The 142,801-nt window shown below is 27.6% G+C and overlaps 19 protein-coding genes and 1 non-coding gene across 30 annotated transcripts in view; 10 read left to right on the forward strand and 10 right to left on the reverse strand.

Moving 5' to 3' along the window:
• The first annotated feature begins 6,132 nt into the window (after window positions 1-6,132).
• Window positions 6,133-24,226, forward strand: LOC107161606 (uncharacterized). The gene is made up of 5 exons (XM_015508083.2): window positions 6,133-6,629; window positions 18,529-18,677; window positions 18,898-19,064; window positions 22,078-22,261; window positions 22,568-24,226. Exons 1-5 carry the CDS (start codon window positions 6,570-6,572, stop codon window positions 22,767-22,769), a joined length of 762 nt encoding a protein of 253 aa, XP_015363569.1. The 5' UTR covers window positions 6,133-6,569; the 3' UTR covers window positions 22,770-24,226.
• Window positions 24,227-26,552: 2,326 nt separating this feature from the next.
• TRNAK-UUU (transfer RNA lysine (anticodon UUU)) lies at window positions 26,553-26,625 on the reverse strand. The gene has a single exon. It is a non-coding gene; the product is annotated as a tRNA-Lys (tRNA).
• An 896-nt stretch (window positions 26,626-27,521) lies between these two features.
• On the forward strand, window positions 27,522-33,652 carry LOC107161637 (RNA polymerase I subunit F). 3 transcript variants are annotated; one of them, XM_089219765.1, is made up of 5 exons: window positions 27,522-27,646; window positions 28,195-28,364; window positions 28,465-28,601; window positions 29,851-30,052; window positions 30,134-33,652. In XM_089219765.1, exons 2-5 carry the CDS (start codon window positions 28,201-28,203, stop codon window positions 33,126-33,128), a joined length of 3,498 nt encoding a protein of 1,165 aa, XP_089075891.1. In that variant the 5' UTR covers window positions 27,522-27,646; window positions 28,195-28,200; the 3' UTR covers window positions 33,129-33,652. The 3 variants fall into 3 exon arrangements, with proteins under 3 accessions (XP_089075891.1, XP_015363615.2, XP_089075890.1); XM_089219764.1 differs by lacking the exon at window positions 27,522-27,646 and adding an exon at window positions 27,682-28,008; XM_015508129.2 differs by lacking the exon at window positions 27,522-27,646 and having other exon boundaries at window positions 27,681-28,364.
• Window positions 33,653-34,158: 506 nt separating this feature from the next.
• On the reverse strand, window positions 34,159-36,660 carry LOC107161623 (uncharacterized). The gene is made up of 2 exons (XM_015508105.2): window positions 35,304-36,660; window positions 34,159-35,161 (listed from the first exon to the last, which is right to left on the reverse strand). Exon 2 carries the CDS (start codon window positions 35,101-35,103, stop codon window positions 34,582-34,584), a length of 522 nt encoding a protein of 173 aa, XP_015363591.1. The 5' UTR covers window positions 35,104-35,161; window positions 35,304-36,660; the 3' UTR covers window positions 34,159-34,581.
• A 1,033-nt stretch (window positions 36,661-37,693) lies between these two features.
• LOC107161624 (lipopolysaccharide-induced tumor necrosis factor-alpha factor homolog) lies at window positions 37,694-38,882 on the reverse strand. The gene is made up of 3 exons (XM_015508106.2): window positions 38,653-38,882; window positions 38,176-38,323; window positions 37,694-38,035 (listed from the first exon to the last, which is right to left on the reverse strand). The coding sequence occupies exons 1-3, from the start codon at window positions 38,684-38,686 to the stop codon at window positions 37,930-37,932; spliced, it is 288 nt and encodes a 95-aa protein (XP_015363592.1). The 5' UTR covers window positions 38,687-38,882; the 3' UTR covers window positions 37,694-37,929.
• Window positions 38,883-40,390: 1,508 nt separating this feature from the next.
• LOC107161603 (uncharacterized) lies at window positions 40,391-54,821 on the forward strand. 3 transcript variants are annotated; one of them, XM_015508080.2, is made up of 7 exons: window positions 40,391-40,642; window positions 51,162-51,270; window positions 53,814-53,900; window positions 54,030-54,131; window positions 54,243-54,326; window positions 54,410-54,608; window positions 54,680-54,821. In XM_015508080.2, exons 2-6 carry the CDS (start codon window positions 51,174-51,176, stop codon window positions 54,586-54,588), a joined length of 549 nt encoding a protein of 182 aa, XP_015363566.1. In that variant the 5' UTR covers window positions 40,391-40,642; window positions 51,162-51,173; the 3' UTR covers window positions 54,589-54,608; window positions 54,680-54,821. The 3 variants fall into 3 exon arrangements, with proteins under 3 accessions (XP_015363566.1, XP_089077560.1, XP_015363564.1); XM_089221434.1 differs by lacking the exon at window positions 40,391-40,642 and adding an exon at window positions 50,162-50,315; XM_015508078.2 differs by lacking the exon at window positions 40,391-40,642 and adding an exon at window positions 50,332-50,541.
• LOC107161605 (lipopolysaccharide-induced tumor necrosis factor-alpha factor homolog) lies at window positions 43,524-48,735 on the reverse strand. 2 transcript variants are annotated; one of them, XM_015508082.2, is made up of 3 exons: window positions 48,180-48,735; window positions 45,026-45,179; window positions 43,524-44,100 (listed from the first exon to the last, which is right to left on the reverse strand). In XM_015508082.2, exons 1-3 carry the CDS (start codon window positions 48,229-48,231, stop codon window positions 43,995-43,997), a joined length of 312 nt encoding a protein of 103 aa, XP_015363568.1. In that variant the 5' UTR covers window positions 48,232-48,735; the 3' UTR covers window positions 43,524-43,994. The 2 variants fall into 2 exon arrangements, with proteins under 2 accessions (XP_015363568.1, XP_015363567.1); XM_015508081.2 differs by having other exon boundaries at window positions 45,026-45,182; window positions 48,180-48,699.
• Window positions 54,822-55,168: 347 nt separating the features above from the next.
• LOC107161616 (lipopolysaccharide-induced tumor necrosis factor-alpha factor homolog) lies at window positions 55,169-57,255 on the reverse strand. Of its 2 annotated transcripts, none has more exons than XM_015508099.2 (4): window positions 57,099-57,255; window positions 56,748-56,854; window positions 56,523-56,682; window positions 55,169-55,677 (listed from the first exon to the last, which is right to left on the reverse strand). In XM_015508099.2, exons 2-4 carry the CDS (start codon window positions 56,848-56,850, stop codon window positions 55,572-55,574), a joined length of 369 nt encoding a protein of 122 aa, XP_015363585.1. In that variant the 5' UTR covers window positions 56,851-56,854; window positions 57,099-57,255; the 3' UTR covers window positions 55,169-55,571. The 2 variants fall into 2 exon arrangements, with proteins under 2 accessions (XP_015363585.1, XP_015363584.1); XM_015508098.2 differs by having other exon boundaries at window positions 56,748-56,864; window positions 57,099-57,254.
• A 1,201-nt stretch (window positions 57,256-58,456) lies between these two features.
• On the forward strand, window positions 58,457-63,132 carry LOC107161595 (E3 ubiquitin-protein ligase CCNB1IP1-like). The gene is made up of 3 exons (XM_089221435.1): window positions 58,457-62,286; window positions 62,403-62,613; window positions 62,709-63,132. Exons 1-3 carry the CDS (start codon window positions 62,032-62,034, stop codon window positions 62,813-62,815), a joined length of 573 nt encoding a protein of 190 aa, XP_089077561.1. The 5' UTR covers window positions 58,457-62,031; the 3' UTR covers window positions 62,816-63,132.
• On the forward strand, window positions 62,782-72,185 carry pins (G-protein-signaling modulator pins). Of its 2 annotated transcripts, none has more exons than XM_089221431.1 (12): window positions 62,782-62,800; window positions 68,079-68,311; window positions 68,466-68,601; window positions 68,702-68,844; window positions 69,447-69,570; window positions 69,636-69,751; window positions 69,825-69,991; window positions 70,737-70,834; window positions 70,896-71,090; window positions 71,318-71,395; window positions 71,466-71,613; window positions 71,711-72,185. In XM_089221431.1, exons 2-12 carry the CDS (start codon window positions 68,100-68,102, stop codon window positions 72,058-72,060), a joined length of 1,767 nt encoding a protein of 588 aa, XP_089077557.1. In that variant the 5' UTR covers window positions 62,782-62,800; window positions 68,079-68,099; the 3' UTR covers window positions 72,061-72,185. The 2 variants fall into 2 exon arrangements, with proteins under 2 accessions (XP_089077557.1, XP_015363562.1); XM_015508076.2 differs by lacking the exon at window positions 62,782-62,800 and adding an exon at window positions 67,337-67,603.
• On the reverse strand, window positions 63,240-64,706 carry Coq4 (Coenzyme Q4). The gene is made up of 6 exons (XM_015508089.2): window positions 64,547-64,706; window positions 64,362-64,458; window positions 64,173-64,275; window positions 63,967-64,096; window positions 63,810-63,903; window positions 63,240-63,737 (listed from the first exon to the last, which is right to left on the reverse strand). The coding sequence occupies exons 1-6, from the start codon at window positions 64,704-64,706 to the stop codon at window positions 63,572-63,574; spliced, it is 750 nt and encodes a 249-aa protein (XP_015363575.1). The 3' UTR covers window positions 63,240-63,571.
• Window positions 72,186-72,536: 351 nt separating the features above from the next.
• Surf1 (surfeit locus protein 1) lies at window positions 72,537-76,920 on the reverse strand. Of its 2 annotated transcripts, none has more exons than XM_015508095.2 (7): window positions 76,726-76,920; window positions 75,758-75,862; window positions 75,559-75,680; window positions 75,307-75,498; window positions 75,075-75,248; window positions 74,812-74,955; window positions 72,537-72,889 (listed from the first exon to the last, which is right to left on the reverse strand). In XM_015508095.2, exons 1-7 carry the CDS (start codon window positions 76,789-76,791, stop codon window positions 72,814-72,816), a joined length of 879 nt encoding a protein of 292 aa, XP_015363581.2. In that variant the 5' UTR covers window positions 76,792-76,920; the 3' UTR covers window positions 72,537-72,813. The 2 variants fall into 2 exon arrangements, with proteins under 2 accessions (XP_015363581.2, XP_089077558.1); XM_089221432.1 differs by lacking the exon at window positions 76,726-76,920 and adding an exon at window positions 76,408-76,426.
• A 149-nt stretch (window positions 76,921-77,069) lies between these two features.
• Window positions 77,070-80,884, forward strand: LOC107161610 (ATP-dependent DNA helicase Q1-like). The gene is made up of 12 exons (XM_015508090.2): window positions 77,070-77,267; window positions 77,564-77,728; window positions 77,806-77,985; window positions 78,330-78,460; window positions 78,732-78,906; window positions 78,962-79,128; window positions 79,188-79,321; window positions 79,466-79,661; window positions 79,799-79,953; window positions 80,219-80,397; window positions 80,468-80,650; window positions 80,717-80,884. The coding sequence occupies exons 1-12, from the start codon at window positions 77,249-77,251 to the stop codon at window positions 80,815-80,817; spliced, it is 1,785 nt and encodes a 594-aa protein (XP_015363576.2). The 5' UTR covers window positions 77,070-77,248; the 3' UTR covers window positions 80,818-80,884.
• Window positions 80,885-88,357: 7,473 nt separating this feature from the next.
• On the forward strand, window positions 88,358-90,444 carry Lamtor2 (Late endosomal/lysosomal adaptor, MAPK and MTOR activator 2). The gene is made up of 3 exons (XM_089219292.1): window positions 88,358-88,623; window positions 89,100-89,262; window positions 90,023-90,444. The coding sequence occupies exons 1-3, from the start codon at window positions 88,556-88,558 to the stop codon at window positions 90,167-90,169; spliced, it is 378 nt and encodes a 125-aa protein (XP_089075418.1). The 5' UTR covers window positions 88,358-88,555; the 3' UTR covers window positions 90,170-90,444.
• Window positions 90,265-92,986, reverse strand: LOC107161608 (developmentally-regulated GTP-binding protein 2). Its single transcript, XM_015508088.2, has 8 exons — window positions 92,832-92,986; window positions 92,621-92,716; window positions 92,374-92,531; window positions 92,042-92,212; window positions 91,824-91,967; window positions 91,497-91,762; window positions 90,473-90,674; window positions 90,265-90,411 (listed from the first exon to the last, which is right to left on the reverse strand). The coding sequence occupies exons 2-8, from the start codon at window positions 92,682-92,684 to the stop codon at window positions 90,325-90,327; spliced, it is 1,092 nt and encodes a 363-aa protein (XP_015363574.1). The 5' UTR covers window positions 92,685-92,716; window positions 92,832-92,986; the 3' UTR covers window positions 90,265-90,324.
• Window positions 92,987-93,144: 158 nt separating this feature from the next.
• Top3alpha (topoisomerase 3-alpha) lies at window positions 93,145-103,616 on the forward strand. Of its 2 annotated transcripts, XM_015508066.2 has the most exons (19): window positions 93,147-93,673; window positions 93,754-93,963; window positions 94,740-94,873; window positions 94,949-95,067; window positions 95,141-95,311; window positions 95,384-95,559; window positions 96,095-96,275; window positions 96,351-96,458; window positions 97,207-97,316; window positions 97,434-97,638; window positions 98,883-99,066; window positions 99,150-99,237; window positions 99,301-99,561; window positions 99,640-99,844; window positions 99,916-99,999; window positions 101,468-101,504; window positions 102,337-102,551; window positions 103,313-103,363; window positions 103,497-103,616. In XM_015508066.2, the coding sequence occupies exons 1-19, from the start codon at window positions 93,494-93,496 to the stop codon at window positions 103,526-103,528; spliced, it is 2,751 nt and encodes a 916-aa protein (XP_015363552.2). In that variant the 5' UTR covers window positions 93,147-93,493; the 3' UTR covers window positions 103,529-103,616. The 2 variants fall into 2 exon arrangements, with proteins under 2 accessions (XP_015363553.1, XP_015363552.2); XM_015508067.2 differs by lacking the exon at window positions 99,916-99,999 and having other exon boundaries at window positions 93,145-93,673.
• A 1,745-nt stretch (window positions 103,617-105,361) lies between these two features.
• On the reverse strand, window positions 105,362-107,614 carry T48 (FU domain-containing protein T48). Its single transcript, XM_015508091.2, has 7 exons — window positions 107,089-107,614; window positions 106,818-107,012; window positions 106,527-106,730; window positions 106,310-106,463; window positions 106,096-106,237; window positions 105,868-106,034; window positions 105,362-105,807 (listed from the first exon to the last, which is right to left on the reverse strand). The coding sequence occupies exons 1-7, from the start codon at window positions 107,165-107,167 to the stop codon at window positions 105,570-105,572; spliced, it is 1,179 nt and encodes a 392-aa protein (XP_015363577.2). The 5' UTR covers window positions 107,168-107,614; the 3' UTR covers window positions 105,362-105,569.
• Window positions 107,615-107,866: 252 nt separating this feature from the next.
• LOC107161599 (E3 ubiquitin-protein ligase RING1-like) lies at window positions 107,867-110,657 on the forward strand. Its single transcript, XM_015508069.2, has 3 exons — window positions 107,867-108,729; window positions 108,791-109,407; window positions 110,144-110,657. The coding sequence occupies exons 1-3, from the start codon at window positions 108,533-108,535 to the stop codon at window positions 110,347-110,349; spliced, it is 1,020 nt and encodes a 339-aa protein (XP_015363555.1). The 5' UTR covers window positions 107,867-108,532; the 3' UTR covers window positions 110,350-110,657.
• Window positions 110,658-112,645: 1,988 nt separating this feature from the next.
• On the reverse strand, window positions 112,646-120,681 carry RNaseZ (ribonuclease Z). Of its 2 annotated transcripts, none has more exons than XM_015508128.2 (13): window positions 120,293-120,681; window positions 120,023-120,209; window positions 118,934-119,091; window positions 118,716-118,864; window positions 118,390-118,632; window positions 117,137-117,281; window positions 116,874-117,034; window positions 115,165-115,276; window positions 114,893-115,102; window positions 114,522-114,837; window positions 114,249-114,432; window positions 113,881-114,107; window positions 112,646-112,837 (listed from the first exon to the last, which is right to left on the reverse strand). In XM_015508128.2, exons 1-13 carry the CDS (start codon window positions 120,547-120,549, stop codon window positions 112,700-112,702), a joined length of 2,487 nt encoding a protein of 828 aa, XP_015363614.1. In that variant the 5' UTR covers window positions 120,550-120,681; the 3' UTR covers window positions 112,646-112,699. The 2 variants fall into 2 exon arrangements, with proteins under 2 accessions (XP_015363614.1, XP_015363613.1); XM_015508127.2 differs by having other exon boundaries at window positions 118,925-119,091.
• Window positions 120,682-132,294: 11,613 nt separating this feature from the next.
• Window positions 132,295-142,801, forward strand: part of sn (fascin domain-containing protein singed) — a 15,946-nt gene continuing 5,439 nt past the window's right edge. The window contains exons 1-3 of the mRNA XM_015508075.2: window positions 132,295-132,705; window positions 136,178-136,677; window positions 136,762-137,179. Of these exons, the coding sequence (XP_015363561.1) occupies window positions 136,192-136,677; window positions 136,762-137,179 (904 nt within the window). The 5' untranslated portion in view covers window positions 132,295-132,705; window positions 136,178-136,191. The remainder of the gene's footprint in view (window positions 132,706-136,177; window positions 136,678-136,761; window positions 137,180-142,801) is intronic.

The raw sequence follows: 142,801 nt of genomic DNA on the forward strand, positions 1-142,801 counted from the left end.
ATGTAGAGTAGGCTTGTCACTTGAATTAAATTGTTGTTCACTTTTTTTGTGAATTAATTAATTGAAAAGTTAATCGATAGATTTTGTATATTGTGGGAATTTTGACGTCTGTGTGAAGGGCTACACCAAATGGGGCATTTTATAGTATTTTGAACTGGAAAACTTGAATTTTATATATAAGATATTGGCACAGCTGCCTCCGATAGAGATAGAATTTCAATTTAAATATTATACATATATATATAATATTAATAAATATATGTTATTCTTCATAGGCTCCAATCACGAAATTAATTATAGTCTATACTCTAGGTACTTAAAACTTGGCATGGATGCTAAATTAACCTCTTAATTAACACTTCTAACTATATTTTAACCCCGTGGCAAATTAATACTTACCTACCGTAAGACTTATACAAAAACTAGGTATATATACTATACTCGTTCCAAATTTGATTTTTATAAATTTAAATTATCAGCAAAATCTATTCTACTTATAGGAATATGAATTTAAAAAGGTGATCAAGTGGGTACCACTCTGCTGTCTATTACAGGTGCCGTGTGCCGTTTAGAATGTAGATCACTATAGTCACATGGATATTGGATGTGTTTAATTTTTATTAAATTATTTAAATTATTGTAGATGAAAAACAATCCTGGGCGAAACGGTAGGTATGTCAGTGACCAGCGTTTATTACTATAAATATATTTTATGATATTATTATTTATTACTATTAAAGTACCTACCAAGCTAATTTATTTTATTATTCGTAAAACAGTAGGTACGCTGAATTTCAACATTTCATTTGATATTTTTCAAGTAACCACTTATAATATTTTTATATTATGTACATAAAAATAACTAAAATCTTTATTCTCCGTTCAAATATATAATTCGACAAAATATTTATTATAAAAGCTGTATTAAATAATATTTAGGGTTTTTGGTTAAAGTGTGAAATATTTATAAGAACCTTGTTGGATTTTTCCTACGTTATTTTTTTAAATTGTTCACAAAAAATGAAATGCATGTAAAGATAATTGTTTAAATGTTGAGGTAGTGCAGACGAGCAAGCGTATAAATGTATATACCCTGCGGTTGCTAACGTACTATTAGATAACATTGGATAATAATGTGAGCTAAGGCTTATGGATTGGATTTAGAATAATATATGTGTTAGTTATTTTGGATTTTGTTAGATTCCTTCTCTCAGAGTCGAATTCTAGAAGTAATCGAATCGGATGAATCAATTGTTTATAAATTAGAAGTTTCTTTTTAATATTGGTAGTCGGAATAGAAGGAGTAGCATTAGTTTATGGGATCTGAGTTTAAATGATACATACGCTATAGCTACTTACTCTTATATTATTTAATTCGAGTAGTTCAAGATCATTTTTTTTATCAAGACGGACTCTTGATGGCCTGACTATTATAATAAATTATAGCAAATAATATCCACATTATATCTAAACTTAAAAATACTGATCAGCGGTAATAAATCCGCATAAAAAAGTTTAAATCTGAATTTAAATAATGCGAAAAATATGCTTACTTGCGGTAAGAATAATGTTGTAATTTTAATTAGAAATCTGTATCATACAACAATCATTTATATGCGCACAACGCATTAATATTAAATTTAACGTATTCAATTTTTAGTGATGCTCTCGTCTGATTATGCATAAAATTGTTCGATATACAATAAGTATAATATAAGTGTTTAAATATTAATGGTAATAAATAATTAATTACATAAAACTTTTACACGTGACCGTTATATACGTAAATACATACCTACACATGACGGTCAATTAAAGTTTTACGCAACTTTTGAACCAGGCATGATGTTTATAAGTGATATGTTATATCATATTATAACATATAATTTATATGTATATAGTCTATTATTTGAATTCTATATAGGTATTGTGTATCATGATGATGAGAGTCGAGAAGTATTGGTCGTTTTGATTCATTGCACACTCTTTAAAAAATGACCATCTGGAACCTAACCTAACCGGTCTTATTTGACCCTGAACTCAAGAGAAGTGTGAATTATATATTATTTGAGATGTAATATTAGGTACGCTGATCGACAAACTTGCGAATTAAACGTCATAGTAAATCCGATTATTGCCGGCCTGAATTTTATAAATGTCAAAATTATGATTTTTATTTTGATATTAAATTACCTAATCATTTTTACTATACACAATATTTGAAAACGTTTTGGAAGATCGATGCAGCTGTATATTGTGTAATATTATGATACTTATTACTAATGAAACAACGTTAATTATGTGTTAACACTGTTAACCTATTGGCTGTAAATGATAAGAATATATTTTCACTTCGAAGTTTAATCTATAATATAACTTAAGTTTTACGGGTTTCTATACTTAAAATTTGTGTATTGTGTATCAAAAAGTAGTCTGATAGTGCACAGACTACTGTTAAATGAAAAAAAAAATCATTTTACAAATTCTCAATTAAAATATCCGAAAATACAATAGCATTTCTCTAGCCATTGCCAAAGTCAGGTCCAAAATATTTACTGTACGTGTAGTTGGCAAATTATTTTAAAGTGTGTTAAAAAACCTAAAATATTTTTTGTAACCGAAAATCGAATTCAATCGAAAATTGTAGTATTCAAACGTTTTATTTATTTATATTTTTTTTTTTGCTACATTCAACGCAGTCACGTACAGTTTTTTGCTTCATAATAATAGTGTGTTCCACAAGAGCACGATGAGCAATCGTTTTCGTTACGAATTGTCTATACACGTTAGAATAATATAATATATCATTATTGTAGGTAGGTATACTAGTTGAAACCGGATAAAATAGTTCAACGCTGATAATATTCAGCAGTTAAAAAAAAGTCTATAAATAGTTGAATTATACTGTTACAAAACTCTTTATAATGTGGTATATTCTATTTCTAGTTAATCTAAAAATTATAAAAATATACGTATGAAGACGTAATGTTTTTGGAAACTTTTTTCTGTTTTTATTATACTATTATCGCAATTATTATTCGTAATCACTACTAAAAACTTAAATGTATATTTTGCTGAAAATATTTGCAATGTATTATACAGTATGTCAATACATATAATAAAATATAAAGGGGAGAGGCTTTAGACCGGTTTCCTATACCTACATATGTAGCCATGTAGGAAACTCTGTATAGTTATATTATGAATCTACACTCAACAAAGTGACATCTTTATAATTTTATTTGACAATTGACAAACTCAACTATTTAGACTTCTAAACCGTGGTGTGTTATGCTTGTGAATGCCTCACAGAGTCACAGCTAGATCCGTCAAGGGCTCAAAATTACAAAGTCTAACAAGTTATACAAACCTAGAATAATCAATATTTAAAACTTTTTATACACATTATTTTTTACACACCAGTCATACTATTGATTAAAACAAAATATATATGTACAATACTATTTTTATTAATATAATATTAAGATTTTACCAATATAACTTGACGGGGATCACTAGTGATCACAATCGACCATATCATATATTATAATGATACATCTGTTTAGAACTTTTTAATGTGACCTATTGGCTAATGGCTAAAAATTGGTCACATGCAACCCATTTCCCTATAATATAAATCTTAATATTAATCATTCATCAATTATAGGAATATGTGTAATTATTTAAAATAGATTAATATAATGACCAAAACGATTTTGATTTTTTTTTGGTAATTATTTCATATTTTAAAATCATATAATCGATGGTACTTTACTATAACGTTAATAGTTAGATCTAAAAAACAAGAGATACTAAATTAGAACTTGGGGATGCTAATAATCCTTTTGCACCTTACTATTTTAATAGATGATGCGCCAATGGAAAAATGACTGATGAGGTTTATCCATCGATATACGTCATGTTATATTGATTTGGTAAAGTATGCTCATCCCGATATTTTATTCAATATGTATATAATTTTTAGAAATTTTAATTATGCTTAAGGACTAGGTATTAAATTATTTAAGTTATTTAAATTTTTATACCACTCAGGAATGTCAACCAATTGTAGAAATGGGATTAAAACTTATTTTGTTTTCACAGAGAACCAACCTTTTTAAGTGTTAACTATAAAGTGGCTAATTTTTTATGAAATGTTGATATATATCTAAATCAAAAACTGTATTATCCCTAATGATGGTCTTCTATTAAATTTTGAATACAGCATTATTTATTATTCTCTGATAATTTACACAAAGTATAAAATAATAATGGATTAATATTAATTATTAACTGGGTAGAGATTTTATAGCATTTGCGTAGGTGCTTCTTTTATATTTGCTTTAGAAATAGAAGAGTTATCATAAAATTTGTTTCGTGATATATAAAACCAAAATTCAAAATTTAATTTTTCACATTTTTACATAATACCTATGTTCATACTTTTTTTTTCAAGAGGACGTTATACCCGCATGTGTTGTCTCCGTCTTACAAGTGCGTAAAATAGCAAATTTTACGCTCAGCAGATCACGTGTAGTTCTATTAGTTTAAAATTGCCATGTTACGCACTAGTGTAAGACAGAGACAACACATACGGGTATAACGTCCTTTTAATGCTATTTTGGATGTTTTTGAGATATTTTTCATTTTGATCTGTTCTTTTTTTTCAAAATAAGCCATTTTTGTATAATTTTATGAAACATGTTTTTGATTATTGTCTAAATATTAAAGAAAATAGATGGACTAGTAGGGGTGGATTTAGGTATGTGGTGTCCCCTGGCGGAATGCATTGTGGGGGCCCCTAACACATAAATAAGAAAATATTTTTTTTACTTATTAAATAACATCTATTATCATATTTAGTATACTACTTACTACTATAGTAGTAACAATTAACTAATTATTTAATAATAAATAATTATAAAAACAATCGAATCAAGTATAACTATAGTATAAGCTATAAGCAATACCATTATAATGTCAGGCAATTAAAATTAAATGCCTGGAACTTTTCTTAATTTCATTTGTACAAACTTATCAATTACGTTTTAAAAATCAACACCGATTACGGATGGCATAAAAATCTATCTTATCCATATTCTTAGACACCGTTATCATTGTCAACAAACGCGTATACATCTATATCTATTGTTATAGTTATTAAAATTAAATTTTTTAAATGTCCAAATAATGGTCAATATTATTTAATTGCATATGTGTAAACATAAGTATTTAATATACAAATAAAATTTTTTTTCTATATCCTAATTTAAATATCATAACATTGGCGAGGCCCTGAATTTGTGGGGGCCCCTGGGCTGCAGCCCACTCAGCCCTCCCATAAATCCGGCTCCGAGGACTACGCAAGAACGCGCTGACCGACATAATCATAATTTCATATCATTATTTATAGTTCTAATTGTATAAACTTTTGTTACCCATTGGCTGATTTTGATGATGGGATTGATCGTGTCTGATGAATAACTCTGTATAGGTATAATGACGTATTATAAATGGATATAAAATAGCAATATATCAACATCATTATGAGCAGAGAAATAACCGTTAAACTGTTTATAACATTTACAGTTTACTCATTGTCGTCCTTCACGACCTTCGAACTGGAACTTAAAAAAAAAAAAAAAATGTAAAAACCGATGAATTTCAATGCAGAAAAATATCTAATAACGGGTCGTAACTCGTAAGCGAATGGTGCACACGTCTGTAAAGAATTATTTACGAAAAATATTCTATTCCAGAGAATTTAAAACATTAAAATCTTCAGGCGGGTCAGCAGAACTAAAAAAATATGACAGATTTACGTCAAGGCGTTGTGTGTTGTGACGAAGTCGTCACGATAGGCAATGCTAGCTGACTATTGCTGAGCGCGAACGATTGCAGCTCGCGCGCTCGTCCGCATAGACCGGTTGTGGCCGCCGCGTGTAGATACATTACACGGCCGCCGTCGTGGCGTCGACGCGTACACACGTTGAGAAGGCTGGCGGGCGGGCGGGTCCGAGACGGCCAGATCTCGTGAGTCGCGCGGGACGGCAGTGGGGTGGATCCGTCAACGATCACGGCGCGTACCTATTATAATAGTAGGGGTCACGATCGCGTTCATCGGCTCCGGCGCGGAACTCCACCAGAGCACCAGCCATCCGAAGTCCAAGCCGGTCGTTGACTCCTCCGCGTGCGCGTTATTACTCTAGTCGAAAACACACGTCGTCGTAGTCGCCGCAAAGTTTCTGCGAAAAAATTTTTTTAAATAAAATTCAAAACACCCGTACCATTGTTGGACGCGCGCGTGTGCACCGCGACGACGATCCGCCGCGGGGCCGCAAAACGGAAAACACGCGCGCGCGCGAGAGAGAGAGAGAGACCATAATACACGACAACCACGCGTAGCGCAGTAGCAGTTGGTCGTCCACCGCACGCGTATACACGGGACATGACCGCTATAGCAGCTGTCGTCCAGCCTGTTCCGTAACATCAATCGTCACAACCGCCGCCGATACAGCAGCTATATAGCAGCAATCGTCACCCGCCGGACGTCCGCGATCGCCGTCAGCATGAACGTCGCCGGAAAAGGAGTTCCTCGTCACCATCACCACCAATCGCCGTCGTTCAAGGTAAAGTCAGACATCGCCGTATTGTCGTCGAGACGGGTCGAGTTAGGTACCTACAGAGGCAGCTCCAGAAAAATATGTGGGGGTGATGGTAGGGGGAGGGATGTCATACGAAATTGTCGACTCCAAATACGGCCATCATATCTATGTATATCGACTTGAAAATAGGACAAGAGAGTGTGAGTCCAAGAGGGTGCAAATTTCAGGAGTTGATACTTGATAGTATACCTATGTTAAATAAATCCAATCGCTTAAAACTTATAGCCATTTGTATAGTCATCAACTAATATTATGAAATTTTGTGCTAAACATTTACAGGGGACGTAAACAAACGTATAAAATGTATTCTATTAATTTTTTTAAGATCAGCTAATTCTTTGTAAGCTCTAGTAAGGAGGAACTTGGTTAATTGAGTCTTATATTCAATAAAATATTAAATGCTGAAGTTTAACACAGGTTTTATGTACACACTTTTAATATTTTTATAGCGTGTTTGTCAAATAATTGGGAAACAATAGTAATATCTTTATAAAGTAGTGAACATTCACATAGTCAACCTCTGCAAGCCACCCATGTTGGCGACTTCCCTTTTCTATACCTGTATTTATAATACATTATATCGTATAATCTGATTTATTTCCCCATACTGTACTGTCTATACTTATTAGTTTATTACATAATATATGGTATATAGACTATGAACATTTGATTTCAATATTAAAAATACTAGGTACGTATAATAGGTTTTGTCAAATTATCACATAACGTGTTGTCTACGTCTTACAAACGTACTGTACATAGCAAAATTGCATTCAACAAAACCAATTTGTATGGTTATAGTTTTAATGTTTTACTAGTAATATTAGAGTTAGTTATCAAACCTTAAGGTAAGAACATTATATCTTTGTTCCTTACAGCACCGGATACACAATAGGTATCGCCGGTATCGGCCCACCGAGTTTTAATTTTTTAACTGTCCCTAAAAGACCAATTTTCAAATGAAAATTTCTATATGTTTAACGCAGCATACCGAGATAAATAAATATATTTAAATTTGTGTTATAAAATAATTGTCCAAACATGACCTTTTTTTTAGCAGCTCACTGAGATTTCCTTGGTAACTCGCCGTTTCAATTCAGGCTAGTTTTTTAACATATTTTAAATTCGTTTCCCACGATATTTCAATTTTAAAGCTATATATTTATAGCGTATGGAAAATATTTTAAAATGCTTATATGTCATAACTCGCTTAAAAAATTTAAAAAAAAACGTGAAAAACATAGATAATTTTGTCACCTTAAAGTTTGATAATAATTAATAGTTCAATTAACTTTACTACTAGAGCTAACTGCTATTTCTGCAAAATACAAATTTGGCAAGTATGACGGAAATAAGTATATAACACATGTTTTTAAAACGCCTTCCTAACAGTTTAACATGTTTATATAAATTTGTCTTCGCAGCTAATAAAATTTTAAAATTTTACAAAGACTGGGTAGTAAAGGTGTACATATATGGTGTATGTGTGTACTGTAGATTAATTATTAAGAAAGACTGCGCCGTTATGTTGAGTAAAAAAGTAAATATAACCTAAACATATGTATAATGTGTGTTAATTAGATATTGCAATGTATGTACGTGTATAACAAATATTATAGGTACCAAATAAACTCCATGCACATTATACACAGAATGTGTAAATAAATCTTCTACGTAAATATTGTTAATAATACATTCCGTAAAAAACATTTATGATTATTTTTATACCTAGGTATATAATAATATTCTAAGTTTAATAATACAGATATATTATGATCGTGTTATATACAAATGTTCCGAATAATAATATAGATGAGATAGGTAGGTACTCAAATTTAGTAGAAACTTCAAATCGTCACACTATTGATTTAAATGATTGTAGATAAATATAGGTAATATTATAATCAAAACGAGTACAATAGAATTGAGGTACATCACAATTTAAATCTTATTGCACTGTACCTATTGAATTCGTTCTAAGTAATCGAATGTTTTGAGGCAAACGTGTCGACTGTCGATCGATAGTAATCATAAACAATAGTATAGTAACCAATCAATCTTTTGTGCGTGTTCTCAAATATAATTTCTAGTTCATCATCGTAATCAATAATCATTTATCCCACACGTATTATGCGTTTAACATTTACCTCATTTTCCATGTATTAATGTAATAAAATGGCACACATTTCCAATCCATTGCTATTTACTTTCATCTTGTTAAATTTCAACGGGCTTAAAATTGTTTTGTTTTTGTTTTCAACATGATATGGTTTCGTACGAATTAAATTAATGGCATATTAACTGAACGTTGAAATAATATTATATACATTACCTCAGTCCTCAATGACTATTTCTGCAACTGAAGATTATTTATTGCATAGGCGTGCGCAGACTTTCATTGCAGATGCAGCATATAAAATTAAGCAGCCCATTTTTTAACAATCGGCCAAATAAATGTTGAATAGTCAAAACTATAATTTTTGATCATATTATACACAGGCAGTGTTATTGTTACCTAAGTAGTTATAATAATATCATTTTTTTTTTTAACAATTAACAAATGTTCACATACAAAATTTAAGGAAACATTTGTTCACTGTTTTTGAAAACACCAAGTTACAATTACTATCAGACTTTATTAGTTATAATATAAAATAATTATATTATTTATGGTTCACATCAATTTTATTTACTTATTAATTATTATAATTTATATTAAATTATTAAATAATGAATTGCCCCGACCGGCCCATAGACTAATCAATCGGCCCAAAAAGTGTGGCAGATGCAACATATGAACCTTCTGCTGCACCCGTGCGCACGCCTATGATTTATTGTAATTGTACGTCTACATCATAGCCCATAAGTACGTATAACAATATTGAACAAGTATATTATTATTATTATTATTATTATATAATAACTAAAATAACTTAACACTTTATTGGACTAGATAAGTAGATAACTATTGAAATTTGAAATTAAGTTTATGAAATATGCATTCAGCACTTCAAAACGAAAATTTAAATATTTTAATCACTAATTGAACCTAACTGGTGCAACCGTGTTGCCGTGTATCTGATGAAGATTATTAAGTTTAAAATAAATACGTCTAACAATTCAATCACACATCAGATTTAAACCTCGCACAAATATTGATACATCATACATACTTATTAGTTATTATATTATACAAATTAGAATCATTGGAACAAACCTAGTTTATATTTGTATGGAATTTGATGTTATATTTTAATCAGTTATATATACATATTGTACTTAGAAATGCTCTTCAGGAAATCCACTGTAAATTCGAACACGATTTAGATGTAATAATAATTGATCCAAATCTAAGTGAGACGCATTTTCATCTGACAGCCATATTATATTCTCATTCGTACATAACAATAATATAAGTACCTATATAGATGTATGTATATGTATATTGTTTATAGGCACTAGGCAGTAGAGTTACCCCGACGCAGTCCCGTAATCGATAATCGATATTCCATGTAACTCTTTTTAAGTGTTGATGAGGGGTTATAACGAGTTATTTCTTTTGTGATCCTGATTAACGACGAACAAGATCCTAATTGGCTGTCGGTCACGCACGTTTGTCATGAATCGAAGCAAATATATATATATATAAACGACAGCTGACTACGGTGTTTATATATATATGATAAAAAAAATAGCAAAAAAACATTTTTGAAAAAGGAAAAAAGCAATCCTAACTAAATTATTTTAGCATCGTTCATGTAGAAAAACGGCTGGGAAACAAAAACACTGCAAGTTCAATGACTGCAGCACGAATGACCGCAGGAATCCGCGTGGACCGCAATGTCCGTATAAACGTGCGTCACGCGTGACTCGGGAACAATTACGATTACTGTTCGTTTAAAAGTTTCATTCATATCGGCGGCGGATATTACCGTGCGGGACGGATTTAGTATCTTGGAAGAATACAGTAATGTCTGTACTTATATAAAATATATAGTCATGTGTGTCCCCGTAACAATATTTTATTTTATATTTTTGACAAATCAACATAGACCGGTTCTCATGAGTCTCGTTCCGTAAATATTTCCGGTGCGTCATCCGAGGAAAAAAAATATCGCATTTACATGCACATACATACGACATGGACTATATGTGTACCTATAGCTATAAACGAAATAAGAAAAAAAAACATAACGGAAATTATTATTTACTTATAATATACAAAAACTACAATAATTATAAGTTACCCGGACCACACACTTTATACGAATATGAGTTGAATATTATTATGATAATTACATATTTATATTATTATATACAGTTATTGCGGGTCTCTCGCCTGCAAGTTTGTCACCGTCGGGCGTCGACCACTTGTTTTACGACTATTATTTTTTTTGATTTAGGAAAATTATTAAACTATGTATAAGGAAAAACACGAAGAGACCCACGCCCTGCATAAATGGCCATTTTATGCAGTGCGTGAAAACAATTTTTTGCAAACTTATCATGTCTTATAGGTACTCTATAATGCTGATCGGTTACTTTGTTGGCTTCGCCAGAATTACATTTTAAATTCCATCGTTCACATGACAAACGATGACGACTTTTATAAATTATAAAATATATATACGTATACTCCTATATGCTAATATGCATAATTACACTAGATGTAAGTACCCGGGAAAGATGAATATTGTGAGATATTTTTAACTGATATTTGTATAACGAACTGGTTATCGCATTAACTTTATATTCAAACTTATGAGTTTGACTTATTACGAATATGTCTTGGTTTCTTGGAGAATTCATACTCCGTAAGTAGAAAATAGAAATATTTAAAAGGTATTTACATTAATCCAAATGGAATCATAATATAAGGTATGTGGAATCGTATGCTTCAAAACACGCATATATACGAAAGACAATATTTAACTACAATTCGATCCATAATTAGTGATGGTGACATGGTGTAATGTTAAATATTCTGAAGGTTAGGTATACTTCCTTATTATCTCGGGAGTTGTAACGTAACTACCGCATATGTATGTACTATAGTATGATAGAGCATTCTACACATACACGAAATTGAGAAAAATTTTATTTACCAGTCAAGGTTTTCATAATAGATTTGTGGACATTTTCCTTTTCGACAATCCGAGTGTGCGAACAGTATTATTCCTCAATATGCTGCAGCAAGATTCACACAAATCTGAGATAATAAATTAATCATAAAAAATAAATGTTCAAAATAAATGTATCTTATATATTACAATTGAAGGTGATAAAAAGGTGATACATAGATAGTCGATTATTATTGCTATCAAGCATAATTTAGTCTGAAATTATATCAAGTAGTGTTTTATAAATGGCGTTTCAAAAAGAATGCACTGATTTTGAATGACTGTAACTCTTTATTGAAAAATGGTACAGTTGAAGTAAATACAATTCATGCATCCTTACATTCCTAAAAATGTTCAATGTGACCATCGCCCATAACTGCACGAACAATACCTATCCTAAATTTTCACTAAATACTAATCACTATATATATCTACAACACGTCAACGTTGAATATATCTTGTTGATAACCAGGGGCCGGCATCTCAATTCCTGGCCTCTAAGATCACTATACACAGTGTGTAACAGAAACATATAACAGAATGTCATATCTTTTATATGCTTCATTTATCATATCTTTTTGTTACACTCTGTAGTCTGTATATAGACCTCACACCATATGACTTCTTTATGTAAAGTTATATGAAAGATAAACTGCTTTTTAATATCAATTTAAAAAAAAACTGCTCTTTATTTCGCAGGTGGCTGCATTCCGTTGGTTAATTGGTACATTCTTTTTGAAACGTCTTGTTGTTTATACTTTTTTGTATCAGTATTATAATTATTTTAAATGCCCATATACTGAAAACAAAATAAAATATTATATTATAAGCACTTCTTACAATTAGGTTATACTATTTCTTATATGTTATGTTAATTTCATTTTGTTGGTATTATAAATGTACAAATAATTTCAATAAATTACAGATAATTTAATGTAAGTATAACACATTTTGTATTATATTTTTTTTATTATGACATTTGATAACATTGTAGTATTTTATTTTAAATTCTATGACTATAATTAGAGTTATTATATATTTGTATTTAGGCTATTCGAATTTCCAAATCTACGATAAGAACAGAACTGTATTTTTTTCTTCTGTAATAGTGACCCACAACCTGCAAGTATCATTCGCCCATTGGCCTAATAAAAAGGGTCTGTGTTGGGCATATTTTTTCCTCCAATTGTATAAATTCATATAGTTCCTGGTCACATTTTAGTTAAATATAAAATTTTAAAAATGTTATTTTTATTTAAGTATTTTATTTTGTTTACTCTTTAAAAATGTAGAATGTTGGGTCTTAGAATGTACTTCTCAGTTTTATTGTGGACTGCACAACATTTGTTATAGGGCCGCGTAGTTGGAATCGTTTCTATCTATATGAACATATTTTTATTCCTTTAAAGTTATGATTTTCTATGCTGAATTTTGGTGGTAACTATAGTGTATAGTAAAATCCAAATTATATTTCTATAAACTCTTGATCTGTTTCGACACAATAAACACACTACACACAAAGCTAAACGCATATACATTATACATACGCACAGAGGGTCGCCAATATTTTTATCGTGTGTAAGTCTACTACTCATGAACAGTTATTCCATACAGCTAGTCTATAATCAGTATAAATAATAAAATAATGAACGCGTGTGATGGCGTTTGGTCGAATGATTAGCAATTAACAGCATAATACAAAGCCATAAAATAATACGAAGAGATTCCACTAGGTAGGTAACCAGTTGGTATTAGTAAAACTCGTGTACACAAATAAATAATTATTAAATATATATATATATATATTATAATATATAGTATAATTACTGGATTAAAAAACAACGGGATACCTAAGACACAATAAATAATATAAGCTACTGTATAGGTTAGTGTAATTATTGTGCTGACGCGCCTTTTTCAATAGATAATACAAATATACGTTGGTTCGAATAATATCATCGATACTGTGAATAAATTTAATTGAACTGGTTAAGAGGATGCCTCATGGATATTTGTTTTCTTCGTCTTACAAACACACAATATAGGACATTTTACATTCACAATAATACGTTTTACATTGTAGTTTCTGAAATTGGAGTGAATTTAGTTCTTATAGAATTTAAAGGCAAGAATATTATCTAGAGCATCTCGGAGGATTTTATTGATATTGTTATTTTTAAGTAAATTAATATCGTTTCAAGATGTGCAAAAAAATAACAGTTTAAAAATGGTCACAACTTACTTAAAAATAAGAAACATGTATTTTGAATTAACTCGAATTAATGCGAAAGTAGATTCCGCCTATATCATAATATATGGGTGTAAAATAAATTTAAAATACGGCACCCACAGGATTCTAATATTATAATACGTACCACATAATATATACTTACTACGCATTGAGCTAAAAGCAAAATATTTAAGATAATTTACCATATGAAACTTTATAAAGATATGGAGCTATAATATCAAATATAGGTACGTGATGCTTATGGCACTATGACAGTCGAATAATTTAAGCGTTATTATAGAAATCACACGTGACGTGGATAACGGCCAACCTATTTTTACTTACTCTTAGTACTAGGTATATAGTATATTTTTTATTTATTATATAATATAATCCAAACTCACTAAGTCAATTTTCCTGCTATACATTCTTCTACGAACCATTTCTGCAGGTGTGGTGTTGGTGTAACATGTTATATGTATCGGTAGCACGATGTCATGACATTTTTCAAACAGTGGGCATTAAATTGAAATACTTTATACAAGAAATCTACAGGTATGCAGTTCTATATAATAAATATATTTTATTGTCAAACTAGACAATAACATATATTAATATAATACTCCCTGCAACACTCCGTCGATGGCTGATAAACCCATCAATTTGTCGTCAGAGTTATTATGTGTTATAATATTGCAATATATATTTTGTATAGGTAGACCTCGACGTATGTATTACACACGTACTACATAGGTACATAATATAGTTACTGCCTAGCTGTGTGTGATTTCAAATCATAAAACCATTAGCTTTTTTTTCTCCGCTGCACAGAAAGTCATCAGAACCTATAAAACTTATATTAAAGATCCACATGGTAACTAAATAGATTTTCACGTTGTGTTATTCTTCCGTTATGTTATAACATACGTACGTATAAAAGAACATATAGGACATAATACAAATCTATAAAGTCTAATGTATGTGCGTATCGCGTAATGGTACCTAGCGAATTATAAATTATGTACCTATTTATAAGTCACACTATTTACGTTAACACATATAGTACGCAATTTAGTAGAATGTCAAGACATCTAGTGCAGAACTTGTATAAGTAGCTGGAGGCGCCTCATATTTCTCTAAATATGTCTAAAAGAGTGAAATAACGAAATTATATCGTAAAAATATTTAAAAACTCAGGATTTTTACTGAACCATTCAATATTCTAAGTAATATAGTTTGTGATTTAAAGACGTATACAAATACCCATCGATCCTGTTATAACTGTGTTTATAAATCAAATCTGCTAAAACTATTTAAGCAATTATGATTTTTAAGTATGTAATGCACAGGTTGTACTTATACAAATTATACTTAAATCACATTGTAATTTGAATTCGTAGGTATCTAACAATATATATTACACAAAACACTACAGCTGATGTTAATAGGGTGCTATAATTGCCAATCAAACATCAGTAATCAGTAATCACAAACAAAAAATAAAAATCTTCAACTGAAAAATGTAATGATGGTAAAATGTAATATATTTTAACACGAATAACTATTATCTCCTGGAGCAACAGCTATAGATACGGGCAGACAGTTATTAGGTACTTAAAGATATTTATTGCCGCTACCGGAGCGAAACACATAATTATAATTGATGGATATATATTTTCGACAATATACCGTTCTGCGTTAAATCCGAACCGAGCGATGAGAAGATAATTGTGTACATATTTCATAGCCTAACGGATATCTTTTAACTCTTTATTAACTCTTACGCATAATAGTAAAACATTTTTACAAAAATTGACATATCAGTGTACCTATTACCGCTGCAAAACCATTTGATATCAGAAATATACTAACAAATTTGTAGAAGATTTCTCATAATAATTACACCGATACGGTCGACATATTGGTACCTATTGTGCCTATAATACTTCGCGAGTAACGAGGAACAACTAACGACAAGTACATATTTTATCATGCCGTGGATAGGGAAAAATCTCCTTGATTCGTAAATAATACTATGCGTATAGACGTCATACATTCAAAATTGAATAATATTATACGCTAAGTTCGTACACCGCACACGTATATATAGTATATACATGCTATACAGGGTGATCCAAAAACGTCTATTGAAGGCAAAGAAGGGACATGCCCCCCTGGAAAATAATTAAGTATAGAAACAAAAATTATGAATGTTTTTTATCTATAATACGCATATTTAATTTTCAATATAATACTATAGTTACCTGTATGTATAGACTTTGTAACAATTACTTTTTTTTTTTTTTAATTATTATTTGAACAGGAATTGAAAATGATATGGTCTTTACTCTTAATTAAAAATTGCTAAAATTTGAATTTAAATATAAATGTATCGTTGTATATGATAAAAGTGGCCGATGGGTGGGCGTCATGCTTGGTGAATCACTCCGCACATAATAATAGTCCCGTGCCTACTATAATACGACGTACGAGACCCAGGGAAACTTGTAATTCGCATAGGTATACACGCCGCCACGCCGACAGACACTACGGCATAAAACAATACAAAAATGAAATTATTATTATAATAATATCGCGATTACGTCGTCGTGTGGATCTGGGTCAATGGGTCTCGGGCGCAATCACACCGTCATGAATCATCGTCGAAATATCTTCGGCCGCCAGCTGGAGTCCGTGCGTGGTATACGAATGGCCGACGATTGTCGAACGTCGTCGTGGCTCCATACAATAACATAAAGCCGGTATAAAAATGTGGGTTATCCCGCGGTATCTGTACACCCGATCTCCACCCAATCGCATGTGGGATACGTCTAAAACGAGCGCACAAGTCTCCAGCGGCGGCGGCGGCGGCACGGTGATCCCGTTACGATCGGGCCCCGCGACGATCACACGACACACACTTCTTGCGTTACTCGGTGTGTCGCGTTTTTCACAGCGTTTGAAACCGTCTCCTGTTAGGTATACATACGAATACTACACGATTCATACGTAGCGGTCAAGGTTACACACCGCCATCGTCGTTGTACAGCTGCTGATGTAAACTGTGAAGGTTTTCGTTCCGAAATGACCAGCCGGTATTATGTTAGCGGGTATACGCCTTACGATACGCACAATAATACTACACGTCTAAATATATTATGTTATTTAAATTGCGTCCATGCTGTGGTTTATATTTTTTACATTTTCATCACGGTGGGTAAAAAAAAAAATATATGTCCCTAGTCACTGGCATCAATGTAATAATCGAAAATATATCGGCATTTTACAATAATAATATGATAATATATTTTTTGTTATTATTGTAATGGATGTTATAGATTGGAGAATATAAATTTGCCGATCGGAAATGGCAAATGAAAATAACGTTCAGCGTGGACGTAATAATAATGCGTGTATACCGTTATACAGTGATTTTTTTTTTATTTCCTTATTCCTTGACTTATTATAAACACATTAAACACACTCAGCCGTATTATACTTAATATACCCCGAAGACCTATTATGAATGTATTTATGTACATATGCATTTGGTCCAGATATTAAACACACACACACACACATATATAAGTAAACGTCCACATTTACAACATACACACGCGCGCGCTCACGTTTATACGGTGTCTATTATTGTATATACACACGTACGTGAATATTTCCGGAAGACCGTACCGCCGCGACTGATGGTTTCTAATTGCACGATTAATTACAAAAGCATCTTTAAAACTATATACATTATAGAATATAGTAGGTCAATCGGTGTTTTATTATCCAAAAATATAACATACATATTATACAAATACAAAGACGTGGAAATTATACGTGAAGCGACGTTTTGTTTTCCCAGCTATTTCTTATACGTTTCCCATATGATATCATATATGCTGTATAATCATAGAATTATAAATATTAATATTTTATACATTTGTATTAAGTTTAATTAATGAAATATGAAATAATAATGCCAATTGAAGTAATATACTTGGATAAATTTACTTTTATACAACATTGTGTTAAAATGACTTAAAAAATGGAAGTTGTGGAAAAATATCTTTAAATAGACAGAACTTGGACATGACAGTCAACTGCTTAAATATTACTTATATTATTAGCTGGATTCCAAAACGAGTTTATTACAATTATTTATATACAGCTATACCAGTTTTTTAATTTTATTTTTCTTCAACTTATGGAACAATATTAATTAATAGCCTATACAGGCGTATGCAATTATAAAGAATTAATATTTAATAAATCAGATGACAGATACTCAAATATTTTTATAAAAATGTTTTAAATAAACGATAGTTTAAACAAAACAATAAAATTATGATGGTCTTAAAAAATGAAATAAGATTTTTATAATTTATATTATATTTATTTCCTATGTGTATGGTGACTTATTCTGTTGTTGTATTTGATTACAAATCTTGAAGAGATTTTTGCAAATGTTTTATTCATATTTAATTCTAATTATTCTATTTTATCTTTACAGTTATTGCGTTTAATTTACGTACTATCCTTGTGCAAGTATACGTGGGGTGAACTTTGTGGCGGAAATGGTGAATCTCTGAAATACTTGCGGGGTGACGCGCTCACCGATAATTTGGATTGCATCGGTCCCAATGGTAAACCTTATCCTGAGTGAGTACAAAATTTGTTTGAATAATTTTTTTTTACATATCGATACGGTTAAAAATATCAATAGACAATCGACCCAGTTGGTAGTTTGTGGGATATAACTAGTTATCGTCAATTACCTATTAGTACCATTCCATTTATTCGGAAATTAGAAATTACTGCAATTTAAAATACTCACTCTAAATTCGTTTAATAATGTTTTTATTTGTACAAAAATGTATAGGTCGATAGTAGCTGGCACGTATAGACGCACCCACAACTGGGGATCAAGAACAGGACGTGACGCTTTTCACACAGACTCGAAACCCAGTCCTGAAATGGTACGAGAAACACTTCTAAAAACCTATAAAATTAATAATCATAACGAAGATTACACGATAAGTAGAACTGGTAAGTAGTGAATTCACTGTTTAGTATTTGCTTAAAATTTAAAACCTATAGCCAATTTTATTAGGTATTGTGATGGTTTTCTCATTTTCAGTTAATTTTAAAGTGTTATAGGTTATAATTTTTTTTAAATATTTGTTTTAAGTTAGAACTCTTTAAAGTAGCAGATTAAAAACCAATATAATATATTGATTTATTTAAAATATTTTTATACTGTATAACAACATTTTATTTATTGTTTTATTATTTATTTATTTATATATATATATAATATATATGTGTGTGTGTGTGTGTGTGTGTGTGTATGTATATATATGTATAACTTATACATATTCCCTGGCGTTCCCCAGACATAATCTGTACTTGTTCAAATTTTTTATTTCTATTAATATTATACCCATATTTTGACAAGATAATTGACATTATTTTGTTCTGTTTAATGCTTCTCACGTTATACTAAGTACTACTAGTCACTATACGACCATTTAATTAAAGAGTAAAAAAAAATTGTTAAAACCTGAATCGATATCATAAATAAGTGTAATAACTATCGAAACGAAATATCAATCATATATAATATTACATACATATAATAGAGACCTAGATGTAAAACTTCAGATAATTTATTGGAGAAATAAACGTTTTTCACACTATATTCCTACTTGAACAACTGCGCAACGAATCGAGTTTTATTCGGATATTTAACAAAATAAATAAGTATCTCTAAATTCAATAATTAAGTGTATATAATTTTGTAACCTAAATAGAAATGATATAATAGTTCTTTTACATCTGATGTATATATATATGTATCATACCTATTTATATAGGTATTAGGGCTAATATTAGATATACTTATTAATATTATTAAAATACTATAAATGGTAAATGTTTATTATGTTTTAAATTATTTACTACGATAATATTAGAGAATTATCATTTTTAAATTTTTAAAGCTTACTAATTCTCATTTCAATAGAAATAATAATGGAAATTTTTATTATTAAAAATTATAAAAATGTTTAAGTACCTACCTTAATAGATACCACATTTTGCACTAAATCTGTTATTATATTTTCAAAGGTATTTCTTTGAACTAGTTTGATGTTAAGCTATAATATTTTAAATCGATTAAAAAAAAATAATATGAATTCTTAGTAGGTTAAAACCTAATGTATGTGTGTGATGCTAACAATAATAATTAATAGGTACAATCAGAGTGACATGCCAGTTATCGGAACAATTAAATCTACACATATTTAAAAAAATAAATATTCTAATAAAATACGTTTCCAACGAATTATCATACATGATTCAATAAAAATATTTAATTTATTAATTATATTAATAATTATCTTGAAATACGGATCGCCATAAATGACAATAATTAAGTATGCTAACAATTACATATTATTTCAATTAAATACGATTCAATTCAAATATTTCAGAATTATTATGGTTGCGGGTGAATATGTGATAGTTTAGATGAAATATGATTCTATTTTCAATTTCCATGCAAACTTGTAAGAGTTGTTGTCAATTCACACCAAAATTTACCCAAAATATAGACAACATGTATTATTTACACCAACATATTTTTTGAAATGCGTTTGTAACTTGCACCAAAATATAGAAATGTATTAGCACCAAAATTCAAATCGATTATTCTTTCGATGGTACCTATACCTACACAGGACTTACGTTAAGCCGTTAAAGGGGAGGGGCAAAGCGGTACATTTGTCCAGGGCCTCGCATATTCAAAGCGGGGTTGGTAAATTGAGTCCCAAATGACCCTAACTTGGTAAATTAGGTCCCGGGGAAAAATAGGTAGTAGGTGAGTTGAGTCCCGTAAAAAATAAGGTAGTAGGTAATTTGAGTCCCAGGGTAAAACGATTTATATTTTATATGCATTTAAAATTTAAAAATATGTACTATAACATTTTTAAATTTTAAATGCATACAAATCGTTTTTTCCGGGACTCAACTTACCTACTACCTATTTTTCCCCGGGACTCAATTTACCGCTTTCAAAATGTACCAAACTTATCACGGATTCAATTTACCTAGCCCCATTCAAAGGCCTCGCGCTTAAAATTTACATTGATAAATATTTTATATGGAAATCGTATAGACTATTATATAATGGTATGGTATATGAGACTATGGTTATTGGTTGAATAAGTTTTTCCCAGGGCCTCACAAAAGGGCTATATGATATATAAAGCGCCAATCTAATATTGTATACATTAGTCCTGTAAAGAATACATTTAAAAAGTATACTCAAATACATTTTTTTTTTAAGTATTTAAGATACTACTCAAATACTTTTGGTTTTTGAAGTAGGTTTCTAATGATTTATCGTAATATAGCACATATAGTAAGTTTATAATAATTTTTATTTTACTTATTATTCATTGAATAAATGTTTGTTACATTTTGAGAACATAATGTTTTCCAAATAATATAAAATATTTCGAATAAAAATAAAATGTTCGAAATAAAAAACCAAAGTATTCAAACAAGTACTTAATACAATAATACTTAAAAAATTATTTAAAATACCATTCAAAATACTTCATGCTGAAGTATTTTAAAAGTTATTCAATACTTAAAAAAGTATTTGAATACTTTTACTCAAATATTTTACAGGACTGTTGACTGCAGTATAAATGTTATACTCAACATATTACATAAGTGCTAAAGGTACAAAAATGACATATTATTTGCATCAAAATTAATATTTTATACAAGTATATAGTTATTTAAAATTGTTTTTATAAAAAAATTATGTTAAATAATATATTTAATAAATAGGTACTTAATAATAAATTATTCAATTATTATATACATGCAAATCAATATAAATTTAAATGTGAAACAAAAATTGAAAACTTTATCATTTTAAATAATCTATGGCATCAATTAATGTTTTATGCCACTGAGCCGGGGGAGGCATATCCCCTCCTACGTTAATTCACCACTGAATCTATTAACCGTTATTTTAATGATTTTTCAGCCCGAGATTATGGATCAACACCGGCTACCAATCGTGAACTTTGTCAAACACCGAACAGGCTGTGCCGCACCAGATACAATACGACTGCACCCATGTACGGTGTGTCGTTGACATCTGGCCAACCTGTGACAATCGTTCAAAAATTCCCGGATCTGTTACAACAAGTCGTTTATGAAGTTTGCGAGTAAGTATACTATATGAGTATTTTAGTTATAACCACCTATTATAATATAACCGGAGACATACTCCACGCATTCGTCTATTACCATAATATTGTTTTATATTATTTAACTTTCTGCTGTCGTTTATTTGTTATGTAGCCACAATAATAATATTATTCTTTACACTGTGATGGTACACATTAGTTCAGCTATACATTTAAATAATATAATATATAAATATAGCATAATATTATTATAAATACCTACACGTCTTACACGATTTTTGTCAGATCACATACGAGAAACTATAATTTTTGTTTTGGTTATAGATCAAACGAGTGTGACATGGTCAGAGGAGAGTGTACCCAAACATACGTACCATACTTGTTCCTGGTAATACCTTTGGGGCCGGTGACGCTGACCGGCCAGGATTACGTGCTCGTGGAAAGTGGATGTGTATGCAAGCCAAAGGGTTCCAGGTCCACAGCACACGAATTGGTATCTACAATTCCGGCGATGCCTCGTCCTTAGAGCGCATTAAATGTATGCATACATAGGAAATCAGCCGTTTAAACGTCATCGTATATACCTACACAGAAAATACACCTCGCCGTTTAAAATATATATTTTATATCATGTCATATTATTGTCGTATATAGTCCATATTATATACAATGATAAAATATTAAGATACCGTATAGTATTATGTTACAGCGTGTATACAGGTATACAAGGTATATATATATATATACAAGGTATCTACTATTCGATAAAGTCATGAAAATATATAATCGTTCAAAAAACGAATATCTAGTTAACTCCATGACGTAAGACACCCCTACTTATAATATTATGTATTTCGTATCTATCCGTTATTGTTTAAGTACCCTGTACCCATATACGCGTGAATTTAAGTACAGTAGCGTCACACATTTTTTTCTTTAGAGTTATTATTGAAGTTATATCTACCCACATCCAAAAACTTAAGACCATGAAGTAGAAAGTATGCTCACGCATCTAAAAACTATACATGTACCTTCCTAAGTGGCAATTTTTAACTTACCCTTGGGGAATAAAAATTCTCATGACGTAACTGCAGTATATAATATATTAATGCACATATATACTTACGTATGGTATATTTTAATATTATATTGATGATATAAATTACACGATTAATGATTATTATTGATGTAATATAATGCTCAACTTATGCATTGACGCCAAATATTTTTAATTTATTATGCGTTTACAATGGATTTTATAATACTATGTTGTTCGTTTTTTAGATACTGTATCAACTAACAGTGATTATTTTACATTAACACTGCTGGTATGCTGCACGGTTTTTTTTTAAATCTATGTGATACTATAATCAATTCATTTGATATGTAAAATAATAAATTAGGTTAGTTAATAATCTTAAATTTAAATCAATGTTTTTTTACCAAAGTATAACATGTATTATAGAGAAAATATATTATTAACATTTTAAGTTTCAACTGTTCAAGTAATCAGATTCAATTACCTACAAACAATATGATAGACATTATTTTTTTTAAGAATTGTAAAACTCTAGTGGTAAAATACTTAATGAAAATACAAAAATAAGTAGTATATTATATAGGCATTAAATAATATAAATATAAGGAAAGCGGTAGGCGTATACTTAAAGAGATTGACAATTATACACAGTATACCTATATAAATGTAAAATATATTATATTTTATAATGTAGGTACATGCTCAATAGTCTAAAGAAAATGGACATGGCCTACAATAACATCTTACATGATGTATATTTTATTGCATTTATATGATTTGTATGTACATAAAAGTAGTTAATTTTATAGTAAATTAAATATTGTACAATAGGTGCTTTTTGTAATTTATTATTAATAAATTAGATATTATATATATATATATGTGAGTGTGTGCGTGTGTGTGTATTTATAAGCAGATAATAAAAGAAATTATATTTGATCAAATCGTTTGTATTTTGCATAAATTATTTCATATTGCTACCTAATATTGATCATATAGAATTTGTTATATACATCGAAAATGTTTACAAATTATAAAATTATAGCATATTAGTCCATAATTTTCAAATAATAAAAATCTTCATACATTTTAAACCTATTATTTTCATTAAACGAACTAATATAATTATTATAATATAGAGAAGTGTTTTCCAAAGTATGTGCCGTGAAATTTGAAATGTGTGCCACGGCAACTTAAACTTTTTTTATAAAAAAAACATTAAATAATTAAGATGCTAATAATACATTGCATATTTCTGTAATTATCGGATACTCTGTTTTAATAAAACTCCAAAACTGGAACAGTTTAGGTTCATTAGATTTTAATTTCAATGAAAGATCAGATTGAATAGTTCTAAAAGTTGTTCTTGCTCAACTAATCCTAGATGCAATATAATTACATCTGATGTTACTGCAAAAGAATTGCGCACCCAATCATATTCGTTAATAGGCAAAGATGAGAAGTATTTTTTTATTTTAAAATTATGAGATGATTTATCATCAAATCAGATGTTACTGGAGAAGTAAAATCTGTAGAATCTGGATCAACATCTGCTGTTAATGCGGAAACATTTGCAATTGTTTTTTTTTTCTACGTGTGATATCTAAAGATCAATTTTCCTTAAAAACTCATTTAATTTACCAGACGATGTTAATACGTTTTCATCTTTACCTTGCATATTGGAATTAAGGATATTTAAATGGTTAAAAATATCAGATAGATAAGCAAGTTTTGAAGACCATAATGGATTATTATAATTGAGTTACGAAATCGCTGTTCAGGTTTTCATTATTGAATAATTGCAACAACTCATTTTTCATTTCATAAAATCTGTTTAAAGCCTTTTGATAACCATCGAATTTCAGTATGTACTATGTAAAACTAAAAATTCACACTATACAATATACAAGTACAGCTATCAAGACTCAAGAGATAATAAAATATTATTACCTAATAACGATAATAATACTGGACATCATTATATACGTATTATTCGATAAATAGATAATATTTATCAAAAGTGTGCCTGGCTTATAATAACTAAAAATAATGTGCCGCGATGGAAAAAAGTTTGGAAACCGCTGCTGATATAGAGGAATAAGATGAAACAGCATGTATTGTTTCCGCTTTACAAAATTTGTTCAAAGTATTGTTGGTACAACATTGTAAATATAAAATTATAAACATTTAGCAAATTCAATTTAGTATTGTTAACTTTCATTTTCATAATATTATTAAATTAGGCATAGTATGAGTGCTGAGTAAATAATAAGTCTTTCACTAAAATACTTTTTATATTAAACCTAAAGGTGAGAATATTATCTAAGGCATCTTTTAAGTTTTAAGTTTGTCTTAACTTAATCGATAAAAGAAATGCCTATTTAAATTAAGAAGTTAAATCAAATTATTATGAGCATTAGAAGTTCAAATTTTTACAACATTGGATGTTCGCAGCCTCGCAAGGAACGATTTTCGTATTTTTTTGTAATTCAAAAACAAATGACTGTTGATTGATATTTGAAATTTAATGTATAATAAATTAACTCACCCTTATTAAACTTTAGATTTGTTGTCATACATTCGATGATAAAGGAAGAAGAAATAGGTTTAATATAAAATATTAATAATAAGATTGATTGTAAAACTGTAGAAATTTCCAAGTAAAGGCTATTTTTATTTAGTGCAATCAAGTTTGGCATCAACAATAAAAAATTTTAATGACGCCCCAAGCCCCTAGGTCATTATGTTTCGAAATAGGTTGATAGGAGAATATGGGTAAAATTCTCACTAATGTCCCCATTCCCTATTTACGAAAATGCCTATTAATTATCATTATAAATTATAGTATTGTTCATTGATAGAATACGACCATAAAAATAGTTTTAATTTTAAAACCAACATACCTAGGTACTCTAAAATATCGCACACAAAGTTCATTATCGACGTTTATGCTTCTTCCTTTGATTATGTTTTGACATAGAATAAAAAAAGGTATTTCGTATTTTACTTTTTGAGTCTATAAAATACAAAGGAGCATATGAAATTTGAATAATAAAGAATAATTAACTATTGTTTTCACCTACCTACTATACTTTTAGCATCAAATTTATTTACCCGTATAGTTTATAATAATATTATATACATTTTTAAAAAACAAGATACTTAATGATATTTATTTAATATATACTTAAATGATTGGTTATTTGAAAGTCTTTGCCTTCGACCATAGAACACAATATACACGATCTTGAAAAAAAGCAAAAATTATATCGCCTGGACAGGGGCTCGAACCCTGGACCCTTAGGTTAAAAGCCTAATGCTCTACCGACTGAGCTATCCGGGCTTGTGATTAAGAAGGTATAAATTGATAGATTTCAAGAAAATATGTTATTGTCAGACATAATATTATTAAGAGGATGTCACACTCGCATATATGTTGTCTTCGTCTTTCAAGTACGTAACATACCAAATATTAAGTTTGCAGCTCCAATTTAGCTCCGTTAGCTTAAAATTTAGAAAGAATTGACCGATTATAAAAATTAAAAATAACAATATTATCTAGGTTATCCTTGTCACAGAGGCTTTTTAAGCTTTTTACTATATTTTAATTTTGAAGCGAGTTTTAAGTATTTTAAAATTGTAAATCTTTTGCACATCTTTAAATGATTATAACTCACTTCAAAATTAAAATACAGTAAAACTCTCATGATCTCGTCTAAATAATAATTTTACCTTTAAATTTTATAAGAGGTCAATTCACTTTAATTTTCAAACGAACTGAGCTAATGAGCTAAACGTAAAATTTCCTATGTTACGCACTTTTGAGACGGAGATAACAAATGCGAGTATCACAAGTAGTACAAGATCTGTTGTTGTACCTACTATGATCAATAATATTAATATAATGATTGCTGAGCTATTGAATAATATTCGTCTCCATAATAGGTATTACTTGTGATATATGGATAAAACTATTCTGTAAATAGTGTAAATGCTCCTAGACGGCTAGACCACACAATGGAATATTTATGTACTACCTATATGATTATATCCTAATCGCATTCTCAAAATATTTAAGAGCCCCTCAACGATTTACTGCAAACAATTTGACAACATTAATGTTTTTAGCTTATTTATTTAGATAATATAAGCATGACAAACAACTACTGGCAAGTCGGCCTAACGCCCTAACTTGGTAACTATTATATTTTTTTTATATTATCTTTAACTGTGGTCGCCATTGTCGGGTGTGTTGTGTTTTTTTCTTCAATGAACATGAGTATTAATGATAACAGGAAAACATTTTGCCCATTTCGGTTAAAATAAATAATAATTAAGTCGCCTACAAAGTCGTTTCCAGTATAGTAAGTACCTACAACCACAGAATAAGACAATAAGCTACAACATTAAGATAGTAAAATATTATAATATATTCTGTGCTTATAAGATAAAATGATATCATTTCACGCGCCAATAGTGTTGTTTTTTTTATCATTTTAACTGTGATATTTTATTCCCTGGCGATACCTTGATACTCTGATACGTAATGTGATCCCTATTTAGTATTTACTATTTATCAATTTAATATTTATAATTTTAATTTAACAACTAGTATTTAAGTTGTTACTGATCATTGTTGTTCAACTGTTTACTCGTGTATGCATTATTTTACTATTTTTAGTCGTTATTACATGTGCTTCTAAAAATCCACTGATATCATACATAGGTGTGTATTACAATTGACTACTGGCGTCTGGCCCAGGCCACTGACTACAATTTTATTTAGTTTTCTGTAATCTTTATTTTTTGGTATTGAAACTAACTGAGTTACTAATACCCATACAATTGCCAATGTTTTCTGTTATGTATCCGTTTGAAGCTGTGATCTTTAAATTTTAAAATGTCTTCTTAGTATTGTATGGAAATTATGGATCCCAATAATTTACCACACCATGTGTATCTGCACAAGGACCACAAGTACAGATTGAAATTGGGATTTTATGCAGCGCCCAGCAATCCAAAAGCGTTTTCTAAGGCTATTAGAGATGAACTTCACAATTTAAAGTTTACATACTGTTCTGAGTAAGTTGAAAGTTCATATTGTTATATGTTATCTTATATTTATTAATTTCTATTGTATTTTATATTAATTTTTAATTATTGTCTATGTTAATATTTTCAGTTTAAATGGATTGATTATGGGTTTTGGTAAAATAAGTTCAAACGAACTTATTGCAGCTGATATCAGACATTGCATTAATGTAGTTGTCAATGTTGATGTATATATATTCAGACCTCCAATTGGGTCTATAATTGAAGGTAAGTCTTAAAAGCTCAGAATTAATTTTAAATTGTGAATTAGTCAGTATGTAGGCTTTTCAATGTGATACCTAGGTACTTTAATATATTTGGTTTCAAAATCATTAGTCTGTACTCCTCTTAACTGACTTAAACATTAACTTTCTAGATAGTATATCTATCAGCTTAAAATTTAAAATAATATGTATTTTATACTGTAATAGTATTGTTAATAATTAATAAGTTTTCTTTTCTTTGATATTTTCAAATAGTAGAGAATAACAGTTATCAGAAGGTTCTTATATTGCAAAAAATTTTGTCCAACGTCCATAGAGGTGTTTGGTGCATATTTAAAATAAACAATTTTATTAGCACTCAAATCTCCTAATTCATCTGTTTCAAGTACCGTACTGTAAAGTACTGTTTCTCAGTACCTTTTAAAATATTTGAAATTGTATAAAGTATAAAGTGTATTAAAACCTTTGTTTTTTTTTTAAGGTTTTCCACTACTGATTTTATAATCTGATTGTGTATTAATTGCCATCATTATGTCATTATGACTTGTAGTATTAATCCTTGTTTTTCAAGTCGGGTAATTGATTTAGATATATTTATAAAGTTTGCTTTAATAGTACCAAGTTTAAGTAATAGCTATAACTTTTTCAGGACAATTTATTTCTATTTGATTCCTTAGTTTTCCTTTATCTAGTTGATACAATTGTTTGCTTAATATTTTCTGTGTCGATTAAAAATAACTACCTAAGTACTTGATTTTTGATAAACCATCAAAATATGCACTTAAAACTTGATCACAAAATGTTATGAAATGTATTTTGTACTAAGTGTACAATAAAGTTAACTAGATGAAATATGCAGATGCGTGAAAGTCCTTGCCATAGTTATGACCTACCATTAAAATAAGATGATAATTAAATGAAAAAGTTCCACCGGTATTTTTTTTTTTTTTGAGTGAACTAAATATATAAACAGCTTATTATTTTAGGAATTTTATACACTACAACCTAACTTATATAACATAATATGTATTATATTTATTTCTGGAAAAGATTAAAATGGTATTTTATTTTGTTTGATATATGTGTTTAAAATAAAATTGTTCATTTAAATAATTCTACAGTTTTACTTTAAGTGGTCAGTATTCATATAGAATTCTTAATTTTGAAAGTTTTTTGATTTAATTAACTTTATGGTATGAATTAATAGTATTATTGTGTTTATTCTTAATCAAATAACTGATTTTTTTTTTTAGCTGTTGTAAATCAAACTAGTGATAACCATGTTAGTTGTTTGGTGCACAATTTATTCAATGTTTCTATAGTACGACCTGAAAATACACCGTACGACCACTGGTCAGGATCTAAAATCAAAAAGGACGATAAAATTGATGTGAAAGTTTTATCTTTTGATCTCACAAAAAAACTTCCTCATATTACAGGAGAAATAATTAAAAAGTACTTTCTAACTTAATTTGTTATAATATCATAACAAAAATTAACTATCCTATTTATTTATCTATTTTGTTTTAATTGCAGGAAAGATGAATGTTATGATCTTGAAGATGTTCAAAATAATAGTTCTTCTATGAAATATCCTTTCTCAAAAAATAATGTAAGTGATGTTACTAAATCTTTTAATAAGAATAGTGCAAGTACTTCAAAAAGTTTAGCAAGTGATTCAGAATCTTCAGATGAAATGGACAATATGATAACTAAGTCTAAAATATATGCTGATGTATCTACTAAAAAATCACCAGTATCAATTAATACTACTTTTAAACATGGACAAAAAGCAGACAATGCAGTTAGTATTTCAAAATGTTTATCAAGTGATTCTGAATCTTCAGATGAAATGGACAATAATATGATAACTAAGTCTACAGCATGTGAAAATAAATCTGCAAAACCATCTGTATCAACTAATACCACCATTAAGCTTCAGGACACCGCTGATAATTCTTCGATATGTTCATCATCTGATTCTGAATTTTCATCTGAAATTAAAGTTAATTTAACCAATATTAAAGAAGGCAATGAAAATAAATCTACTAGAACATCATCACTTATTCTCTCCAATAGCAAACATGTTAAAAGTCCATTATATAGTTCTACTCCTATTTTAAATTCTGAACATTCTGTAAATAGTATCAATTTAATCAGAAACAAGCAACTAGAACAATTAAAAAAACATTTGGCTAAAAACAGTGTTGAAGAACGAAAATCATTGGATTCTGTCAAAGTACCTAATCAGTTTGTTAAGGATAAACTTTCTCAGTCTTTGAATATTTTAAAAAATAATGATAACAATGAAAATCCACTTGAAGTACTTAATGCTTCAGTCAATACTAAAAACAATATGGGTAATGTTCATAAAATAAATCAACATGGTAACCTTCAAGGTGTTTCGGGTGTAAGTGACTGTGAGCGTAAACACAAAAACGTTACAGTTAGTAATTCATTTTTAAAGAAATCTGAAAAATCTACAAAAACAATTAAAAAACATAAAAAATCAAATGAAATTGTCGATGCAATTTTAAACTCAATTAGTACTTCTAAAAAGACGAAATCTAATTCTAGTATTACCAATAATTTGGTTGATTCAAATAACAAAAAAGAAGAAAACACTGTATATACTCAAAAGAAACATAATTTAGATAAAGGATTACTCATTAATGAACCAGCAATTAAAAATTCTTTGACATTAAATTTGAGTACAAAAAATATTAAAAGACAAGATACTCCCCTCAAAAAAAATATGGATGACAGTGAAAACCAAACTAAAAATAAAATATTTAAAAAAAGTTCAAATATTAAATTATCGATGATATCCGATTCAGATAGTAATTGTAGTAAAGATATTAAATTACCTATTCAAAATTTAAGTTGTACAACTAATTTAAAGAAAGAAGTTGAAAGTGACACAAGTAGCTCTGATGATGAACTTTATTCAAAACTTAGACAAAATATATCAAAAACACGAATAAATACAAGCTTTTATAATGAAAATCCTAAAAACTGTTATGATACAATAGATTATAGTTCTGATGAAAGTCATTCATCTTCTAAACTTTTTTATAATGCATCTAAGTTGTTTACAGATTCAATTAAATCAAAAGTATCAAAACATGACTCTAATAATCTGTCAGAAATTTATAGCTTTAACAAAAACAATCTGTTATCAAACAAAAAAATGGTTAAAAAAGATAAAAAAAAAAAAGAAAGAAATGAACAATCTGTACAATCTCAATCTTCTAATAAAATGGATATTATAAAACACATTTTGGGTGGAGATTTCAGTAGTGATGATGATGATGTTACAGTTCCTAAAAACAGAACTAGCAATGGGAAAAAAGCAAATGAAAATGTTTCTAGAAAAAAATCAACTTTAAATGTATCAAAACTAAATAAAAATGATGAGTTATTGAATACAGGCATTTCAAACCCATTTTTAAAAATATATACTGAAAACATATCAAGTTCTGATGATGAAACATTTATGATAGATTTAATGAAAAAAAAAAAAAATACATCTGAGAAAAAAAAAGTAAATACTTCATCAGTAAATGAAGAAGAGAAAAAAAATGTTTTAATAAATCAGGTATTGGATTCCATAAAACATAAAAATAAAAAACAAAAACAAATCGTGCCTGTTTCACAGAATAACCCAAAAGCATCTGAAAGTAAAAAAACACTTTTTAAAAATGACAAAATAACAAAAGATAAACCTATAGTTAATTCTAAAAATAAAAAAAGTATTCCGAATAACTTAAACATTTCTAATAGAGAACCTAATATGCCAAATTTAAATATTTCCCAAAAAGTTAAATCATCACAATTAAATATACAACCTTCATCTGACGAGAGTACAGATGAAGAAAAAAATGTAATAAAAGAAATTTTGAAACAACGAAAACATAAAAAAACTAAAAAAGCTACTGTACCAGAAAAATCTATGAAAATTAATATTTCAACAAAATCAAACAAACAAAACGAAATCGAAGAACAGTTGCATACGAAATCTAAATCCCAAAATGTATCAATGACAGATGAAGTAAAGAGTAATGATTTTAAAAAAGTAAAGAAAAGACGAAAAGAAACCAAGGATAGCCTTTTAGATAGTATAATAAGTGCTTTAGAAAGTTCTTCAGATGATGTCCCTATTAAAAAGAAAAAAAAAAATCATAAATTGCCTATTGTAGAATCACATGATTCTAAAGATAAAAATGTTGATGGTTATTTATCCGAGGTTAAGATAAAGAAAAAGAAAAAATCTAAACATAAAGACAATGTTAATTTAAGTGATTTAATTGTTAAAGATGTTAAAAAAAATCCAGCAAAAGTAGATAATACATCTGTAAAAGTTTCAAAAAAAAAGAAAGTTATAAGTGATCCTGTTCTTTGTGAAAATCAAAGCACTGACAAATCAAGTAAGAAAAATACTAAAATATTTTCAAAAAGTGATATAAAAAAGTTTATGTCAACTCAAGATAATACAGATTTAGATAAATTGTATAACTTACTTAACATTTAACTCAATCTTAAGTTTTAACTATTTTTATGATTAATTAACTACCCTTATGTTTTTACGCTAAGTTAATTATATTATTCGGATGTAATTTTTAAATGTTGAATAATTTTTTATTAAAAATAAATTAAAAGGATTAAATTAAATATGTTTTTTATTTTTATTTATTTATTTATTACTATATAGTTTATAATGAGTTAACTTTATAGTTTTGAATTTATAACATAGAATAAATAATATATTTTGTTTGTATTATAGCTTATAGTTATAGAAATCAGAACTGATTATTGATTAAATATATAATTGTATTGTTTAAGGATAAGATTTATAATTTATTGCCATGGCCAGGATTGAGGATAGTAATAATTATAAACTATTAAAATATGTATTCTGATTAAAGAATTCATGACCTCGTCTGTACAAATGTTTAAATACTTATTTTGAATTATACTTCATTAATTGTCATATTTTAATACAGCGTTGAACTCTATGTAAATTGTAAATATATAATATTTCTACATTATATACAATTGTAATTTGTAATAGTTATATTATATCTAGATGTGACCAAGGATGGATGGGCTTATACCAACCTATTGAGTTTTACATATTCACCGGCCCATAATAACATCTAAAAATGGAACGAGCTCTTAAGCGGCTAATCAAATTTTAAACATTAATTTATTTTTACCACACTTACACAACTGATCCACGGATATTTTCTCAGTATCTCACCTAACCAATCTGAGCCAGCTTGTGACCAATTTTATAGTTTTTAATAAAACAGATTTAAATTTAATCAAAAACATTTATATGAAATAATTTTATAAACTTATCCAAATCACATAATAATGGAAACTCCTACTAAGTATTAGGTGTAGTGACCCACTGAACTGTGACCTCTGTATGCTCATGTTTTTGCATTTGCCTGTGCTAAATTTCTTCATACCCTGGCGTTAATATTGAATTCAGGGGACAAATATGTTCAAAATGAGTCAATAGCACTAGTGAACTTGTACATAATAAATACAAATCATACAATTCATTATTTATATTATCATAGTATACCAAAATATTCATGTTTCGAAGCAATTATAATAGTTGATAACAAAAATCACTATATACATTGTCGAAAAATATAATTAGTTGTCAATGTACAATAAAAATATCTATTAAAAGAAATATATGTCGATCTTCTATTCAAGTCCGAAAGAAATAATACTTAATAATACATTAGTTTAAGTAAATAACACTAGATGATGGCACGGTATAGGTAAATATTTTACGGTAAAGAGTTGACACTGCTCGAGTGACGAGTACTATCCAAGCACGTTTCATTATGTCCATGTCCCATGAATTAAGACTAGATAGTAGATATGTTATTATTACATAATATTATGAATTAAAATTATACAAACATCTGAACCACCCCATGCTCCACAACGCACTACGACGTCAATCACCTACGGTTTCGAAATTTGACGATTTTTTGAAAGAACAGATAAACCGTCCTATAAAAGTCCCAAGAAAAGACCCGTCCGACGTAAGTGACACACTGACCCGCGAACGCGTTCGGACGATTCGAGGTTGACGAATCCTTCTCATCTGCGCTCCATGACAATATGCCACCGTCCTGCGTCTCGTCATATTTGGTCGTGTCCCGCTTGACCAGTGCACTTGTCGTCGTGTTCACAGCGCTGCTGCCGCAATCCATTTCCACGCGAAACGACGGCCACTCGCCGGAAAACTGTTTTCCGTACGCCGCCAAGTTGACGTCCTGCGGCATCGACCTGAACGTCCATCGTCCGCTCAGTCGTTCCAGCGGGCGCACGTGAACCGTCGATGGCGGTCGCTGCACTGCCAAGTCCAGCGCGTCCACAATTCTTGACGGTGACCGACGAATGTCGCCGCCGCAGCGGTAGTCATATGCTTCGAAAAACTCTGAACGCCGTCTACAGTTGTCGAAGTCGAAGTCGTCCATCTTTATTATATTATATTATTGTCGGATTAATACATCAAATGATGATCATTTGTCGTACCTATATAAGACGGTAATACGGTAGCTTATTTAATAATGTTCAGGGATGCGAAAAAGGTATGTGATATTATAATATCAATTATAAGATATTTGCAACATTTAACGATAAACAACAATAGTATTATAAACCTATACCTACTCACCTATTGAAATTCTCATTCGTTAAAAACAAAAACTGCGTCTATTACCTATGTATATATATTACATTGATATAGATATACTCAATTCGATCATAATTGTACGAGTTCGAAAACACCAAGACGATTATTGTGATTTATAAATTATTATATTTTATGACAGATATCATCGGAGCACAATACAAATTATAAATCATTTACGTTGTTGTTGTTTTTTTTTTTTTTTAATAGATAATTCAAAATAACTATTATAACACTGTCAATTATTTTCATGCTGACAATACGTCATATTATATTATTTTACCACGGAGCAATTAAATATTATACATTATAAATGCATAGACAATCGACTATCTATGTGTATCGTGTATTTATGTATTTTTCTAATCACTATGCACGTTCATAATATAGTTGTATAAAACTCCTTTGACCTTTCTATCCTAATAATAACTAAATCAACATCATCAATACAACGTTTAAAATTATTCTAGTAATCAGTTATCTTCATTTCAATTGGTAATCCGTGTTGATTCATGCAGATATACATCAGTACAGACAGTACATCACAATACGTACCACTGAAGAATTTAATAATATATATTTAACCCCCTCCCCTCCGATTAATCTTTAATTTTGAACGATTTCCATGAGATTTGTATTAGTATATTCAACTAGTTACTGTAGATCCACATCAAAAAGCCAAAAGAAATAAATAGTTAAGTAAAACATTTTAAACTGCTCCCATTAATAAATACTAAAAAGCTCATGAAAAGAGCCAAAATATATTATATTACATCAGCTCTAAAAAATAATATGAATATTTAAAAGTAAAAAATTGATTTTATGTAAAAATTTCAGTTCTTCCGAAATTATTTTAAGGTATACCTATATGATCAAAATTAATATACAAATAACCGAGGAAATTGTGCTGCTGTATTGTAGGTATATTGAGTGTTCCCCGGCAAGTGCAGGGTACCGCATTGCTGTCCAAATAAGTTGTCGTGTGGTTCATCATAATGGATGTGTTAAATTTTAATTCAATTACAGTTGTGGGTTTAAGGGGGACTATGGGGGCATTAGCCCCCCTCTTGGGACTAAGCTATTTATTTTCTTAGACAATTATTATGATTTATGATAAACCTATCAATAATTATTATAACATATCGTCATTGAAGAATATGGTTCCACAAGTCACCAGATAATATAATTGAACGATTTTCAAAAGTTAAAAAAAAGAAATTTGGTGTTAACAATACATTTTTAAATCAACAGTTCATTTTTTTTATTAATTTAATATATAATTACTTTGATAAATGGTTTCAGATGAAAATTTATAAAAATACAACTATTTAAAATATGTTGTTATTGTGAAACAATTAACAAATACATAACAAAAAAAATGATTTACATAGCTAATATAAGTAAAAACATATTAACCATTTTTTTTTTTTTTTTTTATGTATTTGTTTCACAATAACACCATATTTTAAATAGTTATATATTGTTATCAATTTTTAAAGTGTACGTTATTTACAATTTTATATAGATTTAAAATACAATTACCCGCCCTTGTTCAATAATAAAACATTTTGAATTATTTATAGTAGACATTTTTCAAATTAGGTAGGTATTCTTGATTTTTGATTATCACTTACTAAAAAAGATTAAACATGTAATGCTTGGTACCTTTAGTTTTAAATGAAAAATCAAAAAATATTAAAAATACATAGGAACGATTATTTTTTATATGCATTTAAATTTCAAATATTGACTAAATTCATAAAAACTCGGGACATTTTTCAGTTAGAAATTTTTAAAATGTTTTCTCTTCGTAGCTAACATTGAAATTTTTTGTAGAAGATTCCACACAAATTATCCTACAGACCAGTCCTGTGTCACACGAGTATTGTATTATTGTATAAAAACAAAACAAACGAATAAAATACTGTACCTAATAGGTATAATAGGTAGGTATACCTAGTAAAATTCTCTTGAAACGTAAGTTTAACCTAATACGCAAATCGCTCACCTTGGAATACGACAGTCAAGATAAGAAACACTTACCTATTGGGTATTACTATTTAACTATTTAAGTACATAAAAAATAATAAAATATCTATAGTAATAGTAAATACTGAAACATAGTTTATACTTTTATACAAATAACCATTATTTTAATTCACTATGATTCAAAGTTATTTATAATACAATAACTAACATTTTTAATTAAACAATAACATGATCAATGAGAATAAAAATATTGTTTGTATCCTGCTTATTTGTTTTATTGGTTACAAAATATCGTAAATGGAATATTTTATTATATATTTTTCATTGAATCGTCCTCCAAATCAAAAATTATTTTCTCTTTTTATTTGTTTATTAAAACGTTAAAATTTATTTTAATTTATTTTTTATTTTTTGAATGCTTCAAAGTTTTTAACCTATACGATTTATCTGCAGCGTTTGAGTGCGGTGTCCGCCACAACTGCCGATCCCGATATTGACATAATAATTTATTATCATGGCACCTTCACCGTGTTGTTCCAATATGTTTGACGCTGCAGGGAAAAGTACCATTACACTATATTATTGTTTATAAATTTATAATTATAGGTATATCGTATATAGTTTATGGTCTGTACTGTCCCAAATATGAGTTACAATTTGGACATTTGTGGTTAACAACATTGCACGAGTCCATACAGCAAGGAATTAGACAGCATCCAAAAGAACATCTAAAAATAAATGTAATTGTTCATAGTAGGCATACAATAAATCAATATCTGCTAATTTTAATTCAGTAAAAATAGTAGACAAACATAATAATAATAAATTTAATATGTAATAAAAAATGAAATTTCGGTTCAATGCTCACCCTACGATAAACAATAGTATACAACTCCACCAAGCAGCCGGTTTTGCTTTTCTAGAAGTACTGGTAAATATTGTTTTGCCACATGAAGTACATATAGTTTGGGTACTACTAGGACCTAGTGGTGCTACAGATGTTGACGATTGAACCCCTATACAATCACAAAGAAAACAAAAATTGATCTCATTTTATATTACTTATTTGAATACACCACTAAAAGAAGGTTTCCAATACCTACTCAACAAATTTAAATATATAATATATTATTATTATTATTATTATTTTTATTATTATTATTATTATTATTATTTATTATTATTATAACTGGAACTTAAAAAATAAACAAATTAAACAGACAATGATAAAACAATAATCTTGTATTAAACATAAAATGTTTGTAAATTAAAAATAAATCTAGAGACAGAACACAAAATAATCATCATACGAAAATTAAATTAGACAGTGGTGATTTTTACTTACAATGAATATTTTGGGGAGGAGCTGATGGCATCATTTTTCTTACTCTGGTGTTGAAAACAAACAAATTTGAAGTGTGAAATAAATAGGTAGGTGTATATATTATGTTAAAAGTTAAATTTTATGGTTTCAGGTAAAAAATTGAATAGTCTAATACGTGAACGTGGGATTAACGAATAATAACTATGACAACATCATGCGAATAACTGATCATATTTGAGACTTGAGTGCGTTCATCGTAATATATATGATTATTAAATGTTTGATAAGTGATGAGTAATTGCATATGCACACGTTCACTGTTCAGGAACTTACCATTTTTAATTTCTGAGTGGAGCTATGAATATATTGATTATGCAACAATTTGTTTTCATAGTGAGTCAACAATGTTTTTTAACATTATAGCGATCTTGCGGACTGAAAGTGGATCTAGAGATACCTAGAGGTGGTGTGGTAAAAATGAATTGACGCAATATATTTATTATTAATATTAACTAATGGCTTTATTTAATTATATAAACGTCTTAGAATATTACACCTGTTTATTATTGTGGACACTCGAGATATTTGTGTCCAGAAAGTAGGTGGTATACGATTACTCAAATATATTTTCCTAATCCAAAACTTGTTCGATTGAAATATTTTTAAGTTAAAATTATGATTTCAAAAGATTTTTTCTGCTGGTGTGATGGTGTGAAGGTGCTTTCGGTGGCTCTGACAGTTCACTTCTGAATATGGTCCATTCGGGTAGTCTCCCCTATATATAGGTCAACTCTCTACCTCTCCTCTCGTAAAGATGAGATAATGCTGTCCCCATGATTATCGGGAAATTCGTATGAATTTCAGGAAACGACAACGATCCATGTTCGTATAGTGATAGTCCGATTGTCGTGTTGTAATATCTATTATATTACTGTGCTGTCGTTATTAAATAAACGCTTAGTGTCATTACGATAAACGTTCATCTTACATATAATTTAATTAATAATCCCTTATTGTAGCTACGCACCTATTTCCGTGTGTTTATTTATGATTCGTCTATTTTCGCCGTTTCGTCTATGATTTATGTTTTTTCCCTCTCATATTTACTCAACGCTATATTATTTGACTTTTCTTAGGACTATAAAAATAAGTTTCTGAGTTTCTCCCTAAGCCTATAATGGATAATACGGTGCATTCTACTAGTTTTTTACTCGAGATCATTACTTAATTGGTCCTTCTAAAATTTCATATGGTGTTATATAGACATTTAAATCATATATTATAATAATATATTATATTTATGTTATAATAATTATGTATGATATAATTATTATGATATATATTATCTAGGTGGAACGTGAGTACATAGCAACATAATTGGACAAAAAAAACTTCGAAGATTGTTAAAATTATTGTGATATTATTATTAAAATAATTGTTCTTTTATTGTAATAGGTATATATATGTACGAAAAAAATAGACGGATTTCGCTCAGTACAGAAAATTATATATTACATTTTTAGTATCTACAATCCAAAGTTATCTGTTTTTCAATTACAACAAAATAAGGAAGTCGTACGATGAGAATTAATTTTTTTCCCAACCTGAGTGGATGATAAATTTTAACGATAAATAAATATTACCTACGTATAATGTACAAAGTATAGCTATTCAGATAACATAACATAATATTCATTAATCATTAGTCAGAAACTCACAGAAGTCAACAAGTATGAGATATGAGTTAAATAAAAATAAAATACACTAAACAAATGATAAAGGTCTATTTACACATAACCGTTCTATATATTATTGATTCAGTGTCCGTATTACCGCTCGTTCCGTATCCGTCGTTTTATGTTTGTTTATTTGTTATGAAATACCTAGGCATATGTTATAAAATTACACTGTCCGTCAACCATGGGCATAGGATGAGGGGGGACTAAGCAGTCCCTAAAATATCCAAATTTTCGTACTACACACATAGTCCCAAATCAGTCAAATATAAATTGTAAGTATACTATGTATACATTTTATAATGTATTTATACATTACATTTATATTTACAATAAATAATTTTATTTAAATAAAGTAGTACCTCAAATAAACAAATTTAAAGGTTCTTTAAAAAAAATTTGTGAAATAGAATTTTTTTGTATATAAACCATTTTAAGTGTACAAAATGCATGAAAATAATAATACATAATATCAGTACCTAAATAAATAAAAATAAATTTAAATTACCTATATTAAGTATGTGAATTATAGTTTTTTTTTTTTATTCTTAGTGGTCGAAGAACTTTCTGATATCCAGAATTAATATTGTTATATTAAAATTTTATAGAATATTATTATAAGGGTTATTATAACACTTAACTTTTGTACTACACACTGAATTTTCGTATTACACACAATTTTAGGGACTGGGACTAAGGGGACAATAGTCCCCCCAATTAGTGGTTCAGTCCCCTTAGGTTAGGTCAGTTCTCTTTTATCTAAGTATAATAATCTATGCTTTTAAATTAACATAAAATAGAATATACTTTAATATTACAAACATATATTTTGTTACACTAACTACCGGCCATCGCTGATTATCAAAAACAGATGATGCTCGGCGCAGTGCAGTGAAAAGAATGTTATCGCCGAATCGTTGAATCTAACCTAACAACTCAGCAGCTAATCGTCCAATAATTATTATTCCCTGTTTCATTTGTTCTCTGCATCATATGAATGATCTTTTTCAGTTATGAAGAGCATAAATAGATACATAGATCAGAAGTACAATGACAAATGATCGGTTCAAATCCCTCTATTCTACAAATTGAACGAGACTTATCTTCAGAAATAAAAACTGAAGATATTTTAAATATATTCAGTACACATAAACGTAGGATTGACTTGCATTTATCATAAGAGTAGGTAGGTACCTACATTAAAATAAAATGTTTTTATTTGACAGCTTAGGTTAATTTTATTAATCCTATGTACATTTGTATTAAGAGTATTGATATATATATATAATGTAATAAAATAAAACTTTTAAAAATGTTTTTTTTTTTTTTTTTTTAATGTAGGTACTCGCAACTCACTTTTCAGTCATAATTCAATAAATATACCTACATTGCATATTAATAGATTTACTATGTACATTTATATGTACTATTTATATACGTATATAACTGCAATGGCTATTGATGTTGTATTTCAATGCATTTAATTTTAGCATAGTTTAATAAAAATAATCAAGGACTTAAGTCCCCTGGTTAATTAGGGAATAATGCTACGCACTGAATTTTTTTTTATAGTTGAAAAAAAATGATCCAGCAGTATTTATGGTATTCAGTGGTGTTTTTTCGTCCAATGTACCAAGACATTCTAGAGAAACGATAAGAATCCTAAGAAAATATTTTAATTTATCATGTCTACATACTTGAGATTGACTTTCCCTCGTTTTATTTTTTTATTTTATCACCCTATCTAAAAAAAAACCCGGGCTTAATAACATACACTCACATAGACCATATATTGTATTATATTGTACTGTATTTATTACTGAATTACTACAAAGGACAATACAGCCATACAGGCAGATTGCTGTTGTTCCCCCGATATTCATATTTAAAAAATCAAAGTTACAATATAGTTTTAGTATATTACTTACTTACTAGATTTTTGTGTAAATTATTAATTACTAATTTCACTAGAATCCTTTGCTTTTAAGATCTTCCTAACAAATTCTAAAATCTAAATAGTTATCACTTTTACCTGGTAGATTTACATTATCTTCGTCCTGTTGTAAATTATGACGAATAATTACCGTAAAATGTTTTCTTTTTTAAATGGTCTAATAGATTGGTTGTGCCATTTGATTTTTTATAATGGTTCTTGCAGATCAAACAAGTAGCCACGCCAGGGGTATTAGGATCTCTTTGAAAATACTTCCAAACGATGGAAGAATTTTTCTTGGGAATTGACATTGCTAAATAGCTAAATTATTAATTAAATACAGATGTTATAAATATTGTAAAGTAATAAACTGAAAATTGTATGTACTTACTTTTAGTACTCTTTTACTACTTAAGAATTTAAACTCAGGCCTCTCGAAATAGTCGAATCGCGATTATCAATAATACCCTATATTTTGATAAATCAGCGGGGACGATAGTTTCAAAAGTAGTATCGGTCGATAGTTTCAATTGTTCGATAGTTTATAAAAACAACCGAATAAATAGATAGTTTAAAACTATCGAGTAGTTAGACAGTTTTCACTCGATATTGCCCATCATTAGTTGTAATAGTCAATAATCATTATGTGAAATAATGGAAATAGTTTGGTTCTGAATTAATTTAATTTAGTTCTAAACTTTTAGTTACATTTAAAAGTGGAATAAAAAAAGTTGGTTAAAATTATTTGTATTTTACATTTATGACGTAGGTGTAGGTCGCATAGTGGATTATTGTTACCAAAAATTCAGTATATAACAATAATTTTTTTCTTTACTAATTCCAAAAAATATCAGAATTATTGGGAACTTGATTGTTAATGTAAATCACTTTTGAAATTATACTTTTTACCATCTGTCTTATTAGATACTATTTCAGATTCATTGACTGCATAAAAAAAAATTTGCCTATCAATTTTTTTTTTCTATAGTTGATATCATTAGTTACCTATTAGTATACAAATACAATAATACTGTTCTTTGTTATTTGTGTATATTAAATAAATAAATTATAAAGCATTATTTTCCCATTCACACATTTTTCATTTTCATAATAAAATACAAAATAATGTAATTGGAATGTGAAAATCACAATTTGTAAACAATTTTTGTTCAATTTAAAATATATTATTTCAGATTTTTAAGCACTTAACAAAAAAAAAAAAATTATTTTCAAACATATTAATTCTATACTTATTTTACAGCAAAATCATTATTTAAATTTATTACAAAACAATGTATAGATACTTTTTTCAAATAAATTATACTTTATGATTTAACAATAGTAATAATATTAATTTGTTGTAAAACAGTTTTACATACAAAAAAATATATATTTAACATCATTATAGGTATTCAATTTTAATTTATTGTAATCAGTAGGTAATAAAATAATAAAATGGCACCTTCATTTAAATCTCCTTCCATCATGATAATATACATGTTTGAGTGTAAAATGAAAGAATAAATATGAAGTTTAATATTATTAGTATTTAGTAGAAATAATACACTAACATTGAAAACAACCTATATTCAATTGTCATTTTAAATAATTAATAAACGGAGAAAAAAAAGGTATAATTTAAAGTTAAAACTCATATCGTTTTATATCATATTATTATAGTTTTGTTCTTAAGTTTATGGCCTGTACTGTCCCAAAAAATTGTCACATTTTGGGCATTTGTGGTTGACAACATTGCAAGAGTCCATGCAACAAGGAATTAGACAGCATCCACAAAAACATCTAAAAAACATAATATAATTTTACCAACATGGCTACATACAAAATGTAAATCATAATTCACTAAATTTTAAAAACATATATTTAATTCTGTAAAAATACTTAAAAGGACGCTACACAACCAGTGGCGTATTTACAATTTTTAATTAGAGGGGGGGGGTGTTATATCATAATGAAATAATTTATAAATTAGAAAATAGAAGGTATAAAATACTTAAACTCAATTCAACCTATTTTTATATTAACTATAGTTTTATTAAAATTATAATTGAAAATCACAAATTATATTATAAAATCTAGTTTTCTTTTTTTCTTTGCCAATTCATCAATAATTTAAGGTCTCCAGACGCATTCAATAATTCTTTGGGGGACCCCCCCCCCCCCCCCCCCCACAAATACGCTACTGTACACAACCATTTGTTGTCTCAGTTTTACAGCTCATATAGCAAATTTACGCTAAAAAAATCACGTTTAGCTTCGTTAGTTTAAAAATTAGAATTAGAGTGAATCAACCTATTATGAAACTTGAAGGTAAGAACATTATTTTTGTTTTGTTGGAAATATTTTTACGATAATTCAGTTTTTAAGGGAGTTATGCACGTATAATACATTGTAAAATAAAAATACTCATAACTCACTTAAAAACTGAATTATCGTAAAAATACTTCCAACAAAACACAGATAATATTCTTACTATTAAGTCTCATAATAGGTCTATTTACTCTAATTTTTAAACTAACGGAGCTAAACATAATCTGCTGAGAGTAAATTCGCTATGTCACGCACTTGTAAGGCGGAGACAACAAATTTGTGTGTAACGTCCTCTTAACAATTAATAAGACAATACATAATATATGAATGAAAATATATTTTCTAACCCACTGTTATTCTATTAAAGAAAAATTGTAAATGTTGTTTTAATACTCACCCACAGATACACATCAGTATACAACTCCACCAAGCAGAAGATTTTGCTTTCCTAGATGTATTTGTATAAATGAAATTTCCGCAGGCAGTGCATACAGTTTGTGTGCTGCTAGGACCCATAGGTTGTGATACTGCAGCTGGAGATGATTGGGGCCCTACTAAATATAGAAATAGTAATTATTGAAAACAAAGAGCACGCTAAACGCAAATGTGTTGTATCCGTTTTACAAGTGCGTTACATAACAAATTTTACGCTTAGCAGTTCACGTGTAGCTCTGTTAGTTTAAAATTTTGGGTGAATTGACCTCTAATAAAATTTGATGGTAAGATTATTATCTAGACAACCTCATATGCTTTTTATCATATTTTAATTTTAAAGCGAGTATTATGAGTATTTTAAGATATAAAAACTATTTAAAATTTTTTAATACTCAGAACTCTCCTTAAAATTAAAACATGATAAAAAGCATATGAGATTGTCCAGATAATAATCTTAACTTAAAATTGTATTTAATCTAAATTTTAAACTAACAGAGTTACACGTGTTCTGCTGAGCGTAAAAATTGCTGTTATGCACTTGTAAGACGAAGACAACATATCATATGTGGGTATCACATACTCTTAAGACCAGTGGCGGCTTGAACTTTTTTCCCCCCGAATCACGTTTAATATTTCTACACTACCCATCATAAAATATAGTTATTACTTATTACTGTAAATTATCTGCTGAGTACACATTACGGCTATATATTATATTTATTATTTATAATTTAATATTCAAATTACCAACCCGCAAAAATGTTTCGGTCTACCTTTTCCAACCATAGGTAAGACCCACCCACCCATATTTTTGTGAATCACATGATTCAAATATACTCCCTTCGAGCCGCCACTGCTTAAGACTTTAATACTTTATATATATCAATATCTATACAAAATGGTTCATGGTTGAATACTTCTATGTCGTCAATACACTATTATGTATAGTTTATTTAATTTTCTAATTTTAGATAGGTTAGGGAATTAATGAATCAATATTATTTATGTTTATTGGGTTATTGAATTTTTCAGTGAACTGTCGTCATGTCATGAGTTCATGACTAAAATAAGGATACAGAAATAAATTTTCGAGATACCGAGTTAAATAAAATTGTACATTTCAAGGGAATTTCTATTGGGTTTTAGGATCACTGAAAAATTTGAGATACGACATTTTACATAATGAGAATCTACCAATGGTTAATTGTATTGAATATATCAATGAATCTACTGCAGAAGTTCTCAAATTGTGGTACGCGTACCCCTCGGGGGTACTTAAAATTTTAAAAGTGGTACAAAGCTGGCCAATAAGCTTTTAAATTAAAATAAATAATAGTAATAAATATTATATATTTTAGTTTAGTAACTAAGAAAAGGTAACCAAAAAATTGATTAGTAAAAAGGAGTATAGTGTTCATAAAAGTTTGAGAATCCCTGATGGCCTGATCTACTGTAAAATTTGGTCTGAGGCGAACGACTTTATTTTGATTTCTATTATTTTAATTATTTCCCGTACTATAAATAGTGTTGATTCAAACATGAATACAATATATTATTATTAATATAATATGAAAAATGTTAAATTTCATATCTATGGGTTTAAACTTGTTCAATGACTTCCACGTCCGGTTATTTGAATACTTTAAATTATGATCATGGTGAAATGGTCAGTAATAATAATAATGTATATTAAAATATAAATATAATTTACGAACAAAAGAAATTAACTATGTATAAGTTTTATCAAATTTTTTATATGTCGCGGCACGTCGCGACTGTTACATACGACTCCTTCCAGCCTGCCAAGGCCAACGATAACAAAAAAATGTTAGTCGAGACGTGGGTGATTAATGGCGAGTGGCGTGTGGAATAACAAAATTATGTGTCGGTTCTTCATACCAAGAACAATAATATTAATTATCGATACATTTCGTTTTTCTATATTCACAATCATTATTGAATGGATCACTAACACTGAACATTAATCAATGATCAAAGTATTGAACGTTGCAATTTGCAAACATAAACCAAAAAGTAAGAAATGAGTCGCGAGTGTAAAAGGTATACAACATTTTAGACACGATAACACAAAAAAACATCCATCGAGATACATTAAAATATTACCGACTTTAAAGAAATATAATATTACTAACGACTAACCCCAGTACTCTAAAATAACTATGATCGCATCAATTCGTAATATTGTTATTGATAATAATTATGTATAAGAATCCACATTATAATATGGAATAAATTATAAATATTGGATCACTATTTGTAACTTATAGGCATGTGTTACACACATTTACACATCGGCAGGCATCGAACGAATCCGGTAAACCACTTGTTAATTGTGGACGTTGTGGTCTACCGATTACGGCACTCCAGTCTCCACAAGTGCATGGCAAATGGCGATGCGAGTGTAATTTGAAAACTATAGACTAGTAATTGAGGTTAATCACAGCAAACATACCACCACCCGATCAACCTCTGAACATCATCGTCTTCACCACTTTACTTAATGAATTAAAATTAATCTTAAACCCCTTCTTGTAGCAATGACATCACTAATATCCAAAATCGGAAATCCACATCACCTCCACTCATCAAATGTTTAATTTTTTACTGTGTTAACCAAGTTATCATTTTTATCTTAACTGTTCATGTATAGTAATCTATGGTTCATACTTACAAGTACTTATGTAAAAATTTAATTATAATCGTCGCGTTAATCCGTTAAAATTTTTGTAAGCTTCACAATATCCGTAGATATAGATATTGCCTATATTATGTGGCTAGGAATTTCTTATTTTTTTTTTTTTTTTAATAAAAAAAGTAATTGAAAGAACAGTTTCTTTTATTTGAGCAACATTTAAGTATAAAATACTCAATTATTATTACAATTAAACAGATTATAACAATTATCGGATGGGATGGAAAAATTCAGCTTTTTGCATACCTACTACGCTATCCACTGGGGCTGTTACCTACTGCACAGTAATTACCAAGCTCGTAATATCTAATAGACTCTCAAGGCTCTGATCTCAGTCCAATTACCAGCATTGGCTACTGTGCTTTATCATTATGTTAAATATTATATATTTATAGATACTCACATTGGATTTGAAACGGAGCTGTAGGCTGGGTGGTGATAATTTCACTCATCATTATTCTTTGAGTATGAATGCGATTCTATCACTGCAGATGAAAACAGACTTCAAACGCTTTAGAGTGTACACGAATTATTATTGCGTTCGATAAAGATATAGAGATAAAAAAAAACCCTGAAACCAATAACGCGTAAATAGAACGAAACCAGAGTAGGTATATATTAGCGTGGTTCACTACAACCGACTAATGGTAAATGGAGTAATGGTCCTAAACAGAGTCTGCTGTGACGCATTGTAGATGTCTCTCTGGTCTCTATAGTTTCCGCTGAGCGCGCAGTTCTCCATTCTCAGATAATAAAATGCATGTATTTGTTGTGTTTGTTTTATGCGTGTTTTGTGTAATGTGTTTACTTGTTCAAGATGTTGAGACGTTTGGGAATTGGGACGACCACTCCGAATGTCGGACGCCAACACAGTACACACAGAATAATAATATTGTTGCTTAGTGCTTAAGATCGTAAATATTACAATCGGCTGTGTCCAATAACGTGAGGATGTGATGGTATTCGGTCGGTGTTGGTTCGCCATTAGAATATTTTTTTCTCTGTTAAATCCACAACGACAATGTAACACAACGGCCGTTGGGTGTCATTAGAGTTATATAAAATTTAAATAATATAATTTATAATTATTTATGCTAAGATGCTTTAATTGTTGAGCCAAATTTGTATAAAGGTTAAATTAAAAAAATAAATGATTATGTATGTCGTACCTGTTGACTTAGTTTGTTTTTCCAAGGGTTTTTCCTATTGATAATAATTGTACTACAGTATAGTCTCACTGACACATCCGGTTATATTCGATCAAAACTGCATTTCCGTCTGTCGAGTGTAAAATAAACGCATAACTCTGTTGTCGTGAGTGTACCTATAGGCTATAGTGGAGTAGATTATTAAAGCCATTTCTGCAGTTTCACATAAATATAAGACTTCTGACGAGACTGTGAGAAAGAGAATAGTCTCTTCTTATATAGTCCTGTATATTTTTGGAGAGTAGAGCCTGAGGTTTAGAAAATAATAAAAGATAAAAGCACATTCCACAAGCATATTATTTATATTATTATGAAGAACATTTCTCGATGACGGTAAAATTATCTGGGATAAACCAATAAATAAATAATAAATATATTTTTAATTTTTATCTAATTGATTAAAAATAATATTATTGACGATTGGAACAACAGGCAGGCGGCAAGTCATAAGTCAGTACTCTGTATAGTCACTTGTTAGTTATTACTAATATAGTCTCATATAGCCATATAGACCATAGTATGAATTCCGGGAAAAAAGAATAATTTAAAAAAAAAATTAAAATGCCTATATTAATTGAATTATGAATTATGACTTATGAAAATTAATAAAATATAAAGGGATATATAAAAATGCTATGAAAATTAATTTTTGGTTTTTAATAATACTGTGTATTATCATCAATATTTTCGAAGAGAAATAAAATATAAAACTGCTATTATTTTTAACTGAACAAAAGTTAATATTCGATATTTTAATAATTAGTAATTATTACCTACTTAACTCGATACTTAAAATTCAAAAAGTAAAATATAAAATATGTTCATAATATAATTATTTACTCTGGACTAATGTGAGCATATTATTGGAAATACAAAACTAAGTTTCAGTGTTTCACATAAATTCACATTATTTGTAATTAGTGAGTAAAGTGATCACTCACTATTTTTTTGTTTACACCCATTTACACGATCCACTGCAACTAACCATATAAATTACCTACATTTAGCTCTTTAAAAACGGTCGATGTAAACGTATGACATACTTGTCCATTCTATAATACTTAATATTTGAAATTGATAATATTATACACGTAATTCAACACACGAGTACACAAACTACAGTGTCTACACTAATCGTCAACTAAACTGATAATTTACTTATGTTTGTAGAAATCGTTATCAAAATATAATATGTTAGGTATCGATATTATTAATATCCGCTTATATCTAGATTCGTCCAAACAGCTTTCGCTATTTTAAGTTCGTGGTTTTTTCTTCCGCTGTTTTGACGGGATACATTATTTGATAATGCTGTGCAGTTCAGGATCTCAGTAATAGTGTTATGATTTTATTTTTTATTAATTGTTTATAATGACGTTATATTTTTTTTTTGAATTTATGTTATTTGCATTACTTAGTTGCTATTTATAACCTATATATAGTTACATAGTTAAATAGTACATTGTTAGCTTAACTTCTAATTATTTAAATCAGTTGATGCGGTTCTGTTGTGTTGACAAAATTAAAAAGTCTTTTGGCCGTCTCGGGAAGTCAGGAGTAGGTGCTAGCATCTCGTATAATGTCTCCAGGAGTTTAAGTGTGATTTTATTAAAACTATAGGTTTAATTAATTTAAAATACTACGATAATTGACGGTGAATAAACGATACGGGACCGGGTGGCAGTATTGTGCAATTTGTGCTAAACATTTCCCACCTGTTTCTGGTTTTTGAACGGAAAAAAAAGGTTTAATTAGTTTTTAACTGGCTCAAAAAAAAATAATGTAAAATACTCCAAAAACAATACTATTAGGACAATATTGATTGACAACATAATATATTTTATTAAAAGTAAAGCCTATATACGTATAATTATTCATAAATTTTACATTGTTTCATCAATCAAATTGTTTTAAGTAGATAAATAATAATATATTAAACAATATATATTACATAAAATTTGATAGACGATAGTTGATTATTTTATATATTTTTTTTAAAAATGGATTCCTTAATTTTTAATCTGTACCAATATCTTTTTGGAAAGAACCAGCAGAGTTATAATTTTGAAGATCATTCTAAGGACTATTCAGTATATGAAATATGAATTTTCAATTGTCTACTTATGTAAAAAAATACGATTTAATAAAAATATAATTATTATGTACTAAATATTTAGAACAATAGCATTATGGAAGAGGAATGGAATTCGATTTCAACATCAACAAATTCTATGCATTCAATTGAGATCCATCCTAGTCGAGATGAAATCGATGCTTTCTCCCAAAGTAAGTTCTAAGTGTTAAGATTCTTACCGACTCTACTACAATGGAATAATAATATATAATTGTTATATTATGGGATTTGTTATTTTGTTTTCAAAGAATTTCAGTAAATTATTTGTTTTAATTTCAGACCCACGTAAAATATAGATAAAACACTCTCCCCTAAAATTATTTTTATTATTTTTGGGTAACCTCAAAATAAAATTATTATTACCAAAATTATATAAAAAAAATTAGTGCATTTAAATGATGTTTACAATATTTACATAAATCAATATATCATTCCCTCAAAAATGCGTGTATCGGTTTTTTAGTGGGTAATTTGACTAGTATAATTCAAAAATTAAAAACAATAACTCTGCGTAAATGCGTTTTGTTTTTTTACGCGTGGGCAAGAAAGAAGAAAACTAACACTGTCCTAACATCTTCTTAATCATATAAAACATTGTAGCATGCAATAACAGAGATAGTCAGGTATAGGCACCTACCTAATTTAAAAGGTTTAATAATAACAGACATAAAATTAAAAGTATGGTAGTGTACAAGAAAAAGTTCTGATTTTTGTTGTTGTTATATAAGTATTTAAAAAAATACTCATACTATTAAGTTTAAATAAGTGATATTATGGCAGTGCTGTATATACAGCGTATTATAGAGTAATAATATAAATTATAAATTATTATAGAGAACCATGGTATTCAAAAGAGAATAGATAATTTAAAATTTAAATGAAAAAATAATCATATTATTTTAATAATTTGTTAAAGTTCTTAATAATTTAACCTATTATATTCTAATGTGTTTAACATTAAGAAAAGTTCAGTGAATTCATTGAGTCAATATCTTAATTTTTTTGATAATTAAAAACATCATACAACAGGAAAATTATTTAAGTTATCAACCTCTTTTATACAAACACGTCATACATGATTATCTACAGGAAATTTAATTGTTTACATATCGTAAATTGTGATTACATATTTACATTTATCGTTATACATAATTTATTGCAGTCTAGCTCAGACGGCAAACCAGTATGTTAATAGTTTCATGAAATTATAGATAAATTATAATATTAAAGATACATGATCATAATTTTATTTTTATACAAGCATATTTTAAGTTTTACATAACTCATCGAAATCTCAAGGAATTTGCTAATTTTTTATAGTTAAAAATGTACACAATATTTTTATAGCTAAGGATTGAAAATTAAAACATGATTTCTAACTACTAGTTCATACTGTAAACAGAAATCATAAACACATTTTTTTCATAGACATTTAGACGAAATTATATATTTTATCGAAGAAAATCGATTTTTCTTAATTTTCATGATTTATAAGTATTATTCGAGGGTGCGACCTTGAAACTTTCAAAGTGTATTGTTAATAATTACACTTATACGTTCAACCTTCAACGTATACGTTGGGTCGCCTTGTTTCGCACTTTACAAATTTACCATTCATAATATCTATTAAACTATGATATTTCTAATATTAGAGTGAATTAGTATATTATAAAATGTAAAGATAAAAAGCGGGTAAGTCGTGGATGTCGCTCTGCTGTACAGTTAGTTACAAGTGGTTTACTGTAATGGATGGAATTAAATTTTAATCCAATGATATTATAATATCATTGTATACGGAAAACGATTTTGAGTGGAGACAAATTATCTGTGTAGGATATATTATTATATTATAGATTATTAAAAATTATCAAATCTTAGATTTAAAAAGAAAAATTTTTATGAATTTCTACCTTAAAATAATTTGCGAATTTTCGTGATTTTTACGTATTTTGTCAAAATTCAAACTTTGAGTGCTTATTAAAAAAATTGTGACTATGAATTTCATTTATTTTAACTGCTATTGTAACAATATGTTAAGAGCCTTGTATTAAATTTTCAAGCTTTTCTACCCAAAAAATAAATTTTTATCGATATTAATTTAAAAAAAACTTATAATGATCGAAAATTGCATATGCCTATAAATAGTTAAACTTAAGTCGTAATTTTTTGAAAATTGTATGGTAGATAGAATATACTTATAAAAAGATTTGGTAAAAATTTTATGTATCTATGGTCATTTGTTTTAAAGTTACATCAAAAACCAAAAACGATTTTGTCGAAAACTGATTGTACGTAAAATTTCCTGTTTTTCCCTTAATTTTTAGTTTGTTTATCCCGATTATTTAGAAAAATATTAAGAATATTAAACTTTTGACCCCCCAAAGTACCAACTAAATTCACTTTCTGATCGAACGAGGTACTGAAGTCAAAAATCGAAACACTTTTACTGCCCCGTGATGACAGACACACACAAAAAAAAAACACACATCATGGCTCAGAATCTAAAATTTTATCTAAAGACCCATGTCAAGTTTTTTCAAATGTATATATTTGATGCGAGCAATAAGAATTTTAAAATTGTAAATGACTATATGAATCTATGATATATTTACTTTATTGTTTTTCTTATATTTATTAGGTACGACCATTGTAATTTAATTGTATTAATATTGGAAATTAATAAAATTGTTTTAAGGAGCTGAAAATCTCCAATCGCAATTAAACTCTTTGACAACGAAAATTCAAGATATCGAAAACAGATTTTCAAAAGATCGTAAAAGTGGTAAGTACTAATTCCCCATCGGCTATCATAGGAATTGAAATAATGATAATATACGTATATTAAAATTAAAATAACAAATAACTTAATAATTAAATACTAACAAGTCTTGGATAAATTATTTGTGTTCAGAAATCAATGACAAATCGAAAGATATTACTTGCATTAGAGACCAAATTCCGCTGTGTACAGAATTATATCAATGTTTGCAAAATACTGTAAAGGAACTAGGAGGTGATACTGATATTATTATAGTATAATTCTTAACTCTATAATAATTTGGAATCCATAATACGTATTTAATAAAATATGTTTCTAAATAACCGTCAATTTTGCCTTGTTTAGAACAAAAGTTCATTCTCGACTCACAATTCAAAGGATTGACATTAAATTTGAACAACAATAATATTCGTTTGCTTGCCGTCGAAAGTATTAATAAATTATAATTTAAATATTACAGCTATTTCAAACAAATTTTATGTTATAATATTAATGAGTAATTACACATTTAGACGATGTTAAAACCATAACTCTAAAATACAATAGTCTATTTCAAATGTACGAAACACTACAAGGCCAACTCGAAATCGTTGCGGGGAAGATTTATGTGAAGTTTGATTACTTGGAACAAATGTTAAGCTATACTACAAGGGAGTATTATAGAACAAGCGATACTCTCGAAGACCTTTAGCGCGTCCAATCCTATTACAAGTAATACTGTACAATTTTTAAACTTGAAATTATCGCTCTCATTTTTTTAAAATACTAAAACACTATTATAGGTATTCATATTATTTTTCAAGCACTGCAACACATGTATAGTCAAACATGCATGGGCCTATCATGTGTCAATGTGGGTAAAAGTCAGATAATGCAATAATAGTTGTACATAATAATAGTTTTCATTAAATATCTTAACAATTATTTTTGCCATCTACATTTATTTTGTGAAAGTATTGTTAGCCATTATTTATTTTGTTTAATTTATAAAACAAAATTACGGAAAAAATAACTGATATAGGTAAAAATATTTGATGCTTTTTTAAATACTTTAAATTTACAAAAGTAATCACTCGGGTCTATATTTGATTTAATGATATTCAGGACTTCATGAGTATGTATCACAGTTAAAGATATTTAATACTTAATTAATTATAATATCTTTAATTGTGGTATGTATTGTATATTTATACCAGCACTGAACTATAATTAATTGTAATAGTAATACCTAAATTACAAATAACTAATTAAATTAAAATAAATCAATGAAATAGTCTTTTAAATTTTTTTTATTAGTTATAACAAGAATAATTAATAAAACATATAATAAAAACAAACAACACATTATATAATTATATAAAATAATAAAATATAAACAGATAACATTAAAAATATTATAATTAATATTGATATGAGGTAACTAAATTCTAATATGATATTAAATCTTTTTTTAATTTATAAGTAGTTTTAGAGATTTTATATTTCCAATAATACTTTAAGGCACATAATTACAAGTCACCAAAGACAATAATTGTTAGTAAGTATACATAATGTCTTTTAAATACGTCAAACAAGCTGCCTCATTGAGAAAGCATTAGTATACTAAGTTTTGTAAGTAACAACTGTTTGTTAATTTGAACATTTATCAAGATTTTTGTTAAAAATATACACAACTTATCGTATATACTGCCCTAGATAAACTTCACATTTAGGGCATTTATGTTCAACATTTAAACATTGATCCATACAAAACGGTATTAAGCATGGACCCCAGAAACATCTGAAAAACATAAATGAATAAAGTAATCATTATAACAATTTAAACAAATAGTTAACCTTAAATTATAAAAAAAATTAAAGATAAGACTATCTTTTTTGAAGAATGAGCATACACAGTACAGTTATTTTATTAAAACCCATCAGAAATATTTGATAGAATATTAATATTCAATCAAAATATAATAAGCATAATAACAATACAAAAACAGACTGTGATTATCATTGGTCTGTTTTTTAAAAATAAGTTTCCCATTTAAAAATTGAAAGTTTACATTGGTATAACCAGACTGTAATAGAATTATAGAATTAATTATTGTTAAGAAGGGATACTAAAATATACATAATATGTATGTTAAGAGGACGCTTCAAAGGCATTTGTTGTCTTTGTCTTTTAAATTAATAAAATAGCAAATTTACACTCAGTAGATCACACTTAGTTTTGTAAGTTAGAAAATTGGAGTGATTCGACCTATTATGAAACTTAATAGTAAGGATATTATCTGTGTTCGTAAGAGAGATTTTTACAAATAATTTAGTTTTTAAATAGTTATGAACATTTTTAATTTACACTTTATTATATACTCAAAACTTGCTAAAAATTTAATTTTTTTTTTTAAAAAACAACATAAAAACACAACTGTTGTTACCATCATGTTTCATAATAGGTTAAATCACTTTTTTGACTAACAAAGCTTAACATGATCTATAGAGTAAATTTGCTATGTTACCCACTTGTAAAACAAAGCCAACAAATGCCCGTGTACATCCTTTTAAGTGTATTTTAATCTAATTAAAAATGAATACTAATTTAAAATTTTAAGAATAATTAATTAATTTGTTTATTACCCAAACACACAACACAATAAACTGGATATATAAGCCATTGTACTCGGTTTCTTAGTTATATTTGTAGTTATCTCTTTTCTGCAATTCGAGCAAACCATTCGGGTACTGTGGGGGCCAACAGGAACAACCGTGGTAATAAGTTCATATGGTGCTTTCACAACTAAATAAAATAACTTCAAAATATTAGAAAAAAAAAAAATCATGATTTGTGGAGTAGTCAATTACATTCAGGTTGTGGGGTGTAAGGACTTGCTGGTGAAACACTTGTCTGCTGATTCCATCCATATGGTGCTGTTGGAACTGTTCCTGGTGTATATGCCCCACTCATGGTTCTATAAATACCTTAGAATTATTTACAAAATAAATTAATAACAGAATACTTATAACGTGTGTGTAATTTAAAAATATATTAAATACACTTCGAAACTTAATACAGATAATCAATTTCCGTTTTGGGCATTAAGGTCAAACAAAACGAGATATTAGAGCAATTTTATAGGCCAAGACTTTTTAACACTTTCTATTATTAAATAATGTATAAAAGCTTTCCGTAATAACACAATAAAAATACTATACCTGCACGTATAATTCAATAATATATATAAACTAAAATTAGTTATAGACGTCTGAGACTATTTCGTTGTATAATAAAGTAATAACTAATAACTAATTTGAGTAATTTCCATGGTAATTTCACAATTCACATTCACACAATGCACCTAATCGTCCTAATCAGATATTTTAATGATAAAAATATATATTATTCTAGACACGTTCATGGAAACATACATATATAATAACTATTTCTTCCAACGTTTGTAATAATTTCAAAATAAATGTAATGTTCTATTTTATTGTTCTGGGTATACACGGAGTATCCGAGTATACGTCTTGTATAGTTGTATTTCTATACTTCTTCTTCTTCTATATTTCGATTTCGAACGTCGCGACTCGTGACCATTTAGTTTATACAAGCGTATGATTATTAGTATTATTACTAATATTTCTCCAAACTTCCCGATCTTCTATGTTTCGCATGATTTCTGCTATTGACCTGATTCCTACTAAATCTTTGATTTGATCAATAAATCGACAAGGAGGACGTCCTCTATTTCTTTTGCCCTGCACTTTTCCTTGAATAATTATTTTTTCTAGGCCTTCTCGTCTTATGATATGACCAAAAAATTTTAGGATTTGACGTTGTATTGAGGGGAGGAGTCGTCTGTTCTCTTGTATTCTCAATTCTTCTAATATTGACGAATTTGTTCTGTAATCTGTCCATGGTATACGCAGCATTTTTCGATACGATGCCATTTCAAAAGATTCTATTTTTCTTCTGCAAGATGCATTAATAGTCCATGATTCTGAGCCGTATTATGTTGTTATAGGAAAAACCAGCGTTTTCATCAGATATAACATTGTTTCTTTCCTTATGTTATGGTCTTTCCATATCCTATACAGTTTAGTAATAGCTGACTTGGCCACAGGCACGGCGCCAAGGGGTGGCAAGGGGGGCTCTAGCACCCCAGAAAACAGATCAGCCCCCCTACTGAAAAATATGTACGATATAATAAAGTTATAATATATTATTTTTAAATAAGACCTACATCAAAGAATTTATGAAATATTCCTTTTCAGTTTTTAAAAATTTTTAATTTATGAAATACTTTTGTATTTTCGAAAACTTGTGTATTAAGTTTTTGGCGTTTTAAAAACTGATATAAATATATATAATATTAATATTTTATACGGGCGTGTGACGTCGACGTGGCGTATCAATGCGTCAACATGCAACGCCTGACGTATGACTTACAGTCTATTTTTAAATAGGTAGAAAATAAATGATAATATTAAAATTAGATTATTACATTAGATAATCCTATGATTTTATATTTTTGCTATATGCAATCGATTATAATTGTGTTTTATTTTTAAAGCAGTTGGGACATTTTATCAGATTATTACATGCCGTGATTGTAGAATTATTTATTATGTTTATATTCGATACACTATACAGTGTAATGTATACTGAATAAGACATCAGTGTATTAGAGTGTCGTGTAATCAAATCAATATTAAATATTTTTAATGTATGGCATAATTATAAAGAAAAAGATTAATCTACGGTTTTTATTCGTGGCAAATTCATCTATGAACGCATGATTTTCTTATTTATGGTCTTCCTAACAATTATTATTATTACATTATTCTTACCACCACGTATAATTATTATACGTTGCTCATACTGCAATACATTCTCATCGTAATACTTGACCTAATCAAAACAATTTTTTTCTAACTATTTATAAATCACATTTTCATTTTTTATCGAGCATCGGACGTACACTAGTCTAGTACTTCTATAAAAATGTGGGTGGGCACATGCCTACCGGGCCCACCCCTAAACACGCCACTTCAGTAATAGCTATATTATGTTATATGATACAAAAATATTTATATTTCATTTAAATAACCTGAGCATTTGTTGAAACAATTTTAGCCCATGTAAAAAAATTATTTGCCCCACTCTGCCCCCCCCCTGGAAAAAAATTCTAGTGCCGTGCCTGCTTGGCCATCCCTAGTCTGCGTTTTATTTCCTCCTCAGAACCACCTTTGATTGATATACGTGCTCCTAAGTAAATTACATTTTCTTTACGTTCTATATCTGGGATTAATTCGAAGTGTGCGGGTAGGATTTCCGCTCTATCTACCGTCATTATTGAACACTTTGCCACAGAATAAGACAATAAATAAATAAGACTTTGCTCTGTTTAGTTTGAGACCAGCATCCACACTAAACTTTTTCAAGAAAACTAGCCATTTCACTTTCGGTGCTAGCTAATAGAACCGTATCATCTATACTATAAGTTCTTAAACTGTGATTCACACTATTCACAGCCAGAGGCGGATAGGCAAAAAAAAATTTACCGGGAAAATATTTATGGGGCGACATTAATTATTTTACTATATATGGTATACAATCAGGGATACCAAAACTTTTTTTCCAATGAAACCTAAAAACAATTACACAGATATTAGATATAGATGAAAGATGAATAATATAAAATAATTCAATAACTAAGTTTTTGAAAACTTAAAAATTTATTTTGATTATACATGTTATAGGTATTTCATACAGAATACAAATTTGCTTAGACGCTAAGTAAAAATTAATTGAAGGTCCTAAACGTAAAAAGCCCTATGGATTCCATTTTGGAAAAATTTACACCACTGCATATTGGAAGGGGGCGCCGGTAGGCGGTAATACGGGGGCGCACCGGGAAAGTCCCGGTTCCCGGTGGGCCTATCCGCTCCTGTTCACAGCCCCCTAGGAGTCCGCGAACTTCATGTTGGGTGTTCGTGGTAGCTCAATTTAAAAATAAAATGTTACATTTTTATAAAAAATTATGTGTAGGTAACAAAAATAGTTACATATAAATATGTATGTTTTTATGCACCTACATAATTTATGTGGTTTCAGATTTTTAATATAAAATAAAGATTAAAATATTAACAAGGTATGATAAAATGTGAATTTTAAAAAACGGGTAAGTGGTCGTAAGTGGATGTATATCGCTCTGCTATACTGAAATTGAGTGAATATCCATTGTCGTTAAAATGTGAAGTTTAAATGTTCAGACAAATGTGTCTTGTTTTATTTAAATTTCTAATTTTTTTAATTAGATTTTCTAGCAGACATTTTTTTTTTATTAAAAGTAGACAAACTTTTAAAGAATTTTGTATTGAATTTTCAAATCTGAGTTTAAAAAAGATAATTGTTTATGAATTTCTAACTCAAATTAATTTGCAAATTTTCGTGATTTTTACTTATTGTGTTAAAATTTGAGCTATACCCGCATAATATGTTGTCTTCGTCTTAGAAACGCACACCTTACCAAAAACTATTTTAAGTGGGATAGAACTACTCAGGTTGTAGTCATAACTAAGAGACGAAATTTTCACAATGTAAAAAGAACACTTACTGTGTAACAATTGTAACATCGTTTTTAGTTTTTCGATATCGCAAATACAAAAAAAAAAATCGTTAGGTATTATACGGCCTATTAAATATTTATTAGTTATTTTGCTTATTATTGTGATTATGTATTTTTAATTTTAATTACCATTATAATAATATATTAGCCATTAGGAACCTTGTATTAAATTTTTAAGTTTTTTTACTCAAAGGGTATTGAAAATTTCAAATGTCTATAAGTAACTAAAAAGATATGAAAATTGTATGAAGTACCTATATAAAACCCCAATATAAAAAATCAGTGAAAATGTCACGTATCAACGGTATTTTTTTTAGAGTTACATCAATATCCAAAATTGATTTCGCGTAAAAATTCACGTTTTTCGTTTAATGTTTTATTGTTTACTCAGTGTTTTTATAAACTGCCTATTGAGATTTTAAATGTTGACATGCTCAATGCACCAACTAGATTCCCTTTATCATCGAACGGGGAACGGAAACAAGTTTATAAAACTTGGTACATTTTTGCTAAAACATTATCTCTAAAATTTTTTAAATGCTATAGCTTAAAATATTAAGTTACAGTGATGATAATTTATACAATGGGGTTTTCTTTTATAAATATAAGATTTTTTTTTCTATTTTTTAAAAATGTTCCTAACAAGTCATCCAAGATGGCGATATATGTATAATATATATTGTTTATTTTAATAATATTATTGACTATGATTCAATGACATATTTTTTAATTTTTTTTACTATATCTTTTGTATTTATTAGCTATTAAATCGTTACATAATTATTTCCTATTGTGTTTATTATTATAAAAAAAGGGAGAGCGATTTCTAAGAGTTCCTCATCAGATTTCTGTGTACTCGACGTGTTCAACGAAGTCAGATATCTATTAATTCGTGATCTAGTCTCTATTTTTCGTATGCTATGTCTTTGGTGTTTACGAATTTACTTTAATTTTACACTTAACTTACTTATATAGAATACGAATGAAAGAAAAAGCCATACATAGTACATACAGACAAGCAGTTACAAAATACAAATTACAAGTATTATTGTTTACATCTTAGTGATTACCAACGGGATAGTTGTACTTTTTTATTCTGTGCTAGACGCTAGTTCATTGTTGGCCTTGTTACGTCGTCCACTTACTACCAAAATAACGATTGTACCTACCATATAACCCGACAGCATAGGCACATGACTCTATTATCCCCGAGTAAATGAATGTTTACAATGGACATTAATACCCATCGACGTAACTACAGATGGGATTTTCTTTTTCCATATAGTGCGAGTGCGTCAGTGACCACTGACCAGTATCACAGTAGTGGTAGAAAGTAATAATTTCTGGTGGACCTTTTTTTTTACATATTCCGTGTAATGTGTTCTCAACCCGCCATAATAGATTAAATATTCCACTATTCTACCGCTGGTTAGGTGGTTATACAAATGTGGTTATTAAATATTAATCACTCTGTAGTGAAAATGTGAGATCGTTATTACTTATTCGTTGCACTCATGCAATTTATTGTTGAAATATTCAAATATAAACATTTGAAAATGACTGAAATGAATTTAGTCTGTAATTACAAAAAATGTCGTAAGGCTTTAAACACCTTTGCATGGGTAACGAGTTGCTCACATATATTTTGTGACTACGATGGTAGTCGAGCATTTAATCGTGAAAAAAAGTGCCCGTGCTGTAATGAAGTCCTAAATAGACGATTGGACATTGTTCAGATAAACTTAAATCCTGACGAATCTTTTAAATCTGTATGTATTTTAACTATATAGCGTACCTTATTTATTTGTACCTAATACCTAGCTATTCGAAAAACGTAAATTTAAGCAATGCTTAAGCTTTCGTAATGTTTTATTTAAAATTGTAGATGATACTGTGTGGGTTAAGACCAGAAGTTGTAATGGATATATCATTACGAGCAGTTTCTTTTTGGAATTATCAAATGACTCAAGAAAAAATCATTCAGACTAGTTACATGAAAAGACTTCAAGCAAAATATGAACAGGTTAAAATCGATATAGAAACCATGGAGTGTCAGTTTCAAAAGCATATTTTAATTGAAACAAAAAAATCTGAGTGCAAGTATACTTTTAGGAATAAATGATAATAAAATATATATGTATGCAATGTAAATTATTATCTATTTATAACTAGTGTACAATTACATTTATAGCAGCTTTGAAAGATGCTGAATTACAAAGACGAAAAACCCAAGAGATAGAAGAGAAGCTGATCGAAAAAAGTAGAATATTACATCAAGTTCAAGTAATAATAAAATAAAATTAACAGAACATTATATTATACCCATTAGGATTTAATATGTATACACTTTTAATAATTACCAAATTCATAAAATAGCAATCATAGTCACACATATAGTTAAAGTGTCATCAATTACTAAGGAGCATAAAAATGATTGTACTTTTAAAGAATAATATTGTTTTACATCCTAAGATTAGGTTAGGTTACCTTAATTATAATTTATATTTTACATTTCACGATTTAGTTGCCGGCTAATTGAACACGTAGTATAGATATAGATTATAAATTTTCAAAAACTATATTAAATACTAATTTTAATTTTTAGATACCTAGGAGTTGAGTAGGTATTTCAATTTCAAATATCTCTTATTAATATATAGATAGGTAATCATTGTTATATAAAAGAAGCAAATTGAATATGAAATCAATATAAAAATATTAGTTCATTGTAAAATTAAAATTATAATTATATTTTAGTCGAAGTATGAGTCTCTTAAACTTCAACTTATTTCTAATACCATAAAATCCACAAAAACAGAACAAATTCCTATGGCCCAACTCCAGCCTAAAACATTTGAAGCACATAATGGTCAGTGCGCCTATAACATTATTTTTTTTACTTTAAACTAAATTAATATTTATTTTATTTTACAGAATTTGTATTTGCCCCAAACATTGATTAAGTCAAATGAATAAATTTATACTAAGTTAGAAAAAAAAAAATACAATACAAGATACTAAAACTACTAAGGCACAGCCATACAGCAACAATTTTCATTTTAAATCAATTATTTCTAAAGGTTTTATATTTAATTCTTTTTGTAGTTCTTCTATTGATTGTTCCCATCGTTTTTCAAAATAAATATTTAGCAAAAAATTACTGTTTAGTCCTGTTTGAATAGCCCATGGTAAATAATGTTTTACATACTGTTCTCTTTGCCTGAAAATTATGTAAATGGGCATTAAATTGAACAATCTAGAGTAGAAGTATATTAAGTATATAAATGTTTACTTTGGTTTAAGTCGTACAGCTCCAAAAAGACCTCCAGTTAGAGTCATAGGTAACTTTGTCTGAAATGCTTCAATCCATTTTACTGTTACTTCTCCTAAATAACGATAGTATATATATTACACATTAATATTTAATAAATAAGAAAACACCACATTACCTAACATATTTGTAGGCATTCCCAACACGGTGTGAAATAAATCATGTACTTCTCTGTATCTTTGCATTACATATGCTAATTGAATATCGTCAATGAATTGTACTGATCCTCGGGAGTCTGGGGTTACTTTCTAGACAAAAATGGAATATTTACGGCTTTGCACTTCATTGATATAATATCAAAATATTAAAAATATCTTAACATACATTATCATCTAAAAATTTAAAGTAAGCATATCCGAGAGTATTCTTTGGCATGTATTTTAGCTTTTCAAGATCAACTGTAGACGTGTTAATTCGTGGTTGTAACCTTCAAAAAAGAATTTTATGGAATTATAATCTATAAAAAACAGAATAGAAATATACAGATAATTTTAAGAATTTAATACTATATACTGTAATATTTCGTTGCCTTCAGGATTATTAATCATTTTATCTCTTATATATTTCAATGCATGCGTTCCAGTAGTTTCACCCATAGTGGCAATCATATCTAAAATACAATAGGTATATAGTTTTTTTAAAAAGCCAATATAAATATATAATAAAATTAGTTTTCCAATTTATTAAAGTATTATTACCTGCTCTTTGAGGATCAAACAATGAAACAGTTGCAGAACCGATTGATAATAATAATTTTTGTATTGGTGTGGTGGGTATATGATTTTCGTTATATTGGGTTACAAAATCAGACATATATCGGTGCATTTGATTATTTAAAATGATATTTTTTTTCAACATTTTGAATTAAAATAGGTATTGTGAACTTGATCTAAAAAAATTTTAAAATTGATCTTAATCCGTAGTAACTATTATAGTAATAATAATTATTTTCATTAAAAAGACTACGAATTTCTTAGTGTTAAATTAAAATAGTATTTTAATTTGTGTTATTAAAATTAATCAACGATTGACTTGACGCTATTTTCATTGGATATTGATAGTGTTGGCCAACGGTATTAATAATAAATAATTATTGATATTTATTATTCTCTTATATGAAATATTTACTCTGCGATTCTACAATTTTGGTCAATGTCACTGACTCACGGGCACGGGCACTGACTGACTGACTGCTCACGGGCCACGGCCCACGGGTAAAGATGTCATCAATACTATATCTTGAATTCTTGATAAATATACAAATTCAGATGATTAATGGCGTCTGTTATCAATGATAACAGTCAGCTAATAGAAAATATTCATCAAGTTGGCCTTAATCTTATAAAATTAAGCAAGGATTGAAAACGTTAGTGAAAAATTTTTAAAAACCGTTATTAAACGAAAACTATTATGAAGAATCCAAATAACGAAATTATAAATTTATAACCAAAAACGAAAATAAATGATTATAGTATTAAACATGAAGACTATAATAATAATAATAAGACTATAATTCCAATCTTCATGGTAGGTATTAAAATTAAACCATGAAAAATAATAATATATATTTCTGTTATCGAAAAAATTGATAATTCTGATAACTAAATAACTATTAATTGTTAACAAAAAAATATAGTTATTATTATTTAATATAAATATTAAATAATTCAATTTTTTACATTTGTTAAGCTTCTGAATTCAGGATTATTTTTATTATTTACTCTAGAAATCTGAAATAATGTTTCGTTTTATGTCTTTAATTTTTAATCTTTACCAATGCGGCAATGCACTTTTAAATTTTAAAAACATTTTAATTTGAAGTCAGAAATTTTGAATTTTTGAATTTTTATATAAATTATAATTTTAACTAAAATTTAATCATTAAGAATAATTCATTTTAATTTTTAATTTTTAACTTTTAAGTGAACTCCTTTATTGTGCAATACTATTATAACTTAAAAGTTAGAAGTTATGTTATAAGAATATCAGAATATTATATATACAGAGTGTCCCGTGAGGATTTACCCATTTACCCGATACCTATCTCCCGAAATAATGGTGATAATATCGGAATTCTGGTTTTGTAATAAGACTCGCAGGGATAAGAACTACAATTTTTTCATATTTTAATTTATTTTATTATTTTGATAAAATAGTTAAAAAAATATATATTTTTATTTAATTATTTCCAAAAAAATTGACCATAGCAATTTTGTAGAATTTATTTTTCCGAAAGTATTGACGTTTCAAAATTTATTTTAATTAATTATCATTAATTTCCTGGTTTTTAGTTTTAAGAAAAAGGTATTCTTGCCGTATGCGGTCTACCTCACGTTTCTACATGTCATATGCGGTCTACCACACATGTTTTTATACGTCATATCAGTGGCGAAGCCAAAAAAATTTGGGCTCCCCCGCAAAAATAAAATATGGACCCCAAAATTATTGTGTTCGTTCTTTTCCCCGTTTTTTTGCGAATATAATATTTGGTTAGCGAACCACAGTGTACACAAGGATGATTATCGGTTTCAATAAGTCCTTTTTCCTTTAAAAAAGCTATGGTATTTTTCTCTGATTGGATAATGAAATTTAAATGTTTGGCTAACATAATGTTAAATAGTGTATTAAATAAACTGATCGCGTAGGTATTACAGCACAAACTGAACTGATCTTATATGTTTACGACTACAGTCACGATTTTGGCAGCACCCAAATTTTATTATAGCAATTAGCAGGTATTTCATTATTGATATAGGAATCACATCGTTAAGATAAAACTTAATTGTCATTGCCGTCGAAACGTTGAAAATGATCATTAGTAGATAAAAAGTGTGTGGACGTGTGGTAGTCCGCATATAACATTATAGGAACATGTGCGGTAGATGACAAGTGTGCGGTAGACCGCATACGACAAGAATACCAAGAAAAATTGCGAATTAATATTACTATTAAAAAAATATAGAAAATACATAAGATTAAAAAAAAAAAAAACATTTGAATTATAAATTTGAAATATAATTGAATATCAATACAAAAAACAATGATTTCAATCATTAGTTTGTAACCTACTTATTTGATAGAAATTAAAATAATATAGTTTTAAAGGACTTAATTTTTTTTGCTAAGATCTTTATTTTTTTTTTACCGGAATTTTAAAATTTTTTGTATAATATGTCCTACGTCATTATATATTTTATATATTATATGTTATTGTGGCACAAAATATATGAAATGTATATTTAATTAATATTAAATTTCATATATTCTGTGATTGTGGTATCTGATACTATTGATAAAATATGTCATAATGACGTCATGGATAGTGAACATTTTTTCCTGTTACGGTCCATTCGTGACCTCATCCACAATTCTGTATGGATCCATACCGATTTGTTGATATTATCAACGAGTTGTTATCGTCTTGACATAATTGGTTGAAAATTATTGTTTACTTCTTCTTTCAAATTATATACAATAATATTATATGTAATATCAATGTATTATTAATTAATAACAATAAATATTAATTTTAGATACATTTTGGTAATACATTCAATACTTGGTAGTATATACTATATATTTGAATCTTGTATGTGTTACTGTTGGATTTAAATTTAAATTCTTATAATCATTCATTAATACAACAATTCAAATGTATATTTAATTGACATGAAATTTGTATGTGCTGTATTTTGAACGGATTGTGAATACTATTCTATTTGAAACTTATAATGTCTGACAATTCAGAAGATCAAGTAAGACAAGTGACCTACATCATTATAAATATTTTTTAATATTATGTATATTTTATGTTAGTTAAATAAAAATTATTTTGAATCAAAACTTTTTTACTCACTCGGTTGGTTATTATTTTGTTCGACTAAATGCACATTAGAACTACAGGGCATTATTTTAATGCACTAATGCATTTTTATGACAACATATTATAATCATTTTTCACCCATGTTATTATTTATTCAGAAAAATTTGAGTTTATAATTTTTATGATTTTACTCTTATGAACAATTGTGTTAACATAATTTGAAAATAAATCGATAGCGGGCTTAGTATTTGGTATACATATCTATGTAGTTGATAAATATTAAAAACTTCATAAATTAAAGGCTAATGTAGGTAACTGAGAATGTATTGTATATGCTTAAATAATAAGCCAATCAACGATTGTTATTTTATGTAACAAAATTTATACTCAAGTTTGTACTGTTATAGAATCCTAGGGATGCTGGAAACATGTGTTTGGAATTGGCTTTGGAAGGTGAAAGACTGTGTAAAGCAGGGGACTGTCGTTCAGGGGTAGCATTCTTCCAAGCAGCTGTTCAAGCAGGAACAAATGACTTACGTACTCTTAGTGCTATATACAGTCAATTAGGCAATGCTTATTTTTATTTAGCGGATTATCCAAAAGCATTGCACTTTCATAAGCTTGATTTGGCTTTAGCAAGGTATTTATATTTTATATTTATTTAATGGTCTTAATAAAGATAATTAAAATTTAATACTTTCCTTTTTGTTGGATTTGTTGCCAATTTGTATTAATATATTAAATTATCACAATAAAGCAGTTTTAAAATACTTGTTTTTGAATGATTTATTAAGAACACTTGGAGATAAACCAGGAGAAGCTAAATCTAGTGGAAACTTGGGAAATACGTTGAAAGTAATGGGCAATTTCGATGAAGCTATGATTTGTTGTAAACGTCATTTAGAAATTGCAAGAGAATTGGGAGATAAAGTCAGTTTTATTTTTAATTAAAAATTGTATACTTCTGACTAAATTTTCCCCTCAAGTATTTTTTTGTTAATTAATAAAATTGTTTTAATGAATTTAATAGTTGAGTGAAGGACGAGCCTTATACAATTTGGGAAATGTGTATCATGCTAAGGGTAAACATATAGGAAGAGTAGGTCAGCAAGATCCAGGAGAGTTTCCGGAAGAAGTAAAAGTTTGCATCGAACAAGCTGTTAAATATTATGAGTAAATAATATATTTTTATTATATCAGTTATTTGTCGTTTATTAAGACTACCTATACAATATACTTATCTTATTACGATTATCTTAGGTTAACATTGCATTATATTAATTACTTTAAGGCGATTTTGTAATCTATAAGACAAAACAATAGAAGAAGTTCTACCTTACTAAACTTGAAATGTTGAGCATAAAGCCAGTAAAGGGCATTTTAATCTAAATATTCGGGATTATTACTTTAAAAAATGTTTTTTGTGGCAAAAGTATTGACCATAGTATTTTGCTAAAGAAATGAGTAGGTGGGTTTTATATGCATGTTGCAGGGAATTGATTTTTTAGTATATAATTATTATAATTTATAGTTTAAGTTTTGTTGGGTAGAACTATTTTATTTTGTAAGTTACATAAATTGTCTTAAAATAATATAATTCACTATTAACCTGTAGTAAGAGAATTATTATGATAATGGAAAATCTTATAAGTAGTCTAAATAATCGATAAGTTCCTTATTTTGTTTATCTATTATGTTTAATCTTCAATTAAAAAACTAAAACCTTATTGTTTATGAATAATTTACGATAATATTTCTATGAATATTTTTTGCAGAGAAAATTTAAAGTTAATGAAAGAGCTCAATGATCGTGCAGCTGTTGGTCGAGCTTGTGGTAATTTAGGAAACACTTATTATTTATTAGGTAACTTTAAAGAAGCTATTCAATATCATGAAGAGGTAATGTTGTTTTTAAAGCTACTTATACATTATATCATCATAATCTAAATGTTATTTATGTTCAGAGATTGAAAATTGCTCGAGAATTTGGTGACAAATCAGCTGAGCGAAGAGCTAATAGCAATCTAGGAAATTCTCATGTTTTTCTTGGGGAATTTGAAGAAGCAGCAGATCATTATAAGTAAAATATAAAAAAAAGTTACTTATTAAAATAATCGTTAATAAGATAAATAGTAATTTTAATGTTTAATTAGGAGAACATTGATCCTTGCTCAAGAATTGGAAGATCGAGCAGTTGAAGCCCAAGCATGTTATAGTCTTGGAAATACTTATACATTATTGAGAGATTACAATATAGCTGTTGATTATCATTTAAGACATTTAGACATAGCTCAAAAATTACATGATAGGATTGGTGAAGGTAAAACATTGTTAAAAATGTATAAATATAAATATTCTATCCTAGTTGTAAGTCTTATTTTAAACTTGATATTGTTGGAATTTCTTGGATGCATCATCACTTTATTGTTCTAACAACCTCCTATAAAAAATTAACTCAAATATTGCTTTTGTTAACTTAGTAAAACAATTTTAGCCATTCCCGATTTTTAGAAACAAAAACTCAATTACAAATATTGGTTTATCTAAGGAAGGGGTCACTAACTAATTTCTATGGAGATCCGTTTTGAAACTCACTAAACTGGCCGCGGTCCCTGACAGTTTTATTGACTTTTATCAAACCATTATCCGATTTATAATTAACATCCCAACATAGGCTTCCCCATTTATGAATATAGAAATACAGATTATTTTCTATCACTTAAATAATTCTTTGTAATCTAAATTTTATATGATACATTTATAGTTAATATTTATTTATATTATAAAAATTTTAAAAACTTAATAACTAATCCGCAAATAAAGGTCCATAAAAAAGTGTTCATGATCTGTCAGTTGATGACCCCTGATCTGAGGGTACTGGTCTAACCAAAGGGGATCAAAATCAGGTTTCCACCTAAAATTAATCTTATGAATGAGATATTGTTTAGTTTTATTAATCCTATTTTATTTCAATGATAGATTTAATTAAAGTTAACAATGTATTAAAAATGTGTTAAGGTAATTGTAAAAATTAAATATTGAATTAATTTTCATCTCAATTATAGGAAGAGCTTGCTGGAGTTTAGGAAATGTAAATCTGGCTTTAGGGAATCACGAAAAAGCATTATATTTTGCTTCTAAACACTTGGAAATATCAAAAGAAGTAATAACCAATAACTTAATTATATTGGTTACAATTATATAACATTTTTTTTTTTTTTTAGATTGGCGATACAGTTGGTCAGGCAACTGCACAAATAAATATAGTTGATATTAAAAAATCTTTGGGTATGTCAAATGGACAACTTTCACCAGACAGTAAAGAATTGTTGAATACCATCTCTAACACTCAGCCTTCACCTCAACTTCGACGTTATCGGGTGAGGCGTCAAAGCATGGAACAGCTTGATTTACTTAAGGTAGTGTGTGCATGTTTATGTGTGTCTAGTAAATGTTTGTCATTGTGTTTCATGTAACATAATACATAATTATTTTTATGATGTTCAGTTAAAACATTTTGGCATGCACTGATGTTATATCAAGTAATCAAGTAGTTTAAAATTTGCAAATAAAAAAAATGCTTTTATTTTATGTTTATTTTATGATTAAAAATTGGTTTTGAAATATTATTTATTAATAATTCTAGTTGACTCCTGACAACAAAGGTAAAGTACCCAGTTCTAACGACAAGATTTATCAGTCTACTTCATCAGTTTCTAAAAAGGTATAGGATTACATTATTCATTACATTCATTTATTATGTTTATTAATATCTCTTTTATTATTTTAAATAGTCTGAAAATACTGAAGATGATCCATTCTTTGATTTATTATCACGATTTCAAGCTGGACGTATGGATGATCAACGTTGTACTCTTGGTTCCTCAAGAAATTTAGAAGATAAAGAAAATCAGAATGCGAACAAATTAATTTCCCAAATTGGTTAGTATTTTATTATTATTATTTTTTTTTTTTTTAGTGCCACATTATGTGTTTATAAATTTACATTATAAAGTCTTATTTATAATGTTTTTAACAGGTGGACATGTTGAAAGTCAAGATGACTTGTTAGACATGATAGCAGGTATGCAGAGTAAGCGTATGGATGAACAAAGAGTAGAACTGGAACAACTTCCTGGCATTGCAAAACCTGATAGCGAACCTGATGATAACTTCTTAGAACTTCTTATGAGATGCCAAGGTGAACGGTTGGAAGATCAACGTAGTGAGCTACCTGTCTCCAATATTAGCAGTGATGGAGAGTCACAACGTACACCAAACCGAGGACCAACTGTACCTGATGAAGACTTTTTTACATTAATTATGCGCCTTCAATCGGGTCGTATGGAAGACCAACGAGCAAGTGTTCCAATGCCAAAACGAAATTAATGTATAGTTTTTAAGTATTAACAACAGGTTATTTATATTATAAAAATATTTTTTTGTCTTAATTTTGGTTTTTTTCTACTTTATAAGAACATTATAATTGAATAATTATATTATATATCTGTTAATGATATTGTTAAATTATTGATTGTAGGTAATATTTATTTATAAAAATTTCCATCATATATTTCTAGCATAAAAAATGATCTTTTTTAATAATAATATATATATCATATTTATACAAATAATTAATTTTATAGATGAGCTACTATCAGTTGTTGTATTATTATTTTAATGATAGAGTTTTATCATTCTTAGGTTATGCTATTATTATGATAATTTTTTTATATATTATACTTAATTTAAGATTTAAAAATTAGCACTAATATTCTAATAGTATCATACATTATATACTCATATAATTCTATGCCATATTAGTTTAAACATGACATAATAAAAAATAATTAAATTAGTCCATATACATTTTTAATATATTTATTATTTAGATATATATATATTTTTTAATATAAACATATAATTTGTAAAACAAAATATTATACTAATAGTTAATATATATAACTTTAAGCATAATAAAATTTAGTTTTTTTAAATTCTATTTATTCTTCTTAATTTGACCATAGTAAAGTATAAATAATTTATATTTCCACAATAATTGTGGAACAAATAGCTGATGAATAATACTTAAAATTATTTTTAGTATGTTTATTTTGACTGAGATACATAAATTAATAGTTTTTATTTGATAATTGATCTTAATGCATGTGAATATTTTGCATACCACATATATCCTGTTGCAATTGCTAAACCATACCTGTAATAATTAATAAAACAATATATTTTATTATACATAAATATTAATATTTAAATAACTACAATAAATCTGTACTATCTGTAGTCTATATTCTGTCTAAAAGTAAAATATACCGGGTGTCAACCTGGATGTGCATCTTACTTATAGCAGCATATACAGTGAGCGGTAGAAGGGTTTTCAAATTCTCAGAACTAGTATATTCTACTGAGACAGTATAATAATTGTATAATATAGAACTATAGAAGACAATTTAACAATATGAAATAAACATATATTTTCCACAGTGAATATAAAAAAGCGATCATGACTTCAGGAAGTTACTTCTAATAACATCAAATTTAATAAAAATGGTATTAGAGTATTAGACTCATGTCAAACAATTTGTGGAATTTTAGCAAATAATTACTCAGGTGAATATAATTAAAAACATAAAATAAAAAAGCGGGAAAGTGGATGTCGCTCTGCTGTACAGTAGGTTACAATTGGGTTACTGTAATGGATGGAACTAAATTTGAATCCAATGATATATCATTGTGTACGAAAAACGATTCTGAGCGGAAATGGTTTATTTGTCTTAACACTTTTACTGCCCCAAAACGTGATGACAGACACAAAAAAAAAACACACGTAATGGTAAAATCAATACATTCATTGCTCCGCTCAGAATCTAAAATGGGCAAGTTAATACTGCTATGCTGTTCAGTAGGTGTCAAGTGGGTAACTGTAATGGATGTCACAAATTTTAATTCAATAATTTATCATTGAATACAAAAAATGACTCGAAGCACAGTTGGTCTATATCAAGTAATTACAACATATGTTTTTTGATATTATTGTTAAAGCAAATTAGTTTTCTAGAAGTATGATAGAAAGTTGATTAAATTTGACCAAATACATTGAATTAATTATATTCATCACATAATAGTCTATAATTCAATGATATTTTATTGTTGTGATTAGGTAATTTATGAGTAAATACCACCTAGCTGTTGAACAGTGCAGATAGTTCATAGTATAAATAAATAGTAGTTTAAAAATATTAAAATTAATTAAAATATTTTGGAAATGTCAGTGCATATAGTTTAATTTATAATTTTATAAATCCCTGTGAAAAATATTTTTGTTTTACAAAAAAAAAAACTAACATTGTGATTCTTAATATAAATATCTGATTATTTTGTCCAAATTTGAATTTAAAATACCAAGATTTTATGATAACATTATTTTTAGATTTTTTAGTTACATTATTAACTACTTATGAGAAACGTTGTTTAAAATGTTTTATCCATATACAAATTTCGACTTTAAATTCATATACAAAATTCTGTCTATATATCTTTAATATTTTTTTCAAATTGTTATTACAACAAATTTATGAGGAACCTTGTATTCAAATGTCAAGCTCTTTTCCACTTCAACAATTATCAAAAAACAGCTAAAAAATAATTAAAATTTTTTATAAATAGTTCAATAATAGTAAAAATATTTTGGATATTATATGGCTTATCCATAATATAAACTTTTAGCCAAAATGTCATGAATGCGATCAATTGTTATTTATTCATATTTTTTTTTTGTTACATAAAAAAACATTGATTTCATATAAAACTGGTTTTATGTAAACATTTCTATACCTATTTCTTAATTTTATTTTTATTTTTCAAGACGCACTTGAAAATTAATATTAATTTAAATTTTAAATTTTTTGGATCACAAATTTACAGTAAATATACAAACAAAATATTTTGTTATGATTGGTTTAGTATTAAACAATTAATTTAAATGTTAATTGTCACACCAGGCACCAAAAAACTAAAATTAATTTAATAAATAAAATAAAAACTGGAATTCAATCCAAATCAGAATATATATTTAAGATGGATTTGAAAATAAGAAATAATATGAAAAATTATTTATCTTACCAAGTAATAATATAAGAGACATGTTCGTTTCTCAATGAAATATTTGTTTGACCGCCAACTGGACCTCCAGGAATACTACATTCAATTACAGCATCAATCATAATAGGTTCACTATCAACTAATTTTGACATTGCCTCTAAATCTCTATAATAATAAATCGATACTAAATTATTGATCTATATATTTAGTTCAATGAATTTTTTTAAAACAAATATTTTAAACATATTATTGCAACCAGATTTAAAAATCGTATAAATATGTACCTATATGCCCAAAAACGAGAATCTGCTACATTCTTGGATACAAACTGAGGTCTTGGTTCAGTTAACCGAACGACACCTTCTAGTTCAATTTCACCTGCAACTTGGCCAGAAATTCGAGATGCAGGATTTTTATTTTTCATAGAAACCCAACCACGGTTCACTAAAATTGAGAAACTTAAAACAATTACTATTAGTATATAAGTGAAATTATATGAATGAAAACATTTCTTACGGTTTATTTGACAGTTTAAAAGGTGTGATGACATAATAACCACTTTTTGTAGATCCAGAAAATAATCCGTTACTATTCTCAGCTCCACCATCAGTTAAACAGGATCTAGGACCTAAGTACAATTCTTTTGAATGGTCAAATTCACCTACAACTTTTACTCTACGATATTCAAGTTTTGTAAGTTCTTCTTCGCTATAAAAATTAAGAAGCTAAATAATATTTGACTATAATAAAACAGGAAAAGATTCTTACTTTTCCGGAAAGTCCAATGCAGGGAGTGTAGTTTTAGTTTTGAGTTCTTGAATCAGATTTTCTTTCCATATTTTTCGTTTAACTTGCCATGTACCCAGTCCAAATGCAGAAATTGGTAGTACCTTCAATACAAATCATATTTTTCATTTAATAAAAATAAATAATGTGGAAATAATAAAGTGGAAAGTTTTAATCTTACTAGTAAAATCCATCCAATATCTGTATTACTACTTTTCCTTCTACTAAATGAATTTAATTCAACTGATTTGGCTGTCATACTAGAATTTTTAGTCAAACTAGTTAGCTAAACAATTAAAACAGATAAGATAAATGTTCATAATTTATAAAAATTGCACAGTGTTTTGATCAGTATAGTTTTGTATTAATACATATAATATATAATTTTATTTTACTTACAGATTACTAAATTATTAACTATTAGTGTTCAAATATAGAAAGACAGTAATATTTAGGTTAAATGTTAACCTTGAATTTTTTTTAAATTATTATTAAGTTCAAGCAAGAATTGAGATTTAAAGGCATACATATATATATATAATTTCTAATTTTATGTTTAAATACATTTGATTTTACTATTTTTTATAAGTTAAAATAATATCATCAAGCATAACACATTGAACAACACAATTCCGATTTCAAATTTAGTTTATCATATATTTATTAATAGATCGACTGAATATTATTATAATTGAATTAATGATACTGAAAATTACGATTAAAAAAATATCTTTTGAGCTGAAAAATTAAAATTAGGACACTAACAAAAAATGAATAGCTTAATAGCAACAATAACAAATTGTAGTGTATTTAATAACAAAGTATGTGTACCAAGTGGTGTCATTCAAAATATGTAGACAATATAAAATAACGTATTTTGGCATCATCCACAGTGTACATGTTAATTTAATGAGAAATTATAAAACTAATCCACTTTTACAACGAACAATTTTTTATATTGAATTAAAAATTATTAGTTAATATTGTGCAATAGTAATTTCTTACTAACAACCTTACTTTAAAAAGTAAACATGAACATTAAAAAATAAATAAATTCAGAGTTAAATATAACATATTAATCCAGAGATATTGTAAAGCTACTCATGGTATTAAGTAAACTATACTTGTACACAAAAACCATAAACTTACAATTAGTTTAGATGAAGTAAAATTCTGTTTCACTAAAAAATTTGAAAAATATTTTCTACAAATCATGATGAACTTTGATAACTTCCAAGTTATTAAGTACTAATATGTTAATATATACTAGAGACTGGAGAAGAGAATTGAGATTTGACAAAAACAAAATTGAAAATATTCAATTCCTTCTATATAGTTCAAAAATTAATATTGAATAATATGTTTTTATTTATCATTATCTTTTGTATTTATAATTATTATTGTTTTGAGTTATCACCTATCAGTAAAGTTATTATCACATTTATAGTTAGTATAATCACAGAACAATAGTAACATTGTGGTAAGCATTGTAAATTTTAAATTTAAAAAAAATTTACTACTTGTCATTTTCAAATTTCAATCTTTAGTTTTTTGCTCTCCAGACTTCCAGTGTTCCATTTATATAAGTTAATATTTTTTTTGTTTGTTGAATTCTTTGAATTATTTATCGTTTCTAAATTGTAATTAACAAATAAATAGTAATTAATAAATAATGGAAGTAGACGAAGAAGGTAATAGCCATATTATAACCCATTTTCCACACAATTTAATTTTTTTTAATTAATACGTATTTATTATGTTGTAACTTGGTTGTGAAATTTAAAAATAAAACTAAGTGAACTTCTTTTTCAGAAATATTTTTTTCTTATTTTTCTAATTTTTCTTTAACCTATTTTTAGTATAGATATTTGAAATGAGATTTAAACTCACTATTGTGTCCTTTTAATAATTTTTTCATATACAATACTTTGAAATAGTATTTAAAACATAATAAAAAGCATATATTATAAACATTTCTCAATTTTAGATAAACTATCAAAAATTGAGCAAGAATTAAAAGAAATTAATGTTAAAGTTATCAAACTACAAAAACGTAAAGCTGAATTATTAGAACAGAAAGAAAAATTGAAACAGCTATCATATCAAAAACAAACTAATTCTATTAGTGACCAGAATAAATGGACTCACTCAGGTATTACAAGTATAACATTAAAAAATACAAATTATGTAATACTACAAGGCATAATGTTATAATTTTAATCTTTACAGACTTTCCTTGGCATCAAAGAGTACAAGATACTTTAAAAACTGTTTTTAAATTGAACACTTTTCGTTCACAACAATTAGCAGCTATTAATATTACATTGTCAAAACATGATGCTATACTTATTATGCCAACTGGCGGAGGGAAATCTCTTTGCTATCAGTTACCTGCTCTTATAGATCAAGGTATCTATTGAATTATTATAATTTATATTAATGCATTTTTTGAGATGTTTTCATAGTATTTTGAATTGTTTTCATAAATTTACTCAGAATATCTAGTAAAATATTATTTAAATGTTTAACTTCTATATTGAGCCAATATGATCATGCTTCACATAATATAGTATTATAAATAAATAATCTGGTATGTGTATTATATTGTCATATAACATTAATGAAATTATTCAATTAATATTTTTTTAGTTATAATACTTATGTTATTATAGTTTTAACATTAACTCTTACTATATAATTTATATCTTTTCCCGCGTATCCAAAAAATGTGTACAAAGTAATTGTTTTATAAGGTTTTACTCTTGTGGTCTGTCCTATGGTGTCACTTATGGAAGATCAGACAATCCAAATGCAAAAACTTGATGTTAAGGCTAAAATGATAAGTTCCTATTCATCAAAAGAAGATGTAAAATTATTATTTCAGGTATTAATATTTCCTATTTTTTTTTTATATTTTATGGAAGTGAAGCGATAGATAAATGTATTTTCTAATGAAGTTTTTATTTCACCTTTTGGAGCAAAAAATGTTATTTGTGAATTTAAAATGTTACTTGTAAATATTTTTAATATTATCTAATATACTAATATACATTATTATACCTACTGAAATCTACTGCACAGGAGAACGGTTAAGGTTAAACCACTTTCCCTCTATTTTGCATTTGCTTTTAAAGAAAAATATTTTGTTTTTTTAGATGATGACTGACATTAAATCAGGTTTAAAAATTGTATATTGTACACCAGAAAGAATTGCCAAAAGTAAAACATTTATGAATAAATTACAAAAAGCTCATAGCTTGAAATATCTTTCAAGAATAGCCATTGATGAAGTTCATTGTTGTACGACATGGGGACATGATTTCAGACCTGGTATTTTACTAAGTTTTTTTTTATGAAGTTTTATTTAATATTAATTGTGTTATAGATTATACACATTTAACAATTTTCAAACCAATGTTTCCTGATATTCCTATTTTGGGTCTTACTGCAACTGCATCTTCAAAAGTTATTGTTGATACACAAAAGCTATTACAAATACAAGGATGTGCTTTACTAAAAGCATCATTTAACAGACCAAATCTATATTATGAAGTATATAATATTAATAATTTAGCTTCAATTTGTATTTAACATTTAAAATTATTCATAAGGTTAAATTGAAGCCTGAAGGTAAAAAATGTGTGGAGGAATTAGCATCACTGCTTAAAAATAAGTTCAAAAATCAATCAGGAATTATTTACACTACATCTATTAAAGATTGTGAAAGCTTACGAAAAGATTTAAAGTAATATATTTATAAGCAAGTAAATATATTTATTTTACATTTTTAGCCAGGAATCTAAATTAATTTTAAATTCATAATTAAAAAAAAATATTCTATTTTCTGTACATTTAAGACTTAAATGAACATTAAATTTATGATACTTAGAGAACATGGCTGTAGAGTTGGTGCTTATCATGCCCAACTAGAAGGACCTCTAAGATCAAAGGTTCATAACAAATGGTTGAATGGTGTATATCAAGTAGTAGTAGCTACTATTGCATTTGGTCTTGGTATAGATAAACCAAATGTGAGATTTGTTATTCACCACACTCTTTCAAAATCAATAGAAAATTTTTACCAAGTAAGAGAAATAAAGAATTAGTAATTGGATATGTTACCTAACGTTATATTAGGTATATTTTTTAATTGCATTAAATATAACTAAAAACAATTAACTATATATATTTTTATGAATATGTTTACAATTTATTAAAATAGGAAAGTGGGCGTGCAGGAAGAGATGGAAAACCCTCTACTTGTTTATTATATTATAAGTTAAGTGATGTGTTTAAATTAAGCACAATGGTGTTTACAACACAGACTGGGTTACCTAACTTATACTCTATGATAAGTTATTGTTTAAATGTAAAAGAGTAAGTTCAAAGATGTTTAATTACTACCAGAGGCGCACTGTAATTTGAAAAACATGTAATAAAATACTAAAAATCGACATTTACTACTCCTCACCTATCATTCAATAATCACCTTACAATTTCGTAAATTTAGTTTTTACCTATATTGAATCGATACCAATATGGTACAATATGCCATCAGTAAAAATGTAAAACCAATTCTTGACGCCTCTGATAGCTTTCCTCTATATTATCTTGTTGATTTATTTTTATTTTAAACTTATAGATGTAGACGCAAATTAATATCAACTCATTTTGATGAATCATGGGAATCAGATGATTGTAATGAAATGTGTGATAATTGTTGTAATCCTAAAACTGTGAAGTCTATTTGTATAAATAAATATTGCCTGGATGTGTATAGCATATTAAATGCAGCTTCAGAAAATGAAATTAAGTTTACAGGCATGTCTATAAAATTTTAACTAAAAATATGTTATGTATGTTTTAAAACTTAATTATTCATTTTCTACAGCTCAAATGCTAATAGATACTTGGTATGGTAAAGGTAACAAAAAAGTGTTGTTGTTTGATGTACAGTCTCCAGTATTTTCAAGAACACGAGCTGAAATGATTCTTGGTGAGCTTATTGTACAAGGATATTTAATGGAAGACTTTCATTTTACTCCTTATTCTACTATTTCATATATCAAAAAAGGTGATTACTAATTATTATTATTAGATTATTTCATATATTTTTAGTTGACATTATCACTGTTCATAGGTACAAATCAATACAAGGTGACAAAAGAAAATAAAATCTTTATGGAAATATCCCAAGAATTAACCAGTGAACCAGTATTAAAAAAATTTAAATCAAAATAATTTATTTAAAATAGTTCTATTGGATGAAATTATGTTGAATAAAATTATGAATATTTTTCAATAATAAGACATATTTTTATTAATTATTTAAAAATATAATTTAAATTTGCTTCTATTGCATAGTATAGGCTTTAACTATACACTTAAATTGAGTATGTTACTAGAATTAATGTTTTTAATAAATCATTATACACAAATAACAGTTTTTGAACAGACTAAACAGTGATTAATTCACTATTTATTTATTATTTTTATTTTTTAACTATATATTTATACATATTTATACTATTATATAAAAGTATAATATGAAAATGAGATTTTGAAATTTGAATGTTATATTGTCATACAGAGGCGGTTTGAATGTATTATACTTGGTGGTACAAGACAATATATAGACACCCCCCCCCCCCCCCACCACCATCATAATAGAGATTACAAATAAATATTTTTTAATAAGTTTATGGTTTATAATTATAAGGTCTTATATTCTTAACTCGACGCTTTCGACAGTTTAAGCCACGATTATCATTTATCATATTATGTCATTAGGTACTTTATTACTTTTTTCATTTATTGAACACTAAAATTAAACATTGCGGTCAGCACATGCTCAACCAAGACCACCCACCCCCCTAACATTGGCGGTGCAGTGTACCAAAAACAGTATACTCAAACCGCCTCTGTTGTCATAAATTGACAATTAACCCTGATAGAAAGGCAATCAGTACTGCAACTCAACTGTGTTTTTATTTTTTTTGTATGTGAATATGTTTTATGGAAAGACAATTTTTGTACCATAAAACAAATGTTAGTTTAATTATTTAGATTAAAAATTAAGCTCTTTGACCCAAAAAAATATTGACAATTATCAATTATTATAGATTAAAAAACATTAAAATCTCTATAAATAGCTTAAAATAAGTCATGAATAGTCAATGATAAAATAAACATTTGGAAAAAATTGTATGTATCCAAAGTTTTTAGAGTGACACTTAAAACAAAATTAAAATATTTAATTGGGTTTTGCATATAAATCTGTTTTTCTTGTTTTCTTGACGCTTTTGAAAACTATTGAGAATTTTTTTACTTTATTCTATCTAAGTATCTACTATAACTAATAGGTTTAGTTTATAACTTGAAAAGATACTGAAAATTAAAGCATTTAATTATTTTAGGTGTCCCAAAATATTACAGTAAATTCAATCCATTCATTTTTATTCTTAGAATCCAAAAGCTGGACAAAGTGGATACGGTGGTTTTTGTCTTGTGGAGCATATCGTAAGGTATGTTATATTTGAATTCAATGATAAATTATTGCATATAAAAAATTATAATCTTAAACCGGTTTACTCGGTTTAGCCTATTGAATTTCTAGTAGGAATGTGTCACTTGGTGTGTCACCACAGGTATAATTTAATATACCTGTTTTTTATTTTTAGGTATAATTTATCTATTCAGTGCCTAAACCTAACTCTAGCATCGATATTTAAAATTTAACAATTAATTTTAGATCTATAAATATATTCGATTATGATCATTATCAGAATAATTATACCGAATATTCGAACATATATTAATGCCATCATAACAAATAATAACATTAAGTTGGGTTATAAATCGTTCTAAAGGCTAAAGCCTAAAACGTAGGTTTTTTTTTTTTATTAAGAAAGACAATTTACAATCTGTACTCAATAATTACAATAAGCAAATAAGATAAAAACAGAATAAAGTAGCATGAGTGACGTGATGAGGAAGAAACCCAATGGTAACACCTCCTTTACTAATTTAATAGGTCTCTAACACGCTACACCATTTTCGCTTTAGTCTGCGTGGTGGGTTTTTTGGGAGGGTGAGGAAGGACATGTGTGATATTAAAGTATTGTGATGAGTGCTTAAATTTTGATGGAAACGTTTATACATTGTTTTGGCTAGTTCAGTGGTAGTTAATATTTTTAAGTCATTGTGTAAGGTAGAATTTGAAGCGTACCAGGGGGCTTTGGTTACTAACCTTAGCGCTATTGATTGAAAAGCCTGAATTAGCCTGATGTTCGAGGGCTTGGCTGGGCCCCAGATTGCTATTCCATAAGACCAGACTGGTCTTATGATTGACTTATATATAATAAGTTTGTTTTGGAGTTGAGGAGTGGTCGGAGGAGGTGAAGTCTATTGTTCGCTGATTTTCTTTTTTCTTTTAGGCGGGGGCCCCAGGTAAGTCTTTTATCGAGTGTTATGCGGTTATGCCTAAGTACTTTATTTCAGTTTGGACAGGGATGGGGGCGTTGTTGATGATTAATTTAGGGCATTCACGGGGAGATTGTTTTAACGTGAAAGTGACTTGCACAGATTTGTCAGTATTTATTTTGATTTCCCATTTTTTGGCCCATTCGTCTATTTTATTAGCATGATCCTGGAGTGCAGCTGAAGCTAGGATAGGATTTGAACTAGAGGAAAGAATAGCTGTGTCATCGGCGTATGTTGCAAGAAGGGTGTTACAAGATTGAGGAATATCTGCTGTGAATATATTACATAGATCCAGTGGCGGCGCCAGGGGTGGGCCCGGGCCCACCTTAAAAAATCTCTGACCCCCCTGTGGCCCACCCCAAAAATTAAATTTAATCATATTAGAATACTAAAAAATATCTCATGAATAAATCAAGGTTTATTAAAATATGAAAATATTAAGTCATAATAGATGGCGTGAACAACATTTTGAATGAATTGAAAACTATGCACTATGCTTTCAAGCCTCATAAATAACGAGTATTTTCCAGCGGCTGAATACGAAAATAATAAATTATACTTATTAGTTATTAATTATTATTAAATATTAATCAATGTTATTAATATTTTTGTTGAAAATTCCATGAACTACGGGTTTAGATTATTAACCAACTATGATTAAGAAAATACAAGGGAAAACATTTTATTTTTAGATACTTTTAAAATAATATTGTTTTGTCTTGTAAAAAATTTAGATGCAAACATATTATTTAATCATATTCAAGTAAAATTAAGTAAATGTAAGATTGATATAAATAAATGTGTTGCACAGACATATGATGGAGCTAATGTTATGAGAGGTTCAATTAATGGAGTTCAAGCTTTATTTAAAAATAAAGTTCCCCATGCTGTTTATATTCATTGCCATAATCATCGTCTTAAATTAGTTCTCGTAGATGTAGCAAAAAATGTAAATGAAGTAAATTTTTTTTTTAATTGTTTACAACATTTATATAATTTTATATCTGGATCTTCAATTCATTCTAAGTTTATTGAGCTCCAAAAACAAATTTTAAAAATTTCAAAAACTCGGTGGTCATCTTAAATTCATACATGTCGAGCTGTTAAAGCTACTTTGGAAGTTATACTGTTCTTATTATTTAAGATTTCAAATGAAAAAAGTATGCGTTTCTCAGAAGCTACTGGTTTACTTAAAAACATGGATTTTAAATTTATATATTTATTAGTTTTTTTTAATGATTTACTTTCCCAAATTAACTTGTTGACCAAATGTTTACAAGATAAAAATGCTGATATGGCCAAAGCAATTATATTAATTGATTCTCTTAAAGAACACTTTTGTGAAATAAGAAATGATTTAAGTTATCATTCAAAATTATATAGCGAATCCAAATTAATGGCAAATAAATTAAATATAAAACACCCTTCTGCACAAAATAAAGAAAAAAACAGAGTTAAAAAATTAGGTACCCAAACATTTGCAAAAATTTATAGTTGAAGGTAGTTCATTGGAAAATTCAGTATTAAATTCACAAACTGATTTTCGAAAAAACCTTTATCTAATTATTATATATAAAATCAATGCTGAACTAAGTAAAAGATTTTCTAATAACGAAGATTTATTGATGGGAATTAGTGTAATGAACCCAAGAAATAGTAATTTTTTGGATAAAAATCTTATTCATCCATTTGCTTTAGCTTATACCTATGTGCGATATTGATTCTTTAGATTCTGAATTAAACATTATTAGAAAATCAATAAAACAATTTGAATTAAAATACTATTCTATAAAAACTATTTTTCAATTTCATAAATTTTTATTGGATTATCAATTAGCATTTTTGAATTATACAAGTTATGTACTATAGCAATTACAATACCTGTATCCTCAGTGGCATGTGAAAGAACTTTTTCATGTATGAAAAGGATTAAATCATATTTGAGAAATTCTATGCTTCAGCATAATTGCTATAGAAAAACCTGAAGCAAATTCATTAAATATTGAGGATATAATCAATAATTTTGCTGAATGTCATAATAATAGAAGAATTTTATTAAAATAAATTATTTATATTACCTATTATGTATTTTATTGCTATTGGTGTGTTATATAGGTACTTATATAATATATTATCTTATCGTTCTTATAATTTACAATTAATTTTTATTAAGTGAACAAATAATTAATATTAAAAGTTTTAATTGTTTAATTTAAACTTTAAACACAGTTGTTTTTTATTTTATCTTATTATTTGTATTGTTTTTTTTGTATATAATAAAATATATTAATTGAATTGGTATTACAATATAATATAATGTTTATTGTCAGTTTAAAATATTAAAATATTATATTTATCAATATAAAAATTAAAAAATGTTTACATGAATATGTATTTTGTTAGGAAATAAATACTATTAATACATGTTTACAAATCATTGTTTTAGTAAGTTTACACGATGAAGTGTAAAAAAAATTGAAAAATTGGAAGTTGGCCCTCCCCCTCTCCCTCTGCGCAACTGCCTGTCATCACTATTGTTTATATACATATATATATCTCAAGTCAACAATTTGGCCCTCCCTAAAAAATTTGGGCCCCAGCCTGGCCCACCTGGTATTAAAATTCTGGCGCCGCCATTGTATAGATCAGGGGATAAATCACTACCCTGCGTATTAAACGTACGTTAAATGTTAATCAGTAAACACGTTCTATATAACAAAATATGTGCATTGTTACCTTTGCAACTTACAGTTTACATTAGCTAATTAGAAGTTTAAAGATGTCTTTTTACAGAAACAGGCGTGTATGTTAACCATTAATTAATCGATACCTAAGTTTACCATAATTAAGGCTGTGTAATAGGAAATTTTAGTCTGAACACTCTGAACTGATTGTGAAGTTCGAATGTTTGAATCTCAATGGTCATAATGACTTTGGAATAAGTTTATGAAATTAATAATGTAGATTTTACTGTGGTAAGTACATTACAGTAGTTCATATAACCATTTTGCAAAACTAAACGTATTGCAAAATATTGAAATTTTTTTAATTGTAATGTACTTATTAAATAATAGTATGAACCTAGTATAAAGTAATGCCTATGTACAGATATAGTTTAATTGTGTATGGATAATGTTTTGTTATTTAATACCTATAAAAATAAAATGTTTTATTATACCTATTAAATTATTATATTCATGTCAACTATCTAACTTTATCTGTTAGTTTTAATCTCAACATTCATCTAAAAGTGTAACAGATTTACTAATTTTTTAATTTTTTTAATTCTCCATGGCTCTAGTTTAGTCAATTTTGGGTTTAGGACACAAGTTGATACATCAAAATGGCTTGAAAAAAATCGATAAATCCGAATATGATATTCAAATTACAGGTTGCCATTTAAAAAAATGTAAGTTTTATTGCGCATGCGCAAGATACATGAGTTAAAAAAATTGTAAGTCATAGAAATTTATGATCCATTAGTCTAGTTTAATGTCCCGCAAACAGAATTGAAAAATATTTTCATGGTAATGAGTGGTAAAGTGGCCCCTGTTTTTTGGGACACACGGTATATATATATATATAATATATAATTATGACAATACAAATGTAACATGCATATGTGCATAACATTAAATCTTTATATACTAATATTTATAACCAATGATAATATGATATAATTAATACATTTGTTTGTATAAAATGCCGCCGTAAAAATGTTTAAATACCCAACTTTAGGTACTTGATTTTAATGTACGATTTTTGTACCTAAATTTACATTTTGTCATAATATATTATCATGATGAATCTTCTGTTGATATTGAGGTAATAATATTATAATTAATAATTAATCATGAAAATTCGAAATTCCCAGTAATTACAGGGAATAAAAATATGATAATAATTAATCAGCCATGTAAATATAACACAAACGACCACGTCACACAGAACGACAGAACCAAAGTGAAAATAATAAAAACCACGGCCGGGTACCCGTTACGCATTATACGAAAAAGAGTCACCTGTGTCTTTCGCAGGCCCGGCTTAAGTGCTTAAAATCACCTAGGCAAACTTACCTAACTAACCTAACCTAACTTTGAATGCTTATAAAAAAATTGTGACAATGAATTTCTTTTATTTTTCAACTGCTATTGTAACAATATGCTTTTATGCCTAACAAATAAATTTTTATCGATATTTATTTAAAAAAAACTAATAATATGACTGATAATAATAATAACTGAAGTCGAACATTTTTGAAAATTGCATGGTGAAAATTTCATGTTTTTATGGTTATTTGTTTTAAGTTACATCAAAAATCAAAATCGATTTTGTCGAAAACTGATTGTGCATAAAATTTCCCGTTTTTCCTTTAATTTTTGTTTGTTTATCCCGATTATTTAGAAAAATATTGAAAAATTTGACTCCCCAAAATACCAACTAGATTCACTTTCTGATCTAACAAAGTACTGAAGTCAAAAATCGAAGCATTTTTAAAGCCCCAAAACGTAATGACAGACGTAAAAAAATAAAAAATAAAAACACACATCATGGTAAAATCAATACATTCATCGTTTCGCTCAGAATCTAAAATTAATAAAAACATAATAAAAATGTTAACATTTTATTAGAACTTGACAACAAAAATGTTAAATGCCGCCCTAGGCGTGGGCCTATGTCGCCTACCCCTTGAGCCGGGCCTGGTCTTTCGGGTGCTAAAAACTATTACTTCCAAAGCCGGGTTGGTTTTTATATCATCTAATAATAAATTTTCCTAGCTTTTCGAATATTTATGTCAAGTCCTTCAACTCCCTCGTGAACATTGCCGAAAAAAATAAAAATCAGATAAATAATAATACATAAACATATTTTCGGTGAAAATCCTATGCGCTATCTTGTGGTTTGAAACTTGATATAGAGCATACAAATAGCTATATGAATGGAAGGCGCCTACTAAATACATTAACGCTTTCCAACGTACATGGTCTCTCATCACTAATCGTCTGAAAAATAGTCAGTAGACAGTTGTAGTCACCTAGCTTTGGTCATCCAACTTCACACTCGTTATAGAAATCTGTTCCACAGAATATATGAAAATAATAAATATATAATTTCGTATATTTTGTGTCTGTTCTGTCTTCTGTGGTGGTATTAATTTTTCTGGGCACAGATTATATAATCTGTGTTTCTGGGAGAATGTATATAGTATAATATATAGTCCGTGCTGTATATTTTTGGTCATAGATAACAATATCTATTATCATGTTCGTGTTGAGGTGTTGACCCAATAATAATAATAATAAAAATTAAAAATAAAGAGTCGAGTAAGAAGTTTTACAATAGTCATATTTTAGAAAAAATATATCAAGTTGAAAATCTAACTTATTAATTATTACTTATGTCTCAGAGTATAATAAATAATGCTCATAAAGCGTGACACGTCTATTAACTTGTATAATTAATATTTTTTTTATTTTAACAGTTTACTGTAATAAAAATGTTAAGACCCAAAGTGTTGTCACAAGTCTTAAGTCAAGCTAATAGCAACGGTGTTGAAAATACTATGTAAGTTGTAATAAATATTATTAAAATTAAAATAAATATGAATAATAATAAATTTTCTATCATATATTCATATGTTAATAATTTATTTAAACTTGTAGATTAAATTAAACACAGTTATTAATATTTTTAAACATGAAATATCAATATAAATTTTTTTTTGGTTGAATACTAGATTTTTAATTTAAATTGATCTTTATAAACATTTAATTGTGTGATAAAAAAAATTATAAAATGTTATTTATGAAATGATCTTAGAATATTTGATTTAAAAAAAAAATTGTAGTTTGAATGAAATGTAGAGATAATAGTGACTGTTTAAAATTGATCAATTGATATACAAGATGTGTTCATAAATACAATTAATTAATCTAATTAAAAATGTTATCAAGTATTGTCACTGAATTATAGTAGTGCTATTGTATAATACCTATGTAATAATTTTATTTTATATTACTATTTTTGTTTATACTATAAAGGCTATTGACACATGATGGAAGCTTATTAGCATTTAGTGGTTATGGTGATAGAGACTCGAGCATCACAGCTATAATTGCAGCTAATTTGTGGAATACATATCATAAGAATGGTTTAGCTATGTTAAAAGAGGATCAATTGCAACTGGTCCTTATGGATTGTACGGTAATAAAATAATTAAAATTAAACCCTAAGTCCCTAACCAACCTGATGGGTAACTTATTCAACTATTTACTTATATTGCATATTTGTGTGACAACCAAGGGTTTTAGTAACACTGTAGCATTCTAATACATATCAATTATCTTATTTCTATGGAAGTCACGCTCCTGTACTTATTCCTTCTCATCCCACATCCTATATCATAATTATCCAATCAAATAATGCTTGAATAGTTGTAAGTTCCCTGTTAAATTTTATTCACTGTTGTGGATATTCAATATTTATCAAAAATTATTATTTCCTTATGATTATGTATATTACTTGTATTTTTTTTAGTCATGTTTAAATAAAATATAACATTAGGCAAACACCCAATATTCATCATCTAAAACCCTGCAATTTTTTCATCTCCGAATTCTACTGTACATTAATGAAATATCAGTATACTAAATTTTGTTCATTTATAATTTTCAAAGTTATTAACAGAAATGAAAATAAACATCTTAAATTATGTCTCATAATATATATTTATCATTTTACTGACAACACCTATCAAATTAAAATAAATTGTCCTCATAATGCTTTTTGTTACTATATTCCAAAATTTACATTCTTTTACTTCTTATTAAATTCGGTATTCATTTGATTTGTAATATTATTCAAAACTTATATAACCACCTATCCAGAAATGTTGTTTTAGCGATAAACTTTTTTTGCTTTGATCAGATTCTAAAATAATGTTTGTATTATTTAATTATTGCAGGAGGGCAGAATAGCGATTAAACAAGTTGCCAACATTTTGCTATGTTTGTATGCAAATCGATCAGTGGAATTTGGTTTATTAAAAGAAAAAATAACAGCTTTATCCTCATATTTAGATGGTCCACTCCGGCAAATTTCAGCTTCTTAATAGCAAAATAGTACAATTATCAAATATAAATATGATTCTTTGTTTTATAATTTGTAATTATCAGTAATATAAATATATATACTATTACAAAAAAATATTAGGTAATATATATTTTATTATTAGAAAATTCATAATTTTTTTCATGTAAAACATTTTTATTTTTTTACAACTTGTATAACATCTTCATCATGCATAATATGCTGCAGACCCACTCTCTGAGGTGAATATTTTGTACTTGTACCCTAAAAACAAAATACATAATCATAGAAATTGTACACTTTTTAAAATCTATTAAATCCATACCCAAACTAAAGCATATTTAAATTGTTCAGCTAAGGTACGATGTATTGAATGACAAACATGTTCCACAGTAACACCTTTTCTTAAAATTAAACAATCATCAAAATCTGGAGGTTGACCCGGCTTTTTAGTGTACACTCGAATCAATGATAAATATTGCCACAATACTTCCAGTAAATAGTCAAGATTTAGCTTCATATTACAACTAAAAATAAAATTTTAATTTTATATTTTTAAATAGTATAGTAGTATAGAAGTATTTATATTATTTTAATCAGTGGACAAAGGGCTTTAGCCTTAATTTAAAATTGTATATATTTTAAATATATCTAATAAATAGTTTATATCTTAAAATCCATAAATTATAATACTACTGTTTACATAAAAAAAAGGAAAACCCATCCCACTTTAGATTTCTAGATCCGACATCCGTGCTAAATCTTAATAAGTTATACGAGGGGAAATGTTTTAATATGTATGTTAAATAGGGGCACCAATTTAAATCAACATGATACTACTTTTGTGAGCTAAGTCTAGAACTCTAGTCAGGTATACTTGAGGATTGTGAACATAGACAACAATATTAGGTAAATAATTATATAAGATTCACAATCAGAAGTGTATTAATTAAAGTTAATAGTTAATTTTAAAATCAGTGGCAATACTAGAATCTAGCAGTCAACTTTAACTTAGATTAATACTATACCAATAAATGAATTAATACTGATGATCACATAATCTTTTTTTGGAGACTAACAATTAAAGTGATTTAACAGGTATGTATAAAGTTTTTTGGTGTGAATTTAAACAATCTTATAATTAAATTAATTGTATTCATGACAAAACATACTTAATCACTAAGAAAGAAATTAAGAATTCTAATATTTGAGGGTAGTGTATCAAAAAATATTTATCTTTTGTTTTAGGTAGTAAAATATATTAATACCTCTGTATAGCAGTACATTATTACTAAAAATGTAGATAAAATTAAATGTAACTTAAAATAATAAATAACACTTTTTAATACCTGACTACAACACTATTAGGTTGTCTGGCAATCCTGTTAACTTCTTCAATAGATATTTGATCAATTTTATTGTAAACATACATACACGGTAAGTAAACACGATTGTCAGAAATCACATCAATAAGTTCATCGGGTGTACAATCTTCTCGAAATAAAACTTCTGCATTGAATATTTTATACTCATGTAAAATAACTTGAACAAGTTTTTCATCAATTCTGCTTAATGGGCAAGTAGCATTAAATGCTAATCCCCCACCTTTCTTTATCTGTATAACCAGATATACAACTATTAGATCTTAAAACAAAGCATAACAATACAAATATTACCTTGAAATAAATATTTGGCTTTCGTTTATTTAGACGTATTCCAACACTTTCCAGTTCTTTTTCCAATAATTGACGCTGAATATCTTGCTTTGTAGCATCCAACATCATCAATACTAAATCTGCAGTTCTAGCAACTGCTATAACCTAGGATTAAATGTATTCATTATCAATTAAACAATCAAAAAAAAAAAACTTTTTAGTTCTTAATATTTAGTTACCTGTCTACCACGTCCTTTTCCTTGAGATGCGCCTTCAATGATACCAGGTAAATCCAATAGCTGAATATTGGCATCTTTGTATTCAATTACTCCAGGAATGCAAGTCAAAGTAGTAAATTCATAAGAAGCTGCTTCACTTTCGGTATGAGTCAACGTACTTAAAAGGGTTGACTAAACATAAAATAAATATAACATATTTACATTACTTTAAATTAGAAAAAAATATAAAAACAATAAACTAAACTAATAATTATTAATATCAAAATTGAATACCTTCTTAGTGAGAAGGAATTGGAGGGAAAGGTTTAAAAATATACTAAAATCATACATACTTTACCAACAGATGGAAACCCAATTAAAGCCACTCTAGCATCACCAGACTTCAATACATCAAAACCTTCTCCTTTTTCTTGTTTTTTAGATGGTTCCAACAATTGAGCACGGTACTTGGCAAGTTTGGCTTTTAATAGTCCCAAGTGGTATTCGGTAGCTAAATTGAGGATTATATCATAAATAAGGAAGTTTTAATGAATAAATAAAAAAAAAAAATACCAATACTCATTGTAACAATTATTTTACCTTTATTTTTTTGAGTTCTGTTAATTTCCTTTTCGATTTCCGATATTTTTTCGAGAATACCCATAGTTTAACGTATTCATTAACATAAACAATACCCTAAAATAAAAATAAAAATCTTTGACAAATGAAAACTCAATAACAATTAAATATATTATATTTTAGGAGAAAAAAAATCTAAGATCTAGACCAAGTAGACCAACGGAACCCTAACCTCAAGTCTGACAAGTCCTCAAGTCATGTCACAATTCCGTAGAATTTTTGTGATACGGATACTGATAGTATACACTGATACCACAGAATAGATGAATCAATTCATCTATTCTGTGCTGATACCGAGAAACCGAGAGAACAAGACGTTTAAAAAACAAAAATAATATATCTTATCAAACTTTGATATAAAATAAATATAATCATTACAGAACTATTATTATCATAGAGTAACTTTATAACTTTATAACTAACTCTATGATTATTATTAATTATTAATTATCTACAATTTGATAATATCTTATCAAAATAAGATAAAAGTGATAACGCTCGAGGATTTTTCTAACCGAACTACCGAACACGGTCGGACGGTCGACAATCGACATCAGACAGTTCAAACTTATATGAGCCAGAGCCATGCCAATATGCCATCGTTCACTGAGGCACTGAATAAATGAGACATGAGTACAGCTCAAAACTTATTCACATGAAAACTGTTACATTTAAAAAAAATTGCATAAGTTTGTCGATGTTTTTTCTTATTGCTTATTATTAATCAATTAATTTAATAATTTAGTTTTATGCATATCTTAGTTTAATATTAGTACGCTTAATATTATGTATGATTATTTTTTTTGTCGATCCATTTAAAAAAATGAAAACTGAATGTTTTTAAAAAGGATTAAAATTAATTTGTGGGTGCTATTTAAAAATGTGTATCGAATACATTTCTGTGGGTACTCAAATAAAGAATTAAACGGTAGAATGAGAGTATTGAATGTTGCTGAAAAAAATGATGCTGCAAAAAATATTGCTGGACATTTGTCTGGTGGAAATCTACAAAGAGTAATCATATTAAAATTTATCTTTAAAACTCTACACTCCTAGTGCTTTTATATAATTATATTGTTTTAATAACATTTCAGAGAGAAGGTTTTTCAAAATTTAACAAAATATATGAGTTCAACCATACTTTCCAAGGGTCACCGAGTACTATGATTATGACATCTGTTTCTGGACATTTACTTGGGTACGAATTCCAAGGTTCATATCGATCTTGGACTTCTTGTTCTCCTCTTGAATTATTTCATATCCCTGTGGTAAAAGAATGTCCAAAAGATTTTATAAATATTAAGGTGAGTGATTATTTTATATAAGTTATAATGTTCGTATACATTTTAAATAAATTTATATATATATATATATATGAATGCTTGTAAAATGCATTATATTCACTTGATACTATTATAGATATTTTAACACAGAATATGATTTTCCCAGTAAAGGACCTCCTTAGAAAAAACATGTACCAAAAGTATTACAGTTGCCAGATTGCTTAATATTAATAAGTTATTTGGTTAAATAACATATAAGTTTAGCATTTAGTATAAAAATGTAATCTTATAAAACAGTGTTTCCCAACCTTTTTTTACTCAACGCCCCTTTTAGATTCTAAAATTTCACACGCCCCCCCACCCCAATCAATTTTTTAAAATGATAAACATTTTATTTTTTAATAAGCTATTTAATTTAAGACAAAATATCATTTAACTTTTAACGCTACAATTTAGTTAATTTTAATTTTAAATTTAAAACCTAACCTAACGTCAAGTACCTGATTGATATTATTTAAGTGTTTATAAATATTATACCTACATAATTCTGTGGATTGCATTAGGTATTTTATTCTACGCATTTATACATTTCATTATAATCAGTTATAAACAAAAAAAATTTAAATGATAGATGAGCGCCCCTCTCATAAAAACGCCCCCTTCAAAATAAAAAATGCCCACAAGGGGGCGGTAGCGCCCACGTTGGGAATCACTGTTATAAAACATAAAATAATGCCAATTACCATTATATTGTGACAAATCATAAAAAAAAACTAATATCATCAATTTTATTCTAGAAAACATTAGTTCGAGAAGTCCAATCATGTAATGCATTGGTTATATGGACTGATGCTGATCGAGAAGGAGAAAATATTGGATTTGAAATAATTGATGTGTGTAGAGAAGTTAATCCAAGAATTCAAGTTTATAGGTTTGTTATGCTTTTGTTTATACTTTTCTTAAAAGCACAATTTTATATTATTTTAATTAATATTGGTTGTTTTAGAGCTATACTATCTGAAATTACTAGACCATCAGTACAAAGAGCTATAAGTAGCCTTGGGGCCCCAAATAAAAATATAAGTGACGCAGTTGATGTGAGAAGTGAATTGGATTTAAGAATTGGTTACTAAATATTTTAATTATATTAATTTCAAATTTGTTTTCATTATTATAATAATTTTAAATATAATTTTAGGTGCAGCATTCACACGTTATCAAACAATGCGTTTACAAAAAGTGTTTCCTGAAGTATTAGCTAAAAGTTTGATTAGTTATGGCAGTTGTCAATTTCCAACATTAGGATTTGTTGTTGAACGGTACAAAGACATTCAAAATTTTATTCCTGAGCAGTTTTGGAAAATTAAAGGTATTGTAAAATAAATAAATAAATGACTGTATAATTTATTATTACTGATTTTTTTATATAACATATTTTTAGTCCATCACAAAATTGAAAATTTGGATGTTGAATTTTCATGGCAACGTGTTAGGTTATTCGATGAAGTTCTTTGTAAAGTTCTTTATGAGCGTTGCAAAGAAAATCCAACTGCCTTGGTGTTAAAAGTAACTAAAAAACCTAAATCCAAATGGCGACCAGTACCTTTAGATACTATTGTAAGTAATTGTATCTTTATATGTAGAATAATAATGTTTCATTATAATATATTTTCCCATAAAATGTTTGTGAAGTTCAATGTTATTCACTTTATAGATTACTACTAAATAAATGAAAATTTCTTACTATGAATAATCAAATTTCTGAATTATTCATTCAAATGTATTAAAATTTATATTTACCGATCAGGTTATACAAATAATTTAATGGTAATTAATCATTTGTGTGGGATTTATTAAAGAAGATTTGGGTTGAAATACAGTATTAAATTTCTTAGTACTTAATAATTTTATGAGTTTGAATTGAAATACTGTAGGTTGTCATAGAAAATAATGACATGATATAAAAGTTTCTTAAACTGAGTTTTACTTATTTCAGTATATTTATTTTTTGCAACCATATTATATATTTATAATTTAAACAGAATGAAATCGTTGCAAGTTAAGTTTTTACATTTTTTATCCACATATGAATGTATATTGTGTGATACAGAATGCTAAAATTGGATTTTTAAAATAATAAATGTAATTTAAGGAGTTGGAAAAAGCTGCTAGTCGTAAACTTGGAATAAACGCTAAAGAAACCATGAAAATTGCTGAAAAACTGTATAGTCAAGGGTTTATTAGTTATCCTAGAACTGAAACAAACATATTTCCTAAAGAATTAAATTTATCAAATTTAGTTCAATTGCAAGTACAAGATAACAATTGGGGTGGTAAGAGCTTATTTTTATCAAATTTTAAATAATATATTGGCACATGTATAACTAAAAATTATTTAATTTGCTTAGACTTTGCTCAAAATGTTTTAAACAATGGTCCTTCACCTAGACAAGGTAAAAAATCTGATCAGGCGCATCCTCCAATACATCCAACTAAATATACACAGGGACTTCAAGGTTTGGTATATTTTATGATACATATACAATAAGAAACACCTGTTGACGGGATTAAAGATATTTCACATTGTTAAACAATATACTACTAAGTGAATTTAAAATTTTTTCATAATCTATTAAACTCTCATCATCTTAAATACTTAAATGTATAATTTTTACCATTTGTGTCAAATTGAGTTTATCCTTTAAATTTCAAAAGATAATAGTTTGTTTTGTATAAGAAAGCTATATCATTTTTTTTTTTCGTTTATGTATGATATGTCGTAACTTGCAACTTACAGTATATTATAGATACATGGAACATTTTAAAATTACTATAGAATATACAGTTCTTCAAAAAATTAATAATCTCCTTATTTGCCATCTTTCTAAATTACTATGCAAATTTAATACCTAACAAGGTAATTACAGATTTTACTATTCACTATTCACAATTTACCAAACTAGATGGTTGTATAATCTACATTTTACTTTGTTTCTTACATGTGAAGTTTTTATTTATGAATTATATTTGACTTTTAAATTTCATGGTAAAGTATTAAGGTTACTTATTCAATTACAATTTCTAAGTATAGCATTATATTGTTATGTTTAGCACACACATTGACTATGTTTATCTACCATTTATCAAATTGCTTTTACTGTAAATAAGTAAATTATATTACAATAAATAGTTAAAAAATGTTACCTGATATTTTGAAATTGTTGATGTAAAATACAATGTAATACTAAGCATATATTATTTTAGATAGAGAACGCAAAGTCTATGAATATGTTGTGAGACATTTCTTAGCTTGTTTATCTAAAGATGCTGAGGGCGAAGAAACTATTGTAAACATTGAAATTAATGGAGAAAAGGTAATTTTTTGAATTTAAATATTTTATATGTTCAAGTATTAGGTTCTTACTAATAACTAATTCATTTTGTTTCATAATTTTAATCTAAGTTATAAGTGATGAAGATTTTAATTTTAGTTTTTAGCAAACGGACTTCGAATTATTGCATTGAATTACCTAGAAGTTTATCCTTATGATAAATGGTCTAATAAGCAGATCCATGATTACAACCAAGGGCAATCATTTATGCCTACTGAATTAGAAATGATTGATGGACAAACTAGTCCTCCAAATCTTCTTACAGAAGCTGATCTAATTTCTCTAATGGATAAACATGGCATTGGTATGTACTATTAATTTAATGTAATACAATTTTTATTTTAAATTACTGGGCCATTAAATAAATTAAATTACTATAAATATACTAATAAATTACTACACCATTCATGTGGTCGAGGAGTTATAATTATATTATAAGTATATAAATATACTGTATTAATAATTGTAAATGTACAGTAAAATAGTACGATAAGTAAAAATATAAACACTGGGAGAAAATTTTAAAACTAGTAATTACGTTTATATAATACAATGTTGGAGCTTGCTGTGGTATGGTGGTTGGCTGCAATCATTAACATGTTCTGAGGTCAAGCATTGGCCAGTATTGCTAGCTCCCGGACGAGTGACAAATCCTTATACCATACACACGTGTTCCAAATCAATCGTATTCTCTCTACATTAAAAACCAACTAACAACCTTCATGCCTTGTTTACACATGACGAGTACTCGGACGTGTCACTCGTTATGTTGCTCGGTCTTGGTAGTGGGGGTAGTCACTCGGTCCAGTGAATAGAAACTGTTTCTATTCACTCACCCGCTTATTTTACTCGTCCAATTACTAGGCCGAGTACTAGTTCCTTGAGTTCACACGGGACAGTGCTCGGCCGAGTTGTCTCTCTCGGCCGAGTACTCGTCACATGTAAACAAGGCATATGACTAATGATCTCAGACTTTTAAGCGTTGTCATTTTGAGATTTCATTAACCATTGTGAGTTTTTTTTTTAATAATTTAATTGAGAGATTCTTAATAAAGGTCGTATAATGTTATAAAATTTAGTTTAGAGTATATTAAAATGTTTTTGTAGTTATTTTTGGATATTTAAAAAAAAAAAATGTATTTTTGTGTACCTACCTTGTATTAACACCATGTAATATAGGCCATAGTAGATTATAGCTTTAATTTTCATACATATATTTTTACTGGTAGGACTTTGTGTTCTATGTTTAAATCATTTGTTGAATATCTTTGTACTTGATTGTACATATATTTGAGAATTTGATTTTTATTTCTTTGTATTTCGGGTGGGTATAGTAAAATGCACCTCTCAACATCTATTCTTTATTTATTTGATAGTTATTAAGTAGAAATTTATAAGTAATTATTTACAGTAAAAGAGCCTCATGTATCAAAATAGTTTTATGTTAACTACCATCATTAAGAATGTAGACTTTAAAATGAAGTTAATAAATTAGTGTTCATTAAAAATGAAACTATAGTCATAACTAAATTTTGAATCATGTGATAGGTACTGATGCTACACATGCGGAACACATTGAAACTATCAAGTCACGGTTATATGTTGGACTAGAAAATAATAAATACTTTGTACCTGGAGAACTTGGTATTGGTCTTGTTGAAGGATACGATAATATGGGTTTTGAGATGTCCAAACCCCATTTAAGAGCTGAACTCGAAGCAGACTTAAAAAAGTGACTAAAATTGTTATGTTATTGCTTACTATTAATTGCCATTACTTATTATTTTTAAATCTAGAACTTATTTAAATTTATAGAATATGTGAAGGTACTAAATCACCTTTAGTAGTACTTAGAGAACAAATAGCTAAATATAAAGATGTATTTATCAAAACAACAGAACAAGTATGTAATTGATTTACCAACCTACAATTGTATATTTAATATGGTTAAAATATTTTTAAATAGGTGGAAAAATTAGATCAATCTTTAGGAAAATATTTAAGAACACAACCTATTGCTTTTCAAAATAATGCTCAACATGAATCAATGACAGTAAAGAATATTCGCAAATGTCCCGTATGTAAACAAACTAATCTGGTAATAAGGAAAAAGCAAAACAATCAAGGGTTTTTCATAAGCTGTACTGGTTTTCCGAATTGTAGAAATACATACTGGTTACCTCCTAGTGTAATTGACGCACAAGTCAGTGATAATGTTTGTTCCCAGGTACCTTAATAATACAGTTTTTAATATGTGTTAGATGCTGTAAATTATATTCTATTAAAGTGTTTAATAATTTTTTAGTGTTCAGGAGATATGAAATTAATTAAATTTCAATTCAGTGTTAGAAGTATGCGACCACATTATCCAGACACTTATGAGGGTTGTATAAATGGGTGTGATTCAACATTGTGTGAGATACTTCAAGTGAACACCTCCCGTCCTTCATCTTCCTCTTCAAGTACTCAACCTTCTAACAGAAATGTTGTTACTACTAATCAAAATAGGGGTGAGATGATTTAAATTTAAATTTTTAATTGTTGGAGTATCATATATTAAATGATTTCATAAATACTTCAGGTCCTACTCATGAAAATAATGTTCATCGTCCAACAAATAATTTCTCTAGACCTGCCTCTCAGAATACTCAGCTTCTTAACAATGGTATTTATCAGTAAATTATGTAATAATTTATTAAATTATTCACACATCAATGTTTATTCTTTAAAACCCTCTATAAACTATTTATTTATTGATAAAGATTATTATATATACTTAAACTTAGTTATAGGAATATTTTTCTTAAACAAATTAAATTAATATTAATTGTTTAATTAATGAGCATAGGTATGTCTACAGTGGCAGCTTAAGGTGCCTGAGTTGCCCCTGCAATTTTTGAAGGGTGCTTGTCAACCAAATTTTAAATCTGGTGGTTTACTACTTTTATTTTAAAAAAAAATGCCATGCAATGTTTACATTGTTAAAATACAGTGAAAACTCTCTATAACGAATCTGAAGGGACCATGTGATTTCTTTCGTTATTGAGATTTTTTGTAATAGAGAGTAATTAATAGGTTTTAAATCAAACCAACCATTATAAGTTAACTTAATGTTATTTACGTAATATAGAGTTTTTCGTTATAAAGAGTTTTCACTGTAATATTATATTGCATTGTTGAATTAATGTATCAATCTCTTTTTGATTCTTAACTCAAATCGCGATAATAATATGTGGGTAACTGCCAACTGATACAATTCATGAAAATATGAATTATTTTTATAACTATTGAATGCAAATAATTAACGTGGGCATGGTACAGAGTGATGGTGACAACCTTACCTAATTTAGGAATGACCTAGTCTATAATGTAAAGGAAAAAATGTTACTACCAAAAGAAGACTTATTCTTTGAATTTTAATACATGCGTGTTATAAATTTATAATATTATAAAATATTCGAGAAAATATATCTATAATGTGTTGTTCAATGTTCTTCTTATTATTAAAAACATACGGTATTTATATAATTTATATTTATAAAATAAAGAATTTTCATCCACTAGTCACTGTCTAGTATGGTTACACATCATATATTTTGTTTATTATCTAATTTTATTATATTTTGTTATCCGGTCTGAATAGATGAATAATATTTCTGAAGTTAAATTTAAAGGTTCTGAAAATACTGTACATTATTAATTGTAGATGAATAACACAGTTTTTTTTAAAACTATAAATAGTGGGACTACCCCCTCTCCCAACCAATCAATTGAAGGGAGTATGGGACATTTTTCGGTTCATTAAATTAACGCCGGTCTTAGCTAGACTGCTACCGTGGATGTAGTCTAGTCACGCCTATATTAATGAGTATTTAATAGTGTTAAATACTTGAAGCACACAACATTTGATTGAAAAAATTTTAAAAATATTAAATAATTAAATTTAAATAAAACATTAATGAATTAACATTAAAATGCATTACCATTATTATTTTTAGTAGATATATAATATAGTATTTCATAAGATCCTGTCTATTAAATTTGAATTCAACTTAATAAAAATTTTGAATAATTTTAACTCAAGATTGCATTAATTATAATTTACACAATAAATTTTTTAAATATTTTTCTAGATCAAGTTTGCTGTCAGTGTGGAAATGCTGCTAAACTGTAAGTTTCTTGCAACAATTAAAACATTGATGCATTTTATCTAATATATTAGCAACAAATTTCTCAAATAATAGATTAGTACATAATTGGTTAATGGTTATAGTTAGAGATGTAAGATTTATGCAATTTTTTTTTGTTATACACAGAAAAAATGTATGTAAATTTGGTAAATTTTGTATGTCACCATAGGGATATGCTTAGAAACTCCGCTATTCCTCTTTTCTAAGAACTTTTGATTATTGTTATGCTTATTTTTATTATTTACTGCACATTAGGGTGTTTTTGGTTTTATAAATTTATTATTAGACTTTATATAAGTATCCAGAAGTGTATAATTGACTTTTATTTTTTATATTTTAAATTGTTTCTTATGAATATAATTGTTTAAAATGTACTTATGAAATAAATTGTAAATTAATTAAATCAGATTCATTAGGTATGTACCTCCATAGTTGATTATGGTATGATAGTAATGTGGGCATATTGAACGTTTGACTTTTAAGTTTCAACTATCAACTATTCCATTCTATTGCTATTTTATGAATATCCATCTCATTAAGACATTTAATTTATGGTGTCGCATGATATTTTTATCGGTAAAATAATATTTAACTGTAAAAAAGTAATTGGTAATTTGCCGAGCTTACATCTCTAGTTATATTACGATTTATTAAAATTAAATATACAGATTATTAAAATAAAACATTTAAATTATTAAATTAAAATTATATTAGTTACATTAGTTGAAATTAATTATTAACATTAGTCATTAATTAAGTCTTACCTAATTAATGTTGTATTATGATGCATAATTTACTTTTTATCTCATTAGATTAACAGTTACCAGGGAAACAGCAAATAAAGGTCGTCAATTTTATGGATGCTCAAAGCCAATTTCTGCAAATGATAGATGTACTTTCTTTTTGTGGGCAAATGACCAACCTGTGCCTGCTGCTGGTCCTCCCAATACTCACTTTAACAATAGAAATAATTTTCAAAATAATAATGGACAAATTAATAATCCATACAGAGCTAGAATTATAAATAGTTAGTATTTATTTTATTATTGTTCAAAATATGTAGGATAATATGTATACTTACTCTAGTGTATATGTTACAATTAATTTTAACATTGGGATAATGTCAATATAAGCTGGATAATAAAACATTTAATTTTAATGTGCTATGTGGTATCATTAACTGCTACGAATATTATTAAATGTTGGCTAATATTAACATTTTATATTAACTGTATAATATGATATTAGCCAAGAACTTTTAGATAATATCTTATCAACAATAAATAAGTATAATTCAATGAATTAAGTAGTAACACAAAAACAAATAACCGTTGATGTAATGAGTAATAACTAGTGGGTATTTTTTCATAATCAGTGTTAAAATTTGAATTTTTCATTTACTTATACAACAAAAAAAATTGTCCTGAATCAACTTTTAGAGTTGGCTAAACTAACAACTGACTTAAGCTCCTTAGTAAAAACCTCATCAGAATCACATTGCTAATTTATTTTTCTCTTTGTCATATAGTTGAGATAAGTTATTATACTTGCTTTACTACTGTGATTCTTTTCTACTATAGTATACAGAATGTTAAAAAAAATATTTATCTATTTAGTATATAACTTTTAAAATTATCTAATATTAACTGGTTAATGTTAGCATTATACGGATGATAATGATATTTCATGTTTATAAATGAAAAATAACACAAAAGCCAAAAGGCATGGCTAATGTTGACACCATCCAAATATCAACATTACCCCTTAATATATTATTTATGTTTATAGATCAGTCAAACTCTGGTGGACAAAGAAAATGTGGACTTTGTAAGCAGCCAGGTAAAAACAAATTTAATTCATTAAGTGTCTTAACAGACAGTTCAGTGAAAACCAGGATACATTTATTTACTATTTTAAAAACCTATTTCAAATGTATCAAATGTTTTGTTCAAGTAATTCTTTTTTTTTATAGGTCATACACGGAGAAACTGTCCACGAAATTGAACATTTGTATATTTCTTTTAAATTTTATTTTCTCATCTTGTATTATGCCTATAAATAAACATATGATATATTTTTATATATAAAACTATGAATTCATTTGAAATTTGAAATTTAAAAATAGTGGACAATTATATTCCTTAATAAAGGAAAATTAAATATAAATAAAAATTAATTAATTGTGAAATAAAATGTTTATTATATTTGTTTAAATAACAAATTTTACTTGAGTCTTATATTTTAGTGATTCTGATGTACATATAAATATAATTAATTTAAAAAATAATACATTTTAGTTAAGATGGATGTTGTTATAATGGTTGATGTTATTGATATTATTATATTAACATCTACTATTACTGTTTGTTATATAATGTATGTATGTACAATGTATAAAATAGTGAAAATATAAGTAGGATGCAAAAGTGAGAAAAAAATGTGCATACTTCAAACCTGGATATTTAAATACCTTATTGATTATAAAAGTGCTTTTATAATAACACCCTAGATCCATACAAATAATGACAAACTTAAAACAATAGATTTTTGAAAAAGTAACATTTGTAAATCTACATGTAAATTGATAATGAGACTATCTTCAGAATTGTTTTCATTATGTATAGTTTATACCATAAACTGTATGGTTTATGTTGTAGAATGTAGGTGACACAATAAAAATATTATTATGTTATTATTTATACATTAAATCATTAGTGTATTTAGGGTGTTGCCACAGTAGAGGGGAAATTGCTCCAGGCATCACTTTTTTGAGGGCAGCAAATTTTACAGATAAGTTTTTTTTATATGTGAGAGAGATTCTTTTAAAAGTTAGTAGGGTGAAGAGTATTAAAAAAATTGTATATTCAGGGCTGCAAAATTCTTAATATGCTATTACTTAGAACACATACAATATAAAATAAACCAAGTTTGTGGCAACACTCATCTCGGTAGTATATGAGGCATGGCACCAATTGAGAACCACTTGATTAGAATATAATTACAAATGGTAAACTTAAGTAATCTTAAAAATAAGAGGGATTTCGTTATTTCTAAATTCAAACACTGCATATTATAATATGTACAAAGAGCAAACCAATATTTATAACCAAATCTAAACATGTAAGCAAACGTAATGTAAAAAATAAAATAACTAATGGCCTTTGTTGCCGAAGTTGTAAATGATCAATAAAAAAAAAAATTAAAAAAATATGTACAAAGTGAAAATAATTATAGACTATAGTTGAACCTGTACGATTTTAATGTCTTTCTATTCTAAATATCTAACAGACTATAATCTCAGTTATATTCTCTATTCAATAGTTACGTTAACCCATTTCTGTTGTTCAGTGCATGTCTACCTATTGAGCCAATAATTAAGGATGTTATAATACAAAGCTAGGTACCTTTTAATGTACTGAAAACTGATGTTGCAACGTTCAACAATAATGCATGCAACTTGTAACATTTATGAAAGATCCTGCCCAAACACGGTCAGTTTTTTGTGAGTAATGAACTAATGGGGCAGTTAAGAACTATTATATTGATATACATTATATATATAAAATTGTAGTTAATTTTAAAATAGTTATACTTATGAATGTTATATATCACCTAAGCAATCAAGGGCACTTGCTGAAATATAAACTAGTGAGACGGCACGAAGGAGAGGAAAAATACCATAATTTAGCACATATATATTTTTTTTTATGCAAATGATCAAATAATTAATATAAACTAAAACAGTGGGGGCATGCTTTTTTCGACACACTTGAAGACAATCAAAAAGCATATTTTTTGGATAAATTATATATTTTTAAATAAAACAGTAACAATCACTAAAAAAATAAAAAATAATTTATTGGCATAAGTAAATGTACATTATTTGATATTCTTTTTTGGTACAAAAAACAAATTTATAAATATACATAGACTATACAAAATTTAATAATAGTTTTGGTAGTTATTACCTAAACCAGTACAAACCCATACTGTTATAAAAATTAAGTTAATAAAAGTGATGTAAAAACTACAAGCCACATAAATGCTAAAGTTCTGTTGTTATTTCATCTTGTGGTCTGAAGCCAAGAGTGAAAAAATCATCTTCATCAGTTGCAGTTGAGTAACAATTGTAGGGTGGCATTTCAGCATTCCATTCAGCCACCAACATACTTTTAGATGCATTTGTATCTAATAATTTAAGAGAAGCAGGGCTAGTGGATCGACCAAAAGTTGATACAGTCTTTTCTCGTAGCATAATCACCTCATCATTCTCATCTGGATGTCTACAGAATATTAAAATAAATATTCAATTATAATAAATGAAAATAATGTAATTGTATTACCTGTTGTGATCATTATAATTATCATCAAACACTGAGATTGCGAGTTGTTTAATGCGAGATGGTGATGATGAAGATGCTGATAATGGTCTATGTTTTTTACTATTTGTAAAAGTAGTCAAATTAATTGGTTTATCACTAAAATGCTCGTTTGAACTTGTTTGAGTAATCTGTGAACATTTTAAATTTATATTATCTACCACAGGATATCTATACAACAATAGTTTATACCATTATAGGGTGTTGTTTTTTGTATCTTCGCAAGACTCGATCTCCCCAAGCCAATAAAATTTCCCAGTCAGGAGGAGGGTTTAAAAAACAATCTTCCTTGTTTAATAGTATTAAAATTCTGGATAAATCTTTTAAAACTGGTCTAAAATGAAATAATTGAGTAGGTACTTAAATATAAATTAAATTATATAAACAAAATTGAATATATGCATACCGATATGCTTGAATTGCAGAATGTTGGCGACTAGGACCCCGAAGTTCTCGGACTTGTTTTCTAGTTTCATTTAACATCGATAAGAATACTGGTGCATCTGGTCGTAACTTTTCTAATTGTTTGAAAAATTCTAATCTGTCGCAGTCGTCACTTTCTATAAAACCACATTATAACTTAAAAATAAAATAAAAACAATACTAATATTTAAGTACAATACCTTGACTACGATGAGAACCGCTAGTTAAGGGTCCCAAACTAGGTGACATACGAGATTTTGACCTAATATTTGAACATTTTTTAAATTTGACTACCATTCCTACAACCAATAAGATAGTTGAGACTATTAGAAATCCTATGATAACACCAACAGTTATTGCAGCAACTTGACCAGACAATTTTATATTTCCGAATATAGTCTTATCTAATATAAAACAATTAAAATCAAATCAATATTATAAAAAAATATTATGTAGGTACATAATACATATTTAATTATTTATACACAAACCAGATATTGAGCACACACGGCCCATTTGATGGTAATTTGTAGACCATGAATATTCATACCCTGATGGACAACTTTCAGCACACTGACCTGTAGTCGCAATTAACACTTTCCTACATTTTTTGCAGAGTCCATCGGTATCACATTTTAAACAGTCTGAATGAGTGTTGTTACAGTTTTCTATTGCACTATTACTATCTACAAAACAGAAATTTAAACACCTACAGTTAAGTATTAAATGTAATGGCAAGACAATGTGGTTTAATTTACTTGCCTGCATATGAATAAAGCGTCTCGGCAATAATGAAAATCGAAACGATTACCAATTTGATTTTTCTTTGAATCAAACTCATAATTTTCGCTCATTTTCATTTCCCGAAATCTGGATGGCGAGCACTCATAGTCGGTGAATATAAACGATTCATATTTCCATCCTCGAGTTGTGTATGAAAATTACTACCTAAGGAATTTGTATTTTATTTACAACTGATGAATTACTGAAATCGTAACTGATTAGAAAAGATTTCCCGACCGCTGTCACAGAAATAACACATCGACCATTTCGTATCTACTATCTAGTTTGTCTATGATTATTTAATTATATAACAAACAAATATAATAAACGTAGGCACAACGAACTAAGTTACATTACATCCTACATATAATAACAATAATAATTATTATTATTATTCATCTCGCTATCTACGTTCAGTGTTCAGCATAATATTCTACAACATTCATCATGACAAGACCATCTCTTTAATACGCATACATGACACATGCAATGCAATTTATCATTTATCATTCCTACACACCACTACCATGGACTATATTACGTATATATTTATAATTTATATTATTTATGTGTACAATGTTATTGTACGTGAGAGATTTTTTGTTTTTCAGATCTTCAGAATCCCTTTCTCGAACTAATCAGTTTCACCAGTTACCACCATCAGAGTTGGTTACACTGTGAATTAAGTTTTTTCACTGTGGTAACACTATACCAACACGTTGGCGTGGGTGGGTAATCCATGATAGATCCACAGAATATATTATGCAATTTTATGTATTTAATTAATATATGAATATACTTTATTTTTGTTAATATATTATTAATTTTATTAAATTTCATATAATCTGTGACAGAATAGATAAAACAGTAAAACAGATATATATTTATCTTAGTTCGTGGTTGTACCTGTCCTGTCCCGTGTTGGGGACGTTGGGGTACGTGATGCAGACGATGCAATACATTGTGCTTGTACAAGGTTTGCCTACATCCGTTATCACGTCATATTACGGCTCATGTTGATAACAAACGATAAACTGATTATTTTGGTAAACATCAAACTATTTTGCAAATTATCTATTCTGTTTCTGTATTTCTGTATTTATGTGATCAAACTAAATAACTTCAATAATTGACATAAAGTCACGAAGTAATGTTTATATTTTAGAATTTAATGTTTCTAAGACTTTAAAGTTAAAGACTACTACTTACTAGACATAGTTAACATGGCGTGCCATAATTTCTGGATTGCGGTAATTAATTTACCTCGCTATCAGAACTCAGGACATAATCGATTTATAAATTAAAAAGTGTTTCATTGTTTTGATTTTGTATTTTATGAGTTCTCGGTTTCATTTTGTAATGCCCGATTGAAGTAAATCCCAACTTTATATTGCATTGATACTTTGTTGCGTTAACACAAGCTATGGCGTCAGCAGATCTAATAGGCTTGAATAAAACTTGGGAACTTTCATTGTATGAACTTCATAGAACTCCACAAGAGGTTATCACAGATAGTACAGAAATTGCTGTATCCCCTCGGAGCTTACACAGTGAATTGATGTGTCCAATCTGTTTAGATATGCTAAAAAAAACCATGACAACTAAAGAATGTCTTCACAGGTATAAATATTGTTAAACTAATATAAATAAATTTGCTATATATTATAATATTGGTTTTCAGGTTTTGTTCAGATTGCATAATTACTGCTCTCCGTTCTGGTAATAAAGAGTGTCCTACTTGTCGAAAGAAACTAGTTTCTAAGCGTTCATTGCGCCCAGACCCAAATTTTGATCTACTTATATCCAAAATCTATCCCAGCCGTGATGAATATGAAGCCCATCAAACCAGAGTATTAGAAAAATTGAACAAATGCCATAGCCAAGCAAATTTAGTGCAATCCATTAATGAAGGCATAAAAATCCAAACACAAAATCGTTTGCAGCGTTCCAAAAAAAGTCAACAAGATGAACTAAATGAAAGTAGTTCTTCATCTACTCTAAAAACTTCTTCCAACAACCTTGAGATTGGTAAAGATAATGTTACTAGAACTGAAGTTCAAGCAAAGGTAGCCAAAAAACTTAAAACTGTAATGATTTCTGAAAATGATGGTCCCGCATCCTTGTCAGCTGACAGATCAGATATTACTGAATGTGATGGCTCTTCAAGAGGAGTATCAGTAGATGAAATTGAACTGGTTTTTAAGCCTCATCCAACTGAAATGGGAAGTGATAATCAATTAATAAGAGTGTTGAAAGAAAATTCTGTACGATATATTAAAACTACTGCAAATGCTACTGGTAAATATATTTTAATTTTTAATTTAATAATAAAAGCTCTAAATATGAAGTATAATTTGTATAATTATTAGGGGAGGGAGAGGGAAGCTGAACTAAACTTACTCATTACTAATATTATAGCTTAAAAGTATTAAAGCTAATTTCTTCGCTCAGAATTATGAATTCCGACAAAATGACTTATAAAGTTTTAGCGTTTTAGCTTAAAAAGTTCAAAAATAGCTTTGTGCCTACTCTTCTTCATATTAAAAATATTTTAAACATAAATTACTAATTTTGATTACAATTATTCAAATTATAACAATAAAAGTCATAATATATTATTAATCTTTAGATTGGATCTTGTCAAACAATAAAATTTTGTATATGAAAATAGCATGAAATGTTAATCAAATTAGCCAATTATGCGTATTATTACTATTATTACCTAGATAGACTTATTAATTGTAAGAGTTAAAGATAAAATTATAATATAAAATCTACAAAGATTTTCAAGATACTTAAATTTAATGGTGTTAATAAAAAAAAATTAATTTTTGTTCGTTTGAACAAAAGTTTATTTAGAAAAATAACTGAAAACATTCATACTTTTTTAAATATATTATTCCAAAAAATTTAATTTTCTTCAATGTACCATAAATATATTTTACAATTTATTAACTTATGTTTAGTGATATGTTAGTCAACATTTTTATATTTAAATGGTTAGACTTATATGAAATATATATTTTGTTTTTAGTTGATCATTTAAGCAAATACTTAGCGATGCGACTTACATTAGATCTCGTTCCTGTACTTCCTGAACGAGCTCTAAGCTTCTTAATCTATGTATCACCGACATCTGATCAATATGTTCCACTAAATGGAAATCAGACTTTACGACAGGTCCACGACAAATATTGGAAAATGAATAAACCATTAGAAATGTTTTACTCGTTTAACTAAGTTATGCCAAACTAATTTGTAAATTATACATTTTTTACTCTTCTTTACCTTTAAAATAGTTTTAAGAAATGTAAATAATAATAATATTATAAATATAAGTTATTATTGTATGAATGCTTATAACTTAAATTTTATTTGCTTTAAATTGTGGTGTTATACTCTCTTTTAGTTATTAGTGAACAATTTGCACATATAAACTGATGTCAAACTCCCTAAGTTGGTCTAGGTCATATGTTATAATTGTCGTACATTTAGTCAAATGGCTAAAACTGTTAACTGTTAACTTGAGTATAGTACTGTAAAATTAATGTTTTTTTATTTATTTAATTTAGTTGAGGACTAATTGAATCAGTCATTTGATAAATCTGATTCTATAATTTCTATAAATCTTTTCCTAACCTAAACTTTTGGTAAAACAAAAAAAAATTGTTCTATAGGTACAATTAGGTTTTATACACACTACAATTTTCACTGCTATCAAAACATATTTTTAAGATAGACAAGTTGGGATTCTTTTGAAATATCTTACATTTTAAGAAGAATCCAAAACTAAAATAAGTATAAAACATGTTGATATTTTTTTTAGATAATTCGGAGTTTTCAATAGACAAGCTATAAACTTACGCAAGAGTAATTTTTAGTTTTAATGAATTTGATATAATTGAGTATTTTAATAAAAGTTTGAAGACATTATTAATATTGTGCTTGTCTATTGCCATTTTATTGCAATTGTTGAGCTAGATTTATAATAAAAAGCTAATAAAAAAAACTATTGCCATATATTTTGTTATATGATTGAATAGTCCCTACTCCCTACTCTTGACTCAATTCTGTCGTCTTCTTATTTCAACAATAGTGTATTAAATACAACACCTACACTATGTCATTTTTGACCCGGTGTTCTATTTTAGAACCTATACAAATATATATTAGTTTTACACTTTGATGTTCCCATAATTTTTTATGAGAGTAAACTACACCGAAGAATGCCAGAATATAGGTGTTTTATAATTTTAAGATAAAAGTATTGAATGTTTAATTGACAACCAAAAAATTACTATTACATTTTTGACATAACAAAAAAAAAAAAAAAAAAATATATATATATATAATTAATTATTGAAATGCAGTAGAATAAAATACTGAAAACAACGATTACAGGAAATACCACTGAAAAAATGACAACAATTGTTGTGTAATTTATATTTCTGTAATATTTATTATTTTAACATTTCTGTTGAGTGTTGCTGATATAACTGTAAAAGTAGTGGTCTAATATCAGTGAATTGTTATTGGGCGTTGCTCAACGGTTTGGTAAAATCCTATACTTTTATGAATGCCTTACAAATTAACCTTAATTAATATTATATAGTATTTAATATAGGTAGTTTAAATTTTGAATAAATAGTGAAAAATAAACTAAAATTTAGAAAAAATTATATGTTTCTCATTTTTTTTATAATTTGTTTGAGAATATACAGCATATATGCAGTGTACCCTATAGAAGATAACTGGTTTTACAAAGATTGTTTTTCAGAATATTAATTTTAAAAAAGTTTCATTTTAATTCTATATCTTAAGGAGGCTGCAGTCGCTAATGTTTTAAGGAGGTGGATATAGGCAGTTTAACATGATAATATTAAAGTGACTTGTAAGTGTGTACAAAGTAAACGCATAGAAGTAAGTGTGTATACATTTTATCTGTAATTTTTTTGGGCGGAATTTCCTAGGTGACATCTATTGTTGACTAATTGTTAAAATATGTCAACATATGTTTGTGATTTGTTTTGCTTTACATATTAATTATTTATATAATATTAATGATAAATAATTTAAGTACTCGAATATTTCTCAGCAGAGAAAACTATACACATAATTTGAGAAAATACTTCCAATAAAAAGTTTATCTTTTTAAATTAACAATTTTTTTATAACAATGTTGTCAGTAAAATTTTTTAGTAAAAATTATAACAAGAACAGAAAAAAAATCAAAAGCTTAAGGTAATATTTGACAAAATAAAACCACTATAACTAGAAACCATTATTAATTCAGTCTTAAGAAATTTGAAATATTAAAAATAATAAATATTATTATTATTATTGATTTTCCTATTTATTCTATAATTCAAATTTTATACCTTAGAAAATTAATTATACTCATTAATTAGTAAATGAAATAATTTTAACAAAATCAATTAATTTTAACTACTGGTTATAATCAAAATAAATAACTCAAAATTATTGAAATAAAAATTTGATATAAGAAATTCTACTGTGTATAAGAACATTACTACAATCAGATTAGTTAATAATTATATTTTAAAATATATATTCAGTACAATATTTGCATTTATGTATGAGTTTTAGCTTTTTCTTCTTTTAATTTTAGCTTAAAACATTTTGCTTCCATTTCTTCAAAATGTTCTGCAAATATCATTTTGAGGGCAGGATACATCAATGGCAATTTGTGTAAAACATTTGGTGCAATCTATAAATTCAAAAAACTTTTTACTTAATTTTTTTTTTATATTTACTTAAATAAGTGAATCAAAATGTGTAATAAAATAAGTATTGATAAATTTAGATAGTTAGTAATATTATAATAATATCTATTGAAATTAAAATGTCTAACTAAATATTAAGTAATGTGAAGATAATAGTATTATAAAGATTTACTAGATGCCGAGACAAACAAACTGGTGGTTGGTGACTCCACCCTCCTGCCAACGTTAAGTATTTATATTGGTATTTTGCGTAACATTTACTTACATAAACTAAAACCCCAAATAAATTGTTGGTAAACGGAATCACCAACCACCGGTTTTTTTGACGTGGACTATATTTATGTATGATTCATTTTTTCATTAAAAGCCTAGGTTTCAGGTTTTTTTAAATTTTCCATTATTTTATAAAATTTAATTTTACAGCAATAATTCTCAGACCTTGTAAATTGAGGCAATGAATTGTCGCATTTTGATGATATTTTTTTTTTTTTTTAGAAAGGAATACTTTCTACAGTGCGCATTAACATTTGATTATTGATTACATTGTTAAAAACAACAATTAAAACCTTGTAAAACATATTCCTCTTTCAAAAATAACAAAAAAAAAAAAAATTTACAAAATCAATTTCTTTTCAAGGCGTGCGTGAGTTTTTCCTGTCAGGCATGTCTTTGAACAAAAAACAGGTCATCCGTAGGCCCTTTTATTTGGTTACAATTTACAATCCATATAATATTGGCGCTTTAATTCTTGAATATGGTACATTAATTGAGATTTTATAATTATTTTATGGAAAACCGCAAACCTATAATTTATTGAAACTTAAAATGTTAGCTCCGTATCTGTCGGCAAATTTAATCTTAATGTTTTACCGTCATCAGAGAACTATTATTTTAGGAGCATCAATAAAAACAGTAATTTTTATGACTTTAAAATTCTGTTACTTTTGTGTTCCAAACTTTTAACATTTATTATAAGGTAATATTTGAATAAACATAAAAATAAATAGTATTAAAATATGAATAATACCTCCATGTTATCAAAAGCTATTCCAACGTTACTTGGAAGATCATTATTTGGCATATATGGAATTTTTGCATAACGTTGACTAAAATGAGTGAGTATGGTAAATTTAGCATTCATTTTTTTGCCGATATTTATAGCTTGGGACATAGTTGAATGCATTTTCCGTCTGGCTTCAGACACTAACTGATCTTCCATTGTAGCTTCATGAATTAAAAGATTACTATTGTTTCCTAAAGAAAAAAATAACTAATAGTTTAATTTAAATAAATAATTATAATATTTATTAGGAAAGATTTATAATTATATCGTATGTTTTGACTTATTTTAAAATTTATTTCTGTAAGCATAAATATTATTTTTCATTTACAAACCTAATTTGACTAATGAATCACAAGGCATTGTATCACCAGAATATGTTACTTTCCAACCATTTTTATGAGTAAATGATACACCAAAAGCATTAGGGCAGTGTCTTACTAAAGTAGTTTCTATGTTTGACATATTAGTTTGTTTTAATAAATCATTTATTCTTAACTTTGTAGATGATTCAAAATCCTTTAACATATTAATATCATTATAAAATAAACTTTATTTGAAGTTTATTTAGTTACATTTATTTAAGTATTTATGCCTTTACAATTTACCAAATCTGAGTTAGACACAATTTGAAACTCTTTATTTAGTTCTGCAAATCTTCTGTGATAAAAGTTTAACCAAGTCATAATTTGTACAGGTGCTAGTAAATATATTGGCTGATTCAGTTCAAGCAGTTTACTTGCTTTCATTTTTTGACGTACACTTAATATTCCGATTAAACCAATATGATGGTCTGCATGTAAATGAGACACATAAATAGCTTTTAAGTCACGCAAAACTGTTTCAGCACCAGTTATACCAAAGTGCCTTACTAATTGTCCATATGTTCCTTCTCCAGAGTCTAACAATACACATTCTTTTTCACTAGATAACATTTAATATTAATATTTTTCTATACAAAATGTAAATAATTTCTTACCCAGTGTACATTAGAATACCACTAGTATTTCTTGTTTTACTTGGTATACATGAACCTGTACCAAGAAATGTAATTTTAGGATAAATATTTGTATCTGTGGGAGAAGCATTTAAAATATCCTGTTTTACTTCAGCTAACTTTTCTTTAAAACCATCAACCTTGAATGATTCTTCAATAAACTCATTAACATCTAAACTTAACGTACTAGTCCTAAATTGTTTTTTAGTGAATTAATATATTTTATATTATTCATAAACAATATGATAGTTTACCTGTCTATATATTTGTTTGGTCTCAAATTAAATGACAAATTGGTTTGCCCATTTATCGTTAAAGAATTTCCCCTTGAATTTGAGTCAATTATTTCTTCTTGTTGACTGATGACTAAAAAAAATAAAAATTGCTAATTAATTCGGTTTTATTCGACTTATATCTGAATTTAAATTGAAGGTTTCTAAAAACATTTAGCACTGTCGCATATTTTATAAGTGATCAATTAAAAAATTTGGTGATTTGTAAAAATCATGAATTATTTTGTAGAAATATAGGCTGACAAATTACCAAATTGTCTGATAATGTTTTTAAATATTAAATGTGATTTATATTTATATTAAAAATAATTTAACTTTGTTACTTTTACCAATTGACCAAATAATGCGATAATACTTCTGAAAACTGATCTGACAACGTTTTGATGTCTACTTGAGATCAGTGGCATGGCAAAGGAGGTAATTGAGAGGTGGACGCCTTTAAATTTTTTTAAAATAGCATTCAATGTTATGTTAATAAATCTAATAATATGGTTCTATAATTGTCTAAGAGAGGTTATTTCCTCAGTGGCGTCATTTGGGGAGGGGCAGGGTGTGCATTTCCCCCCTTATCATTAGCAGGCCGAATATGGACCCCAAGCCCGCTATAAATTAACATTTCAAATTATTTCTTTAGCTTCACTAATATTGATTTAAATCAAGGTGTTGACATATTGTTTGGTACCTATTATGAAGACTAGAAGATACCCAGTTAATGTCTAGCATCTTACATTCTAACTATCTAAGTTGCACTTCAAAAACATAAATTAATAATAAATATTTAATAGTTTATTGTAGGTATGTTTTATTATATTTTTTGTTTAATACATTTATACTCATATTTGGCGTAAATAGGAGACATCAATGGCGGTAAACGGTAAATTTCCTTTTAAAAGGTCATCATATAATAGCTAATAGGTAACATATTGGGTTGGTGGCAGTATTGTGATAAACAGTTCCCACCCGTTTTCCTGGTTTTTGAACTGGATAAAGGTAATATTGGGTATCCCTCTACAATCTACATAGTAAATTATATATGTGTATAATAATATATTAATATGTATTATTTAGTCATTGTTATCCCTAAATAAAGTGAATTATTTATGTCTTATCTCAGATAACCGTAATAGTAACCTAACCTAACCTAACTAGTATGTATAAAATTATATAAAAAGGCTATTCTGTATTGAGATAAAAATGTAATTGTTAGCGAGCGGTTTTAATTTTTTTTTTTGTATTATGGGCTGGTCAAAACTTTTGCCCCTCCCTCTCAAAAACTGAAATGACGCCACTGTATTTCCTCATGAAAAAATAGGAAAAGTGGACTTATTAATTTTAAATACAAATAACAATAAATTCAAAAAGTGTCATCACATCACTAGGTTAATCAGTTGAATGGTATGTTTTGGTAAAAATCAATGAATGCAACTTATATCTAATTAGTAATTTCTCCATAATTTATTACACTTAGTTATTACTTATTATGAGGGATATTACAGACATGTAGTTAAAGAAATCAGGTAAGGTTGTAATCACTAGTAGTTACGGCATCTTGCCATCTACCAAGAGTAATATTCTGCACCATCGAAAAACGAGTAATATACAATATTTATAATCAATGTTAAAACTATTGACATTGGTAGCATAGCATTTAGATTATCAAATATACTCACTAGGAATTCCATCATCTTTTAATAATGGATAAATATTTTCATCCAACATATTCAGCTTATATTGTATTCTATGTATTGCAGTACTACCCAGACATTTATTTTCATTATTTAATAATAAATGGTATGTTTCAGAAGGAAATAATTTCATCCACGATTGATATCTATAAAAATATAAATATTTAAGTTAATACTTTTAATCATATTTGAATACAATACTCTAACTCAAATTGAATTAAATTTTAATAATTTATGACATTTTGTACCTTTGATCATTTCGCACATCTTGAGGGGTAAAATGAACAACCATAAATGCAATATCTTCTTCGTTACTTACACCTAGTTGATGTTTTGAAAAAATTGACTCATTCAATAACGATTCAATATAGTCTTCACTTGGACATTCAACAACTAAAAAAGATCATACTGAAATAATCAAATATAATTTATTTTTTAATGAAAATTAAAGTTGAGCTTCAGAAAAGGACAATAAATAAAAAAGGTTTTTTTAATGTTTAGGTAAATACAAAAAAGCAAGTATGCTATTTTAAGAGAATATTTCCAGACACACTTTACTACTTTCACACTCATTTAAGCTCGGCCTAAATGATCCCCCTTTCCGCCCACATCAATATCACTCACATCTTTTTTAACTGCCCATATATCTTCTTCCAACGCAAAAGCTTTCTCTCCTCAATTAATTTTCTAAATATTTCAGCATATCCTCTCTTGCAATTCTCAATTTGTTATTATATTCACACTAAATTTTTTCAACCAGTCTAGTTTCATAATTTAAATAAATAAAAAAGTAATGTTTTTCTGAATTAATAGGTATTATATATTCATATGTTAATTGAAATAGTCAAAACTAATGGATCTCACAAAGTTTCTTAAAAAAAAGAGAGAATATTCACTGAAATATGTTATTTCCATTTTACATATGTGCATGACATGTCTATACTTTATTTGAAGCAATTTCCTGTTGTTAGATTTAATAATAGAGCAAATTGATCTATTATAAAGTTTAAAGGTAAGAATATCTTCTATGACACCACATAGATTTATACTGATGACTTAACTTTCAAGAGAGGTATAGAGCTGTCGACATTTTAAATTTAAAATATCAATAAAAAACATTTCCATAAGAGAATATTTTAACCTTTAATTTTGATAATAAATTTAATTTATTCTGATATTAAAGCTAATATCACCACAAAATTAGCCTTGCAGAACTCATTTTTACTAAGTTGAACATTTACATGATGAAGAAAACAAATAGCATACAATTTTATTGGTGGGGGGGGGGGGGGCTAAACCACTTCAGTTTTATCAAATTCTATAATATTAGTCCTTCCTTAATTATAAATGGAATTTAAAATTAAATATTTATGATCTTATCTTTATTATATTGTACAAATGGAATCTATATTCTATAACAATATTTAAAAAATCTATTTTCAATTTATTAGCATACAATTATTACTTATAGATCTTCTTGTACTATACTGTAATACCTTACCAATAAAAACTGGTCCTGGGTCATCAGGAGACGTAACATCACTTGATTTTACTACTGTTCCGTCAGATAAGGTAATATCCTTACCGGATTTTAGTAAGCCCAGTAATGGTCCCGGAGGTACATTATGTTGAACACATTTGTCCAAATCTAAAAATCCTGGTTTTGGTTTAAGATGACAAACATAGGACATGGCAACATTACTAATTCTACTCAAAGAACTATCAGCAATAAATTTTTTGTCATCTAAAATCAATTAAAAAATATTCATGATTTTATTATAAAATTATTTTTTATAGCATCAAAAATACCATAATTAGCTAGCTAACCAGTTCTAGGCTCAGAGTTACTTCTTTTACGTTTATTTCTGTCTTTTTCATCTGATTGTGGTAAATTTTCATAGTCATAATAATTAGTATCATCTTCTAATAAATCAACAATATTTTGTTGAGCCTGTGAATTATTTATTTCAATTGAACTATAAAAGATGAATAAATATTAGAAATGATAAATGATTTCTATTAATTAAGAGTATTACTTTTCAGACCTTGATCGAAATTCATTACATTGTTTGCTTGATATTAATGGTACATAATGGACAACTATTGCATTGTCTTCATATGGTTTAAAAGGATCACTTTTACTGGCTGTAATTTTTAGATCACGTAATACTACAAATCTTTTTGTAGCAACAAATAATTCTTCCTGGGAAAAATTAATAAAATTTCATTCTAATCAATATTTTAACTGTAAATGTACTCATATTGAGTATCAGATAAATACTTTAAATCCCCAATAACACAGTTAGTTAGTCGTGTAGTGACCTTTGTGTAAAGAACTTTGATAAGGATGACTTGAATATGTAAAATAAGTTGTAGTCAGAGAAAATTCAATGAGTTTATTGTCATCAGTAATTATCAATAAACTTTAAATTAAACTGTGGAACTAGTTCTTAGAATAATAAGATAAAAAAATATTTCTAAATTTTTAGCAAATAGGATTTTTTTGATATTTTCTAGGTGTGAACTATAATTTCATGAGCAGGAATAGCAGGGTGCTTGTTTAAGCTCTGAAAAATAAAATCTGAATATTAGTTGTCGTGGACACTCTTATGTAGCTTCATACCTCTATCCTGAACTAGAATAGATAGAATGACCTGACTATCACATGTAATACTGCCTACATATGTACAAATGTATGCAAGTGAAATTAAATTATTGGTTTAAGAGCTCCTACACAGTTATTAAAACAATAATGTAATGCATATACTCATATTAAAATAATTTGTTAGTGTTCTATACTATTATGTAATTACATACTAGAGCATACTAATGCTATATTTAAATATTTTGTTTATGTGGTTACTAACACCTTTACACTCATACTCTCCAATCATATCTTACAAACATGTGAGTCTTCTTAGAAATGAGTATGGTAAAGTTCATAGTATATTATATTATATAGAGCATCAGAGCATGTATCAACTATTCATTACTTAAAAGTTTTCAAATATTTATTAAAATCAATAATAACAAACAATATAAATATTAAACTTATAAAAATTGTACATCTTATTCAAAACTTTTTTATATTTTAAGAATAATATTCTGTAGGGTAGCACTATAAAAATACTTACTATTCCTTTTGGTCCATGCAGTTCAATGTTTGGTACTCCAACATCCTGAACAGTTAAAGCTAATCCTGGTAAACCGCCAATATTCAACCAATTTGAATGTGTGATAAACACATGTTCCAATTTCGACAGTTTCATTTTATGTTCATGTGCCAACCTTTGAGTACCTTCCCCACAGTTAAAAAGGTACCTGAAATTTTAGTATACACACGAGTTGGACTTTAATATGAGTACTACCTACTTGAAAATTATGAAAACTAAAAAATGCATTACCTAGAATGATCTGTAAACAAATATAAACATCTCGGAGCACCATTTGCTCCACTGCCAAGAACTTGAAATTTAACAATACCTGGTGGAAATTTGGACTTACCTTTGATTTTAAATCTGTTTTGTTTACCAGATATAGTAGTCAGAGAAACGTTTTTAGACATTTGTTTTAGAATTGTGTTTTTACCACTAAAATAAAATAACTGACAATTTGTTTGTATAAATTTTAATAGTAATTTGTTATATAACTTAAGAGACATTAATCAATAGATTTAATATTTTACCCTATTGTTTGTTATGATCAAATAAGAGTTTTTAGAGTTAAGTTTCATCAATATCAAATATCAATAGCAAGAAATTGGAGCTAAAAAGGAGTTTTGAATAATAATAATGGAATATGGATGTGATAATAATAATTATTAAGCAGTAAATGGTAACGTATTAACCCAAAATCAAACCTCTTATCATGTTAATCTCAGACGTGGTTAAACCACTCGACGGGACGCTGTATTTTATCTATGGTATCAGTGGTATATATAAAGTACATATTAAGTCTGACCATGGTTGAAGATAATACTAGTTATATGTTTCGAATGTTTGAATTTCGAACTTCGAACTCGTTACGAAAAAGTTACAAACTGAACTATCAAGCATCTTTTACTGTTTGAAAATCGTACTTGAAAGTATTTTAATCAAACAATATTTAAAATTAATGTTCTCTACTTCATAGTAATTAAAAAGTAAGTATCATAATAGTACAATTAAAATTAAACTATCATATTAAGGGGATTGGAAGCAGTGATTTTCTGTCTTTGTTTAAATCACGTACAACATAAAATTATAGACGTTAGACGAATTCTATGTCCAATTGGTCCATCGCACCGATTGATATAAAGAAGCGATAATAATCCTTAAAACAGATTTGATTTTGTCATCCAGACTTCTTGAGATCAATCCTCCCTCATTTTTTATATTATATCTCAAAATCTTAAAAGCGATATATTAAAACAGAAAAATTAAAACATTGACATATTTTAGTTTTTGGAGAAAATTAAATTAAAAACTTAAAAATAAATTTCTTATTTATTCTCAAGAATACTTGATGTCAAGTTCAAATCTGTTTTCAAAATTCTTATCGCTTCATTATATCAATCGCTATGTTGAACATAGGACCATTGAACTATATTTAATACAATTTTTTTTTAATTGTAGTTATTTATTCGTTGTGCTAATTTAAAAAACTAATGTTGTCCAAATAATCAATCCAATATTTTTATCTGTGGAGAATTGCTTGCCACTCTCTCCTTAAGACAGCAAATTCTTTGTTCGAGCTTAATGTATTTATTGTAAATTCTTTTAACTTGTTTTCCACGTTGGAGAAGTTTCATGACATCCTCAATTTTGGCGTATTCTTTTCGTAATATGACTATAAATTCAAATATACGAGGATGATTTCGACCTGCTGCTTTACTTAATGCGTAATGCCAATCTTCTAAATCGTTAGTTGTTCGTCTATCTGTACTTTTCCAGTGGTTCCAAATGTATCGACTAAATATTTAGTAGATATCTGGGTTTTAAATCTTAAATTGTCTAACCATATTATGTTTCAACAAAATAATTTAAAAATTCTTCCTCTTTTTGATTATTATCAAGATTTTCTCTTTCAATTATTAGCCATAAATTATCCAGCTGTTCTATTGGAACTAAAGGTAAAGCTGAAATCCTACGAACCATAGTTTTTATTAGTGGATCGCCTTCAGATGAAACATAATCATTTCGAAGACCAACATCAACAACTTTCCTATAAATCGCCTGAGTATTATGGAAAACACATCCACGAATTTGTGCATCCGGATATTTATTTTTTATTGTATTAAAAATTGTTATTTCGAAATCTTTCGATTTCAAATTGAAAAATGTTTGGCATTAAACGTTTTCCTATGCTATTTAAAGGTTGATCATGCGATTATATGTAGCTTCAGTTTTACAAGGAAGTAAAGCATACACTCCTGGGAATACTACATCAAGTACTAAGATCGCTTTTCAAATCACAAATTTAAAATCATATTTTAAAATAAAAAAGCGGGTAAGTGGATGTCGCTCTGCTGTACATTAGGTGGTGGGGTGGACCTCTGAATTGGGTAGGTTAGATTTGAATGCAATGATAGGTATCATTGTATACGAAAAACGATTCTGAACGGAGATGATTTGCCAGTCTAGGATATATTATAGATAATTAAAAATTTTCAAATCTTTGATTTAAAAAGAAAATTTTGTATAAATTTCTGGCTTAAAATAATTTGCGAATTTTCGTAATTTTTACGTATTTAGTCAATATTTGAACTTCAAATGCTAATAAAAAAAAATCGTGCCTATGTATTTTTGTAATTTTTTAGTCACTATATGAATAACTTATGAGGAACTTTGTATTCAATTTTCAAGTATTTTGATAGGGCCGAAAAAATGTTATCAACCCTTCAAAAAGTTTTTCAGAAAAATTAAAAATTTCAGTTGTATATTAATATCTCAAAAAAAGTCAAAATATTTTTAAAATTAAATCATGTAAAGAAAATGCCAATTTAAATAACTGATAAAATTTTCACGTATCTACGACTTATACTTTTTGAATAATAACAAATATTTAAAATCGTTATCGTAACCGCTATTTCGTAAATATTTGAAATTCAAACGCACCTCAAATTTTTCCTATAATGACGCTTCGAGATTTCTTTATAGCTATTTGAAGGAAAACTTATGGAAAACTTAGTGTTATATTTTTAATCCTTAGTTATAAACACAAACAATTTTATGATTTTTCAGCTTCAAAATTACTTGCAAATTTTCGCATTTTCGACAGATTTCGTAAAAATTTGAACTATAAACGCTTATAAAAAAAAATTGTGCCTATGTATTCTTATAATTTTTTAATCACTATAAGAATAACTTATTACGAACTTTGTATTAAATTTTCAAACAAATTCTACTCTAATATCCATGAAAACATTTCGTAATCACAATATAATCATCCCGTCTAATATACATATATGTGTTATAATCTGTGGTACAATTATTGAACAAATTTTCAATTTCCGATCTAAATATCTGGTGAAATTTTCAAGTATCTACGACTTATAATTTTTGAAGTATAACAAACAATATTTAAATTCGTTTGACTCGTTTGAGAATAAATCGTTATCATTACTAGGTATCATTGTATACGAAAAACGATTCTGAACGGAGATGATTTGTCAGTCTAGGATATATTATATTTAAATATTGTCATATATTCTATTTTGAAACAAATATTTTATTTTTCAATTAAGTCGCATTTTGCATAAGGCATGGTTAATCAATTAGTGTAGTTATCATGTAGTTATCATAATTCATAATACCTTATATTATCATAGATATACGAATACCTGGTTTGAGGATAAATCGTTATCACATTACGCGATTTCATAAAAATTTAAAACTCAAACGCTCAAAACATTTTTCCTATAATGACGCTTCAAATTTTCTCTATAGCTACTTGAAGCAAAACTTATGGAAAACTTGGTGTTAAATTTTATAATCTTAGATATGAATACAAACAATTTTATGAATTTTGAACTACAAAATAATTTGCAAATATTCATGGTTTTGACGAATTTCTGTCAATATTTGAAATTCAAATGCTAATAAAAATTTAATTTGAATTTCCGGTGGACATTTTTTTTGTAATAAAGATTGACAAATTTGTAAGGAATCTTGTATTAAATTTTCAAATCTTAGATTTAAAAGGAAAATTTTTTATGAATTTCTAGGATAAAATAATTTACTAATTTTTGTGATTTTTAAGTATGTTGTCAAAATTAAACTTTGAATGTATGAAAAAAAAAATGTGGCTATATATTTCTTTTATGTTTCAACTGTTATTGTAAAAATATATTATGAGCCTTGTATTAAATTCTCAAATCTTAAAATTAAAAAGAAAAACTTTTATGAATTGTGATCTAAGATAATTTGAACATTGCCGTAATTTTTATGTAGGTATTTAGTCAAAATTTGAACTGTAAATGCTTAACAAAAAATGTGTGACTATATATATTTCTTTTATTTTTCAAATGCTATTGTAAAAAAAAAAAACACACATTATTGTAAAATCAATACATTCATCACTTCGTTCAGAATCTAAAATAATCAGAGAATTCAGTGAAACGGGATACGACCCTGCGAGCGGTCCTCCGTCGGTCACTTTCATGGCTCGTCCTTAAGGCTGCTTCTGCCTGCCTGGCCTTCTCTTCCTCTTCTATGAGAGTCAGGATCTCCTCCAGCATCTTGTAAAATATCCTTAACGTCGCTTCCGCATTACAGAGTATCTCGGCCCTCATTGAGGGGTCCAACGGTAAGTTCTTTTTACTTCATCTCTTTGTATTTATGTACCTATTGATAAAGTATACCGTGTCTACTGGCAACACACATTGTGAGCAGAGCTCACTTTATTTATTTAAAAAAATATCAATAAAAGTTGTTTTTCTCTTTTATAAGTTATTATAGAAACGAGATTCGATCGAATTAAACAGTAAAAAATGCTGATGTTCAGTATTTAGCCATGAGTGTAATCCATAATTTAGGTATATATGTAGTTTATATTAAACCGTTAAATTTAATTGATTGTGTTATTACTTATTATCAAATTAATAAACATATAGATCGGTAGTATATTATTATGATATATTAATTATAAAGATATAATATATAGGTGTGACCATAAGTTATCTCAATATTATTAAGCTTATCGGTAGTATGATATCATTGATATCGTGCCATACCTAAGACTAAATTAATTCTGCGTGATTTAGGTATACTATGCTAGCATATATCGTTTTTAGAATATTTTATGGGAGAGAGGGTTTAGCCCCCTAAAAGTAGCCCCCACGGGTCACGTAACATGGTTAGGCAACACTGTCTATAAATTTGAATCCTATCAAAATGTGATTCATTTTCTTTTACTTATTAGACATTTAAGCATTTTACTAAATGCTATGCATTATTCTTACCTAGGGTTTTGTTTTTTCCACACTTTTTACAGTCATAAACTTCGACATTATTTGTATTGTTTGTTTTCTGTTTATCTTTCTTATTTTCATATTTTTTATTATTATGTACTTTAATTGTACTATTTTTTTTTTTTTTTTTTTTTTATAGCACGAATTATTATAATTATTATAATTATTACTTGTATTAACCTCTCATGTTCACCTTTTGAAATGTTATCATCCCCCTTAGTTCTGATTTAGTTCCTTCCACCGTCTTGTATATTTCTTCCACTTTGTCCCTTGTTAAATTGCAATAAAGTAACAATATAATTAAAACTTACAATATGTTTTTGTGTGTGATCAACATAAAATATATAACAGATATAGCCGCTCTAAAACTTCCACCATATTCTGCTCATGATTATGATTATATATTATCTTTAAAAAATATGAATAGTTATTTAAAAAAATGTGCATCGAAATAATTTTTTCCCACACAAAACTATACATATATTTTTTATCATGACAGAATTAAAAATTCTGCAAAAACATGTATGCACAAAAAAAGCGTATGTCTCACATCTGCATCGGTAATACAATACGTCTGGAAATTCAGTTATTTAATATAATTGTGCAGGCTAAAACAACTATTATAAGACATTATAATAAATATTTTATGAAAGAAAAAGTAAGAACCTTTATAATTTATATTATTATTATTATACATTTATATTTTATTTTCATACTTTCAATACAATATTTAGATTTTAGGTTTATATTTTCATTATAGGTAATAGATTTTTTTAAATACATTTTATATTTTACTATGAAATAATATTTACAACAATTTTGAGTACCTAAAGTTTAGGTTCTAAACCTGCCTCTTTCATTATTTATATTATATATTGAGCAAATTATACACAGAGGTATGATCAAAAGGTAGCGCCTGGCTTGTTCATTCTTATGCACCATATGGTTGAATTGTTTTAACTTTTATTCGTTAATCTAATACTAAAAACCAAAATTTAATTATTAATATTGGAATATCGATAAAAATTCTTTTAGATACGCTTAATGCACATGCCTCTTGCATTGACATCTTATTTAATCCTTTTTTAAGTTAACTTTTAAGAATTAAAATAGCTACAAAAAAAGATAATCATTATTACACTTTGAATATATATAGTACCTGTATATATATATATATTATATACATTGATTCATGGGCAACATGCCTTCTGAAATCGAATGAACAACTATAGGTATTGTCACCAGCCATCATGTGTAAATGTGAAAAATGTGAAAAATGTATTCGCTTGTTGGCCATTGGACTTCTGTACTCTGTGTACAGAGTTAACCCGTATTATCATTTCATTAGCAGTTAGTTTTGTTAAAATGATTTAAAGTAAATAGTTTTAAAAGTTTATGTACAATAAATTAAAAATACACAAATTTAGACAGGGTTAAGGCCATTAAGAGTAGGTACCAGCCATGATTATAGGGTTGTCATATAGGACGGTTTCAACCCTACCAATTTCTCGGTAAAGTGTTTTGGGAGGAAGATTTTTTTCTCGGAATCAAACTTCAATAATCAATAATTTATGCTAACATTTCGAAGCCATGCTGTCCTAAAAACGTCTAAAACAATATTATTTTAAATCATATTAGTTACATGACCCCCCTCCCTTTGCCTTGTATATGCGCCTGTTATAATATACTAATATATACTAATGGCTAGTACCATACTAATAGCTTATGTAAATTGATAATTTTAATTATGAAGTATAGAATAACCTAATCTTTACACTTATAAGTTATAACTTTATAAGCATAAATTGGTGTTCTGTTATAATAAGCCACACGTGGCTCACCAGTCACTACAAACACTTAATAACCAGATCAGACCCAGCCCAATGCCCCCATGCGATGAACAACTCGCGACTACTGATCAAACACATAATATGCCACTGTCGAAACTACAAATTCCAAATTGTAAAAAATCTACATAAAGAACATGAAGTCCCGATCCAGTCAACATCGAGAAAATTTTCAAACATCTTTAATCGTCTAAATTGTGTAATCTCATAAAATATTTCTAAACTGAGTAAACTGTAACAAATTATACCTGTATATATTTTTCATATCGCAGTGGCGGATTTAGATCTAGAAAAATAAATATTCGGATGCACAAATTCGTGGATGTTTTTTCCATTATACTTAGGCGATTTATAGGAAAGTTGTTGATGTTGGTCTTCGAAATGATTATGTTTCATCCGAAGGCGATCCACTAATAAAAACTATAGTTCGTAGGATTTCAGGTTTACCTTTAGTTCCAATAGAACAGCTGGATAATTTATGGCTAATAAATGAAAGTGAAAATCCTGATAATAATCAAAAAGAGGAAGAATTTTTAAATTATTTTGTTGAAACATAATATGGTTAGACAATTTAAGATTTAACACCCAGATATCTACTAAATATTTAGTCGATACATTTGGAACCACTGGAAAAATACAGATAGGCGAACAACTAACGATTTAGAAGGTTGGCATTACGCATTAATAAAGCAGCAGGTCGAAATCATCCTCGTATATTTGAATTTATAGTCATATTACGAAAAGAATACGCCAAAATTGAGGATGTCATGAAACTTCTCCAACGTGGAAAACAAGTTAAAAGAATTTACAATAAATACATTAAGCTCGAACAAAGAATTTGCTGTCTTAAGGAGAGAGTGGCAAGCGATCCTCCACAGATAAAATGGATTGATTATTTGGACAACATTAGTTATACAATTAATCACAACGAATAATTAACTACAATTAAAAAAAATTTTTTTATAATTTTATTATTATTATTATGTAATTATCTCAATTGGAACGGCAATAAAATAAATTCGGCGAAATGGTACGGCGGCGAAACGGGAGCTAACCTTTAACTATAGAACAGTAGAAAACTCAGATGCTGCATGTATTTGTAATTCCTGTTTCGCAATAAAAGTGCCAATGTAAACACGTTTACTGTCTTAGTAGTTACTATTTATTATAATATTATACCGTTAAAAATTTATAATGAACAGAATTATACTTATTAAACCTATGTGTAAATGTTTTTATTTTTATTATAATATCTATATGTATACCTAATATCTTTATACTCTACATGAAATAGTGTTATAAAGTATTCTGCAGTTTATCGGACGGTTGGAATTACTATATAAGTACGTACTTACGAGATTTCTTTGACTTTTCACATCATCATAATATATAGGTATATATAAACATGGAAACGAAAGCCTACAAGGATTATTCTCATTTATTTAATGAATATAACAATTATACAGTTTTGAAATTTAGGTAATAAAAGTACTGTCTCCTTATATTGGTATTTTATGGTAGGTATGGAGAAAGTGCAATATAACAAAATAATATTATTTTTTTTTATTTTATTGCACTGCAATCATCTTTTTAAACCACTCAATAAAAATAAATGTAATTATACGTTTGTTTTTAAATAAAAACTTTTATTTTGTATTATACAGGTTGTACCTCTGTATATATTATAAATATTAACTTATGCAGTATTTTGTTGTCATTAATCAACTAAATATTCTGATATACAACTATAATATATTACGGTTTACCTATAGGTACTATAATTTAATATATACCTACTAGGTATCTATATGTAGTGTAAGCATAATTTTATATTATTAAATTAATTATACTAGAAAAACAAATATTTATATTTCACGACTTCACGACTTCACGTGTTAAAATAATAAATGAAATATATTTATATGTAGTACCTTAAACCCTTCTATGTATGTTAAGTCGTTTTAAATGTTAACGTTAAAAACTTTCCATTTGCATTTCATTTTCAAATATTATTACAAATTACAATTAATAATACAATTTCTCTATTATCTATATGACTACATAAGTAGGTAGAATTATTAATAATAATATATGTATATACATCATTCCGTGTCTATTATACAATGATATACGTGCGCTCTCATAATACGCAAATAAATATTTAGAAATATGTTTATAAATGATAAGAAATTAATTATTTGGTTAAAATTTTGTTAGGCAACTACAAGAATTTAAAAGATAAATGTTAAAAGTCTGAAATTGATATATGAAAATATGTGTTACCTAGATCTAGATCGTTGTTTGTTCTATTAAATTATGTCATTATTTTATATATACAATATTTTATAATAATGTATGTGTATTTTTTATGTAAAAACTGTTGTTTCTGTTACCATCTTTTTAATCGGTAAGTATACTTGAATTTTCAACTAAATTTTGTTTTCTGATTGGAAAGTTAATCGAGTTAGTGTTTTAGAGTCATCAAAATTATAAAAAAATATTTTAATTAATATGGAAAAAATTTGAAAAATTAATTTTTCGATAATCAAATAACAGTGTGATAAATTATGACGGACAACTGAAGTTCACTTCCTACATACACGCGTTGCAATATTATCGATATAATAGTGAATCACTTAACCGATAATATTAATATTAAATATAATATAAAAGTACACATTTAGAAAAAAATATTTTAATACAGCTTGTTTATGTTATATTATAAATTTATAATATTATCTGATATCAAAATTTTTCAATTTTGAACCAATCTATAATTATATGCACTTAATTTATCTAATATAATTCTCAAATATGCATTTATATTTAATAGCTACAAAATATGCAAAATAAATTTAAAATATAATCTTAGTGTTATATGATACATATAAATACATTAGTATTCAGTATATCACGCATATATTGTTCTGCGACCTCGGCAGAAGTCCTTTGCTCCAGTATAATATTTATTTGTAATAAATCAATCGAGGAGAAATAGTTAATCTTTGGAGTAATATATAGTAATATCAACGTCGAAAAAATGTTGAACTTTAAGCCCACACGAAAAATGAATGTGACTTTCCTGTAAACATTTTATTTCTTTGTTAAAGGCTATATAGGTAATAGGTATAATGTACATAGGTAATAGGTATATGCAATATATGCTTGTATAGGTGATACAAAGAGTAGACTATGTAAGACTCATTTGGCCCACTATATTAATGAAAAAAAATCGGTCTTTTTCAATTACAACCTAAACTCTTAGAACTTTTTACTTTTGGTTACTCACCAATCGCAATCACCATAATAAACAGGTTATAAATGTTTTTAAAATTTTAATTTAGTATAGGTAATTAGCATTAATATTGATTGTTATTTATATTATTGTACTTAAAATCATAAATTCATAAATCATAAACATAATCTATAGAGTATAATAATTAATGTAAAAAAAATGTAGCTTTTTAATCATAATAATATCCTAAAAAATTACCAAAAATTTTTTTAAACAATTCTTGAGCAAATAAAATACGAACTTAACGAAATAAACGCAATTACGATAACACCACCAACTGACCAATTAATTGTTACTGGTTATTCGTTTGAGCGCTGGTCGCATGACATAACAGCTATTAAACTGTAGATGGATAAATACGTTACCGATGTATCGAAATCATAATACGATCCACAATTATAAATTAACATTAATCTAAATATGCATGGCATGTATATAAATCTGCACTAGAAATTAACAAAATTACCTAAAATTTATAATAATTATTGCTCAAAAAAAAAAACCCAAAACTGATAAAAATGTAAAATAAAAGCTTAAGTTTTTAATTCTTTGATGTATGAAACGGATTTTGTACTTGCAGGAAAGCATCGTTGCCAGCGTCTAGCTGGAGACTTCGTAAAAAATAATATATTTTACATTAAAATATGGGATTCATGTTAGTTACTACCAAAGTGTTCCAAACTGCTACAAAAATCGTCAACGATGATCATATTATACCAAGTGGATTATTTTGTACCTGTTTAGACTTTTAGAGGACATAATAATATGACACTGAACCTGGATGATGCCAGATGTAATATAATATAGGCATATCGTATGTAGTGGAATATAGTAATGAAATTATTTTGTGAAATTTGTGAAACGCTGTGAGCTGTTATGTCTATCGGGGAATATTATGAGAATGCATCATATATTATTATATTATAATGTGTAGTATACTGTAGTGTGTAATACTTGCAAAAGATTTGTTAAATATATAATATGCAATGTATTTATGCCATTTATGGAAAATATGCAAGTATATACAAATATATAGAAATACTTTATAAGAGTAACTAAAGTGGCTTATGGGATGAATGAATAACAGTGCACATCACGTGGTCACGGTTGATTTGCCACGGTCGTGGAACTGATGGAGGTGTGCTTAATATATTATAATTTATAATATTGATTGTTATATACTTATGTCTTATATATAAATATAATATAGTACCAAATAAGCTTATAAGTAAGTAATTAATTAGGTGTACTTTAGATATATATATATATATACATTATACCTGTATATTATTATTATATTATATTTTAATTCGTCCCCAAACAAGATAATATAGCAGGTACTAGGCACTGAAACTTTAAGGAGACTGTGACGTGATGTAGATACTTAATTACCTAATAAATATAATACATTTATATTATATACTAGTATGTATAAGTACGTGACCGATGACCAAAATCATACTGTGCGCGCCGAATAGTAATACCAAATAATAATAATAATAGTGTAAATATAAAAATATGGGATGAGAAGAACTGAAGAAGTAAAACGGAACAGAACGAACAAATAGAAGGCGACGGCGGAAGAGTCCGCGAATTGTGAGTTGTGATGGTCAACGTTGTACAAACTACAAATGTTGAGTTCAAGGTAGGGCACGACACGCGTGCGCGTTGGGACCACGGTTTGCAGTGGTAATAGTGGTAGCGGACGTGGTATTCCGCTTCGGCGGCGGTATTGGTTGTGGCCGCCGGACGGTGCTACGGTGGTGGTATGGTACCCTACTGCAGCAGTCGGAGCGTCTTCAACACACGTCGTGTCACGTCGTCCGCTTCGCGCACCACCGGTGCTCTCCAGTCGGCGGACGCCAGCATGATAATATGATGTTTAGTAGTAAGGCCACATCTGTCGCTCCAATCCGATAGGTGTCGCGGGGCAATACGTTGCTCGCCGGCTCACTACAACTCTACCATACCGGCAGCCCCTCCCTTTTCCCAGTCATCAATGTTATAAACAAAATAATAACAACTTCACATCGTACGGAATCGTACTCGAGTACTCACTACTCGACCGGCAGCAGCAGTCCCGTTGTTGCACTCTTCGTGTGTGCGCGTATCAGTAGTTGCGGTGTGTCTCGTCGTTAGTCGTTTTACGCGTATCGTCTTCTCCAGGTCCCGTAAACGCCTGTCGTCGTTGTCTTCATATAAATAAATAATACCCCATCGCAATCGGTACGTATGCACACGTGACATATTAAATTAATTTAGTTATAACATTGGTACCTATTTACACATGTCGCGATGTATTATTATGCCATGATGTCCGATAAAAAAAAATGTAAAAAAAGCTACTGTCCAGACGAGTGACGACGTCAATATTATATTTTAATACGATCGTTACAGCGAATAGCGATCATGTCGTCTGGTCGTTTGACACTTTAATAAACTCGTGTAGTGGCGTTCATCGTCCCAGCGGCTATTGTGGCGTACGGGTTTTCCCGACGGCGGACCGCTCAGTGGCGTTTTCGTCGCGCCGAAAATCGATTTTCCGCCTCGCGGATATCATTTTATTATGTTGGCGATTGTATCGAATTTTCGGGAAACTCGATGCATACCGCCGCCGTCATCTCCACAGCAGTCGCCGCGCGTCGTACAGTTGTTTACTTTTAGATATTAATAGGCACAGTGCACTGCTATTTTATAATATTATTTTTATATACAACGACCCTCTCTATCAACACCCCAAAAATAGGGCTTTTATCTTGGTGGTAGGTACTGAATTGTACTTTAAAACCGTGTGCGTGATGGGTCCGCGGGGGTGGCCGCCGCTCGTCATCCGCCGGCCCGTCTGTGACCAACCCTAAACCATAACCGGGTGCGCGTTTCGTCCCCGCCTCCAATACGTTTTGACGAGCCTTATTTTAGCACAAGAGATTTTATTATATTATATATCTTAATATAATTATATCAATATTAATTTTATGATTATTATATTATAATAATGTACAGACCAGGTTTCTGACGAAATCGTATTCTATGTAAATGTACAATTATGTTTATTTTATATAGCTTTTATAGTGGTAAATAGTCTATAAACTTGATTTCTGCCCTAGTGTTTAAATCATCAATGTTTGTCTCTGCATTTGTTGTCATGTTGATTAATTTATTATTGTACCAGTATAGCCTGTAATTATTCAGTACCACAGGTAAACGATTATTTTATTATTGTTCCACGAAACCCCGACCAATCCAGTGATCATCCGGCAATTTTAAGATTACGTAGGTTTTTGTCACAAAACACAATTTTATAAAGAGCTTAATCGTTGATTTATTTTTATTTTTATTTTTATTTTTTGGTTTTAGTACGTTTAATTAGTATAGCAGAACGCATACTTCACCGACTATACCTATGTATATATTATATATAACGTGATTCTCCATAACGAAATGCCATGAGGTTTATATTTAAAACTTTAAAGGTCAGTCATTTGTTTTTATGCACGTTCAGCGGAATGGTAACAAAATTAAAAAACCGTTCTTTTATTATTCGGTATTCGGTAATTCGTGTCCAATGGTTTCAAATAATTGCTGATTTATTATTATATAATATCGAATATAATATTAATAGTTAGGAATTATTATTTATTTGTATCGATCAATCATCAATCCGACTTCTAGAACTAATTATTTAACGTTTTTAGGTGTCCATTGACAGCTGACATTCTACACGTCATAAAAATGTTTGATTTGATAAATATGTAATATAATATTACGTTACCTATGTATTGTTTAATCGTATATTCATGTACACTGAATATTAGTCTTCAAGTATAAAGTATTTGTTTCAAGGTTTGTCCGCTCTATGTATGATGAAAACCCTCTTTAAAAAAAAATTGGGTATTGGATACCTAAGTGTTAACTTCAATAGGTAAATCGTAAATCTAATTATTTAATAAGTCAAATTTTAAATTAATCCTTAATATTCGGTACTTTAATTTATATTACGTGTAGGAATCATATATCATTTTGGAATTTACTTACCTATGCATACTTAAAACATAACAATTAACAACAATATCGTAACAATCCAAAGTTTACGTAAATTTATAAATTATTACCTACCAATTGAAGTTGAAATTTAAGGTTATCGAAAAATTAATTACTGCATTAATAATCGCATTATAAGATTATAGAGGTATTGATCTCACATTGTGCATTATATTATTCCGTTATTAATTTATTATACTATTATAGCCAATAGGTGTTTATTGATAATTTAATTTAGAAACTGCTTATTCAATCTATTGATGGATCTCCTTTTATATATGCTTATAGACTTTAGTGATAAATAATCTTTAATGATTGCTTGTTAGTTGTTGAATGTTGGTACATGGTTATGGCATACTCGTTATCCATAATAAAATTAAAATAACTATATCAACAATTTTGATTCAACATAGGTATATTCAATAACAGAATAAATTACCTATAGGCTGCATGAAGGCTTCATTAGGTGACAGAAAATAATGCAATCAATGATGTGCATATTAAAAGTGATACGGTTTGTTTAGTATCGTAAATTGTTGGATACAAGGTTGAACATAATCATTGTTTTTTAGATTCAGTAGGTACATAAAAGAAAAATAATATATTAAGGTAAAAACCGTTCGGAAAAAAATAATAAAAGATAATTATATTTGACCAAATATTTTATTTACGAAATATGTCTAAAAATAGAAATACACAAAAGTAATAAACTGTTTATATTTTTACCTACAACAGATACACTAAACAAAACAATGATTTGTATAATATATGTACATACAAGGTGATTTTTAAAGCATGCTCACCCTATTTTTATGCTTAAATTAGATAAACATTTAAATTTTGATTTTTGGAATTTTTAACACTCCATATTTTCGAATACTTGAGATTTTGCAATGTAACATGAAATTGTAATAACAAAAGCTTCTGTTTTTTAAAAAGGACCCCTCCCCCTCCCCTTCAACAGATATTTTTTATTAACATTTGATGTATCTAAATCAAAATTTGAACGAGTAGTTTTCTAGTTGTATAATGTTGTGCACTAAGAATAATACGAGGAATAATATATTTATGGTAATGGATTATGTATGATTGGGGCTTAGATGGTTTGTAAATGTTGGTGGTGTCAGTAGTGATAATAATTTGATTTATCAATATAAATGATTTAATTTTAATTTGTAGTGAATACTATGGCTAATATTACATGTAGTGTATATTTTTGTAAAATCATATTTAAGGATTACTATCTTAGTGTAAATATTTTAATAACTCAGTAGTGACTACTTGTTAGAATTTTAATTTAGATACATAAAAATTTCCAAAAATATCATCCAATAAATAATTTACAGTAAAAAAGTGGGGTTCTCATTTCAAAGAACTTTGTACACTCTTCAACTAACAAAAAATAAATCAGAAATTTGAAATTATGGTCTCTTTATATTCTAAAAATCAGAATTTTAATTAAAGTATTATTAATGGAAAAAATAGGTATCAACATGTTTAAAAAATCATCCTATTTAAAAATATAATGCTTTATAAATATCTAATTCAAGAGCATTTAATGATATTATTAATTAATATTGTATTCATATAATTCTACAAGTAAACAAATACACCTATTATGATTTTTATTAACTAAGATCAATTTTGTTATTTTTAGATTGACTTTCAGTCATGAACGGATTCAATAATCATGAAATCAATGAAGGAGGTCATAAGCATTCAGTTTCACCTTGCAGTTGCTGGACAATTGGTTTGGTCAATGTTGATTCTAAGCGTTATTTAACAGCTGAAACATTTGGGTTCAAAATCAACGCTAATGGTGCATCATTAAAAAAAAAACAATTATGGACCTTGGAACCAAGCACTAATAATTCATTATTAAGTGATGGTCCTACTACTACAATTCGACTTCGATCACATTTAGATAAATACTTAGCAGTAGATACTTTTGGAAATGTGACTTGTGATGGTGATGATCCTACTGATCCTGGAACTGTATTTCAAGTTTCTGTAACCGATGGAAACTCTGGTAGCTGGGCACTGAAAAATGTTGTACGTGGTTACTTCTTAGGTGCTTCCTCAGATAATCTCAAATGCACAGCGAAAGCAGCAGGATCCAGTGAACTATGGCTAGTTCACTTAGCTGCGAGGCCTCAAGTAAATACATTTGTTCAAAATATGTATTATATTATGTAGTTTATGTTAAGATTCTTTTTACTCAATCCAAATATATTATTTAAGGTGAACTTGAGATCAGTTGGACGAAAACGTTTTGCTCATTTGTCTGAAAACTTAGATGAAATTCATGTTGATGCAAACATACCTTGGGGCGAAGATACACTTTTTACCCTCGAACTACGACCTGATGATGACTTCAAATATGCCATACACACATGTAACAATAAATATTTATCTAGAGATGGAAAATTAGTAGACACATGTACATCCAATTGTTTATTTTCGCTCGAGTACCACTCAGCTGGGTCTTTAGCTTTGAGAGACAAAGTTGGTGGTTATTTATCTCCAATTGGTTCTAAAGCACTTCTTAAAACACGATCACAGACAGTTACCAAAGATGAGTTATTCACTCTTGAAGATTCTTTACCACAAGCCAGTTTTATTGCTGCTCTCAATTCAAAATATGTATCAGTTAAACAAGGTTAGTAGCTAATTAGTTTAACAATTTATAACATTTGAAACTTGGATGGATGGATGTAAATAAATAATTATTTTATAGTTTCTCTGTGTACTTGCAATATTTTTTGATTTTTAGTCTAATAAATATTGTTTTTTTTCTTTTCTTAACTTTTTAGCTGTTACTTATAGATAAAAGTAATGAAGTTACTTTGATTTTTGAATTTTGATCAAGTAAAATTGTCATGAAATTACTGTTCTTTTCTGTCAGAAAATTATGTACTTACATTCGTCTTTCGTGTTTAAAAAATTAGTTCACAGATATTTCTCTAATTTTTTAAGACACGTATAGAATAGTATAAAGGTATAATTTAAAAAAGATTTTAAAACAAATTTTTTTAAATTCATAGTACTTGAAATGGTAACATATTATATTATATTATTAATGTTGTTAAAATTATGTGTTACTTTTGTATTATTGTTTCTCCAAAACAGTATAGTTTATAGTTTGAATAAATTACAATTTAAAATAGTTAATTTTTTTCAGGTTATATTGATATTATTTTAACTTATACCCTGTAAGCACAAAATTGTATTTTATTATTTAAAATTATATACCAAACAAAATATATAATTATGCCTTATAAGTTAATAAAAAAAATCATTCAATACAATAAAATTATTAACAATATACAACTAATAATTTAATGACAAGTAACTTTATTTATGCTAAGAAAGTTTTTAAAATTATTTTAAAGGAGTATAGGTGTTTTGAAATTCCGTGAATGATGGCATTTTGATACTACAGATTCTGTTCTAAATTACAGCACCTATAGTAATTTACTAATTTGTGTCGAATTCAACTCGCAGCATTAAAACCTGTTTGCTCTCCATCAACATTTTACGTATTATTTTCGCATATATATATATATTATAATCAACCCATTTTTAGATTCTGAGCGGAGCGATGAATGTATTGATTTTACCATGATGTGTGTTTTTATTTTTTATTTCATTTTTTTTTTGTGTCTGTCATCACGTTTTGGGGCAGTAAAAATGCTTCGATTTTTGACTTCAGTACCTCGTTCGATCAGAAAGTGAATCTAGTTGGTACTTTGGGGGGTCAAAAGAACAAAAATTCTTTATACTTTTCTAAATAATCGAGAAAAACAAACTAAAAATTAAGGGAAAAACGGGAAATTTTACGCACACTCATTTTTCGACAAAATCGATTTTGGGTTTTTGATGTAACTTTAAAACGAATGACCATAAATACATGAAGTTTTCACAGAATTTTAATAGAAGTATATTCTATCCACAATGCAATTTTCAAAAATTTTCGACATTCGACTTAAGTTGAACTATTTATAGGCATTTGAATTTTTCGATCATTATTAGTTTTTTTTAAATTAATATCGATAAAAATTTATTTGTTAGGCAGAAAAGCTTGGAAATTTAATACAAGGCTCTTAACATATTGTTACAATAGCAGTTGTAAAATAAAAGAAATTCATAGTCACAATTTTTTTTTATAAGCATTCAAAGTTTGAATTTTGACAAAATACGAAAAAATCACGAAAATTCACAAATTATTTTAAGCTAGAAATTCATAAAAAAAATTCTTTTTAAATCTAAGATTTCAAAATTTAATACAAGATTCCTTACAAGTTTTTCAATCTTTATCACAAATAAAAAGTCCACCGGAAATTCAAATTAAATTTTTATGAGCATTTGAAATTTAATTTTTTACAACATTGGATTTTCACTCTTAGTGATTTCCTTATTTTGGTGTATTTCTAAAACAAATGATCGCAGATATTTGACATTTTGACTGAATGTTTATATAGGCATTTTATATATTTGATAAAATTTTCAAAATATTTAGATTTGTTTTGAGCTGTTTACTGACATTTTAATTTTTCAACTTTCTTAGTTTTTTTTTTTCTATAAATATCGATAAAAATGTATCTATTCGGTAGAAAAGCTTGAAAATTTAATACAAGGCTTCTAACACATTTTAACAATAGCAGTTGAAAAATAAAATATATTCATGGTCACAATTTTTTTTTTACAAGGATTCAAAGTTTGAATTTTGACAACATACGTAAAAATCACGAAAATTCATAAATTATTTTATGCTAGAAATTCATAAAAAATTTTCATTTTATATCTAAGATTTGAAAATTTAATACATGGCTCCTATAATATTTTTACAATAGCAATTGAAAAATAAAATAAATGCGTAATCACAATTTTTTTACAAGCATTCAAAGTTTGAATTTTGACAACATACCTATGTAAAAATCACGAAAATTCGCAAATTATTTCAAACTAGAAATTCATAAAAAATTTTCTTTTTAAATCTAAGATTTGATAATTTTTAATAATCTATAATATATCCTAGACATATAAACCGTCTTCGGTCAGAATCGTTTTTCGTATACAATGATGTAATATCATTGGATTCAAATTTAATTCCATCCATTACCAGTTGCTTGTAACCTACTGTACAGCAGAGCGACATCCATGACTTACCTGCCTTTTTTTTCAAACAAAATTGTATTGGAATTAAGTTTTTAAATTAAATATGTCTTGTTCATTAATACAATTATATTAATTTGGTTAGAGGTAATATTCCGTATAATGATTTTATTTATATATTGATTTTAATTACTTATATATTTAATTTTTTTCTTTAATTATAACATTTAATTACATACATTATATTGTCGCGTTTTTTCTGAGTTATTAGTAACAATTTATATTTAACTCTGCAATTAATATGAACTAGCAGACTATATTATATCTATATATTATGTATTTTATTTTGAAAATTAATTGTGAAGAAATTTGATATGGCTCATTAATAACTATAACCAGCCTATATTTGACTCTTATATAGTTAACAATTACAATTTAAATAGTAGTCATTATATCCACTTGAATAATATTATAATACTTATATCATGTTTTGTTTTTGTATGAGTTTTTTTCATGCATCTTTAAATTATAATTTCTTTTAACTATTTTGTTACAACTGTTTTAAAATTAATAATATTATGGTACATCGAAGGAAGTTCATAATATATTATTAGTTATTACATGAATAGAATAATAAAACACAGTTGATGCAATGAATCAATAATGCGTCATTTGTACTAGTTTTGTTTTAACACATATTTTGTTAAACAACTTATTTTTTTAAACAAAATGTATTCAGCTAAAAATTGAATTTACAAAAATCCATGTAATTTAAAAATAATATGCTAATTGCAAACTAAAGTTAAGTTGTGAAAATCTGTTATGGAAACCCCACTACGTTAGGTTGATACTTTTTACTTTTTAGTAATTTCTTTTATCAGCTCTATTTTATAATATTTTTTCTTTATGTATTTACGTCGACTACTCGTCTTGGCATCTTGTTAAACACCTCAGTTCGAGGATTAAACCAATTATAACACAGGTGAATAAACCTGGTTTTACTTCGTTATAATTGTTGTTTTAATTTGACACGGTCTGGCGGAGACGCATTTATGTAGCTCTTCAAAATACATTCTTGTTGTATCTTTAATTTTACTTACCGTGCGTATCTACGGATAATATTCTGTTCGCATACAATAATTATATATGTATTGTATAATATAAGAATATAACGACGTCACTACGTCAGTCATTTTTGTTTGCATTTCAATTTGATTATTAAAATTATTCTTTCTTTAAAATACAGTGTTGTCATTTTGGAATTTATTATTATTTAACGGATACGTCATTGTTATTTAATCCGAACTTAAACAACACTACTTGTACATACATAGGAATAAGTGTTACACAATATCAACGCATTAAAATATAATTAACGTTTCAGAGCTCTTGGCGGTTTGTACTTAGCTCTTCGATAAAATTGTCTATAAATAACTTGTACACGTATTTACCGCTGTATTATGTATGATTTTTTATTATCTCAAATGTTAGGTAGGTCCATCTAGAATACATGCGATAACTACATGGTCATGGATCTGATGCACAGTTTCTATAATATTGTTTTAGAGGTATAATAATAGGGTACCTAGTGAGACATACCCTTATTTTATCATAAAATTATGTAAATAGTACTTTTTAGCTTCAGTATATTATATTAAATGTTTTGATTATTGAATTATATACTATTTATAAGAAACCATTACCTTCAACACAAGCAATAGTTAGCTTAAAGAAGGTGAGCGAACGATTATTTAATTTGTATTATTTAACCTAATATAAAAACAAGTTATTTTACAAAATAAATATTGAACAAACATAACTAAGAAAAGCGGAAACCGTCATAAACAATATTATTATTGAGAAAAGAGAAAATAACATTGTTATTTATTTTAGCTGCAAATCGTTTTGATTATTTATATAACAAGTCATTCCTATTTTAATTTATATATTTTTAGATTTGTCATCTGTTCGTATTTTATATTAGTGTTAGTGATAATTATTAATTATTATATTATAGATAATACCTTTCGTTAAATATGTTGATTATTGATACGTAATGGTTTATAATTAATGAGTGAGTATACTGACAAAAAAAAAAATGAAATGTAATTGTTAATTAATAGCTTCATCTAAATAATTATTGTTACAAAAAGACTTAATATTTAAGAGTTAGTTATAACTTAAAATAATTAATAATACCTACTATATTTTCATTCTACAATAGATGGGTGCATAATGCGCTTGGAATTAATTTTAAATGTGCTATAGTGGCTGTACAATAATTAATATTTTAGAAACATTGAAGTTTGATAAAAAGTACTAAAATTAAGTTTTAAAATATTTTATTTTATTGATTAAATATAAATAAATTAACAAACTGTAATTAACATTTATTCTTTTATATGTGACTGATAAAGATGATTCATGAATTCATGACGAATATATTATGTAAAAATAAAGATACTTGATACTTTTCAGAATATTGCATTATAATACAATGTACAAATTGTACTTGTGATTCGTGTATCTTAGATACACGAATCCCTGTTATAAATGGAGGAAGTATATTGTCCATTAAGCCCATTAAGGCATTAAATATTATTAATATATAGTCATAATTTATATATTAAATAATTTATGAATATATATTGCACAATTAATATTATAACTTACTCGTATAATTATAATATTCAATAAAAAAAAATTGTGTGGTGTATAAATTCAAGCGTTTGACGCTATTAATTATTTATGATATTTTTTTCCAAGAATCCAAGACGTTTCTTTAAAGAGTTAAATTAGTAGAAATTATTTAAGTTATTTTTCATAAAATCCTAATATTACATAGATGTAAACAGTTTTATTTTGTAGAATGGGCCAAATCTAAACCATCTAAACTATAGGACTATAATATTTTTTATCGTTTATAGTTTATGACTTAGTAAAATAATTGATCGTAATATAATTTTTGTTTCTTAAATAAAAGACTGACGAAACTCATAATGAAAATACTATACTTTAAATTTTAGTTTATAATTATCAATTATATTGTAGTAATTCTTCAATTTTTCAATAATATAATATTGTATCTTATATCATAAGATGCTCGTGTTATTAACATTTTCAAAAATATTTTCTAAAGGAAATGAAATATTTTATTCACGAGTAA

This window comes from Diuraphis noxia, unplaced genomic scaffold (assembly GCF_037042655.1).
Source record: "Diuraphis noxia isolate RWA-SAM2 unplaced genomic scaffold, SU_Dnox_SAM2 contig0002, whole genome shotgun sequence".
Taxonomy (NCBI): Eukaryota; Metazoa; Arthropoda; class Insecta; order Hemiptera; family Aphididae; genus Diuraphis; species Diuraphis noxia.

What these genes read in the sequence shown, in the direction of transcription:
- LOC107161606 (XM_015508083.2), top strand. Translation starts at nt 6,570, where the DNA reads ATGAACGTCGCCGGAAAAGGAGTTCCTCGTCACCATCACCACCAATCG. An exon ending in ACCAATCGCCGTCGTTCAAG is followed by an intron (nt 6,630 to 18,528) that starts GTAAAGTCAGAC and finishes TTATCTTTACAG; the next exon opens with TTATTGCGTTTAATTTACGT. An exon ending in GTCGTTTATGAAGTTTGCGA is followed by an intron (nt 22,262 to 22,567) that starts GTAAGTATACTA and finishes TTTTGGTTATAG; the next exon opens with ATCAAACGAGTGTGACATGG.
- LOC107161637 (XM_089219765.1), top strand. Translation starts at nt 28,201, where the DNA reads ATGGAAATTATGGATCCCAATAATTTACCACACCATGTGTATCTGCAC. An exon ending in AATTGGGTCTATAATTGAAG is followed by an intron (nt 28,602 to 29,850) that starts GTAAGTCTTAAA and finishes TTTTTTTTTTAG; the next exon opens with CTGTTGTAAATCAAACTAGT. An exon ending in ACAGGAGAAATAATTAAAAA is followed by an intron (nt 30,053 to 30,133) that starts GTACTTTCTAAC and finishes TTTTAATTGCAG; the next exon opens with GAAAGATGAATGTTATGATC.
- LOC107161623 (XM_015508105.2), bottom strand. Translation starts at nt 35,103, where the DNA reads ATGGACGACTTCGACTTCGACAACTGTAGACGGCGTTCAGAGTTTTTC.
- LOC107161624 (XM_015508106.2), bottom strand. Translation starts at nt 38,686, where the DNA reads ATGATGCCATCAGCTCCTCCCCAAAATATTCATT. An exon ending in TCCTCCCCAAAATATTCATT is followed by an intron (nt 38,324 to 38,652) that starts GTAAGTAAAAAT and finishes GTGATTGTATAG; the next exon opens with GGGTTCAATCGTCAACATCT. An exon ending in ATACTATTGTTTATCGTAGG is followed by an intron (nt 38,036 to 38,175) that starts GTGAGCATTGAA and finishes ATTTATTTTTAG; the next exon opens with ATGTTCTTTTGGATGCTGTC.
- LOC107161605 (XM_015508081.2), bottom strand. Translation starts at nt 48,231, where the DNA reads ATGATGAGTGAAATTATCACCACCCAGCCTACAGCTCCGTTTCAAATC. An exon ending in AGCTCCGTTTCAAATCCAAT is followed by an intron (nt 45,183 to 48,179) that starts GTGAGTATCTAT and finishes TTCTATATTTAG; the next exon opens with TAGGGCCCCAATCATCTCCA. An exon ending in ATACTGATGTGTATCTGTGG is followed by an intron (nt 44,101 to 45,025) that starts GTGAGTATTAAA and finishes TATGTTTTTTAG; the next exon opens with ATGTTTTTGTGGATGCTGTC.
- LOC107161603 (XM_015508078.2), top strand. Translation starts at nt 50,482, where the DNA reads ATGCGGTTCTGTTGTGTTGACAAAATTAAAAAGTCTTTTGGCCGTCTC. An exon ending in AATCGATGCTTTCTCCCAAA is followed by an intron (nt 51,271 to 53,813) that starts GTAAGTTCTAAG and finishes AATTGTTTTAAG; the next exon opens with GAGCTGAAAATCTCCAATCG. An exon ending in TACTGTAAAGGAACTAGGAG is followed by an intron (nt 54,132 to 54,242) that starts GTGATACTGATA and finishes TGCCTTGTTTAG; the next exon opens with AACAAAAGTTCATTCTCGAC.
- LOC107161616 (XM_015508099.2), bottom strand. Translation starts at nt 56,850, where the DNA reads ATGAGTGGGGCATATACACCAGGAACAGTTCCAACAGCACCATATGGA. An exon ending in TTACACCCCACAACCTGAAT is followed by an intron (nt 56,683 to 56,747) that starts GTAATTGACTAC and finishes TATTTTATTTAG; the next exon opens with TTGTGAAAGCACCATATGAA. An exon ending in TTATTGTGTTGTGTGTTTGG is followed by an intron (nt 55,678 to 56,522) that starts GTAATAAACAAA and finishes TATGTTTTTCAG; the next exon opens with ATGTTTCTGGGGTCCATGCT.
- LOC107161595 (XM_089221435.1), top strand. Translation starts at nt 62,032, where the DNA reads ATGCAATTTATTGTTGAAATATTCAAATATAAACATTTGAAAATGACT. An exon ending in CTGACGAATCTTTTAAATCT is followed by an intron (nt 62,287 to 62,402) that starts GTATGTATTTTA and finishes TTAAAATTGTAG; the next exon opens with ATGATACTGTGTGGGTTAAG. An exon ending in TGAAACAAAAAAATCTGAGT is followed by an intron (nt 62,614 to 62,708) that starts GCAAGTATACTT and finishes TTACATTTATAG; the next exon opens with CAGCTTTGAAAGATGCTGAA.
- Coq4 (XM_015508089.2), bottom strand. Translation starts at nt 64,706, where the DNA reads ATGTTGAAAAAAAATATCATTTTAAATAATCAAATGCACCGATATATG. An exon ending in GTTTGATCCTCAAAGAGCAG is followed by an intron (nt 64,459 to 64,546) that starts GTAATAATACTT and finishes ATTGTATTTTAG; the next exon opens with ATATGATTGCCACTATGGGT. An exon ending in GAAGGCAACGAAATATTACA is followed by an intron (nt 64,276 to 64,361) that starts GTATATAGTATT and finishes TCTTTTTTGAAG; the next exon opens with GTTACAACCACGAATTAACA.
- pins (XM_015508076.2), top strand. Translation starts at nt 67,580, where the DNA reads ATGTCTGACAATTCAGAAGATCAA. An exon ending in CTTGATTTGGCTTTAGCAAG is followed by an intron (nt 68,312 to 68,465) that starts GTATTTATATTT and finishes TGATTTATTAAG; the next exon opens with AACACTTGGAGATAAACCAG. An exon ending in ACTTGGAAATATCAAAAGAA is followed by an intron (nt 70,835 to 70,895) that starts GTAATAACCAAT and finishes TTTTTTTTTTAG; the next exon opens with ATTGGCGATACAGTTGGTCA.
- Surf1 (XM_015508095.2), bottom strand. Translation starts at nt 76,791, where the DNA reads ATGATTTGTAGAAAATATTTTTCAAATTTTTTAGTGAAACAGAATTTT. An exon ending in GCATTGGACTTTCCGGAAAA is followed by an intron (nt 75,499 to 75,558) that starts GTAAGAATCTTT and finishes TAATTTTTATAG; the next exon opens with CGAAGAAGAACTTACAAAAC. An exon ending in TTTAAACTGTCAAATAAACC is followed by an intron (nt 75,249 to 75,306) that starts GTAAGAAATGTT and finishes AATTGTTTTAAG; the next exon opens with TTTCTCAATTTTAGTGAACC.
- LOC107161610 (XM_015508090.2), top strand. An exon ending in GACCAAATCTATATTATGAA is followed by an intron (nt 79,129 to 79,187) that starts GTATATAATATT and finishes ATTATTCATAAG; the next exon opens with GTTAAATTGAAGCCTGAAGG. An exon ending in TATTTCATATATCAAAAAAG is followed by an intron (nt 80,651 to 80,716) that starts GTGATTACTAAT and finishes CACTGTTCATAG; the next exon opens with GTACAAATCAATACAAGGTG.
- Lamtor2 (XM_089219292.1), top strand. Translation starts at nt 88,556, where the DNA reads ATGTTAAGACCCAAAGTGTTGTCACAAGTCTTAAGTCAAGCTAATAGC. An exon ending in AACGGTGTTGAAAATACTAT is followed by an intron (nt 88,624 to 89,099) that starts GTAAGTTGTAAT and finishes TATACTATAAAG; the next exon opens with GCTATTGACACATGATGGAA. An exon ending in TGGTCCTTATGGATTGTACG is followed by an intron (nt 89,263 to 90,022) that starts GTAATAAAATAA and finishes TAATTATTGCAG; the next exon opens with GAGGGCAGAATAGCGATTAA.
- LOC107161608 (XM_015508088.2), bottom strand. Translation starts at nt 92,684, where the DNA reads ATGGGTATTCTCGAAAAAATATCGGAAATCGAAAAGGAAATTAACAGA. An exon ending in GGTTTCCATCTGTTGGTAAA is followed by an intron (nt 92,213 to 92,373) that starts GTATGTATGATT and finishes TTTTATGTTTAG; the next exon opens with TCAACCCTTTTAAGTACGTT. An exon ending in GAAAAGGACGTGGTAGACAG is followed by an intron (nt 91,968 to 92,041) that starts GTAACTAAATAT and finishes ATTTAATCCTAG; the next exon opens with GTTATAGCAGTTGCTAGAAC.
- Top3alpha (XM_015508066.2), top strand. Translation starts at nt 93,494, where the DNA reads ATGTTTTTAAAAAGGATTAAAATTAATTTGTGGGTGCTATTTAAAAAT. An exon ending in TACTCAGCTTCTTAACAATG is followed by an intron (nt 100,000 to 101,467) that starts GTATTTATCAGT and finishes ATATTTTTCTAG; the next exon opens with ATCAAGTTTGCTGTCAGTGT. An exon ending in TGGACTTTGTAAGCAGCCAG is followed by an intron (nt 103,364 to 103,496) that starts GTAAAAACAAAT and finishes TTTTTTTTATAG; the next exon opens with GTCATACACGGAGAAACTGT.
- T48 (XM_015508091.2), bottom strand. Translation starts at nt 107,167, where the DNA reads ATGAGTTTGATTCAAAGAAAAATCAAATTGGTAATCGTTTCGATTTTC. An exon ending in TCTGCAATTCAAGCATATCG is followed by an intron (nt 106,238 to 106,309) that starts GTATGCATATAT and finishes ATTTCATTTTAG; the next exon opens with ACCAGTTTTAAAAGATTTAT. An exon ending in AAAAACAACACCCTATAATG is followed by an intron (nt 106,035 to 106,095) that starts GTATAAACTATT and finishes AAATGTTCACAG; the next exon opens with ATTACTCAAACAAGTTCAAA.
- LOC107161599 (XM_015508069.2), top strand. Translation starts at nt 108,533, where the DNA reads ATGGCGTCAGCAGATCTAATAGGCTTGAATAAAACTTGGGAACTTTCA. An exon ending in ACTAAAGAATGTCTTCACAG is followed by an intron (nt 108,730 to 108,790) that starts GTATAAATATTG and finishes ATTGGTTTTCAG; the next exon opens with GTTTTGTTCAGATTGCATAA. An exon ending in AACTACTGCAAATGCTACTG is followed by an intron (nt 109,408 to 110,143) that starts GTAAATATATTT and finishes TTTTGTTTTTAG; the next exon opens with TTGATCATTTAAGCAAATAC.
- RNaseZ (XM_015508127.2), bottom strand. Translation starts at nt 120,549, where the DNA reads ATGTCTCTTAAGTTATATAACAAATTACTATTAAAATTTATACAAACA. An exon ending in TTGTTTACAGATCATTCTAG is followed by an intron (nt 120,210 to 120,292) that starts GTAATGCATTTT and finishes CTAAAATTTCAG; the next exon opens with GTACCTTTTTAACTGTGGGG. An exon ending in TTTCGATCAAGGTCTGAAAA is followed by an intron (nt 118,865 to 118,924) that starts GTAATACTCTTA and finishes CATCTTTTATAG; the next exon opens with TTCAATTGAAATAAATAATT.